We start from the raw sequence: 121,896 nt of genomic DNA, 5'->3' as shown, positions 1-121,896 counted from the left end.
GAGCTGCGTGCCAAGGGTTCTTCATACCCGGGGCAGTGCTGAAGGAAGTTGACAGACCTGGGGTTAGCTGGCACTGACAATTGGAGCAACAGTTTAGTACCTTTCTATTTTTTTTCTCCTTTGACACTACTACAATAGCTTATGTTATTTTGTCTTTCTTTGTCTCACATAGAAGGTAGAGGAATTAATTAGCCGTGAAATGACTCAAAGCAAGAAACAAAGATCAAATATGAAGGAAAGCAAGGTGAATAAATACAAATACTTTGGATAGCCAATTCTTGAACATTGAAGGCAAAAATGTCAAGGGAATTATTTTGAAAATGAAGTGGCAAACTGATGAAAGATCAGGTAGTTTCACCAGAATTTGGATTAGTCTCCGTGTGTGTACTCCCCCTCCCCCGCAACTGAGAAACAGAGTATTTAATTTAAGGAAAAATAATACATAGTGGAGATCAATATACAGTCATTGAAGCAGAAATTATTGGAGGAAAACAGTGCAAATTGGAGTATTCAGAAGAAAATCAGTATTACAATTCTACTATCATTGTATATGAACCTATTAAAACATAATTGGCAACTTTCATCTACTAGAAATTGTTCCCTCTTACAAACAGATATTGGCATAAATTCAGACACGTTAACTATGTTCCAAGTAGTGTTAATGTATTTTTTCTCATATCCCCAATTACTACAGCATATTCATTTTGATTTAAAAACCCAGAGCACAGCTTAATTCTAACAAATAATTTAATTTTAGAAAACTATTTATTGAATCCTACTAAATTGTATTTTTTCCCATAGAGTACTGCCATATAAAGTTGAATTATCAAACTTAGCTTCCTATTATTTCTAGCCTTTTGCCTCTAGGACTTTTCTACTCTTTTATCTGAAAGAAACAATCCCACCTCAATTTTCTTATTGAACATGTTTTACCTATAACTGATCAGAACACAGTCACCCTAGAAGCAGATTTATTTAGAGGACAGATACTAATCCAGTTACTGAGAAATTAAACTGTTGAATCAGTTTTTTGTTTGGCTGCACCGCGCGGCTTGTGGGATCTTAGTTGCCCGACTAGGGCCCTCGGCAATAAGAGTGTGGAGTTCTAACCACGGACCACCGGGGAACTCCCTGATGAATCAGTTTTTAATCCTGATAAACTCTTTAACACATGTCGGCAGTGTCTGTATTTTTTTTTCTTGAGGTCGTTTATATTGTCAATATCTTCACTATCTGTTTTCTCTTAGTGGAGATAGACTCTGATGAGGTGAAATATAAGGTGTTCCTGGAGAGACTACGCTCTAGTTACAAAGCAGAAGAATGGTCACCGCAAGCCCTTCCTTCTATTTCTGGCAGATGGCTGTGAGATCTCATAAACAGTAAGAACTACTTGTGACTTGATTTCTCCAGCTCTTAAAAGGGGTATAACATGTATCAAGATCCATCTTGTGCTGATAGAAACCTGCAGACAATATGCAAGAGTTAATTGACAATTTCTGTAGAAATTGTTCCCAAGTTTTGATGAAGATATTCTATTTCAAAATTTTATCCTTTTCTCAGATAATAAAACTGTGATCTTAAAGTGGGCTTCAACACGAAGCTTATTTTTATAAGATAAACTCCCGCATAGCCTACATTTAATATAACTTTAAAAATAAAACTTTGTTCAAGTGAATAATTTTCTGTGGAAATCATGAAAAAGAGGCTTTTCAAAATGACTACTAAAATAATTATTACCTTTTGAGCTAATATAATCATAGTGCTGCTATGGTATAAAATGAAAAAAATTGTGGCAAAAGCAATAATCATTTGTGCTTCCAATAATCGATCTAACAAAAATTTTACTGATGGAACAAAATGGTTTAGAAGGTATCTGCTTTAATATCAATCTCGTTATTATTGCCATTATTATAACAATAGAGCATGCATTAAATAATAAATATGGCACATGATAGGTGGAGGAGACATACTCTGGATGATGCAAAATGACTCTTCCAACACCCTTGGGTCATAATCACAGGCAGGCATAGTCTAGCTTTTAGCTCTCAGTGGATAACATGGGCTCCCTTTTGAATTGGTTAATGGCATGGTATTTGGAGAGTGAAAGAAGAGCATGCATGACTACTTGGTTAGTTTTAGAATGGATTCATCCACTTGGAAGGGGAATGGATTAGGTGACTTGAAGAAAAAAATCCCTTTCGATGTTGATATTCTATCATTCTAGCCTTTTTGGAAAGTAATTCATAGATTTGATCCTGGTACCTCAGGACTTTAAATGCTATAGTAGACACGGAGATATGTACACATAAGATTGTTCACCCAGCGAACCTAATACATTTTCTTCAATGCCTTTGTGGTTATGCTGCTGCTTTTAAAAATACCAGCAAGTAAAAAGCTAGACTTATTCTATCTTGGTCTGTTGCCACAGTCCATGTGTACTGCAAACATGGCTGCTGTTGTTACTGTCAGTGTCAGCTGGTGTGGAAAGGCCTAGAAGCTCTGCCTTGGAGGTGAGAGACAGGAAAGGCGAAGCCAGGACATTGGCCGTGGCACAAGTAATAGTCATAAACTCCTTGATCACTCTCTCCTAGTTTTGATTAAACTGAGTGTTGATAGATTGATTAAGGTTCCTTCTAAACTTTCAGGACATCTGCTGCCACCAAATGTTAGTGTCTCAGAGGCATTATGCAGTAATAGAAAATGGAAAACTGAAACTCTTCTTATTTCATATCCGTGAAGAGCAAGTAAATTTTATCTTTAACTTTTGTGCCTCCTACCTCTAAAACATCATTAAGTGCTATCTTGAAAAGGGCTTTTATTTATTTCCCACCATTATTAGAATACAGTGTAGAATCATTTACCAATAGGCCAAGGTCATTAATTTAAAAAAGTTCTACGCCTCCTTATTTCTTAAAATTGCTAACTGCCAGCACTGTAGACTGGGAGAATGGAAAGAGAGAGGATTTTAAAGGAAGGTGGATGTTGTTCAGACTCCATGTCTACTAAATGTGGGACCTTGATAGAGTTAGTCTTTCTGACTCTTGTTTCCTCACCTATAAAATAAGGATACTACAACGTAATTTATAGTGTTGTTATACTTGACATACAGGCAGTAGTAAATAAATGGTATGGAATGTGGGATTTGTTGTAGGGATTTGACCTTAAACAATTGAGAGATTGCATTGAAGAGCTTATATACAGTTATTGCTTCTGTGTTGGATGCTGCAGCTTGAAGTCAGCAGGACTGGCAATTGGGAAGAAAGATAGACAAGAAGTAGGGGAGAGTAAGCACAAACTGGAAACTAGAGGGATGGCCTGGAGCCCTCAGAGATGAAATGGAACCCACATGGGTCTCTCACTGCTTCCAGGCCTCCCACTTCAATGAGATGGATGACTTGCTGGGGCAGCTGGTGCCCTTCATCACAGAGCTAAAGAGGCGCCTAGTACAGGAGTGGGAGGAGCTGGAGGAGCCGTGGCCTGGTTGTTGCTTCATTCCAAGGTGAGCCGGCAGATTAGTGACAATGTGTGTGAGCTGCAGTCATGCCTGGTGCCCTACAGTAGCCTTCTGAGTATGAAACGAATGTGGTGGCTGTTTCCTTCCACCTTCAAATCTCACGTAAAATGTCTCTTGTGGCCCACATGAGTCTAGAACTATATAGGGAGGGGCATTCTGGCAGACACAGTTCCAGTGAGCCAAGTTGACACAAAACAAAGCCACCATAGTATCTATTGTTATTAAGAATTCTTCCCAGAAGTTCTCTTAATCACTCAGCTTATTCTAATACCTTGTATGCATTACCATTCCAATTTCTCATAGTACTCAGAACGCCCATAGTGCAATCTCTGCCCTTCAATTTATCTCTATATCAGTGGTTCTCAACCAAGGTGATTTCGCCCTGAGGGGACATTGGCAATGTCTGGAGACAATTTGGGGCTGTCATGACAGGGGGAGAGTGCTACTGGCATCTAGTGGGTAGAGATCAGGGTTGCTAAATGTCCAATAACGCACAGAGAGGCCATCCCACAGCAAAGAACTATCCTGGTCAAAATGTCAATAGTGATGAGATTGAGAAAGCCTGGTGTGCAGTTACCTTTGCATCTGTCCCTAATATTTCTCAGGAAGAAATTACTCCTTTTCTAAAGTCAGTTCCTTCACCTTTGCTTTTCTTATTCTCATCGACTCTTCAAGAACCCCATTCAGTCTCTTCTTTCTCTGTTTTTACCTCACAGACTTAACAGATTTAACAGATTAAAACAATCACATTTGCTTTTCCCCTTAGCTCTTGGAAATTACCATGCATTTACTACCTCCTTCTTTAATTAGCAAACTCTCTAACTGAATGATCCATGTTGGTTACTCATTTCCTCCGTACCTCTAGCCACCTGGTACCTCTCAGCAAAACTCTTTTAAGTTAGTAATGAGCTTATTCTGGCCAATTTGTGGATTTTTTAAAAAGCAAAATTAATTGACTTTGCAGTCCATTTCATTTCATTTCCTATATATACTGTCCTTAAATTCTCTCTCTTATCCCCCACTGAAATCATCATGTCAGTATCATAACAAAACGTTTGTAGTCAACATCTCCAATGACTTCCAGGCTGGTATATACCATGGACACTTCTCATCCTCTTCTTACGTACCTTCTTAGCAGTACTTGACACTTTTTTTTTTTGGCCACATGGCATGTGGGATCTTAGTTTCCCAACCCCGGATCGAACCCGTGCCCCCTGCAGTGGAAGCGCAGAGTCTTAACCACTGGACCACTAGGGAAATCCCAGTACGTGACACTTTTAATTAATTAATTAATTAATTTTTATCTGTGTTGGGTCTTCGTTTCTGTGCGAGGGCCTTCTTTAGTTGTGGCAAGCGGGGGCCACTCTTCATCGCGGTGCACGGGCCTCTCACTATCGCAGCCTCTCCTGTTGTGAAGCACAGGCTCCAGACGCGCAGGCTCAGTAGTTGTGGCTCACGGGCCTAGTTGCTCCGCGGCATGTGGGATCTTCCCAGACCAGGGCTCGAACCCGTGTCCCCTGCATTGGCAGGCAGATTCTCAACCACTGCGCCACCAGGGAAGCCCCGACGCTTTTGATCATTCCTTTTTTGAAGCGCTTTCTTCACTTGGCTCAGCAGAAGTCCACACTCTCCTGGTTTTTCTCCTACCACACTCCTTCTCAGTCTCCTCTGCTGCTCTCTCCTCCACTTCTTGACCTTTTAATTTTGGAGGCTCCCATGACTCACTTTTGAAACCTCTTCTATTTTGTATCTACAGTCCCTTCCTGATGACCTCCTCCAGCCTCACGGCTTTAGATATTATCTGTATATTGATGACCCCAAATTTATTTTATTTTATCAAAAAAATTTTTTTATTGAAGTGTAGTTGATTTACAATGTTGTGCCAATCTCTGCTGTACAGCAAAGTGACTCCGTTATACACATACATTCTTTTTTTAAAAATTTTTATTCATTTATTTATTTATTTTTATTTTTGGCTGAGTTGGGTCTTTTTTTTTTTTTAACATCTTTATTGGACTATAATTGCTTTACAATGGTGTGTTTCCTTCTGCTTTATAACAAAGTGCATCAGCTATACGTATACATATATCCCCATATCTCCTCCCTCTTGCATCTCCCTCCCTCCCACCCTGCCTATCCCACCTCTCTAGGTGGTCACAAAGCACGGAGCTGATCTCCCTTTGCTATGCGACTGCTTCCCATTAGCTATCTATTTTACATCTGGTAGTGTATATATGTCCATGCCACTCTCTCACTTCGTCCCAGCTTATCCTTCCTCCTCCCCGTGTCCTCAAGACCATTCTCTACATCTGCGTCTTTATTCCTGTCCTACCCCTTGGTTCTTCAGAACCTTTTTTTTTTTTAATATTCCATATATATGTGTTAGCATACGGTATTTGTTTTTCTCTTTCTGACTTACTTCACTCTGTATGATAGTCTCTAGGTCCATCCACTTCACTACAAATAACTCAATTTCACTTCTTTTTATGGCTGAGTAATATTCCATTGTATATATGTGCCACATCTTCTTTATCCATTCATCTGTCGATGGACACTTAGGTTGCTTCCATGTCCTGGCTATTGTAAATAGAGCTGCAATGAACATTGTGGTACATGACTCTTTTTGAATTATGGTTTTCTCAGGGTATATGCCCAGTAGTGGGATTGCTGGGTCGTATGGTAGTTCTATTTTTAGTTTTTTGAGGAACCTCCATACTGTTCTCCATAGTGGCTGTATCAATGTACATTCCCACCAACAGTGCAAGAGGGTTCCCTTTTCTCCACACCCTCTCCAGCATTTATTTTTTGGAGATTTTTTGATGATGGCCATTCTGACCAGTGTGAGGTGATACCTCCTTGTAGTTTTGATTTGCATTTCTCTCATGATTAGTGATGTTGAGCATCCTTTCATGTGTTTGTTGGCAATCTGTATATCTTCTTCGGAGAAACATCTATTTAGGTCTTCTGCCCATTTTTGGATTGGGTTGTTTGTTTTTTTGACATTGAGCTGCATGAGCTGCTTGTATATTTTGGGGATTAATCCTTTGTCAGTTGCTTCGTTTGCAAATATTTTCTCCCATTCTGAGGGCTGTCTTTTCGTCTTGTTTATGGTTTCCTTTGCTGTGCAAAAGCTTTTAAGTTTCATTAGGTCCCATTTGCTTATTTTTGTTTTTATTTCCATTTCTGAGTTGGGTCTTTGTTGCTGCACACAGGCTTTCTCTAGTTGCGGCGAGCGGGGGCTAGTCTTTGTTGCGGTGCGCGGGCTTCTAATTTCAGTAGCTTCTCTTGTTGCGGAGCATGGGCTCTAGGCACACGGGCTTCAGTAGTTGTGGCACGTGGGCTTCAGTAGTTGTGGCTTGCAGGCTCTAGAGCGCAGGCTCAGTAGTTGTGGCGCATGGGCTTATTTGCTCTGCAGCACGTGGGATCTTCCTGGACCAGGGCTTGAACCTGTGTCCCCTGCATTGACAGGCGGATTCTTAACCACTGCACCACCAGGGAAGCCCTACATTCTTTTTTAATATTCTTTTCTATTATGGTTTATCACAGGATATTCAATATAGTTCCCTGTGCTATACATTAGGACCTTGTTGTTTATCCATTTTGTATGTAATAGTTTGCATCTACCAACCCCAAACTCCCAGTCCATCCCTCTCCCTTTTCCCCTCCCCCTTGGCAACCATAAGTCTGTTCTCTGTGTCTATGAGTCTGTTTCTGTTTTGTAGATTGGTTTATTTGTGCCATATTTTAGATTCCACATATAAGTGATATCATACGGTATTTGTCTTTCTCTTTCTGACTTACTTCACTTAGTATGATAATCTCTATTTGCATCCATGTTGCTGCAAATGGCATTATTTCATTCTTTTTTATGGTTGAGTAGTATTCCATTGTATATATGTACCATGTCTTCTTTATCCATTCCTCTGTTGATGGACATTTAGGTTGTTTCCATGTTTTGGCTATTGTGAACAGTGCTGCTGTGAACATAGGGGTGCATGTATCTTTTTGAATTATAGTTTTGTCTGGGTATATTCCCAGGAGTGGGATTGCTGGATCATATGGTAATTCTATTTTTAGTTTTCTGAGGAATCTCCATACTGTTCTCCATAGTGGCTGCACCAATTTACATTCCCACCAACAGTGTAGGAGGGTTCCATTTTCTCCACATCCTCTCCAGCATTTGTTAGTTGTAGACTTTTTAATGATGGCCCTTCTGACCGGTGTGAGGTGGTACCTCATTGTAGTTTTTAAAATTAATTAATTAATTAATTAATTTTGGCTGCGTTGGGTCTTTGTTGCTGCGCGTGGGCTTTCTCTAGTTGCGGTGAGCAGGGGCTGCTCTTCGCTGCTCTTGCGGTGCGCCGGCTTCTCATTGCGGTGACTTCTCTTGTTGCAGAGCACGGGCTCTAGGTGTGTGGGCTTCAGTAGTTGTGGCACGTGGCCTCAGTAGTTGTGGCTCATGGGCTCTAGAGCGCAGGCTCAGTAGTTGTGGCGCACGGGCTTAGTTGCTCCGTGGCATGTGGGATCTTCCCGGACCAGGGCTCGAACCCATGTCCCCTGCATTGGAAGCCAGATTCTTAACCACTGTGCCACCAGGGAAGCCCGCTTCATTGTAGTTTTGATTTGCATTTCTCTAATAATTAGTGATGCTGAACACTTTTTCATGTGCCTACTTGCCATTTGTATGTTTTCTTTGGAGAAATGTCTATTAAGGTCTTCTGCCCATTTTTCAATTGGGTTATTTGTTTTTTTGTTGTTGAGTTGTATGAGTTGTTTGTATATTTTGGATGACCCCAAATTTATAGCTGTAGTCTGGACCTAGGTGCTGATCTCTGGAGTCCTATATTCAATTACCTTCCCAGAATCTCCACTTGCTTTTCCCAATGGAAATATCAACCTATTATGCTAAAAACTGGGCTCCTGGTGTTTTCCTACATCTCAGGAAATGTCAACTTTATCCTTCCAGTTACCCAGACCCAATGCTTTGGAATAATCCTCAACACTCTCTCTCACAAAGTGTATACAGTCAGTCAGAAAATATCATCACTTCTGTCTTCAGCATACATTTAGAATCCAACCACTTTTCATCACTTGTAGTGCTAGACCGCCACATGTACTTCGCAGACCAATGCACCATTATCTCTCACCCAGATTCTCCAGTCCCCCAACTGTGCTCCCCTTCACTCATGCTTAATCTCTTCCACACTAACAAAAGGTTCTCCAGCCATACCGCTGGACTTCTCTCCAGAGTACGCTTTTGTAACAGTGAATCTCCTAATTTTAGCATCTTTTGCAATCTGGGTAGTCTGGGAATTTCCCAGATCAACAAGTCCTGTTCCTTTTGGCTTAGTGATTCTTTCCTCAGTATGTCTCTTTCCTCTAGCATTTTAGTACAAGCAGCAAGGAGAAGCCAGGCTGTATCTCAAGGCTATGCTTGGGAATCTCCTCAGCTAATATCTGAATTCATCGCTTACAAGTTCTTGTTTCCCACACAACTGTAGGTCACAATTCAGTGAATTTCTCTGCCACTGTATAACAAGGATTGCCTTTCTTCCATTTTCCACTAGGATGTTTCTCATTTCCTTCTGAGACCCTTGAGCAGCACGTTTAATGTTCACATTCTACCAGTATTCTGTTTGAGACAATATACATATTCTCCAAGATGATACAGGTTTCCTCTTTTGTGCTTCTCCCTTCTTTCTGAGCTCTCAGCAGCATTGTCCTTAATGCTTATATTTCTGTCAGTAGTTTGTTTAAAGCAATTTAGGTTTTATGTATCATGTGCCTCAAAATTCTTCTATCCTTTGTCCATTACCAACTCCGAAACCACTTCCACATTTTTAGGTATTTGTTACAGCAGTACCCCACTCCTTGGTACCAAAATCAGTATTGGTTTCCCTTGGCTGCTGTAACAAGTTACCACAATCTTGGTGGCTTAAAATAATAGAAATTTATTCTCTTGTAGTTCTGGAGGCCAGGAGTCAGAAATAAGTATCACTGAGTCAAAATCAAGGTGTGGGCAGGGTTGTTCTCACCCTGGAGGCCCTAGGGGAGAATAATTTCCTTGTCTCTTCCAACTTCTAGTGGATACTGGGCAATCCTTGGCTTGTGGCTGCATCACACTAGTCCTCAAGGCCAGGATCTTCAAGTCTCTCGCTGCTCTGTCTTTACACTGCCTTCTCCTCTCTGTGTGTTGAATCTCCCTCTGCCTCCCTTTTCCTTGGGTAAGGCCAATTAGCAAACACAGATGATCTATGATATCTACCAACCCAGCTTTTAAACTCTCATGCCCATTGCTTTGGTGGAGTTGAGTTCAGACTGTCTTTCTTCCCTATTTCAATAGCCTTGAATAAAGTCTTCCTTACCTGCTTAACTTCGTCTGGTGCAATTTTTGCCTTGACAGTGGTTTCAGATACTAACCATCACCCTTTAATCACTTCCATCAAGACTCTCCAATATGAATATAAATGTGATATTACTTTTAGAGAAACTTATTAAATAACTCTTTATTTTCATTCCCCCTAAATTATGGCATGTTAATGCTAAGAAAAGCATGAGAGAATATGACTCTTGATCCCCTCTTGCTGGATATGTCCTCTTTTACCATCTCATTTTTATAAATTCCCTGATCAATAACCTCGTTATGCTTATTTTTCCTCATTTGCAGCTGTTAAATGGTAATTAAAAAAAAGATAAATATGTGACTTCCATGCAGATATAAAATGAATAATTATTAAAGATTTTATTTAACTCATGAATCAGTGAGGAAATCAAGTAGATGTTTAACAGTTCAAAAGAAAATCCTGGCTTCTCCACAGTGACGGAGGGAGGTCAATTAACTCTCTTTGGACAGCACAGATTTGTATAACTATAGATAAGAATTATTTTTCACTGCCATCAGTTATCTATAATTTAAAGAGATGTAGAATAGCTGCCATAGAATCATAAACAGATAATATGGAGACATGCTATAGATAACACATAGTTTTTCCTTTGAAGCACAAATTTTTCCCTCCAGAGCCTAGATTCATTTTCCACTATTGGCAGAGCTGCAGTATGAAAGTGCTGGAGAACTGTGAAAATTTCTCAGCATTAAGGTTTGGATAACTGTTTTATTCATAACAAGAAAGGGATACAAGGTTAGAGTATTTTCAACAGAAGCAGCCAATGAGCCTGAGAAAGGATTTAGTGAAAGGACTGTTACATTAAAGGAGAATGAAGTTCAAACTCTCAAGATGGAAGGGAGCTTCAGCTTTTGTGCTACTGATAACATAAGGAAGGAGAAACATCATACTCTGAAGTATGATTCTGCTTACAGACACCTAGGACCAAGATAATTGAGCCAGACAGTCCTGGGATGAGTCTGCAAAAACCTGGGCAGAAGGTATGCTCAAAAGGGAAATTCAGGGGGCATGAGATGAAAGGGTGTTAAACTGTTTGGTGGTTCATCATGACCCCAAAAATCCTCAATGCCAAGTTTCATCAGCCCTGAGTGATCTTTGCTCTCAGTTTGGTGTGCAACGTCATGTGGCATAAAGTAGTCATTGTTAAATGTCCTACATCTTAGGGACAATAAGAACAATATGCAAATTAACCATGGGTAATGTTCCTGGCCATATACAATTATGGGTATTTAAAATTTTTAGATGCAAATTAAACCCAAAGTTCCTTGCAAATAGTGCCAATTTTCCTCCAAATAACATGTTGCAGAGATAGAATAATTTACCATAAGCGCCTGTACCAGCAACAGTAGCTTGGCACATATATAGATGCTATTCAATCAGTGTGTGTGGTATTGACTGATTTGAAAAGCATCCAAGAACAGTTTCCATTTTTCTATGATAAAAAAAATTTGATGCTCAGTTATTGAAAAAGAAGTGCTGACTTCAAACAGAGTGGTTTGGCGTTGTGCTAACATGCATACTAACTATACCTTCACTTTTCCATCGTGTTCCTATATGTTAAATGTTGTTTACATCCTCTCCTTACAGGGGAACCAAAACATAGAACACAGGGACACAGTAGCAGCATAAATGTAAATAAACATGCGTTATTTCATGAAAAAAAAATCCAGCCTGGGGAAACCTCTCCGCATGCTGTAGATGTTGGGTTACCTAGAACCTCATAGTCTCCAGATGTGTTTGTAATCATATGTGTAATGTGCCTTGATTGCTAAGTAATAGGCCTATTGAAATGGGCAACATGGAAATAAAACACACTGACCTCTGATTATAGAGACTCTATGAACTACTTCTTATAAACCACAAGGGTATACAGAACGGTGGTTTCAAAGCTGATCTTCTGTAGCAGTTTCTGCTCTTTCTTCTCTTCCTCCTCCTTCATTTGGACATAAGTAGTTTGTGGAGAGTGGAATAGGAGACAATACAATACAAAATTAAAAAGAAAAACAAACTAATACAATGTGAAATATTGAAAGAGAATATTCTAAACATGCAAATGATTACTTATCTGAATTTGAACCACAGTGAATAAACAAATCCTTCAGAAAATAGGAACACATTAGGGTACATTTTGAAACCAAGACTGGAAGATTGTATATCAAATTATGCTCATGGTCTTTGGGTGGTAGCTGTTTTCTTTAAAATAATTTACTGTAATCTACTTTATAAAACTTAATTAAAAACTTACTTTTATTTATTTATTGGTTTGCATTTTTATTTATTTTTATGATTTTTTTAACATCTTTATTGGAGTATAATTGCTTTACAGTGGTGTGTTAGTTTCTGCTGTATAACAAAGTGAATCAGCTATACATATACATATATCCCCATATCTCCTCCCTCTTGTGTCTCCCTCCCACCCTCCCTCTCCCACCCTTCTAGGTGGACACAAAGCAGCAAGTTGATCTCCCTGTGCTATGCGGCTGCTTCCTGCTAGCTATCTATTTTACATTTGGTAGTGTATATATGTCCATGCCACTCTCTCACTTCGTCCCAGCTTCCCTTTCCCCTTCCCTGTGTCCTCACGTCCATTCTCTACGTCTGTGCCTTTATTCCTGTCCTGCCCCTAGGTTTTTCAGAACCATTTTTTTTTTTTTTTAGATTCCATATATATGTGTTAGCATATGGTATTTGTTTTTCTCTTTCTGACTTACTTCACTCTGTATGACAGACTCTAGGTCCATCCACCTCACTACAAATAACTCAATTTCATTTCTTTTTATGACTGAGTAATACTCCATTGTGTATATGTGCCACATCTTCTTTATCCATTCATCTGTCGATGGACACCTAGGTTGCTTCCATGTCCTGGTTATTGTAAATAGTGCTGCAATGAACATTGTGGTACATGACTCTTTTTGAATTATGGTTTTCTCAGGGTATATGCCCAGTAGTGGGATTGCTGGGTCATATGGTAGTTCTATTTTTAGTTTTTTGAGGAACCTCCATACTGTTCTCCATAGTGGCTGTATCAATGTACATTCCCACCAACAGTGCAAGAGGGTTCCCTTCTCTCCACACCCTCTCCAACATTTATTGTTTGTAGATTTTTTGATGATGGCCATTCTGACTGGTGTGAGATGATACCTCATTGTAGTTTTATTTTGCATTTCTCTAATGATTAGTGATGTTGAGGATCCTTTCATGTGTTTGTTGGCAATCTGTATATCTTCTTTGGAGAAATGTCTATTTAGGTCTTCTGCCCATTTTTGGATTGGGTTGTTTGTTTTTATGATATTGAGCTGGATGAGCTGCCTGTATATTTTGGAGATTAATCCTTTGTCAGTTGCTTCGTTTGCAAATATTTTCTCCCATTCTGAGGGCTGTCTTTTGGTCTTGTTTATGGTTTTCTTTGCTGTGCAAAAGCTTTTAAATTTCATTAGGTCCCATTTGTTTACTTTTGTTTTTATTTCCTTTTCTCTAGGAGGTGGGTCAAAAAGGATCTTGCTGTGATTTATGTCATAGAGTGTTCTACCTATGTTTTCCTCTAAGAGAAAAACTTACTTTTATCTTTGTTAAGATGGACGTTTAAAAATTTTCATAATGAGGCACAAAAGTTACAAAAGGCCTTTGAAATCTGTGCTGAAGTGTCATTTCCAGTTTTGCTTTCATAATACATTTATGTATTATAAAATCATAAATATGTATGATATATATGAGTTTTAATACTTTTTATTCTATTGAGTGACTTAAAATATTTTTATACCTTTATTGCTTAATATATTGATATTTTGTGATATCATAAAAAAATCTTCCAATGTAGTATTTTAGAATTATAGTTTAATTCCAAATAAATTATACATACATCCATGGAATATATATGTATATAAATATAGAATATGTATATATAATTGGAATATATTCATATATACATATTTGTGTATAGAGAATCCCATGTGTATGTATATATATAAAATCACTTTCTTCTTCTGTTATTAGGCATTAGTTTGATTTAAATATATTTATCCTATTAAGAGTAAATGTCATATAAACAGAGTGATATAACTTTATATTCTTCTTCTTCAATATACAGTTTCTTTTCACTTATTCAAGTATGTAATACTTTTCAGATAATCATCTGAATTTTTACTTCATAAAGGATGCATTCTACCTTAATTGATTCTTAAGCAACCAAAAATCCTTGAACACTTTCTGAATAAGTCATCTATCTATCCCATTATCATCTCAAAAGAAACCAGTAATACTTCTCCCACATATTCTATTATTGTCAATTTTTATTAATCATACTCTAGACCATTTGGAAGTTATCATTTATCTGTTATTTTAAAATTAAATTCATTGCATTCTTTTTCTCAACTTTTTATAAGGTTGATACAGAGCTCAGCTATGTGCCTCTCTAGTTTCTGCTAGAAAGTATAAGAGGATGACAGCAAGAAGAGCTCGTTTATTTATTGCAGGATCTTTAGGAGAGCATATTATGAAAGGCAGAAAACACAGCAATCTGAACTCTGGTTTCTAAGCCAAACTTCATTCTGTCAGATGGAAAGCCCTTGTACACAGCAAGAGATGTATCTGATGAATCAGCAGCTGAGCTGAAATGAGGCTTGAATAGACCAACTACTTGAGGTAGCTCTTTATTAGCCCTCCCTGTTAAGAAATGATAATATGGGACGTCTAGCTGTTGAGAAGTCTCTAGACCACTTCAGAAACTCCCTTCCCATATTCAGTGACTCATCCTAAATGTAGGCTTGCCTTCTATCTAGTTGAGACAAGAAAAAAAAAGGAGGTTCTTATAGCTTTGACTTCAGTAGGTTATCAAAAAGGATATCAATAGGTTATCCTAGTAGGAAGTCTCCAGTTCCCTGAAAATCTGTAAGAAATAACATTTAAATTCATTGAATTTCTCTACCCCATATAGAACATCGAGTTTTATGAGCCATTAGTCTTGTTTTGGAAATAAAGGAATATCTCTCCCTTACAAGGCTTTTGTAGAAAACTGTTTTCCTATGTGTCCACATATTATGAAAATCCAGATTTGAGATTCAAATAGAAATGTTTCTTCCCTGGATACCCAGAGACTCACCGCCTTTTACAGTGTAACTCTGAAAGTTTCTGCTTCCTTCCTGAAGGCAGCACTCTTGTCTGAGCAGACCTCATGTTGGCAACTGACGGACACCTTAAAAACTCCCTTGCATATTTGACAGGAAAATCATACCAGCCCTTTGGTAGAGAGAAGGGGAAAGTCATTCTAGCAAGAGAATGACAGCCATTTTGATCAAGGGGTTTGGTGTTTGATCTCTGCATGTATGTGCTTGGATCTGAAGAGGAGAAAGTGTGTGATGAGAATGTTGGGAAAGCAAAGGTCCCAGGATTATAGACAGACTTCTTCAAATATTAGTAAACTAATTTTTACTGAAAATTAGAATAATGTAATCATAAAGAAGTAAATTCCCAGGCAAGAAACACGTCTCTTTCCAAGATTTTTGTGTTCAGCTGAGCCACAGTTAACTCTGAGGTGTCCAATACTGAGGAGTGAGGGTCTTTTCCTCTTAGAGTTAGTTATACTGATAGTTTATTTAAATTTTTAATCTAATTGTGTGTTATAGAATTTGGGGAGAATGGGTAGTCTTGCATACTAGGGAAAAGGTTTTGCAATATCCCCAAAGAGTAGATACATCACCAAACTTAATTGAGGAACTTGGAAATGTAGAAGAAGAATATCTAAGCAAACATGAGATCAAACACAAGACAGAAAAACTGCCTTTATCTGCCAAGGAAATTAGGTGAGGTCATCTTAAATCCTTGACAGAAAGATGTTCTTGTGAGTAAAGCTAGAGAAAAAGCCTATTCACAAAAAAAAGGCCATGGCATGCAGTATTATTTAGCTCTCCTTGTCTGGTGGAATATTTGAATTTATCATGTTGAATTTTCCCTTATCTAATATGAACAATTATAATAAAATTTCCAAGGAGGAGCTCTGAGTCCAAATATCATTGTTTAATAAGTCTTTGTCCAATAACAAGTAAATTATCACTGTATTTGATGTTATATCAGTTTGAGTTTTAAAAAGCAATCTGAAAGTTCCTTTAATTGAAGAAGTATATGCAGATCCATTTCTTCCAGTCTCACTGTGGAAAACGAAATCTAGAAGCATATTGTACAAGATTCAGAATTTCCATAATTTTCATTAGCAAGTAGTTTGCAAGTTTCCAAGAAGGAAGGGGGATGTATTTTCAGTGTGTCCTCCACAGAGAGTTTCATGAAGAAAATAAGTAGTTGAGGTAATTTTTATTGTATTCAATTTTTAATTAAAAAAAAAATAAATTTATTTATTTATTTATTTATTTTTGGCTGCGTTGGGTCATTGCTGCACGTGGGCTTTCTCTAGTTGCAGTGAGTGGGGGCTACTCTTTGTTGCAGTGCACAGGCTTCTCATTGCGGTGGCTTCTCTTGTTGCGGAGCACAGACTCTAGGCGCATGGGCTTCAGTAGTTGCAGCACGCGGGCTCAAGAGTTGCGGCACACAGGCCCTAGAGGCATGGGCTTCAGTAGTTGTGGTGCACAGGCTCAGTAGTTGTGGTGTGTGGGCTCTAGGGTGCGTGGGCTTAAGTAGTTGTGGTGCACGGGCTCAGTAGTTGTGTCTCGTGGGCTCTAGAGTGCCGGCTCAGTAGTTGTGGTGCACGGGCTTAGTTGCTTCATGGCATGTGGGATCTTCCTGTACCAGGGCTCAAACCTGTGTCCCCTGCACTGGCAAGCAGATTCCTTTTTTTAAAAAATTAAATTAAATTTATTTTATACAGCAAGTTCTTATTGGTTATCTGTTTTATACAAATTAGTGTATATATGTCAATCCCAATCTCCCAATTCATCCCACCCCCCAACCCCCCACTTTCCCCCCTTGGTGTCCATACGTTTGTTCTCTACATCTGTGTCTCTATTTGGCAGGCAGATTCTTAACCACTGCATCACCAGGGAAGTCCTCGATTTTTAATTTTTAATGGTATTTTCAAATTTGATGTTAAAAATTTAAAAGTGTTACTTTTAAAAAATTGAAATATAGTTGATGTATAATATTATTATAAGTTACAGGTGTACAATAGAGTGATTCACAATTTTTAAAGGTTATACTCCATTTATAGTTATTATAAAATATTTGCTATATTCCCTGTATTGTACAATATATCCTTGTAGCTTATTTTATACCTAATAGCTTGTACCTCTTAATCCCTTACCCCTATATTGCGCCTCCCCACTTTCCTCTCCCCACTGGTGACCACTAGTTTGTTCTCTGTATCTCTGAGAGTCTTCTTCTTTTTTGTTATATTCACTAGTTTGTTGTATTTTTTAGATTCCACATATAAGTGATACCATACAGTATTTGTCTTTCTCTGTCTGACTTATTTCACTTAGCATAATGCCCTCCAAGTCCATCCATGTTGCTGCAAATGGCAAAATGTTATTCTTTTTTACGGCTGAGTAGTATTCCATTGTGTGTGTGTGTGTGTGTGTGTGTGTGTGTGTGTATCTCTCTCTATATCACATCTTCTTTATCCATTCATCTGTTAATGGACATAAAATTGTTACTTTTATTTATTAAAAATTTTTATTATTATTATTTTTTTTCAGTGTTGTGCTGAAAACCTGATTGTTGGTTGAATAATGAATGGGGAATGGGGACAAAAGAGGACATGGAGATAAGACTCTTTCAAGAGATTTGGCTGAGTGGAGAACAGGTGGACAAAAAAGCAAGCCCTTTTTTGTTTTTTTTTTTTGAATTTTTGAATTTTATTTTATTTATTTTTTTATACAAAATTGTTACTTTTAATATGATGTCTTCAAATGGCGATGACATTGGGTAGAGAATAGACTTAGCATAGGAAACATATTTATCAATCAATTACTATTTTAATAATAATAAGATGAATAGCATTGAGGTCATCCACTGGAGTGAAAAAAGTTAACTTACTAATAAAAAATAAACAAGTGAAATGCTATGGAAACTTGCTTGGCAAACAATATGATTTGAGTTGGAAGACTATTTTCTTATGTTAGAAATCAATAAACTAGTTCTGTCCAGTAGAACTTTCTACAATGATGGAAATATTCTATAATACAGTGGCTACTGAATACTTAAAATGAGAATAGTATGACTGAAGAAGTGAATTTTATTTTTCACTTTTAATTAATATAAATTTGAATTTAAATAGCCACATATGGCTGCCATATTAGAGAACACAGCTATGGACGGTGAAAATTAAGACACTAAAAGAAGGTTGGATCATTAGATGTTTAGAAGATTATTTACAAATTGCCATTATAAATGCCAGAGTGCATTAATGAGAGTACAAATAAGGCTGAGAAATGATGACATTCTTTTTTTCTTTTTAAAACATCTTAGCATAGAATCTGTATGGTATTTCATGATTATCAAATCTCAGACCATCAACCAAGACACATGCTGTACAAACATTTTATTTTTATTTTAAATTAATTAATTAATTAAAAATTTTGGACAATCATAGAAATGGTATCAATGTCTTGCCCAATGTCCCCTTTCCAATTCTGGCTTATTCCTTTTGGACCATGTTAATGTCAGAATCTTTCTCTTGTTGTTCTTTGAACCCTCAGAGTCTGACAGAGGGTCTGTCACGTAGGGGCTGGAATTTATATATACCGAATTTATGTATACTGAATAGTTGAAAGTGTGTTAGTTGTGTGTACGTTGCCTAGTCTATGGTTCTTCAAGGCAAGCCCCTCAACATCTGTCTCTAGCACAGTGAATGGTACAGAGCAGGTAGCAGTAAATGCTTGTGAACTGACTGCTAGACTTTGTACCTGTTTATTCCTTTAATTCTTATCTAGAAAAGCTAAATGGAAATTATATGTATGTTACGAATATGAATATATATAAAAATGCTTTCACTTTTGTGTGAGCCAGAACAGTTCAGTTGGAATCTCTCCCCTCTGTTGACTTCCCGGCTTAGTCTTCTGCACGCTAAATGCTAAATTTATTGCTAAGAGCTATGAGTCTTATGCGCTTGGAAGAAAAGTGGATTTTCTGGAATGAATACATAAAGTCTAAGGAAATGCATACATTTAAAAATGTGACTTGCAAGTTGCCTCCAGTTAGAAGGAAAAGCAGCCTTGCCCGTCATTGAATTGACCATTTATAGTGAAGCAGCATCTGCTTGATCATCTTTTCCTTAGTCCTTGGCATACCTCTCATTAGAAAGGGCTTTCTTTTCTTTTCTTATTATATATATATATTTTTTTTAAATTTAATTTATTTATTTATTATTTATGGCTGTGTTGGGTCTTCGTTTCTGTGCGAGGGCTTCCTCTAGTTGCGGCAAGCGGGGGCCACTCTTCATCGCGGTGCGCGGACCTCTCACTATCGCGGCATCTCTTGTTGCAGAGCACAGGCTCCAGACGCGCAGGCTCAGTAATTGTGGCTCACGGGCCTAGTTGCTCCGCGGCATATGGGATCTTCCCAGACCAGGGCTCGAACCCGTGTCCCCTGCATTGACAGGCAGATTCTCAACCACTGCGCCACCAGGGAAGCCCTATTATATTTTTTGAGGTGGTGGCATGGACCGGCAGAACTCTCAGAAAGAGGTTGCTGGCTTTAGCCTTGTAGAAATGAGCAGCGAGGGTGGCCAAGTACACTGAGATGTGCCAACGGAACGTCGTGTCAGGGCTCTAGTTATGTGGGGGATCCTGACCTTGTGTGTCATGCAAAATTCCCTCATGCCGTCTTGGGGCTCTTGGGGAGCATTCTATTCTAGAATCTCTGAAATAACATGACGACCTTCTTGTGAAAGGAAGGGAGGACAGTGACTGTCGAGCTGCTGCTCAGCTTCCTTGGGGGTTGCACTCATTTTAACCAAGTTGAACTTTGGTTAGTTTTTTTTTTTTTTTAAATTAATTTTATTTATTTATTTATTTATTTTTGGCTGTGTTGGGTCTTTGTTTCTGTGCGAGGGCTTTCTCTAGTTGTGGCAAGCGGGGGCCACTCTTCATCGCGGTGCGCGGGCCTCTCACTATCGCGGCCTCTCCTGTTGCGGAGCACAGGCTCCAGACGCGCAGGCTCAGTAATTGTGGCTCACGGGCCCAGTTGCTCCATGGCATGTGGGATCTTCCCAGACCAGGGCTCGAACCCGTGTCCCCTGCATTAGCAGGCAGATTCTCAACCACTGCGCCACCAGGGAGGCCCTTGGTTAGTTTTTTCATAAGTAATTCTTTGAAGAATTTGAGAGCTATGGTTCTTCTGTGTGCTGAATGCAATCCGGAGTGGTTTGATTTAAAGAGAATGCCATGGACTTCTCTGGTGGCGCAGTGGTTAAGAATCCGCCTGCCAATGCAGGGGACACGGGTTCGAGCCCTGGTCTGGGAAGATCCCATGTGCCGCGGAGCAACTAAGCCCGTGCGCCACAACTACTGAGCCTGCGCTCTAGAGTCCACAAGCCATGACTATTGAGCCCATGTGCCACAGCTACTGAAGCCTGTGTGCCTAGAGCCCGTGCTCCACAAGAGAAGCCACAATGAGAAGCCCATGCACTGCAATGAAGAGTAACCCTGCTCGCTGCAACTAGAGAAAGCCCGCACGCAGCAATGAAGACGCAACGCAACCAAAAATAAATAAATAAATTTATAAAAAAAATAAAGAGAATGTCAATGGTTGGTCATTTCCTAGAATCCAAGGTGCTTTATCCCTGTGTTTTATGTGTTTTGGTGGCGATAGAAAGCATAGGTTGTTCTAGGACCACTTGCCCTGAGAGAAGCCAGCTGCTGTACCAGGAGGACACTCAAGCAGAGTGCAGGAGGTGAGGTACTAGACTTCCTGCAAACAACCAGTAGCACTTGCCATCCTTGTTAGCTAGTCACCTTGGAATTGGTTCTCCAGCCCCATTTAAGCCTTCATATTATTGTAGTCCTGGCCAGCAAGTCATCTGCAACCTTATGAGGGACCCTGCGTCAGAAATACCCATTCAGGTTGTTCTGAATACCTTACCCACTAAAATTGTAGATTTTCCACTTCTTGTCATGTTGAAGTAAGCAGTACTAGATTTGTCCTCTTGCTGTAAAGAATTTAAAAACTGGAAAAACGTATGAAATAACAGTTTTCATACATTGGGCAATAGGCAGTGAAGGACTGTGATCCAGGGAAGTGGAAAATAAATGATGTGAACACTACAGTTGCTCTGGCTACAATCACCTGGAAATCCTTAGTGGACCATGGCATAGGAAAGGCTAACCCAGGCAGAGTTCAGCATTCTCACTGAGTTGAGAAGACAGAGATTAGAGTTTTGGGAGAATGAAGTGGGTGGAATTTGCAGGGCAGAGTACTAGAGAAGAGGGAATCCTATAGAAAATGGTTCCAGAAATCAGAATAGGAGTCCTCTTGAATCTGTTGCTGAGTACTATGTAGGATGAATATGTATATGTAGGATGAAACTCCGTGAGGCAACACAAAGAACGACAACTTTAGAACTCACGCAGTGCTGGGAGACAAGTTCCATCCAGCCAGAGTAGAGAAATCTCATTGAAACCTGGGTGATTATTCAATAGAGATGGCTGAAAGGTTAGGCCTTAATAGTAAGGCTAACTTAGTCCTAGAAAAAAGGCTAATTCAGCCCTAATAAAGCTTAAAAATAAACTGATCTGAAAGTTACTCAACTGCTTGCCCAAATTTCAACACTCAATCTGACACTCAACAACATATCACTTAAAATCTAATAAAAAATTATGAAACATGCAAAGAAACGTATACATATTAAAATCAATATATAATCATATTATTCATAATAAAATGTACAGTTATATATATTTTATATAGGTGTGTATATAAACATATATACATACATGTATATGTGTGTATATATATTTTATATATAAAACATTATGGTTAACTAAGAGAAAATCAGGCAATAGATATGTACTTAGAAATAGCAAAGGTGGTGAAATTAGCTCAAGGGCTTTAAAACAGTTATTTTAAATCATTATGTTTAAAATCTTCCCTTTAGACATGATTAGGAAAGGAACAGAAGATATAAAAATAAACCATGAACCGATGAACATAAAAAGACAGTATAGAAAATGAAAATTTTACTGCATGGAACCAAGAGCAGCCATTGAAAAGGGAAAGATCAGTGAACCTGAAGATGTACAAAAAGGAATTATATAAAATGAAGCACAGAGAAAAGTAAACACATAAGAAAAGAACAGTGATTGGTCTTAGTGATTTGTGGGACAATATCAAATGTTCTAAATTACATTTAATTGCTGTTGTGGAAAATATGGAATCAGAAAAATTTCTAAACAAACAATGACAGAAAAATTTCCAGAATTAATGAACTCTATAAACCCACAGATCTAAAAGTTTCAATGAACCCAGCCAAGCTAGGTAAATACAGAAAAAGAAAACAAATGGAGCCACATCATAATGAAATTTCTGGAAACCAGTGCTTAAAAACATGTCTTAAAAGCAATCAGAAATAAAAGATACATCACATATTGGGCAGAGAAGATAAGAATAATTTCAGATGTCTACTCAATAACTATATAAGTCAGAGGACAATGGAGTTACATCTTCATGGTTCTGGAAGGTGCAGAAAAACACCCCTGTTAACTTAGAATGTTAAGTTGGCCAAAAGTAAAAAATGAAGGCAAAATTCTTTTTAAAGACAAATATGTATAGGATTTGTCACCAGCAGACCTGTACTACAAGAAATATTAAAGGAGGTTCTTCAAGCACCATAGAAACAATAGCAGACAGAGAACTGTATCCACACAAAGATGCCAAAAAAAATGAGTGAAATTGATGCACAAAATGATGGTGATTCCTCACTAACAGTGACGGAAGCGGAAACTAAAACAGTTGATTCTACTTTTATCAGTGAAGTATTGTAATATACATTTACTTTAATTGAGTAAAGCACAAAATAGGTACCCACGAAAACGAAACAACAACAAAAAGAGTAAGCATGCACTCACTGAATTCAAACAGCATGAGGAGAGTGAGAGGTGACTGGAGAGAGAGCCTACCTACAGGACACTCCTTCTGCCCGTTCAGTCTACTCATCTACTCAAACGTATTTGCTGAAAAATGACAAAGCCTGGAAAGTTTCAGAAATAAATGGGATATCTGAGTTTTTACTCCCCCCAGATGAGACATTTTCAGGAGAATTCAGTTGCTACTATGCTGTCTGTACAGGGTATGTGGTATGAGGTATCTATGTGTGCTTTGACTTTTTCTCTTACTCCTTTGGTTCAAATCTCTTTTTTTATTTAAAAAATTTAAAATTGAGATATAATTGACATATAACATTGTGTAAGTTTGAGTACAACGTGTTGATTTGATACATTTATATATTGCAATGTGATCACTACCACAACATTAGCTGACATCCCTATCACATCACATAATTACCATTTTTTTTTTTAGAAGTTTATTTATTTATTTATTTATTATTTTTTATATTTGGCTGTGTTGGGTCTTCGTTTCTGTGTGAGTGCTTTCTCCAGTTGCGGCGAGTGGGGGCCACTCTTCATCGCGGTGCGCGGGTCTCTCACTGTCGCGGCCTCTCTTGTTGCGGAGCACAAGCTCCAGATGCGCAGGCTCAGTAGTTGTGGCTCACGGGCCCAGCCGCTCCGCGGCATGTGGGATCTTCCCAGACCAGGGCTCGAACCCGTGTCCCCTGCATTGGCAGGCAGACTCTCAACCACTGCGCCACCAGGGAAGCCCACCATTTCTTTTTTTGTGGTGAGAACAATTGAGATCTAGTCTCTCAGAAACTATGAAGTTTATAATACAGTATAGTTGACTCTAATCTCTATGCTGTGCATTAGATCTCCAGGATTTATTCATCTACTAGTTGCAAGTTTGTACCCTCAAACAACATCTCCCCAGTCCCCCCCACCCCCTAACCCCCACCACCCAGCTCCTGGAAACCACCATCTTACTCTCTGTTTTTAACAAGGTCGGCTTTTTAAAATTCCACTTCTAAGTGATATCATACAGTGTTTATCTTTTTCTGTCTGACTTACGCATAATGCCCTCACATTCCATCCATGTTGTCAAAAATGGCAGGAAATCTTGCCTGTGTAAACTGTGTCCACCAAGCTCCTTCTGTGATTGGTTTTCACACTGTGTCCTGCTGTTGTTTGCATTTCCCCTGTCCTGGCTGGACAGGATACGTCCATGTTGTCCAAGAGCCCTTTAGAGCTCTTTAATTAATTAACAAGATTCATAAATCTTTTAGGAGTTGCCTAGCAACATGGCACTCACTCAGCTCTCCACTGACCTGGGCAAGAAGGTGGCAAGGGCAGCAAGGAGCTAGCCCACATCCAAGGTCCTTTCCCTCTTGATCAGCACTGCTTATTAAGAGCAACTAATTTTTTTTTTAAATAAATTTATTTATTTTATTTTTATTTATTTTTGGCTGTGTTGGGTCTTCGTTGCTGCGCACGGGCTTTGTCTAGTTGCGGCGAGCCGGGGCTACACTTTGTTGCAGTGCGCGGGCTTCTTATTGTGGTGGCTTCTCTTGTTGAGGAGCACGGGCTCTAGGCGCGTGGGTTTTAGTAGCTGCAGCATGTGGGCCCAGTAGTTGTGGCTCCCGGGCTCTAGAGCGCAGGCTCAGTAGTTGTGTCTCACGGGCTTAGTTGCTCTGTGGCACGTGGGATCTTCCCGGACTGGAGCTCAAACCCGTGTCCCCTGCGGTGGCAGGCGGATTGTTAACCACTGTGCCATCAGGGAAGCCCTGGGAGCAACTAATTTTTGAGGAAAGATGAATATGAATTAGGAATCCTGGCTTAACTATCTCTCTAGGAAGAGAAAATCCATTTTGATAAGAAGCCTGTATTTATAAATACTAAATTGAAATATTTGGTGGTAGTTCTAGATGTGATATTTTCCTGGTGATTTCTAAAGACCACAACAGGTATTTAATAAGCTTCAATCGTTCCAGCCACTTTCCCACAAGCTACGTGGAGAATATGAATCAGGCGAGTCTGCTGGGCACAGCTCTTGTTCTGGGGGTGAGCTTCAGAATGAGATTATTATTGCAAACAGAGAGGAAGGAGTGGAAAAGAGCTGCAAATGGAAATGATAGTTTCTTGAATAGGCTAATCCAAGGTGCATGATGTTGCACATATGCAGTCAAACGTTAAATTTTTAGATTTCCCTCGACTGTGTAAACACGAAGGAAAATCTCTTTATGTGGTAGCAATGATGCCGTGATGTCTCGTTTTGTGACATAATAAACCCACTGGACTGACACACTCATGGCTTCAAGCACTCCTCCTCTGTTTGCAGGCGCCTCTCAGCTCCCAGCTCAGAGCTTACAGTTGTTCAGAGAACGGCAGCACGAGGCCCCTGGGTGGTAGCTCCTTGTCCAGCCACTAACTAAGGATGTCCAAAACCAACCTTGTTACCTCTTCCCCCAGTGCAGCAGCTCCTGTTTCCGGTCACAGGGGTCACAGAAGTCTCCTTCGATCTCTCTGTTTCCTCTCGCCCCACCTCCTGCCTTTTGTTTTACAATGTGCCTTACCCAAGGAACCCTTCCCATTCCTACTTCTGTCCCCCAAGGCAAAACTAGTGTCCTTACACTTGGATTATTACATCCACGCACACCACTGGTGTGTGTGTGTGTGTGTGTGTGTGTGTGTTTTTGAGGTGTCTCCATCTAGGCTCTTGTGGGTAGACTCTGAAATGCCCTTTGCTTTTCCTACCTAGCTTAGGCGTAGGTAGGAAGTGCTAGGCACAGCAGATATACAATACCATTAATTAAATAAACTGCCATGGAAATATGAAGACCTGCTCAAAGCAACTCAGAATATTTAAGAAAAAAAATTGTATGAGTGAGAGAATCGCTGTTAATACAGATTCTAGAAAAGGTGCTCTTTGCCTAGTTTGGTCCACCCTGGGTACCTGTATCTCACTTTATCATAGATAACATCCACTGTCTATTTTTTTTTTTTAATTTTAATTTTTTAAATTTATTTATGGCTGTGTTGGGTCTTCGTTTCTGTGCTAGGGCTTTCTCTAGTTGTGGCAAGCGGGGACCACTCTTCATCGCGGTGCGCAGGCCTCTAACTATCGCGGCCTCTCTTGTTGCGGAGCACAGGCTCCAGACGCGCAGGCTCAGTAATTGTGGCTCACGGGCCCAGTTGCTCTGTGGCATGTGGGATCTTCCCAGACCAGGGCTCGAACCCGTGTCCCCTGCATTGGCAGGCAGATTCTCAACCACTGCGCCACCAGGGAAGCCCTTCCATCCACTGGATATTTTAAAAAGCATGGATGAAATTTTTTTTTTTTTTTTTTTTTTAAACCTTTGGGTTTATTTATTTATGGCTGTGTTTGGGTCTTCGTTTCTGTGCGAGGGCCCTCTCCAGCTGCGGCGAGCGGGGGCCACTCTTCATCGCGGTGCGCGGGCCTCTCACCATCGCGGCCTCCCCTGCTGCGGAGCACAGGCTCCAGACGCGCAGGCTCAGCAGCCATGGCTCACGGGCCCAGTCGCTCCGCGGCATGTGGGATCCTCCCAGACCAGGGCTCGAACCCGTGTCCCCTGCATTAGCAGGCAGATTCTCAACCACTGTGCCACCAGGGAAGCCCTGAAATTTTTAATGCAAGATTTTACGATGATGTTGAAATAATTTCCTTAGAGTTTGTGAACCTTCTTACAATACTAATCATAGTAATAATTATCATGTGTAGAGAATTTATTCTGAATCTACATATACTTAAAGTTAACTTGATGAATGATTAAAAAAATTTGTCGGGACTCCCTGGTGGTCCAGTGGTTAAGACTCTGTGCTCCCAATGCAGGGAGCCTGGGTTCAATCCCTAGTCAGGGAACTAGACCCCACATGCATGCCACAACTAAGAGTTCCAATGCTGCAACTAAAGATCCCGCATGCTGGAACTAAAAGATCCCAAATGCCTCAACGAAGATCCCACAGCTAAGACCCGGCACAGCCAAATAAATAAATATTAAAAAAAAATTTGTTTATACTAATGTCTTTGCTGATCTATAATATGCATCACAAAATGCTGATCCTTTACTTGTTAGCTCAGGAAACATTTCAGTTTGGCTTGGCCCTGCTTCTGTCTTTCTCTTCTAAAGACTCTTTTCTTGCATTAAGAGGCAGAAAGCATAGCTTACTGGTAGATTCAGATGGAGAATGTATCCCACATTGTGCTGCTTTGCTACTCTCCCTGTGACTGTACTAGCTGAAGGATGCTGCTTTTTTGTATCACGTTGTAGCCACAACTATGCACAATAAATTTATTGGTGGAGAAATTTTACTTAACATTTATGGAGAATTATTTAAAGCTATCACAGCCTTAGATTAGTTGATTCACTGTAATACTGTTCACAGTATGTTGTAATAACTGTCAATGATGTGGTGTGGCTTTGAGAGGTGTGTATAGAGTTCTGTCCAAGTTCCAGCCTGAGATGTAGGGGTGAAGGATCAAGGTTTAGAGGAGTCAGAATTGCTACTTTTTATTTTTTGTTTTTAGGAAGGCAGATTTGGATACCTGTGTCTCTGAGTCCTCCCCAGTAAAGGTTTTCCGTGACAGCATCTCTGTTCATTTCATTTTCTTTAAGGAGCAAGGTGGAGGAGTCACAGAGTCTCAACTCCTTAAAATTGAGGACAACATAAAACACAAGGAATGGAAATATTTTCTCAGAGGTAGAGAGAATATCTTTGAAGAGTGAGGGAGTGCTGTTCTGACTCAATGTGTACCGGGAGACATTTTCTCCTGCCCAACTTGCCGCAAAATTCTCCTTATCACTTAACTGTTAACCGTTTATCAGCTGATGGTGGGATTGTAAGTCTAAACCTGTTTTATACTCCTGCAAGCTATGCAAAGCATTGCACAAGTACAGGTGGTCATTTTTAAAAGAAAACGGAGTTAATAGAATTCTTGACTCCCATTAACATATTTTATACATTTATTTATTTATTTTTGGCTGCGTTGGGTCTTCATTGCTGTGCGCGGGCTTTCTCTAGTTGCCGCGAGCGGGGGCTACTCTTCGTTGCAGTGCGCGGGCTTCTCCTTGCAGCGGCTTCTCTTGTTGTGGAGCGTGGGCTCTAGGCGCGCAGGCTTCAGTAGTTGTGGCGCGCGGGCTTAGTTGCTCTGCGGAATGTGGGATCTTCCCGGACCAGGGATTGAATCCATGTGCCCTGCATAACCACTGCTCCACCAGGGAAGCCCCCATTAACATATTTTAATGCTCTACCTTTAGTCAATAGGTTTTCCTTAAGGTTGACTCAAATCCTTCTTGCTGGAATAGAAAACAATTGTCACTGGTCATAGATTAGAGAAGTGCCAACCAGCATATATATCTGTGACTATATATATGATGTATACATTTTAGGCTGATTAATCCTCCTTTTTTCAGCCCTCCATTGCCACTTCAGAAACTCGTGTTAATCTTTCTTATAAATAACATCTTGCGCTTAACACCATGTCTTTCTTTAAGTTATCCACATATCACACCCGTTGTTGGGCTGTGAATTGGAAGAGAGTCTGAGTCATGAAGTCATTCTGAGCTTGGGTTTCTCAGAACTCCCCAGGTTTTTCCATTCTTTGTGTCTAAAGCCATTTCCCCATCTCTTATGTTATATTTGTACAGCTTTTTTTCTTCCTAAAGAGATTACATCCACATCTGTTTCTATTAAACACCATTCTGCTTATCTTTCCTTTTCTCCAAATTGTCAAGGGCGCTTCTTTCTTCTTAATTCTGTGTCCTAGCCCCATCTCTGTGGAGATTTATCTAATACCTGCACTGAGGAAATATCTTATTAAAATGTAAATAGATTGTCAACATCCCAAACACATTCGAATCATCCAAATTTGGCTATTTATTTGTTGGGTTCGTGTTTCTATTTCTTAAAAAAAGTATTTAAAAATAAATGACAACAACTTTAATTAAATGTGGTTATTACATGGTAGGGGGTGGGCAAGACATTTGGAAGTTAATGTAGAATTGTTATTATGGAATAGTTATCTGAACAATAAGATTAAAAATTTACTTTATATTCCTTTCCTTACATTTTAAGGAAAAGAGCCTTTCATATTTGTTTGAGAATAAAAATGTTTTAAATTTTCACACCTGAGCATTTTGTCCTTTTTCATTGCTTTAAAGGACTCTGAATCCGGTTTTGACACATGCAGAATAGAAGTGTGTCTCCTCTCCCCACTCCACTCTTGTGATGCATGTCTTCTATTAATAGGGATAAAATTCTGGAAGTGAGAACTTGAGACTTGGCTCAAATTGCTTCAGAAATATGGCTGGTGAAACTCCAGTATTTAGTTTATATGACAATTTTCAAGGTAGCACAAAATTAATCAAGTGATATGACTCAAGTGATATGTTAATTAATGGATGTCTGCAAAAATAATTTGGGGATAAAAAGGCTATAAAATGGAGAAGTATTAGTATAGTGATGACTGCTATACTAATAAAAGTCGTATAGGAACTATTTTTATAGCCATCTTTTGCTCTTTCCAGTGCTTTCATTCTCCTTATCTAAGAGCTCATGTCACACTGTACTTGAATCTCCAGTTATCCAGGACTTGGCTTCCTCTGCTTTTGGAACCTGTGAAGAAGCTGAGTAGTGACTCTAGAAGGGGCTGGTTGGAACCGGGGCTGAGGATGAGGAGGCTGGCAAGCTGCCACTCAAGAGAAGATGCACGGAGTCTTGCAGATTAGAAACAGACTACAGCAGGAGGTAAAAATGTGAAATAATTTACATATATATGTGTGTGTGTGCATGCACACAATCACACAGACAGACACACACATACAAAACCAGTGAATAAAGCAGAGTATTCCCTGAAGAAAACAAGAAGTAGAACATCCCAGAAGTCAACAAAGACACAATTTATTCACTCATTTGCTCTCTCATTCCTTCATCCTTTCAATATTTATGTAACCCCTCCTCAACACTCTGCACTGAAGAAGACATTATGGGAACAAAATGACCAAATATCTTTAAGAAACTAGAATTAATTGGAGGTACTAATTCCATATGTATAAGATTAAATCATGACAAAAAGAAGGCAAGGGTTTAATGTCTTTAAAATGCTGCAGGACACTACTGGGTCCATGGAAAAAGCTCACTCATTTCTGAAGGAGTTTTTCTTTGTGGATTAGCTTGTCTATAAAATGAAAAAAGGCAAACACACAAAGTGAGACCATGGGTGATTATTCCTCTTAGGACCACGTCTCGTAACATTCCCAGAATTGAATCTCCTGGGATCAATCACTAGAGACATAGGTGAAGACAGTGAAATAATGGAGTAATTTGTATATTAACTTCCTTCCAGCTACCAGAGAAATGCAGCAAACCAGTTTGTGTTTGATATGTAAAATAAATGATTGAGAATAGTAAAAGGGAATTGACGCATTACATGGATTTCACTAGCTCACAGAAAATGGACTTCTCAGTTCCTGTTTACCTGCTGTATCAGTTTGTTTCTCCAAACTTGCTGCATCTCTGTAGATGGTTTAAAAGGTTAGCTGCCATGACCCCGATATGACAAAGAGATACACAAGGATGTGGATGCCAGCAGTGCATGAATGCACATAACAGGAAAATATTTAAGCTTTAAAGGTGGAAACACCAAGACAGTGTATTAGAGTAAAATGTTTCCACTAGTTCAACTGAGGGAGAGTTTGACAGTTTTTTTTCCCAGACTAATGAGAGGAAGGATGTTTTCTTTATGTGGTTGAGGTGGTTATAAATGAATATAATGTTTCCCCCAAATGAGCATCATTTTGAGCATCATGCATTCCATTCACACCAGGGGCACTGATTTATAATTACCTTAATGGAGCCCAGAATTGAGACAAATGGATGTTCACATCCCATTTTCTTCTTAGGACATGAGTACATTGGGCACATACCACCAACAACTACTGCACAGGGTACAAGTGAGGTTTGCTTATTTCAGCTTGCTTGTAAATGGATGTGCATTTCTAGGCCACTGTTTCCAGCACAGCAGTGTTCATGGCAAGCAGTGTATAAAGGGGGATTTAAATACAGGACGGCCGGCATAACTGGATGGACTCTGCCTTGGTCTGCTTGGATGGATAACTAAATGAAGCCTGGGCATCTCCAGGTAGCGTCCTGGCTAATGAAAAATGCACTTGTGTTTGGATTTACTGATATCCAGGTACATTAAACCAAACATATACTGAACTGGCACACAGAAAAACACATCTCTTATGAACAGCAAGAGAAGGAGTGACTAAAATGTCTCCTTTAGTTCTGAATTCTGTTTCCAATTCTATTGTGAGGGAGTCTGTTAGCAAAAAAGATAAGATTTAAGACTGACATCTTCCAAGTAATGTTAAGTACCTGTCTATCAGAGCGTATCATCTACGAGACACTGTTAGCGGTTTGACTAAGTTGTAGGAGCATATACTTTACTTATCTTTCTGGGTTGGTTACATTCAGCCATGGTGGTATTTGGATTGTTGACACATGATTTGTAAGAGGATTTAGTTTTCATTAAACTGCAACATGAGTACTGAAATGGAAATCTAATCTTAAAACTAGTACAGGACAATTTGCAAAAACGTCTTAAAACATGAGTGTGGGGAATCTTGAAACATTAGGAAGAATACTTTTCCTGGTGTCAGGAAAAAACACTGCAGGAAAAGCAGGGTCATTAGTAGCTGATTTGCTGAGCCAAATCAGGCTTCGTGACATGTCTATGGTGATCCAAAGAGTGTTATTTGCTACGGGTGCAAACCCTATCTTTGTATTGAACTCTGAAGCCAGTGCTGGAATATAAAATAGATATCTTATTCTTCAGTCCTGGAAGGAAAATTCGGTATTTTTAGGTATTATTGATTCTAGCCTCTATATTGAGTTTATAAAGAAATCAAGGACCTGAGGGACTGCAGCCTGTTGTTGCAGGGTCACTCAGGGCAAGTTGGTTCTTAAGGTATTTAGAAACCAGTTAGGTACGCACACATACACGTGTGCACACACACATGAATCTATGTGTATACATATATGTGTGTATACACATATGTGTATATGTATGCACGTGTGTATATGTGTGTGTGTGTGTGTGTGTGTATGTAGTGCTTTGAATGAAGTAGAAAAGCCCTGGAGTCATGGCTTCAAAGGCAGTCTCTGTGCTTTAGCCCACAGACATTGTGCAATCTCGGGCAAGCTCGCTTGCCTCGGGATATCATCTAGTTGTGAGGAACCTGAACTCAGTCTCTGATATCTTCTCTGCTAACAGTGTAGGGCCACCGGACTTTGTCCACGGGCATCTTCCACATCCGTGTGTACACTCACTCCTTGGAGACCTCAAGGCTTTCCAACACCACATGTATACTGACAATTCCCAACTTCTGCCCCAAATTCTAGCTGTCTTCTTGACGTTTCTACTTGGATGGCAAATAGACATCTCAACCTTTCCGTCAGAAACTGAATGCATCCTCCACAAACAAACAAATACCTATAGTCCCCCAAACCTGCTCTTTCAACAGGCTTCTCATTTTAGTGGATGGAAATCCCATCCTTCCAGTTTCAGTGCTGTAAACCTTGCTGCCCTGCTTGTCTCCTCTCCCTCACAGCGCACATGCAATCCATTAGGAACCCAATTAGCTCTATTTTTCCAGCTGCATCAAGAATCTGACCCCCTTCTCAGTACCTCCTCCATTAACACCTCAGTGTGAGCGCCCTCATCTCTTTCCAGAATTACTCCCACAGGCTCCTGATTTTTCTCCCTCCTTCCTCGCTTACCAGCCACCTAGTATCTCTTCTGATCATAGCATACAGATGCGTGTAAAACACAGCTGGGGATGAGGGGCTGTTGCCTCTTCTGACTTTGCAAATCCTAGAACTTTTGGACTCTCTCTATTCCCTCTTTTTCCTGCTTACAAATGTAAATTCTTTTCTGAGCTAATCGCTTAAAGCACTTTGTCAAATGCATAATAACCAACTCATGCTTTTAACATTCTGTTTTCCAATTACTTTCTGTAGAGCTACAATATGATGAGGTACATGAATTGTCTCAAAAATTGTCAGACATGATTGTTTACCAAATAATTTGCTATTTCAGAATATGGCTTGCCATCTTTCCAGTTTGTAATATAATTTTCCTTACTGCTTATTCTCTAAACCAAGGCTCTACTAAGATTTAGATTTTAATGATTTTAGCGGTGACCCCTGAAGAACCAGATGAAAAGCTAAGCAATCCCCAAATTCCAATGGCCTAAAAGAGCAAGCATTTATTTTTCATTCACACAAACTCCCACTGCAAGTTTGGGAGGCTCCAGAGCGACTGGCCTCCATGTCATGGCTCAGCCTGGCACCTTCACAAGCCCTGTAGGCAGCAAAAACTGTGTTGGAAAGATGAGCTTCAGAAGTTAAGTTCTTCCACCAGGAAGTTACACATACAAGCTCCCAAACCAAACCCAGACAGCTGGTTCTAATTTCTAAGGCTTGGAGAATAAGGTATCAGAGAATGTCTGCCTCAGAAATAAACTGTTTTCACTTTATTTTGATAATCACAAACCAGTGTAAAGCCATATGAATTGACTTTCTATCTTCCTGCCTAATATCAAAGTGATTTTCTTGAAGAAAAAAAATTTTTTTGCCTCATTTCTGGGTCTGAGACTCTAAAGACAGAATAGCTAGCATGCTATGAACAGGTAAGGTTTTCAGTAAAACTTCAAAAATCCTCTTAGAGGGAAAATGTGCTAGGTTTTTATGGTTTGAACTCTAAGGCAATTCATGCCAGTTGTTAGCAGAACCTAAAAGTAAAACTACTGTCGGCCCCTCACCCGAACCCCTAGGCTTGTTACTGCTGCAGTGTCTTTCTCCGTTCTTACCTTTGTTTTGCTTTTTTGCAACGAAACAGCATCTATTTTTAGCTGCCAACTACCTCACCTCTCTTATCTTCTTAATGTCCCGCTGTCCTTTTGTTATTCCAACAAAGACTAACTATGGTTTCTATAAGAACTTTAGTTACATTTGATACCATAAAGCAGCCATGTCCCTCTCAATGTATGTATTTATACATAGTTGATCTAGCATTACCTGCAAACAAGTTATTTTGCCGTTAGTGAAATGTTTAAATCCAGGTGTTAGTCAAGGGAACTCTCTCTTTGCCAGGGAAAGAGGAACTGGCAGGAGCGACCAACCCCTTTAAAAATCTCTGTATTCCATTTGATTTTATTCCTACTTGTATTGGGTTGGCCCAAAAGTTCATTCAGGTTTTTCTGTAATGTCTTACGGAAAAACCCGAACGAACTTTTTGGCCAACCCAATACATTTGTAGTACAGAGGAGGAAAAATCAACACAAATGAAAGTGACTTGGTTTTGGACTGGTTCTCAATTCTATGAAAATAATGGATTTCTCCTATATTTACATGTTATTTACGTGTAGTGGTACAGAGTTCACAAGTTGTTTCAGATTTGCTCTCACCTGCATCTCACACAGCAAATAGGTAATGTGTACATGATTCCTACTTTACAAACAAATAAACAGACCAAAAAAAAAAAAAAAAATCCAGACATGGTAACATTGACAAAGCTGGAATTAAATGCTGTGTTATCTGGTTTTCTTTTGTGCTATTTCCCCAAGCAATTTCCTAGATAATACAAAGTGAAGAGCATTATCTTTTTTTTATCATGATCTGGTATTTATTTTGTCTCATTAAATAAATAGCTGTATTTGAGGCTAAGTGGTGCCCTTGGTTCCCCGCATGTCTGTAGCTACTTGAGGTTCCTTTTGTGTCCCTGCCCATGGGGCATCCCACATGGATTCATCTGTGGACTCTTCAAATATACTCCCAACATTAAAGAGGAGGGATTCTTTGTACAAGTAACTCTTTATGAATTGGTAAATTTTCCATTATTCTCAATTGGTGGGAAATGCTTTAGCACCTTGGACAGTGTTCTTGTGGTTTCAGGATTTTACTCATCTGACTTCCTACTAAGTTCAATCATCAACGTCTTTCTTACCTTTCTCTTTTGCTGATCATACTCGCAGTTGTTGTTTTTATTTTTTGCCTTTTCCAGACTGTTTATATATATATATAATATATATATATATATATATTATATATATATACATATTATATATATATTTTTTTAACTGGGAGAAAAGAATGCTATCTTTTTTTTTTTTTTTACAGCAGGTTCTTATTAGTCATCAGTTTTATACACATCAGTGTATACATGTCAATCCCAATCGCCCAATTCATCACACCCCCACCCCCACCCCACCGCGGCTTTCCCCCCTTGGTGTCCATACGTTTGTTCTCTACATCTGTGTCTCAATTTCTGCACTGAAAACCGGTTCATCTGTACCATTTTTCTAGGTTCCACATATATGCGTTAATATACGATATTTGTTTTTCTCTTTCTGACTTACTTCACTCTGTATGACAGTCTCTAGATCCGTCCACATCTCAACAAATGACCCAATTTCATTCCTTTTTATGGCTGAGTAATATTCCATTGTATATATGTACCACCACTTCTTTATCCATTTGTCTGTCAGTGGGCATTTAGGTTGCTTCCATGACCTGGCTATTGTAAATAGTGCTGCAATGAACATTGGGGTGCATGTGTATTTTTGAATTGTGGTTTTCTCTGGGTATATGCCCAGTAGTGGGATTGCTGAATCATATGGTAATTCTATTTTTAATTTTTTAAGGAACCTCCATACTGTTCTCCATAGTGGCTGTATAAGTTTACATTCCCACCAACAGTGCAAGAGGGTTCCCTTTTCTCCACACCCTCTCCAGCATTTGTTGTTTGTAGATTTTCTGATGAAGCCCATTCTAACTGGTGTGAGGTGATACCTCACTGTAGTTTTGATTTCTCTAATAATTAGTGATGTTGAGGAGCTTTTCATGTGCTTCTTGGCCATCTGTATGTCTTCTTTGAAGAAATGTCTATTTAGGTCTTCTGCCCAGTTTTGGATTGGGTTGTTTGTTTTTTTAATATCGAGCTGCATGAGCTGTTTATATATTTTGGAGATTAATCCTTTGTCCATTGATTCGTTTGCAAATATTTTCTCCCATTCTGAGGGTTGTCTTTTCGTCTTGTTTATGGTTTCCTTTGCTGAGCAAAAGCTTTTAAGTTTCATTAGGTTCCATCTGTATATTTTTGTTTTTATTTCTATTACTCTAGGAGGTGGATCAGAAACGAACTTGCTGTGACTTATGTCAGAGAATGTTCTTCCTATGTTTTCCTCTAAGAGTTTTATAGTGTCCGGTCTTACATTTAGGTCTCTAATCCATTTTGAGTTTATTTTTGTGTATGGTGTTAGGCAGTGTTCTAATTTCCTTCTTTTATATGTAGCTGTCCAGTTTTCCCAGCACCACTTATTGAAGAGACTGTCTTTTCTCCATTGTATATCTTTGCCTCCTTTGTCATAGATTAGTTGACCATAGGTGCGTGGGTTTATCTCTGGGCTTTCTTTTTTTTTTTTTTTTTTTCACACACACACACTGTATTTTATTTTTACAAGAGATAAATAGACTGACACCAAGCATTGTACATGGATGACCACAACAAAAGCAACAATGATTGCAATTACCAAACCTGAAACACACTCATACTATGTCATAATATTGACATTCAGTCCAGTAATCTTCCACTGTAACAGCTCCTTTACTTTGCAGTGAAAATTGATTTGTATATTCTTTGCCTCTGAGTCCTTGTGGGATTTTTTTTTTAAAATTCAGACAGAAAGTCACAAAAATTATACTCATCCTCATCAGTTCACTCAGTCCCATGTAATTAAATTTTTTTTTTCATCTTGATCTTTTGTTAGCACTTTTTTGAGTTCATCAGTTTTTCATTAGAGTTCTGAAAATGCTTATTCATTCAGTTCAGCAGTACAGTCAGTTACCAGAAACCTGTACTTGTCAGAGTCTTTTCCATGAATTTCTTGAAGATGAAACCCTTTAATAGGAACATATTTGCAAAAGCATCAGAGTACACCCAGAACTGTCAGTAAATGAGAAAAGACTTAAAAATGACCACAGTTAAAGATTTGATGAAAGTTCATAATAATGCAGTTGACAAGAAAATTAGTTATTTCTGAGATATACATTTTAAAGTAATAACTAGGATTATTACTTATAACATTATACCTGAACATACAAGATTTTTAGAAATTTCATGTAATGTCTGAAACATTTATATTAACATATTTCCATACATATTTCCATACAAATACAAATATAAGATTTTTAGAAATTTCATGTAATGTCTGAAACATTTATATTAACATATTTCCATACAAGTAACCCAATGAAAGTTTAGTATTAGTTGTTTTGTTTGTTTGTTTTTTTATACTGCAGGTTCTTATTAGGCATCAATTTTATACACATCAGTGTATACATGTCAATCCCAATCGCCCAATTCAACACACCACCATCCCCACCCCACCGCAGTTTTCCCCCCTTGGTGTCCATATGTCCATTCTCTACATCTGTGTCTCAAATTCTGCCCTGCAAAACGGCTCATCTGTACCATTTTCCTAGGTTCCACATACATGCATTAATATACGATATTTGTTTTTCTCTTTCTGACTTACTTCACTCTCTATGACAGTCTCTAGATCCATCCACTTCTCAACAAATGACTCAATTTCGTTCCTTTTTATGGCTGAGTAATATTCCATTGTATATATGTACCACAACTTCTTTATCCATTCGTCTGTTGATGGGCATTTAGGTTGCTTCCATGACCTGGCTATTGTAAATAGTGCTGCAATGAACATTCGGGTGCATGTGTCTTTTTGAATTACGGTTTTCTCTGGGTATATGCTCAGTAGTGGGATTGCTGGGTCATTTGGTAATTCTATTTTTAGTTTTTTAAGGAACCTCCATATTGTTCTCCATAGTGGCTGTATCAATTTACATTCCCACCAACAGTGCAAGAGGGTTCCCTTTTCTCCACACCCTCTCCAGCATTTGTTGTTTGTAGATTTTCTGATGATGCCCATTCTAACAGGAGTGAGGTGATACCTCATTGTAGTTTTGATTTGCATTTCTCTAATAATTAACGATGTTGAGCATCTTTTCATGTGCTTCGTGGCCGTCTGTATGTCTTCTTTGGAGAAATGTCTATTTAGGTCTTCTGCCCATTTTTGGATTGGGGTGTTTGTTTCTTTAATATTGAGCTGAATGAGCTGTTTATATATTTTGGAGATTAATCCTTTGTCTGTTGATTCGTTTGCAAATATTTTCTCCCATTCCGAGGGTTGTCTTTTCGTCTTGTTTATGGTTTCCTTTGCTGTGCAAAAGCTTTGAAGTTTCATTAGGTCCCATTTGTTTATTTTTGTTTTTATTTCCATTAATCTAGGAGGTGGATCAAAAAAGATCTTGCTGTGATTTATGTCAAAGAGTGTTCTTCCTATGTTTTCCTCTAAGAGTTTTATAGTGTCCAGTCTTATATTTAGGTCTCTAATCCATTTTGAGTTTATTTTTGTGTATGGTGTTAGGGAGTATTCTAATTTCCTTCTTTTACATGTAGCTGTCCAGTTTTCCCAGCACCACTTATTGAAGAGACTGTCTTTTCTCCATTGTATATCTTTGCCTCCTTTGTCATAGATTAGTTGACCATAGGTGCATGGGTTAATCTCTGGGCTTTCTATCTTGTTCCATTGATCTATGTTTCTGTTTTTGTGCCAGTACCATATTGTCTTGATTACTGTAGCTTTGTAGTATAGTCTGAAGTCAGGGAGTCTGATTCCTCCAGCTCCATTTTTTCCCTCAAGACTGCTTTGGCTATTCGGGGTCTTTTGTGACTCCATACAAATTTTAAGATGATTTGTTCTAGCTCCGTAAAAAATGCCATTGGTAATTTGATAGGGATTGCATTGAATCTGTAGATTGCTTTGGGTAGTATACTCATTTTCACAATGTTGATTCTTCCAATCCAAGAACATGGTATATCTCTCCATCTGTTGGTATCATCTTTAATTTCTTTCATCAGTGTCTTATAGTTTTCTGCATACGGGTCTTTTGTCTCCCTAGGTAGGTTTATTCCTAGGTATTTTATTCTTTTTGTTGCAATGGTAAATGGGAGTGTTTCCATAATTTCTCTTTCAGATTTTTCATCATTAGTGTATAGGAATGCGAGAGATTTCTGTGCATTCATTTTGTATCCTGCAACTTTACCATATTCATTAATTAGCTCTAGCAGTTTTCTGGTGGCAGTTTTAGGATTCTCTATGTATAGTATCATGTCACCCGCAAAGAGTGACAGTGTTACTTCTTCTTTTCCAATTTGTATTCCTTTTATTTCTTTTTCTTCTCTGATTGCCGTGGCTAGGACTTCCAGAACTATGTTGAATAATAGTGGTGAGAGTGGACATCCTTGTCTCGTTCCTGATCTTAGAGGAAATGCTTTCAGTTTTTCACCATTGAGAATGATGTTTGCTGTGGGTTTGTCGTATATGGCCTTTATTATGTTGAGGTAGGTTCCCTCTATGCCCACTTTCTGGAGAGTTTTTATCAGAAATGGGTGTTGAATTTTGTCAAAAGCTTTTTCTGCATCTATTGAGATGATCATATGGTTTTTATTCTTCAATTTGTTAATATGGTGTATCACATTGATTGATTTGCGTATATTGAAGAATCCTTGCATCCCTGCGATAAATCCCACTTGATCGTGGTGTATGATCCTTTTAATGTGTTGTTGGATTCTGTTTGCTAGTATTTTGTTGAGGATTTTTGCGTCTATATTCATCAGTGATATTGGTCTGTAATTTTCTTTTTTGTAGTGTCTTTGTCTGGTTTTGGTATCAGGGTGATGGTGGCCTCATAGAATGAGTTTGGGAGTGTTCCTTCCTCTGCAGTTTTTTGGAAGAGTTTGAGAAGGATGGGTGTTAGCTCTTCTCTAGATGTTTGATAGAATTCACCTGTGAAGCCATCTGGTCCTGGACTTTTGTTTGTTGGAAGATTTTTAATCACAGTTTCAATTTCATCACTTGTGATTGGTCTGTTCATATTTTCTGTTTCTTCCTGGTTCAGTCTTGGAAGGTTATACCTTTCTAAAAATGTGTCCATTTCTTCCAGGTTGTCCATTTTATTGGCATACAGTTGCTTATAGTAGTCTCTTAGGATGCTTTCTATTTCTGTGGTGTCTGTTGTAACTTCTCCTTTTTCATTTCTAATTTTATTGATTTGAGTCCTCTCCCTCTTTTTCTTGATGAGTCTGGGCTAATGGTTTATCAATTTTGTTTATCTTCTCAAAGAACTAGCTTTTAGTTTTATTGATCTTTGCTATTGTTTTCTTTGTTTCTATGTCATTTATTTCTGCTTTGATCTTTATGATTTCTTTCCTTCTGCTAACTTTGGGTTTTGTTTGTTCTTCTTTCTCTGGTTCCTGTAGGTATAAGGTCCGATTATTTATTTGAGGTTTTTCTTGTTTCTTGAGGTAGGCTTATATAGCTACAAACTTCCCTCTTAGAACTGCTTTTGCTGCATCCCATAGGTTTTGGATCGTCGTGTTTTCATTGTCATTTGTCTCTAGGTATTTCTTGATTTCCTCTTTGATTTCTTCAGTGATCTCTTGGTTATTTAGTAACGTAGTGTTTAGCCTCCATGTGTTCGTGTTTTGTACGTTTTTTCCCCTATAATTCATTTCTAATCTCATAGCGTTGTGGTCAGAAAAGTTGCTTGATATGATTTCAATTTTCTTAAATTTACTGAGGCTTGATTTGTGACCCAAGATGTGATCTATCCTGGAGAATGTTCTGTGTGCACTTGAGAAGAAAGTGTAATCTGCTGTTTTTGGATGGAATGTCCTATAAATATCAATTAAATCTATCTGGTCTGTTGTGTCATTTAAAGCTTCTGTTTCCTTATTTATTTTCATTTTGGATGATCTGTCCATTGGTGTAAGTGATGTGTTAAAGTCCCCCACTAATATTGTGTTACTGTCAATTTCCTCTTTTACAGCTGTTAGCAGTTGCCTTATGTATTGAGGTGCTCCTATGTTGGGTGCATATATATTTATAATTGTTATATCTTCTTCTTGGATTGATCCCTTGATCATTATGTAGTTTCCTTCCTTGTCTCTTGTAACATTCTTTATTTTAAAGTCTATTTTATGTGATATGAGTATTGCTACTCCAGCTTTCTTTTGATTTCCATTTGCATGGAATATCTTCTTCCATCCCCTCACTTTCAGTCTGTATGTGTCCCTAGGTCTGAAGTGGGTCTCTTGTAGACAGCATATAGATGGGTCTTGTTTCTGTATCCATTCAGCAAGCCTGTGTCTTTTGGTTGGGGCATTTAATCCATTCACGTTTAAGGTAATTATCGATATGTATGTTCCCATGACCATATTCTTAATTGTTTTGGGTTTGTTTTTGTAGTTCCTTTTCTTCTCTTGTGTTTCCCACTTGGAGAAGTTCCTTTAGCATTTGTTGTAGAGCTGGTTTGGTGGTGCTGAATTCTCTTAGCTTTTGCTTGTCTGTAAAGCTTTTGATTTCTCCATCGAATCTGAATGAGATCCTTGCCAGGTAGAGTAATCTTGGTTGTAGGTTCTTCCCTTTCATCACTTTAAGTATATCATGCCACTCCCTTCTGGCTTGCACAGTTTCTGCTGAGAAATCAGCTGTTAACCTTATGGGAGTTCCCTTGTATGTTATTTGTCGTTTTTCCCTTGCTGCCTTCAATAATTTTTCTTTGTCTTTAGTTTTTGCCAATTTGATTACTATGTGTCTCAGCATGTTTCTCCTTGGGTTTATCCTGTATGGGACTCACTGCGCTTCCTGGACTTGGGTGGCTATTTCCTTTCCCATGTTAGGGAAGTTTTTGACTATAATCTCTTCAAATATTTTCTCGGGTCCTTTCTCTCTCTCTTCTCCTTCTGGGACCCCTATAATGCGAATGTTGTTGCGTTTAATGTTGTCCCAGAGGTCTCTTAGGCTGTCTTCATTTCTTTTCATCCTTTTTTCTTTATTCTGTTCTGCAGCAGTGAATTCCACCATTCTGTCTTCTAGGTCACTTATCCGTTTTTCTGCTCAGTTATTCTGCTATTGATTCCTTCTAGTGTAGTTTTCATTTCAGTTATTGTATCATTCATCTCTGTTTTTTGTTCTTTAATTCTTGTAGGTCTTTGTTAAACATTTCTTTCATCTTCTCGATCTTTGCCTCCATTGTTTTTCTGAGGTCCTGGATCATCTTCACTATCATTATTCTGAATTCTTTTTCTAGAAGGTTGCCTATCTCCACTTCATTTAGTTGTTTTTCTGGGGTTTTATCTTGTTCCTTCATCTGGTGCATAGCCCTCTGCCTTTTCATCTTGTCTATCTTTCTGTGAATGTGGTTTTTGTTCCACAGGCTGCAGGATTGTAGTTCTTCTTGCTTCTGCTGTCTGTCCTCTGGTGGATGAGGCTGTCTAAGAGGCTTGTGCAGGTTTCCTGATGGGAGGGACTGGTGGTGGGTAGAGCTGGGTGTTGCTCTGGTGGGCAGAGCTCAGTAAAACTTTAATCCGCTTGACTGTTGATGGCTGGGGCTGGGTTCCCTCCCTGTTGGTTGTTTGCCCTGAGGCAACCCAACACTGAAGCCTACCTGGGCTCTTTGGTGGGGCTAATGGCAGACTCTGGGAAGGCTCACTCCAAGGAGTATTTCCCGAATTTCTGCTGCCAGTGTCCCTGTCCGCACGGTGAACCAGAGCCACCCCCTGCCTCCGCAGGAGACCGGCCAACACTAACAGGTAGATCTGGTTCAGTCTCCCCTGGGTTCACTGCTGCTTCCCCTGGGTCCTGATGCGCACACTACTTTGTGTGTGCCCTCCGAGAATGGAGTCTCTGTTTCCCCCAGTCCTGTCAAAGTCCTGCCATCAAATCCCACTAGCCTTCAAAGTCTGATTCTCTAGGAATTTCTCCTCCCATTGCCAGACCCCCAGGTTGGGAAGCCTGACGTGGGGCTCAGAACCTTCACTCCAGTGGTGGGTGGACTTCTGTGGTATAAGTGTTCTCCAGTCTGTGAGTCACCCACCCAGCAGTTATGGGATTTGATTTTGCTGTGATTGCGCCCCTCCTACCGTCTCATTGTGGCTTCTCCTTTGTCTTTGGATGTGGGATATCTTATTTGGTGAGTTCCAGTGTCTTCCTTTCGATGACTGTCCAGCAGCTAGTTGTGATTCTGGTGTTCTCACAAGAGGGAGTGAAAGCACGTCCTTCTACTCAGCCATCTTGGTTCAGCAAACCATACTCGCAGTTTTAAAATTAATAATTTGACAGGACTGACCAAAAGCCACTACTTATTCACACTAGAAGGATTGAATTATTAATTTTTTTTGGAGGCATTTATTGCATCAAATAGAAGTAGGAGTCAGTACTCTAAGAAGGACAATCCTTGAAATTCAGGTTAATTTATCTTGAAACTTTTCCACCAGGTAATTCTGTACTCTTGGGTAATTTACTTTACCTCTCTGTATATATATTTCTTTATTAGATGCATGGAGGTATATACCACACAATACTTAATAATGCATAAGCAATATGTTCAATTTTATTTTCACTTCTATGGAAAAGGTGTCATATAATCTTAAGATAATCCTATGATTAATATCTTTTCTAAGGCAAGGGCAAAAAGAAGCTTGTAGGTGATCCCATGAGTGGCCATTCTGTGAGGTGTAAGAACAAAGCCAAACACTTGTGGTGTCAGTTTCCTTGTACCTGTGCTAGAGAATCTGCTGAAATGATAACATTTTCTGAAAAAAACCATCAATTAGGATTCAAGGTTAAATATACCATTCATTAGAAAATTGGACCTCAAGGTTTAATTTTAAAACTTACTTAAAGGATATGTGCAAAATATATTAGTTCAGAATTAAAAAGATGTTGTTATGACTTCTACTCCCAGGAATGATGTAATAGACACAGCAGGCAAGTGTGCCCATTGCAAAAAAAAATGCCTAATAAAATAAAAAAATTTTTTTGAAAATATCAGAGAGCTGTGGAGGCACAGGGATTAGATGAACCAAAATTCCAGGGAGGAGAGAAAGTATCAGAGATGAGGTAGTGATCTCCAGCTTTTTTTTTTTTTTTTTTTTTAATTTGGGAGAAGGGCATTTCCTGATTCTGGGTGTGAACTGGGAGCTTACACAGACAGAAATCCTATCTTGGGGGAGAGAATAAACAGCAAAAATTTTCCTGGTCATGCAGGGCTGATATAACAATAACAATGGCAGGGATTTTTTCCATGGAAAATTTGCACTGATCCTTGTATATAATGGCAGCCAGGGGTCTTGGTCAAAATGTTTTGAGAGGTAGAATGAAACATCCTGCAGCCTTGAGGTGCATAGGGAATAAAGATCCATCTGGGAGAAAACACAAAATTGGTCTTTCCAGTAAGATTTTTGGGGGCAGATTTTGAAACTAGTAGAGGTGAGAGGTAGAGGGCTGGACTGGAAACTCTGAAGGCAGAGATGGGTCTCTCACAGAGCTTTCCAGGGCTGAGGAAACAGAGACCCTTCAGGCTAGCAAGTGATATTTATCAGTTTCATTGAGCATTTTGATTCCTAGAGAAAGGACTTCTATCATTATAATTCTACTTAAAGCATACCTTAAAATAGTTGATTGCATGTGCATAGTGAGACTAATTTTATAGAGAACTGCCACATACTTTCTTTTGTTTGAGCCCTTCTAACCTTGTCTGATATGTAGTTCTGGGGTAATTATGCTGATTCCGTACAGGAGGAACCTGGGGTTCAGACAGTTTAAGAGGGAGGCTCAGTAATAAGAATGAGAGCTGGGCTAGAATGCAGGTGTTTTGACTGCTCATCCAGTGGCCATGCATTATAGACATCTAGGCAACTATTTTAACTGGTCACTCAGGAACTCTTAGCTGTACTTTATATATATATATAATTTTTTTTTTTTTTTACTTTTTGGCCGCACTGTGTGGCATGTGGGATCTTAGTTCCCCGACCAGGGATTGAACCCGTGCCCCCTGCAGTGGAAGCGTGGAGTCTTAACTGCTGGACCACCAGGGAAGTCCCTCTTAGCTGTACTTTAAATTTCATTGTGCAAATGGACCATTTTTGAATAACTGGTATTTACAAAAGTTGATCCTTCACTGGCAGTTACAACAAACAAACTGTTCAGAGCCAGTGGAATCAATATCATTCTCCCTTGGAACTTGGATTAAATATACTGATATTGAAGATGAGAAGGTAAAAAGCATGGGGGCATGAATTTTGGTTTCAGGATACCAATTACAGCCAGAGTTTCACAGTGAATTCTTTATATTTCTGTCACCTGAGGACTTCCAGAGGGCAATTGGGTTAATTCACATACTGTAATTCTCCAATTCTAATAAACTGTGGAGAGTTCTTAATTGGTAATTAGAAAATGATTATACCTTTTCGGTAAAAACCACATTTCTTTGACTATATTGATGTGATTATGCAATTACATTTCAAATTAGCTTGAATAATGTTCAACACAGGAATTCTAATTCTGGTCTGATCTGCCAGGTAACTTTTGCATGGGCAGATTTATGGGTGTCCTCAAGTGTAAGCACACTGTTCCTGGTTTTGAAGTGGTTTCTCAACTCGTTCTAGTGTTCTTTGCAACACGTGGGGTGGCAGCAGGGGTTTAATTTCACCGTTCAGTCCTAATTTTGTACATAATTCCTTTTTAATTATGACTTAAGTCTTTAATTTTTATGGGAACCAAGTGGCTCTATTTCAATATTATTTTCTTTTGCTTATTAAGAACATACTGTAGTTAATCAAGAAATACCTCTAATGTACATTTACAATGATCAGACCAAGAAGGAGAATTTATTAATAATAATAATAATAATAATAAATTGGTTATTCCAAAATGTAGCAATCCACATAAATACAGCTCTGGAGAGTTGATAAAGAGTAGAGATTTGATAGAGTTCAAACAGTGGCACTTCTGAGAATCTAAGAGGATGAGAACCCAAATGGGGACATTGGGATAGTAAGTTTTAGTGTTGCCCAGGTTAAACTGGGATATGTGGTAACCCTAATCATGGTTATGTCTATGTATGTGTAATATATGGCTATTGTGCTACATAGACCTACTTGCACCTAAATGAAAAAATCAACATATATGCGTTTCTGTATATGCATTCACTTCATTGGCTACTCTGTGCCAGGCACACTAGGAAATGGATATACTGAGTTCAGTAAGACTCAGCCCCAGGGCTTGCAGAAACCGTATCTTGTGAACGTGGTAAATCCTGAGGGAGAGGTACAGATGACTGTGGTGGAGGAGGGTGTGTGAGGCGGGGCAGATGCCATCAACGGCTGTACTTCTCCAGCCAACTCCACTACATTCCTGCCTCAGTCTTTGATGCCGATGTTTCAAACTGGTATAAACACCTCACACTGGCGTTTGAATTAGTTTGTTTCTAACATTGTATGGGCCTATCAGGAAAATGCTTGTAGTTTTCAAAAGGACGGGACTGGGCATGTATGATTCATTTAAAGCTGCACTGTCCACTACGGTAGCCGCATGTGGCTATTTAATTTAGATTAGTGAAAATTAAATCAGATTAAGAGTTCAGTTCTTCAGGTGTACTGGTCGCATCTCAAGTGCTCAGTAGCTGAATGTGGCTAATGGACACCAAATTGAACAACACCACGTAGAACATTTTCATCATCTTAGAAGTTTCTCTAGGAGAGCGCTGATTTAAACGAATCCCACACCTCTAAATGCACATAGTAATTTCCTTTCCCCTTTAATATCAGCTTGTGTAGACCATTGCACATTCTGCCAAAAGTCTGTGAAATGCTTTCATTCACTCATTTACTCGTACAACACATATTCATTAAGTACCTAATATGTGCCAGGCACAGGAATGAAGAAGATAGAAAAAGGACATGCATGTTATTCTCATTTAATTAAAACAATTTAGGTATTGTAGGTATTGAAAATGTCTTCCAATGATTGAGCCTTCTAACTGGGAAGCAAATTAATTTATGTTCAGCTTCCTAACATGGGACAATTGGGAAGTAACAAATACAGCATAAAATATGGGCAAGGAAAGTAAAATAGGAAAGTATAGTGATCAGTGATCTCAGAGCACCTCTACCATTGCTTATTGATTTTCTTCTTTCATTTTCTGAAAAACTATTATTTAATAACATCAAAACTCAAGAAGATGACTGAAGGTTATAAAAAAGTGTACCTGAGAGTAACTTTCAAATGAGGTAAGTAGGCAGACCCAGAAAATTTACAAGAACATTTGAGCAACATAGCAATTAATGGATTATAAGCCATAAAGATAACATCTGCAAAGACACAGCAAATTATGGTTTATGTAGGCTTTTAAAATTAGTGATAAAGAAATATAATCATGTACAATTACCCTTTCAGACTCTGATGTCAACTTTTACATTCAGTGTACTAAAAAGGCAAAACAAAACCTGGCTGTATTTGAAGAGATAGTTAGTTTGATCCTGTGGTGAGAAGAGATTATGGTCCCAAAATAGCCTGCTGTCTGGAGGATTTACCTAGGATTTAGGGGCATTCGCGTGGAAAGCTAGGGTTAAACAGTAGAATGAGTTGCTTAGGGAAGGTTAACCTACTTCCTGTTTCTCAAGGGCATTTTGCTGAGAATAAGAGTGGAATTGGACTGAGGGTTGTTTGTAAGATGGCATGAGAAGGGAACAGGGTTTGATATGTCAGCCATTTACCCCAATCTCCATGTGAGATCAATATACCTTTGATTTAAAAACCATCGCCATCTCTTCTCAAAGCCAAGTTATCTACAGTATTGATTTCCCAGGTATTGTCAGCTTGGTTTCCTGAGACCATGTCTTCTGTGAGTCGCCTCAAAGTTTCTCCTTCTCTGCTGTTAGCGGGGACTTCCATGCCATTAAATGCAATGATACTTCTTTAGTCTACATCTCCCTCCATCTTCAGGGAACATCTGGCACTTAAAGCAATTTCCTCACTTAAAGCAATCTCACCTGCTGGCATCCATGGCACCACACCAGTTTGACAGCATCCCATTTTATTCTAGCTCCACAGCTATCATCTTCATTGGAGACACCAACAACTTTGGGTTACTGCCTCCTCCCTGCTCCACCCAGTTATCACTCTTGTTATAAATTATAAATTTGTAATATAAATTTGTTCATAGCATTTTCCACTAAGAGCCTCTGGTGACCTGCCATTGCATTTAATTAATTAATTAATTAATTAATTTTTGGCTGCGTTGGGTCTTGGTTGCTGCGTGCGGGCTTTCTCTAGTTGCGACGAGCGGGGGCTACTCTTTGTTGCGGTGCGTGGGCTTCTCATTGCGGTGGCTTCTCGTTGTGGAGCATGGGCTCTAGGCGCCCGGGCTTCAGTAGTTGTGGCATGTGGGCTCAGTAGTTGTGGCTCACGGGCTCTAGAGTGCAGGCTCAGTAGTTGTGGCGCCGGGCTTAATTGCTCCGTGGCATGTGGTGTCTTCCTGGACCAGCGCTCGAACCCGTGTCCCCTGCATTGGCATGCAGATTTTTAACTACTGCGCCACCAGGGAAGCCCTCTATTCTGTTTAACTGGAATATTTTTCCATCTTTGTGCCGTGCCACATTGTCGTAATTAATATAGTTTTATGAGTCTTAATAACTAGTAATGTGAATCCTTCAACTTTGTTTTCAAAATTGTCTTAGGTATCTGTGGACTTTTAATTCACAAACATATTTTAATATCAACTTTTCAATTTCCACAGTATAAAAGTACAGCTGGGATTTTCCTTTGGATTGTATTGAATGAATATATCAGTTTAGAAGGAATTATTATCTCTATAATATATTGTCTTGAAATTCATAGACATTTGTCCTGTTTGTTTAGCTCTTTTATATTTTCTCTCAATAATGTCTTTAGTTTTCTGTGAAGAAGTATTGTATGTATTCTGTTAGGGTAACCCTTAAGTATTCTTTATGCTTTTATAACTATCACTTAAAAAACTCATTTTCTACTTCTTCCCAGTAGATAATAATGAAACTTTTTCATTCTGACTTTAATGAGCAATTTTGCTAGGTTCACGTATTCATTTTAATAGTTTTTCTGTGGAATATTTTTGGATATGCCAGATGAACAACTGTGTGGTCTGTGACCAATCACAGGGATATTTACTTTTCCATTCTTTATGCTTTGGTAGTTCTTTTACTTACCCACATGCATAGCCAAGGACCTAAACTATTACAATGTGAAATAGAAGAGGTGATAGAGGGTGTTTTGTCATGTTCCTGATCTTAGGAGGTGAGGTTTCAATATTTTACCATTAAGTATGATGTTTGCTGTAGGTATTTTGTAGATGAGCCTCAATATCAAACTAATGTTAGATTCTTTTATTTCTAGTTTGCTAAGTTTCTATAATGAATTTTTTCAAGTGCTTTTTCTGGCATCTATTGAGAAGATCTTTTTTTTTTCTTTTCTTCTTCCAGTGTGGTGAATTGTTTGGCTTTTCTTTCTCCCTCCCTCCCTACTTTTCTTCTTTCTTTCTTTCTTCCTCCCTCCCTCCCTCTCTTTCTTTCTTCCTTCCTTTCTCCTTCCTCCCTCCCTCCCTCCCTCTGTCCCTCCCTCTCACCCTCCCTTTCTTCCTCTCCCTCTCCCTTCCTTCCTTCTTTCCTTCCTCCCTCCCTCTCTCTCTTTCTGTCTGGCTTTCTTCCTTTCAACTGTGGGAACAACATTGCATTCATGGATTGTGATGCATTCCTGGATCCAATTCAATGGATTGTGATGTATTTATTACCTTTTTAATATATCGATGACTTATATTGAAATCAATTTTGCAACTATGCTCATGATGGTTATTAGTCTGTAATTCACTTTTCTTGCAATGTCCTTTCCAGATTTTAATATGAAAGTTAGATTGGCCTCATTGCATAAATTGGGGGTATATGCCCTCCTTATTTTGGATTAAAAAAATCCTTCTGACCTGTGTATCACATGAATTATCAAATGCCCGAAGGAAAAGGGGCCCAGAATGTTAAGTTCACTTCTCTGGGCTTCATTTCTTTCCAGTAATGTGTTCCTTGAGTCCTGGCTGCCTTGGTAGCTCTCTGATATCTTCAACCTGAAGTTTTCTGTGTTTTATTCATCTTTTAAAGATCTTCTTGGTGAGAGGTTCATTTTGCCACAGGCTGGCCCATCATGGGAAGTGAAAGCCTCCCTCATTTTTAACCCCCATCTCCAATTCTTGCTATTTTTCACAAAGGGCAGACAGATCAAGAATTTTTCAGCTTGTGTGTTACAAGTATTCATTAGAGACTTCTAGACTGCTGTCTGTGCTCACCTTCTCATGGTTGAATGCTTTAGGAATGAAGAAGAATATTTACCGAGACAAATGCTTCTGTCAGCTTGACAATGCTCTTTTCAAACTGGGTGCCTCTCAAAGCAAGCTCTGCATGGTTCATTACCCATTTGCTGCCCTACCCTCATCTTTAAAGATTTGCTTTAGATGATGCTAGTCTGCAGAGGTTTCTGTTTTCTGGTATATACAAGTTTTAGTTGTTTTAGAAGTCTTAGAAAAGTTAAGAAACATGTTCTTCATAGTGAAGAATGCTTATTTTAATTTTGATTAGAATCTCTTATAAACATGCCCTGGGGGCTTCCCTGGTGGTGCAGTGGTTGAGAATCTGCCTGCCAATGCAGGGGACGCGGGTTCGAGCCCTGGTCTGGGAGGATCCCACATGCCGTGGAGCAACTAAGCCCGTGCGCCACAACTACTGAGCCTGCGCGTCTGGAGCCTGTGCTCCGCAACAAGAGAGGCCGCGAGAGTGAGAGGCCCGTGCACCGCGATGAAGAGTGGCCCCCGCTTGCCACAACTAGAGAAAGCCCTCGCACAGAAACGAAGACCCAACACAGCCATAAATAAAATAAATAAATAAAATTTAAAAAAAGAAAAAAGAAAATGCTAAAAAAAAAAACATGCCCTGGAGGGATTTCTTTGGGTAAAATCTGGTTAGATGTTAAATCAGGCAGAAAGGCACACACACATACAAACTAATTCTAAAAGGTGAAACCAAATTTTAACAAATAATATTTTCACAGGGAATGATGTCAGCAAGATGGCAGAATAGGAGTCCCCTGTTTGTATCCCCACCCAGCAATAATAATTTGGCAGCCATCTTGGACAAAAGTGCCTTAGTGGGAGATTTGGGATCCAGGTAGGAGATTGTTAAATCCTATTGGAGCCCAAGACCAGTGAGGGCTGTTTTGAGAAGGCATATCCATGCCCAGGCTGCTGAATTGCCAACTGTGGTCCCACCTAGACCCAGAAACAGCTCCTTCCCCTGTGGATATTATATCTCATTTTGGCTGTGATCCTGCCACCAGAACCATTTGTTACAGAATCCAGCAGGAGTGATGCCTGCCTGTGCCTCAGGTATAGACTAATGGAACAGAATCGACAGCTCAGAAATAAACCCACATGTACACAGTCAATTCATAACTGACAACGGAGCCAAGCAGACTCAATGGAGGAAGGATAGTCTCTTCAATAAATGGTGTTGGGAAAACTGGACAGCTACATGTAAAAGAATGAAATTAGAACACTTCCTAACACCATACACAAAAATAAACTCCAAATGGATTAAAGACCTAAATGTAAGACCAGACACTATAAAACTCTTAGATGGGGCTTCCCTGGCAGCGCAGTGGTTAAGAATCCACCTGCCAATGCAGGGGACATGGGTTCAAGCCCTGGTCCGGGAAGATCCCACATGCTGCGGAGCAACTAAGCCTGTGTGCCACAACTACTGAGCCTGTGCTCTAGAGCCCATGAGCCACAACCACTGAGCCCACGTGCCACAACTACTGAAGCCCACGTGCCTAGAGCCCGTGCTCCACAACAAGAGAAGCCACCGCAATGAGAAGCCCATGCACCACAACAAAGAGTAGCCCCCGCTCACCGCAATGAGAGAAAAGCCCACATGCAACAATGAAGACCCAGTGCAGCCAAAAATAAAATAAATAAAAATTTTTAAAAAAGAAATACTTAAAAAAATAAATGAAAAACAAACTCTTAGAGGAAAACATAGGAAAAACACTCCTTGACATAAACCACAGCAAGATCTTTTTTGACCCACCTCCTAGAGTAATGAAAATAAAAACAAAAATAAATAAATGAGACCTAATGAAACTTAAAAGCTTTTGCACAGCAAAGGAAATCATAAACACGACAAAAAGACAACCTTCAGAATGGGAGAAAATATTTGCAAATGAAACAATGGACAAAGGGTTAATCTCCAAAATATACAAACAGCTCATGGAGCTCAATGTCAGAAAAACAAACAATTCAATTAAAAAATGGGCAGAAGACCTAAATAGACATTTCACCAAAGAAGACATACAGATGGCCAAGAGGCACATGAAAAGATGCTCAACACCACTAATTATTAGAGAAATGCAAATCAAAACTACAATGAGGTTATCACCTCACGCTGGTCAGAATGGCCATTATCAAAAAATCTAGAAAGAATAAATGCTGGAAAGGGTGTGGTGAAAAAGGAACCCTCCTGCACTGTTGGTGGGAATGTAAATTGATGCAACCACTATGGAGAACAGTATAGAGGTTCCTTAAAAAACTAAAAATAGAATTACCATACGATCCAGCAATCCCACTACTGGGCATATACCTAGAGAAAACCATAATTCAAAAAGACACATGCACCCCAATGTTCATTGCAGCAGTATTTACAATAGCCAGGACATGGAAGCAACCTAAATGCCCATTGACAGACGAATTGATAAGGAAGATGTGGTACATATATACAATGGAATATTACTCAGCCATAAAAAGGAACGAAATTGGGTCATTTGTTGAGACGTGGATGGATCTAGAAACTGTCACACAGAGTGAAATCAGAAAGAGAAAAACAAATATCGTATATTAATGCATATATGTGGAACCTAGAAAAATGGTACAGATGAACCGGTTTGCAGGGCAGAAATTGAGACACAGATTTAGAGAACAAATGTATGGACACCAAGGGGGGAAAGCGGCGGGAGGGTGGTGGTGGTGGTGTGATGAATTGGGCGATTGGGATCGACATGTATACACTGCTGTGTATAAAATGGATGACTAATAAGAACCTGCTGTATAAAAAAATAAAATAAAATTCAAAAGTTCAAAAAAAAATCATAAAAGAAAAAAAAAAGGAGACATGTACCACAATGTTCATTGCAGCACTATTTACAATAGCCAGGACATGGAAGCAACCTAAATGTCCATACACAGATGAATGGATAGAGAAGATTGGCACATATATACAATGGAATATTACTCAACCATAAAAAGAAGTAAGATTGGGTTATTTGTGGTGAGGTGGATGGACCTAGAGTCTGTCATGCAGAGGTAAGTCAGAAAGAGAAAAACAAATACCGTATGCTAACACATATATATGGAATCTTAAAAAAGAAAATGGTACTGATGAACCTAGTGGCAGGGTAGGAATAAAGACGCAGACATAGAGAATGGACTTGAGGACATGGAGGAGGTGGGGGAAGGAGAAGCTGGGGTGAAGTGAGAGTAGCATCGACATATATACACTACCAAATGTAAAATAGCTAGTGGGAAGCAGCAGCACAGCATAGGGAGATCAGCTCTGTGCTTTGCGATGACCTAGAGGGGTGGGATAGGGAGTGTGGGAGGGAGGCTCATGAGGGAGTGGATATGGGGATATACGTATGCATATGACTGATTCACTTTGTTGTACAACAGAAACTAACGCAGCATTCTGAAGCAATTATACTCCAATAAAGATCTATTAAAAAAAACCATTTTGAAGTAAATTATATTACATTTAAAAAAAATAAAACACAGGTTGGCTTTTTGTAGTTTTCACTGAGGCTCAAATCAGGAATGTAGGAAATGTAATTTAATGCATAAATGTATCTCTTAATCTCTCATCTCTGATACTTGAGTTTAAATCTCAGAATCGAACTTCAGTTATTGAATGATAATCAGCCTTTTCTGGCTTTTCCTTACTGTCAATTTTTACTTTCTATTGACATTTTAATCTGTTGCTTTCCTGAAGGCCTTTTCAATAAGTGTGAGTGTCCTTCATAGGCAAAATTGCCAGATTTAGAAAATAAAAATACAGTGTAAGTATATCTTATGCAATATTTGAGAGCTACTTACTTATATTAAAAATCTATTTGTTGTTTATCTAAGATTCAGACTTAATGGGGCATCCTGTATTTAGCTGGCAATCCTATTCTTAGGGCAAGAAAAAAATGAAGTTGAAATTGCATTTTTCATAAGTAGTCAGAAAACAAGGAGACAGATATTCTGGCTGAGAATTTGGTGTTTTCTATAGGTTTTCTTTGTCCATGTTCTCGCTCACACTTTTGTGAGCTACTCTTCATGATAATCTGTACTAACCAGACTCTGTTAATTTGTGGAAGAATTTTGTCAATGTGAGAATTTAAACATGTTCAATTTATGACTTCTTTTCTCTTTTTTTTTTCCAAATGAACAAATCAAAAATTTATTCTAGACTGTTGCTTATACACTGCCACATTCCTTCTGTGTGGTCTGGACCAATCTATAGCTAACAAGTGACCAAATAGAAATGCATGATAAGACAGACTTCTTTTCTTTATTTGAATACCCCAATTATAGGCCAAATCCAAAATTTTACATGGTATTTGGTATATATTTTATAAGGATTAAATACATCATTTATGTCAGATGTTACATTCCAACCTGAAGATTCAGATTTCCTGAATGGATATCTGCACAGGCCTTCTGTCCAAGTCCAGAGATCAGTATTCATTAGGAAGAAGTTCAATGGCATAGAAGAAAGGACACTGAGAATTAGGATATTTATATCCTGATCTTGGCACTACCCCTGGGAAAGTAGCGTCAATCTTGTGTCTCTGTTTCTTAATCTGTTAAACGAGGCAATTGGACTACATCTACATTTCACAAAGTACTCTAAGAACCGTCTTTGTAACAGTGCTTCTGGGATCAGGAAAGTTGTTAAAAAAACTGAATACTCCATGCGGTATTCAAACTATAATATTAAAGTATATATATAATACCTAATATATGTAATATATCATAACATTAGATATTACATACGTTATATGATGCATATAAAATTTAATATTATGATAATATTAAAGTTTATATATAATATTTATTATATATTCTATTAAATATATATTCTATTAATATTATAAAATTTATAAAAGTATACATTTTAGCAACCACGAAGCTCTGAGAAGTATGTGGGGTCAAAAAAACAACAACAAACCACAGACAATATAAAGTTTGCATTCCGCAAACTTTTTGACAACAAACCCTCTTCTGAGAAAGCTGTTAGCATCATATGGGCCACCTGGAGGATACTGGATTTGATGAGTGTAATATCCTCTTCAGCTCCAACCTGCTATGGATAACCTTAGAAAGATCTGGCTTTGGTGAAATACAATAATGGCTCATCTTTCAGGAGGCTGAGGTGATTTGCCTCAAACTGTGCAAACAGTGAGGAGACCTGGAATATTCAGAGTACGCAGTGACTATAGGGAGGCTGGTGAGCCTCCTCTTTTTTTAAAATTTTTAATTAAAAAATTTAAAAAAAATTAATTAATTTACTTTTGGCTGTGTTGGGTCTTCGTGGCTGCGTGCGGGCTTTCTCTAGTTGCGGCGAGCTGGAGCTACTCTTCGTTGCGGTGCGCGGGCTTCTCATTGTGGTGGCTTCTCTTGTTGTGGAGCACGGGCTCTAGGCACGCGGGCTTCAGTAGCTGTGGCTCACGGTCCTTTTGTTTTATTTATAGACAACACCGACACCATCGCCAGCATCTTCTTTGGCTGTTAGGAAGGCTGCATTTATTCAGGTGTAATCTGCCCTTTCCAATTTTATTTTGATTCTTTGATTTGACGAGGGTGTTGTAATGGGAAGTTTTGTGTTAAAACAGAGAGAGAACACAATTTAAGTTTTCTGAAGGAGTAGTGGCTCCCTTTTTTCACCTCTCAACTCCTGGTCTGTTCTCCTTTGAGTGCTCTCTTAATGCCTCGCCGGGGCCTCAGAAATTAAAATGTCACTTTTATTCCTATTATTCTGATTTTCTAATTTGGGATATTTTCTCAATTCATATTTATGTCACATATGAGTTTAAAAAAACTGAGATCTTTATTTTATAGTCAAAATCTTAAGTCTTCTGGCAGAAAATCATCAGCTTTTTAAGTTACTCATGTGGCTTCTGAGAAATGGGGCTGCTGTGATTGATGTCTCGGCCGCAAAATACCTAGTCTGCTTAGAACATGGCAGAGAGATGAGGAAGCACGCGCGTCCACATTGTCTTATGAGCTGAATTAGATCTCCTAAAATTCACATGTTGAAGTCTTAACCGTACCTCAGAATGTGACTATATTTGGAGATGGGGTTTTAAAAGAGGCAATTAAGGTAAAATGAGGTCATTAGGGTGGGTCCTAACCCAATATAAGAAGCAGAAATTAGGACACAGGCACGTATAAAGGGAAGACCATGTGAGGACACAGGGAGAAGGTGGCCATCTACAAGCCAAGGAGAGGGGCCTCGGAAGAAATCAACCCTGCTGACACCTTGATCTCAGACTTCCAGCCTCCAGAATTGTGAGAAAAACTTCTTTGCTGAAGCCACCCAGCCTGTGGTATTTGTTAATGCAGCCTGAGCAAACTAAAATACATAGGTATCCCCTGGAAGCAGACTCTCACCACTTCCCATACACAGGTGAGATTGTTGCCTGGAAAATGTAATACTTTTGGTCAGAGAAATGTTCAATTGGTTTCTCAACCCCCATGCTGATGTAATAATATTGGCAATATCTTTAGCATGTTTCCTAGAGGGATGATCAGTGAATAAGTAACTTGATAAAGAAATAGCATCCAAATAAACGGGTGTTTCTTTTCACAGATGCCTTCCACTGCCCATGGGAACAGTTCTTCTCGTCCCTTTTCTGACAAAGGAATATCATAGAGACAAAATTGAAAAATACTTCCCCATGTGAAGGAGCTTTGGTTCAGCTGCAGAGCTAAACTCACATCTGCACTAAATTGGAATTGGCTGTGAATGATTACAAATGAAAATCTGTTGTTGCTGAAGGATCTTATTTGCAACAAAAGGCAAGAACAGGTATTTCTTAGTGTCACTGTGTTCTAGTATGTGGTCTTTATACCTGGGCTCCTGATTGCTTTCCTGTGCCTTGTTAAATTTATTGCTTTTCTGGACCCTGTACAAGAAAAATTGCTTTAAAAAACGATAAGCTCTGGGCAGTATGACAAACTCCTGTATATACTTTTACCTTTTCTTCTGAACTCATTGAATTTGTGCATTAAAAAATTACCATTATTTGTTAAAAATTATATTAAAAATTACCATTCTTCTCCCTTTTGCCTAAACATATTTAGTCTCTTATTTGAATTACCTTTATATCTTTGTTTCAGAAGTTGATTTAACTTGAACTTATATTAAACCTTTAATCAAATACAGAAATGATTCTTTCCCCTTGACTTAATGTTACAAAGTACTTGTCTTAACATATAGGAATTGCACACATAATTGTAGTTTTATCTAGATCTCAGTCTTTGGCTCCATCCTTATTTTTATTCCTGTATCTATCCATCCATGAACAAAGAAAATGCAACATACAATGCAGTATTAGAACTTCAAAGGAAAACAAAATGCATGTCTACAGGTAAAGAATCCTACAAAAATTCTAGGGTTCGGTAAAAATTCTCTTCCAAACCTCTTAGCAAGCCCAGTGAGAAAGAAAACACATTTGTTTTCAAATTGTAAGTAAGGAAAAAAAAAGTGCTTATTAACCGTATGACCTTAGGCAAATTAAGTAATCACTCTGTGCCTCCGTTTCTTCATAAGCTTAATAAGAATGATAGAAGTAACTTTGTTATACAGGCATGTTATGAGGATTAAATCAAATGTGCCAGTATTAGTAAAGCATTTAGAACAGTGGCTGGCACAAGGTAAGCACTATTTGAGTGTTTTTAAAATAAAAAATAAAATAAATGCTAAGGAAAATTCTCAAGGAATGTAAAGTTTCACCCAGTACCTAATTTTAAAGGATAGTTCTCATTGAGAGCTTCGCCTTATCAACAGGAGAGTAAGAGAGACAAGGTAAAAATGTTCACTTATGACTTCTCTGTTGCAAACACATTTGTGGGATTTGTGGAATGTTTTCTTGACTCATCCCTCAGTAGGTGCTGAGGACAGAACGTTGAACTCAGGGAAAGCAATTTTGCAGCAGGCCAGGATAATATGTTCTGAACTTGCAAGGTTCTGATGATCGGGCTTTAGCTCTAGATTATAAAGAAATGGGTGGACGCATTTCCTTCCAACAACCATTCATAAATATCTCTTCTCTTATCTGGGCATTTTACAAGTTGTGCAGTGGAAGTATGGTGTTATAGTCTCTGCTAGGGCTTCATATGAAAACACTGTGTCCTGCTGATAAAGCCAGGGATTCAGTGTAGCAGTTGCTGGTCAATAGCAGACATACCTGCTTTCATATCACTGGCTATGCCAGTGGCTGGCTTGTGACCTCGGGCAAGTTATTCCACTTCTTAGGATCCTTGGTTTCACCAGATGAGCCATTGCAATCTCAAAATAGTGCTTTGAGGATGAAGGAGATTATGCACGTGTAGCATGGAAACTGTAAGTGATTGCATGGGAGTGATGACAAGGGAGGACTCTGACTTCTCTTAGTTTGGTGACTGTGTTGGGCTTCAGGCTCCTCATCTGCAAATGGGAAAAGTAATAGCACCTTTCTCACACGGCCATTGCAAGGTTTAAATGCGAGAGCAAAACACTGTGATTGGCATATATTAAGGGTTTCATAAAGGTTACCTGTTATGCTTTATTCAATCTTATACTAAATACTGCACATACTACAGTCTAATTGAAATAATACTAGGTAAAAATGGCGTATTTTGGGAACAGATTTTTAGAAAAGAAATTTCAACACTGTTTTCACAAACAAAATGCAAGTTAATTATGTAAACTTTTATTATTATAGAAGCAGTACTTCTATAAGAAATGCCATGCAAACAAAAATATAAAATAAAAACATACATTCCCACGGCACAGAGATTACCACAGTAACACTCTAGTAACACTCCACCTACATTTTCCCTAAGAATATATATGAGTAATATTATGTGTCTATCTATATTTTTAAGATATTTTTGAGCAGTTTTAGGTTCACAGAAAATTAAGATATAGAGACTTCCCATACGTCCCCTCTCCCAACACAGGCATAGCCTACCTCACTATCAAGATCCCCCACCAGAGTGTGTACATATGTTACAACTGATGAACCTATATTGACACATCATTATCAACCAAAGTCCATAGTTTACATTAGAGTTCATTCTGGGTGTTGTACATCCTATGTGTTTGGACAACTGTATAATGACGTATCCACCACGACAGTATGATAGAGAGCATTTTCACTTCCCTAATAAACCTCTATAATATTATATTTTTAACCATAGTGATCATACTGTACACATTGTTTTATGATATGCTTTTTTCAGTTGACTATCTTGGTCTCTACAGATGAGTAAATTTTATCTCACCTAACATCTGAAACATGATAAACTATTTCCAAGTGTCCCAGTTATATTTTTTATAGCTGGTTTGTAGAAATCACTATCCAATCCAGAACCACATAAGTGCTTGTGTTTCAATAATTTTTCTTTTTTTTGCCACGAAAATTTCTTTTTTTTTTTTTTTAACATCTTTATTGGAGTATAATTGCTTTACAATAGTGTGTTAGTTTCTGCTTTATAACAAAGTGAATCAGTTATACATATACATATGTTCCCATATCTCTTCCCTCTTGCATCTCCCTCCCTCCCACCCTCCCTATCCCACCCTTCTAGGTGGTCACAAAGCACCGAGCTGATCTCCCTGTACTGTGCGGCTGCTTCCCACTAGCTATCTATTTTATGTTTGGTAGTGTATATATGTCCATTCAATAATTTTTTATTTGTGTTTTGAACAACTCTATTTCAGTCTAATTTATATACAGTAAAATGCAAAGGTCTTAAGTGTACAGTTCAGTGAGCTTTGACACCCCTATAAACCTATGAAGCCAACGTGGGAATAAAGATATAGAATATTTCATCACCTTCAAAGTTTCTGAGTGCCCCGTTTCAGTCCATTGCTCCCCAAGAGGCAAGTGCTCTTTTCATATCTCTCATTATAAGTTAGTTTTGATTGTTTTTGAACTTTATGTAAATGGAATGATTTGGTATTTATTCCTTATGAGTCTGGATTCTTTCACTAAACATAATGTTTCTGAAATACATCCACGTTGTGTGAATTAATAGTCCATCCTTTTTTAATTGCTGAGTAGAAATACTTCGCATCAATAGACCGTGGTTTGTTTATCCATTCTCTTGTTGTGGTGGGTTCAATAATGGCCCCCAAATTTTGTGACATTCCTCCTACTGAGAAGTGAGGTCTATGTCTCCATCCTTGAATCTGGGTTCTGTGCTTGTTGACAATAGAAACTGGAAGCTTCTACTGCCTGTTTCTTGGGGCACTTACTCTTGGAATACGACAACCATACTGTGCAAAAGCGCATGCAGCAGTGTGGAGAGGCCCAGGCAGAGAGGGACTGCAGCCTCCAGCAGTATTCAATTATTAAAAAAATTGTTATTTTTCAGCTCGATAATTTGAATTTTATTTATTTTAAGTTTACAGATCCCTCATAAAATCCACCATCTCTAAACTCATTCAATTTATCTTTTTCTTTCAATTATTTAACATATTTATAATACTTGTTTTAAAGTCTTTGTCTGTAGATTTCAGAGTCATTAGTAAGTCTTTAAAAAAAAATTATTTATTTATTTTTATTTGGTCGTGCCAGGTCTTAGTTGCAGCAGGTGGGCTCCTTAGTTGTGGCATGTGGGCTCCTTAGTTGTGGCATACGAACTCTTAGTTGCGGCATGCACGTGGGATCTAGTTCCCTGACCAGGGATTGAACCTGGGTCCCCTGCATTGGGAGTGCGGAGTCTTAACCACTGTGCCACCAGGGAAGTCCCAGTAAGTCTTTCTTTATTGAATTTCCTTCTCTTGATTATGGGTCAATTCACCTGCTTCTTTACGTGTCTTATAAACTTTTATTGTATACCAGTCATTAAAGAACAGTCAAAAGTGAAATATGATGATTTTTCTTCTTTTCTTTATTCTCAGAGAGTGCAAGAACTTCCTTCAACCAGGCAGCCAATACCAGGTCTATTCTTTTAGATTCCACTTACTTCAATCTGGGTCAGAGCTGGATTACAATTGCAGTTAGTTTTAGTTTATAGCTGATTCAATTATAATTTAGGAGATTTCACTTTGTCCTTCAGCTCAACCACCAACTTACTTTATTTATTATTAATTAATTAATTAATTTTAATTAAAAATTTTATCGTAGTAACATTATATACATTTATATGTATAACATTGTATATATTATAACATTATGTTTCACGTGTGCAACATTATATTTCTACTTCTGTATACACTATAGTGTGCTCACCACCCCAGAATTTTAATTTAATTTAATTTTTTAATTGAAGTATAGTTGATTTACAATATAGTGTTAATTTCTGCTATACAGCAAAGTGATTCAGTTATACATATATATATATAGATTCTTTTTTTAATATTCTTTTCCATTATGGTTTATCATAAGATATTGAATATAGCTCTCTGTGCTGTACAGTAGGACCTTGTTGTTTAACCTCCCACTCCATCCCTCCCCCAACCCCTTCCCTCTTGGCAACCACAAGTCTGTTCTCTATGTCCGTGAATCTGTTTCTGTTTCATCGATAGGTTCATTTGTGTCATATTTTAGATTCCACATATAAGTGATATCATATGTCTTTCTCTTTCTGACTTACTTCACTTAGTATGATAATCTCTAGTTGTATCCATGTTGCTGCAAAAGGCATTATTTCATTCTTTTTTATGGCTGAGTAGTATTCCATTGTAAATATGTACCACATTTTCTTTATCCATTCATCTGTTGATGGACATTTAGGTTGTTCCCATGTCTTAGCTATTGTGAATAGTGCTGCTATGAACATAGGGGTGCATGTATCTTTTTGAATTAGAGTTTTGTCTGGATATATTCCCAGGAGTGGGATTGCTGGATCATATGGTAATTCTATTTTTAGTTTTCTGAGGAACCTCCATACTGTTTTTCTTAGTGGATGCACCAACTTACATTCCCACCAACAGTGTAGGACGGTTCCCCTTTCTCCACATCCTCTGCAGCATCTGTTATTTGTAGAGTTTTTAATGATGGCTATTCTGACTGGTATGACGTGGTACCTCATTGTAGTTTTGATTTGCATTTCTTTAATAATGTTGAGCATCTTTTCATGTGCCTATTGGCCATTTGTATTTCTTCTTTGGAGAAATATCTATTTAGGTCTTCTGCCCATTATTTGATTGGGTTGTTTGCTTTGTTGTTGCTGAGTTGTATGAGCTGTTTGTATATTTTGGAAATTAAGCCCTTTTTGGTCGCATCATTTGCAAATATTTTCTCCCCTTCAGTTGATTGTCTTTTCGTTTTGTTTATGGTTTCCTTTGCTGGGTGAAAGCTTGTAAGTTTGGTTAGGTCCCATTTGTTTATTTTTGTTTTTATTTCTATTGCCTTGGGAGACTGACCTAAGAAACAATTGGTATGATTTATGTCAGAGAATGTTTTGCCTATGATCGCTTCTAGGAGTTTTATGGTGTCAGGTCTTATGTTTAAGTCTTTAAGCCATTTTGAATTTATTTTTGTGTATAGTGAGATGGTGTGTTCTAACTTCATTGGTTTACATGAGGCTGTCCAACTTTCCTGACACTACTTGCTGAAGAGACTTTTTCCCATTGTATATTCTTGCCTCCTTTGTTGAAGATTAATTGACCGTAAGTGTGTGGGTTTATTTCTGGGCTCTCTATTCTGTTCCATTGATCCATATGTCTGTTTTTGTGCCAATACCATGCTGTTTTGATTACTGTAGCTTTGTAGTATTATCTGAAGTCTGGAAGAGTTTTGCTTCCTGCTTTGTTCTTTTTTCCTCAGGATTGCTTTGGCGATTCTGGGTCTTTTATGGTTCCATATAAATTTTAATATTATTTGTTCTAGTTCTGTGAAAAATGTCATGGGTAATTTGATAGGGATTACATTAAATCTGTAGATTGCTTTGGGTAGTATGGCCATTTTAACAATATTAATTCTTCAAATCCAAGAGCATGGGATATCTTTCCATTTCTTTGAGTAATCTTCAATTTCCTTTATTAATGCTTTATAGTTCTTGGCAAATAAGTCTTTCTCCTCCTTGGTCAGGTTTATTCCTAAGTATTTTATTTTTGGGGGTGTGATTTTAAAAGGTATTTTCTGTACATTCCGTTTCTGATATTTCATTGTTAGTGTAAAGAAATGCAACTGATTTCTGAATGTTAATCTTGTATCCTGCTACCTTGCTGAATTCGTTTATCAGTTCTAGTAGTTTTTGTGTGGAGTCTTTGGGGTTTTCTATATGTAGTATCATGTCATCTGCATATAATGACAATTTTACCTCTTCCCTTCCAACTTCTTTATTTATTTAAAAAAAAAATCTATCTATTTATTTATTTATTTATTGGTTGCACCAGGTCTCTGTTGCAGCACGCAGGATCTTTGTTGCAGCACGTGGACTTCTTAGTTGCGGCATGCGGGATCTTTAGTTGTGGCATGTGGACTTCTCAGTTGTGGCATGTGGATTTCCTACTTGGCGGCATGCATGTGGGATCCAGCTCCCTGACCAGGGATTGAACCTGGGCTCCCTGCCCTGGGAGCATGGCTTCCCATCCACTGGACCACCAGGGAAGTCCCCCCTTCCAATTTAAATACCTTTTATTTCTTTTTCTTGTCTGACTGCTGTACTTGTCTGACTCCAGTACTTCTGTGTACACTATAGTGTGCTCACCACCAAAAATCAGTCCATCAACATGCAGTTGAGTCCCTTCACCCATTTCACCCACCCCACCCTTCCCCTCTGGTAACCACAGCTCTATGTGGTTGTTATTTTTTGGTTTGTTTGTTTGGTTTGGTTTGTTCATTTATTTTTATTTGCAGTGACATGGATGGACCTAGAGATTGTCATACTGAGTGAAGTAAGTGAGACAGAGAAAGACAAATATCATATGATATTACTTATATCTGGAATCTAAAAAAACGGTACAAATGAACTTATTTACAAAACAGAAATAGAGTCACAGATGGAGAAAACAAACTTATGGTTACCAAGGGGGAAAGGGGGGGAGGGATAAATTGGGAATTGGGATTGACATACACACTACTATATATAAAATAGATAACTAATAAGAGCCTACTATATAGCACAGGGAACTCTACTCAGTACTCTGTAATGACCTATACGGGAAAAGAATCTAAAAAAGAGTGGATATATGTATATGTATAACTGATTCACTTTGCTGTATAGCAGAAACTAACACAACATTGTAAATCAACTATACTCCAATAAAAATTAATCAAAAACTTTAATTTTTTTTATAGCCCACATATGAGTGAAATCATATTATACTTGTCTTTCTCCATCTGACTTATTTCACTTAACATAATACCTTTAAGGTCCAGCCATGTTGTAACAAATGGCAAAATCTCATCTTTTTTTTTTTATGGCTGAGGAGTATTCCATTGTAAATATATGTCTCACATCTTCTTTATCCATTCATTCATTGATAGACACTTAGGTTGTATGCTTACCATAAAGCTGCTAGAAGAAAACATAGGCAGTACACTCTTTGACATGGGTCTTAGCAATATTTTTTTGCATGTCTCCTCAGTCAAGGGAAACAAAATCAAAAATAAACAAGTGAGACCTAATCAAACGAAAAAGCTTCTGCACAGCAAAGGAAACCACTGACAAGGTGAAAAGACAACCTACTGAATGGGAGAATATATTTGCAAATCATATCTCAGATAAGGGGTTAATATTCCAAAATATGTAAAGAACTCATACAACACGATGACAAAAAGCCAAACAATCCAATTAAAAAATGGGCAGAGGAGCTGAATAAACACTTTTCCAAAGAAAATGTGCAGATGGCCAACAGGCACATGAAAAGATGTTCAACATCACTAATTGTAAAGGAAATGCAAATCAAAACCACAATGAGATATCACCTCACGCCCCTTAGAATGCCTATCATCAAAAAGGAAAGAAATGACAAGTGTTGGAGAGGATGTGGAAAAAAGGAAACCCTTCTACGCTGTTGGTGGGAATGTAAATTGGTGTAGCCACTATGGAAAACAGTATGGACAGTCCTCAAAAGATTAAGGATAGAAGTATCATTGATCCAGCTATTGCACTTCTGAATATTTATCCAAAGAATATGAAAACTCTTATTTGATAAGATATGTGCACTCCTATGTTCATCACAGCATTATTTACAATAGCCCAGATAGGGAAACCCCCAATGTTCTTTACTACTGTTGCTACAACTAAGGGACAAATTAATCCTTTTGATCTTCCCAAGTTTGAACTTGAAAGAGTTTGATTTTTAGCTTAGTCGCTTATGATTTACTTACGGATTCAAGTTTTACAGGGTCCTGGGATCTGAACACCATGAAATGGCCAAAAAATTTTCTGTCTTTTAGCTAGCCCTGTCCTCATAATTATTTCTGCTAATTTCTCAGAAAAATTCCTAGCGGGTGGGAGATTGGAGATATGTTGGCCTGAACAGTTCTTTTTGTATCTGAGCTATCATAGATTCTACTGTCTTTTGCCTATCCTCACTGTTAAAACCTGCTGGTTTCTCCTAATCCCTCCCCCTTCCATCTCTGGCAAGTTTGCTTGGAATTTGCAAAGTCAGATTGGAATTTGCTGCTAAGTGTGGAAGCATCTGCGGCTCTATGCTTGTCTCTCTCTGGATCATAGTTCATTAAGGCTTCTTTGCTTTTTTGTCACGGCTCTTTGATAGCTTTATAGAAAAGTAATTTTGTTTTTCTTGTTGTTACCATGGAGATGATGGTCTTTTGCACCGTTCTACATCCTAACCAGAAACAGAACTCCCTCAACAACTTTAAAGCCTTTATTCTTTTCTTTTTTTTTTTACATTTATTGTGTACTTTATTTCTATTATTATTACATTGTAATATATAATGAAATAATTATACAATTCACCATAATGCAGAATCAGTGGGAGCCCTGAGCTTGTTTTCCTGCTACTAGATGGTCCCATCTGGGGGCGATGCGAGACAGTGATACCTGACGTGTGTTGCTTACGTCCAGTCTACTCCGTGATCTCGTTTTGGTCGCTGTCACGGCAGAAAACCCTGCTTCACAAGGATAGGACGTTGGAAATGGAAGCAGGCTTTTCAGTGCTTTTGTAGCAATCTCAGGATATTCTGCCTTGACTTTAATCCAGAAGTATGGAGATTTGAAGTTGTCTCAAACATACTTTTAAGGCCACCATCATTTGTGATCTCAAACAGTTGATCCTATTCTAGCATGGACAAAATCGATTCACCTGGCTTATTCACAAATGGGTCACGGATCCATTCCTTCCCAGTTCAGGGGTCTTTTGTGGTTGGGAAGTAATGCTCAAACTCTTTTGAAAGCTGAGATAGGTGAGCAGTTTTGAAGGTTTCATGGCTTTGTTGGATAGCCGGTAGCCACATATTATACAAAGTGGGCTTGGAGAATGTGAATCGCCTGTTGCAATGAATTTAAGTAGGACTCTTGGTATTTTCTTTTAAATGTAGCTTTCTTTTTGTGGGCAGTCTTTGAGTCTTCTGCTGTCTCATCATTGGGTCTTTCCCCCTTTTCAAAGAAGCTCTCCAGAGACATTTGTTTTTTACTCATTTTGGCTAGGGTTAGCTTGTGGGCTTACCAAAACTGTGACTGAGACAAGTGCGCAGTGTGGGAAAGAGGCGCGGATGGAGGTGGTAAATAAAATAATGGGCGGGCTACGCATGGACTAAAATAAGTGTTGGATTCTGACTTAAAGCCTGCCACCAGATGCAGCTGTACAATTGAAGTACATCAACTTACTTGCCACTATAAAGCCTGCCACCAGATGCAGCTTAATTGTCACTTGACACTCACTCATAGGGTTTTTTTTTTTTTTTTAACATCTTTATTGGAGTATAATTGCTTTACAATGGTGTGTTAGTTTCTGCTGTATAAGAAAGTGAATTGGCTATACATAAACATATATCCGCATATCTCCTCCCTCTTGTGTGTACCTCCCGCCCTCCCTATCCCACCCCTCTAGGTGGACACAGAGCACCGAGCTGATCTCCCTGTGCTATGCGGCTGCTTCCCACTAGTAAAGCCTTTATTATTTTCTGATTTTAGACTTTGGGATCAGTTCTGTGATTTTTAAGGTTTGTATTACAGGATTCCTTTACATATTAAGCAGAAAGTAGAAGGGTATTGGGCATGTAATTGGAATTTCTGAACTACCAAATCTATTTATTTATTTTGTGATTCTCTGCATGTTTTTCACAAGGGAGAAAGTGACTGACAGTGAGATATCAAGAGACACAGGCAAAAGACACAGATCCCTTTAAAGTAGGTAAAGGATAAAGGATTTAACAGCATGGTGATGGCTATACCAAGTTGGAGACTCAGGAGTATTCTTCCCTTTGGAGGGGCAGTTTCCACGGCCTTAGACAATGACACAGCCTGTATGTGGAGAGGCGCTCCATAGGCAGGCAGGTTTTTTCAGGAAGCTCAACCTGGGTCCGAGAAGAAGGCCAGTCTGCCCCTCTGTCCTTTGTGTTCCTGTGACTATACAGAAAAGCACCTGTCATTCTAAGTCTGTGTTATGTGTTTACCTGCTGCTCTGGGGAATCGGGAAAAACATAAGTTAACCCTGTTGGTTGTCCTGGGGATGTTATGTCCATCTTTTATCACTTTGGGTGCATTTCAGTCCTAGCACCCTTCTGGGAACATACAGCAGGCTGTACGGAATCAGAGATTGCTTTTTATCACTCCTGGGATCTGATTATCCCACATAGAAATGGGCTGAAGGACTTTCTTAAGTCCTATCTTGACACAAGGAAGAAATTTACATTCTCCCAGCATCTAATTGTACATATTAAATATGTGAAGTTTTTGTATACCTCATAAAGCTGCAAGAAATAAACCCTCTCAACATCAGATTTCTCACAAATAAAGTGGACTTAATAATAATAAACTCACTGCTAGTGATGGTAAAGATAATAGATGAACTTGCCTTGAAAAATGTAGAGTCCTAGTCATATTGAGATGGGAGGAGATTTCATAGGGCTTTTGGATTTGGATGTGACACAGTGATTGTGTGACCCATTTGCAAACCCTCTCATGTAAACAAAGGTTTTAGGTGATTGTAGTAATAGATTTGGCTGTTTCAGGTTCTGAGATGTAGGGGGAAGTTCCTCTCCATTCACAAGGAGACACAGTATAAGGGATGGAGAAGCAAATGCAAAGAGAGAAAGGGGAGAAATTTGACTTGGTCCAGATTTGGCCAAAGTTTTTGATGTGTTATGGTGTTTTACTTTATGCTTTAAGTAATTGGAAACTATGGAAGGATTTTAAGAGCGGAGTTTTATATTCTCTATTTTTTCCTGAGACTGTACTCTTCTCATTTGTCTTGTACCTGTGCCACATCTATTCTTTCTGCATCTTTCAGTAAAACATATTAGGGCTAAATTAACTAGGTTTAAATTATGTTTAATATTGACAAATGTTTGATATTGCTATTGCTTGAGATTTGTATATTTACACATCTATAATCCGTCTTCACATCGTTATTTTCTAAAGTTGCATTGAAATGCATCGGTTTTGAAGGAAGACATACAAATAGCCAAATGGTATATGAAAAGGTGCTCAACATCACCAGTAATCAGGGAAATGCAAATCAAAACGACAATGAGATATCACCTCATACCTGTCAGGATGGCTATAATTAAAAAAAAACAGGGGGGCCGCCGTCAGAGCCGCCACCTTGTGGGAGCGAAACCAGCGCCTGCCTCGGGGTAGCAGCTGCGCCGGCCGCCGAGGGCTTCTCTGGCCAGCGTTGCCCCCACTAGTCCACAGCGTGGGGCGTATCTTTGCAAACCTCTTCAAGGGCCTTTTTGGCAGAAAACAAATGTGCGTTCTGATGGTGGGCCTAGATGCTGTGGGAAAGACCACCATCCTGTACAAACTGAAGCTGGGTGAAATCGTGACCACCATTCCCACTCTAGGCTTCAACGTGGAAACTGTGGAATACAAGCACATCAGCTTCACTGTGTGGGACGTGAGCGGCCAGGACAAGATCCAGCCTCTGTGGCGCCACTACTTCCAGAACGCACAAGGTCTCATCTTCGTGGTTGGCAGCAAGGACAGAGAGCGTGTGAATGAGGCCCGAGAGGAGCTTATGAGGGTGCTGGCAGAAGACGCGCTCAGGGACGCCTTTCTGCTCGTGTTTGCTAACAAACAGGACCTCCCCAATGCCATGAATGCAGCCGAGATCACAGACAAGCTGGGGCTGCACTCTCTGCGCCACAGGAACTGGTACATTCAGGCCACCTGTGCCACCAGCGGGGACGGGCTCTATGAGGGACCGGACTGGCTGTCCAATCGGCTCCAGAACCAGAAGTGAGCTGTACTCCTCTCTCCTCCCCTCTCACTCCCTCCTTCTACCCTCGCTTTACTCTCATGTGGCAAACGTGCCCCTGGGGTGTGAGTGCCAGAAGCTGTCTCCATGGTCGGTCACAGTGTGCTTCACCATGCTGTAAATGTGCAGATGCAGCCTGCACCTGGGTTTTTATTTAATGTAAATAGTTTTTGTTTCCAATGAGGCAGTTTCTGGTACTCCTATGCAATATTTTTTTTTTTTTTTTTAAAGATTCTTACTAGTCAGATATATTCTTTTTTTTTTTTTCACACACACACACTGTATTTTATTTTTACAAGAGATAAATAGACTGACACCAAGCATTGTACATGGATGACCACAACAAAAGCAACAATGATTGCAATTACCAAACATGAAACACACTCATACTATGTCATAATATTGACATTCAGTCCAGTAATCCTCCACTGTAACAGCTCCTTTACTTTGCAGTGAAAATTGATTTGTATATTCTTTGCCTCTGAGTCCTTGTGGGATTTTTTCTTTTTTTAATTCAGACAGAAAGTCACAAAAATTATACTCATCCTCATCAGTTCACTCATTCCCATGTAATTAATTTTTTTTTCATCTTGATCTTTTGTTAGCACTTTTATGAGTTCATCAGTTTTTCATTAGAGTTCTGAAAATGCTTATTCATTCAGTTCAGCAGTACAGTCAGTTACCAGAAACCTGTACTTGTCAGAGTCTTTTCCATGAATTTCTTAAAGATGAAACCCTTTTATAGGAACATATTTGCAAAATCATCAGAGTACACCCAGAACTGTCTGTAAATGACAAAAGACTTAAAAATGACCACGGTTAAAGATTTGATGAAAGTTCATAATAATGCAGTTGACAAGAAAATTAGTTATTTCTGAGATATACATTTTAAAGTAATAACTAGGATTATTACTTATAACATTATACCTGAACATATAAGATTTTTAGAAGTTTCATGTAATGTCTGAAACATTTATATTAACATATTTCCATACAAATACAAATATAAGATTTTTAGAAATTTCATGTAATGTCTGAAACATTTATATTAACATATTTCCATACAAGTAACCCAATGAAAGTTTAGTATTAGTTGTTTTGTTTGTTTGTTGTTTTATACTGCAGGTTCTTATTAGGCATCAATTTTATACACATCAGTGTATACATGTCAATCCCAATCGCCCAATTCAGCACACCACCATCCCCACCTCACCGCAGTTTTCCCCCCTTGGTGTCCATATGTCCATTCTCTACATCTGTGTCTCAACTTCTGCCCTGCAAACTGGCTCATCTGTACCATTTTTCTAGGTTCCACATACATGCATTAATATACGATATTTGTTTTTCTCTTTCTGACTTACTTCACTCTGTATGACAGTCTCTAGATCCATCCACGTCTCAACAAATGACTCAATTTCGTTCCTTTTTATAGCTGAGTAATATTCCATTGTATATATGTACCACAACTTCTTTATCCATTCATCTGTTGATGGGCATTTAGGTTGCTTCCATGACCTGGCTATTGTAAATAGTGCTGCAATGAACATTCGGGTGCATATGTCTTTTTGAATTACGGTTTTCTCTGGGTATATGCCCAGTAGTGGGATTGCTGGGTCATATGGTAATTCTATTTTTAGTTTTTTAAGGAACCTCCATATTGTTCTCCATAGTGGCTGTATCAATTTACATTCCCACCAACAGTGCAAGAGGGTGCCCTTTTCTCCACACCCTCTCCAGCATTTGTTGTTTGTAGATTTTCTGATGATGCCCATTCTAACAGGAGTGAGGTGATACCTCATTGTAGTTTTGATTTGCATTTCTCTAATAATTAGTGATGTTGAGCATCTTTTCATGTGCTTCGTGGCCGTCTGTATGTCTTCTTTGGAGAAATGTCTATTTAGGTCTTCTGCCCATTTTTGGATTGGGGTGTTTGTTTCTTTAATATTGAGCTGAATGAGCTATTTATATATTTTGGAGATTAATCCTTTGTCCGTTGATTCATTTGCAAATATTTTCTCCCATTCTGAGGGTTGTCTTTTCGTCTTGTTTATGGTTTCCTTTGCTGTGCAAAAGCTTTGAAGTTTCATTAGGTCCCACTTGTTTATTTTTGTTTTTATTTCCATTACTCTAGGAGGTGGATCAAAAAAGATCTTGCTGTGATTTATGTCAAAGAGTGTTCTTCCTATGTTTTCCTCTAAGAGTTTTATAGTGTCCAGTCTTATATTTAGGTCTCTAATCCATTTTGAGTTTATTTTTGTGTATGGTGTTAGGGAGTATTCTAATTTCCTTCTTTTACATGTAGCTGTCCAGTTTTCCCAGCACCACTTATTGAAGAGACTGTCTTTTCTCCACTGTATATCTTTGCCTCCTTTGTCATAGATTAGTTGACCATAGGTGCGTGGGTTAATCTCTGGGCTTTCTATCTTGTTCCATTGATCTATGTTTCTGTTTTTGTGCCAGTACCATATTGTCTTGATTACTGTAGCTTTGTAGTATAGTCTGAAGTCAGGGAGTCTGATTCCTCCAGCTCCATTTTTTTCCCTCAAGACTGCTTTGGCTATTCGGGGTCTTTTGTGTCTCCATACAAATTTTAAGATGATTTGTTCTAGCTCCGTAAAAAATGCCATTGGTAATTTGATAGGGATTGCATTGAATCTGTAGATTGCTTTGGGTAGTATACTCATTTTCACAATGTTGATTCTTCCAATCCAAGAACATGGTATATCTCTCCATCTGTTGGTATCATCTTTAATTTCTTTCATCAGTGTCTTATAGTTTTCTGCATACGGGTCTTTTGTCTCCCTAGGTAGGTTTATTCCTAGGTATTTTATTCTTTTTGTTGCAATGGTAAATGGGAGTGTTTCCATAATTTCTCTTTCAGATTTTTCATCATTAGTGTATAGGAATGCGAGAGATTTCTGTGCATTCATTTTGTATCCTGCAACTTTACCATATTCATTAATTAGCTCTAGCAGTTTTCTGGTGGCAGTTTTAGGATTCTCTATGTATAGTATCATGTCACCCGCAAAGAGTGACAGTGTTACTTCTTCTTTTCCAATTTGTATTCCTTTTATTTCTTTTTCTTCTCTGATTGCCGTGGCTAGGACTTCCAGAACTATGTTGAATAATAGTGGTGAGAGTGGACATCCTTGTCTCGTTCCTGATCTTAGAGGAAATGCTTTCAGTTTTTCACCATTGAGAATGATGTTTGCTGTGGGTTTGTCATATATGGCCTTTATTATGTTGAGGTAGGTTCCCTCTATGCCCACTTTCTGGAGAGTTTTTATCAGAAATGGGTGTTGAATTTTGTCAAAAGCTTTTTCTGCATCTATTGAGATGATCATATGGTTTTTATTCTTCAATTTGTTAATATGGTGTATCACATTGATTGATTTGCGTATATTGAAGAATCCTTGCATCCCTGGGATAAATCCCACTTGATCGTGGTGTATGATCCTTTTAATGTGTTGTTGGATTCTGTTTGCTAGTATTTTGTTGAGGATTTTTGCATCTATATTCATCAGTGATATTGGTCTGTAATTTTCTTTTTTTGTAGTGTCTTTGTCTGGTTTTGGTATCAGGGTGATGGTGGCCTCATAGAATGAGTTTGGGAGTGTTCCTTCCTCTGCAATTTTTTGGAAGAGTTTGAGAAGGATGGGTGTTAGCTCTTCTCTAGATGTTTGATAGAATTCACCTGTGAAGCCATCTGGTCCTGGACTTTTGTTTGTTGGAAGATTTTTTTTTTTTTTTTTTAATAAATTTATTTATTTATTTTATTTATTTTTGGCTGTGTTGGGTCTTCGTTTCTGTGCGAGAGCTTTCTCTAGTTGCGGCAAGCAGGGGCCACTCTTCATTGCGGTGCGCAGGCCTCTCACTATCGCGGCCTCTCTTGTTGCGGAGCACAGGCTCCAGACGCGCAGGCTCAGTAGTTGTGGCTCACGGGCCCAGTTGCTCCGCGGCATGTGGGATCTTCCCAGACCAGGGCTCGAACCCGTGTCCCCTGCATTGGCAGGCGGATTCTCAACCACTGCACCACCAGGGAAGCCCTGTTGGAAGATTTTTAATCACAGTTTCAATTTCATTACTTGTGATTGGTCTGTTCATATTTTCTGTTTCTTCCTGGTTCAGTCTTGGAAGGTTATACCTTTCTAAGAATGTGTCCATTTCTTCCAGGTTGTCCATTTTATTGGCATAAAGTTGCTTGTAGTAGTCTCTTAGGATGCTTTGTATTTCTGTGGTGTCTGTTGTAACTTCTCCTTTTTCATTTCTGATTTTATTGATTTGAGTCCTCTCCCTCTTTTTCTTGATGAGTCTGGCTAATGGCTTATCAATTTTGTTTATCTTCTCAAAGAACCAACTTTTAGTTTTATTGATCTTTGCTATTGTTTTCTTTGTTTCTATTTCATTTATTTCTGCTCTGATCTTTATGATTTCTTTCCTTCTGCTAACTTTGGGTTTTGTTTGTTCTTCTTTCTCTGGTTCCTGTAGGTATAAGGTCCGATTATTTATTTGAGGTTTTTCTTGTTTCTTGAGGTAGGCTTATATAGCTACAAACTTCCCTCTTAGAACTGCTTTTGCTGCATCCCATAGGTTTTGGGTCGTCGTGTTTTCATTGTCATTTGTCTCTAGGTATTTTTTTATTTCCTCTTTGATTTCTTCAGTGATCTCTTGGTTATTTAGTAACGTATTGTTTAGCCTCCATGTGTTTGTCTTTTTTAAGTTTTTTTCCCTGTAATTCATTTCTAATCTCATAGCGTTGTGGTCAGAAAAGATGCTTGATATAATTTCAATTTTCTTAAATTTACTGAGGCTTGATTTGTGACCCAAGATGTGATCTATCCTGGAGAATGTTCCGTGCGCACTTGAGAAGAACGTGTAATCTGCTGTTTTTGGACGGAATGCCCTATGTATATCAATTAAATCTATCTGGTCTATTGTGTCATTTAAAGCTTCTGTTTCCTTATTTATTTTCATTTTGGATGACCTGTCCATTGGTGTAAGTGAGGTGTTAAAGTCCCCCACTATGATTGTGTTACTGTCGATTTCCTCTTTTATAGCTGTTAGCAGTTGCCTTATGTATTGAGGTGCTCCTCTGTTGGGTGCATATATATTTATAATTGTTATATCTTCTTCTTGGATTGATCCCTGGATCATTATGTAGTGTCCTTCCTTGTCTCTTGTAACATTCTTTATTTTAAAGTCTATTTTATCTGATATGAGTATAGCTACTCCAGCTTTCTTTTGATTTCCATTTGCATGGAATATCTTTTTCCATCCCCTCACTTTCAGTCTGTATGTGTCCCTAGGTCTGAAGTGGGTCTCTTGTAGACAGCATATATATGGGTCTTGTTTTTGTATCCATTCAGCCAGTCTATGTCTTTTGGTTGGGGCATTTAATCCATTCACGTTTAAGGTAATTATCGATATGTATGTTCCTATGACCATTTTCTTAATTGTTTTGGGTTTGTTTTTGTAGGTCCTTTTCTTCTCTTGTGTTTACCACTTAGAGAAGTTCCTTTAGCATTTGTTGTCGAGCTGGTTTGGTGGTGCTGAATTCTCTTAGCTTTTGCTTGTCTGTAAAGCTTTTGATTTCTCCATCAAATCGAAATGAGATCCTTGCCAGCTAGAGTAATCTTGGTTGTAGGTTCTTCCCTTTCATCACTTTAAGTATATCATGCGACTCCCTTCTGGCTTGTAGAGTTTCTGCTGAGAAATCATCTGTTAACCTTATGGGAGTTCCCTTGTATGTTATTTGTCGTTTTTCCCTTGCTGCTTTCAATAATTTTTCTTTGTCTTTAATTTTTGCCATTTTGATTACTATGTGTCTCGGCGTGTTTCTCCTTGGGTTTATCCTGTATGGGACTCTCTGCGCTTCCTGGACTTGGGTGGCTATTTCCTTTCCCATGTTAGGGAAGTTTTCGACTATAATCTCTTCAAATATTTTCTCTGGTCCTTTCTCTCTCTCTTCTCCTTCTGGGACCCCTATAATGCGAATGTTGTTGCGTTTAATGTTGTCCCAGAGGTCTCTTAGGCTGTCTTCATTTCTTTTCATTCTTTTTTCTTTAGTCTGTTCCGCAGCAGTGAATTCCACCATTCTGTCTTCCAGGTCACTTATCCGTTCTTCTGCCTCAGTTATTCTGCTATTGATTCCTTCTAGTGTAGTTTTCATTTCAGTTATTGTATTGGTCATCTCTGTTTGTTTGTTCTTTAATTCTTCTAGGTCTTTGTTAATCATTTCTTGCATCTTCTCAATCTTTGCCTCCATACTTATTCCGAGGTCCTGGATCATCTTCACTATCATTATTCTGAATTCTTTTTCCGCAAGGTTGCCTATCTCCACTTCATTTAGTTGTTTTTCTGGGGTTTTTTCTTGTTCCTTCATCTGGTACATAGCCCTCTGCCTTTTCATCTTGTCTATCTTTCTGTAACTGTGGTTTTTGGTCCACAGGCTGCAGGATTGTAGTTTTTCTTGCTTGTGCTGTCTGCCCTCTGGTGGTTGAGGCTATCTAAGAGGCTTGATGGGAGGCTCTGGTGGTGGGTAGAGCTGACTGTTGCTGTGGCGGTCAGAGCTCAGTCCTATGCAATATTACTCAGCTTTTTTTATTATAAAAAGAAAACCAACCCATTGTTCAGTACTGAGAAGGGATTTTAGGCACACGGGTCATCCAGGAGTCGCTGTGTCAGACAAGCCCGATGCTCCTCCGCTGGGCTTTAGATCTGTGTTGAGATCCATTTTGGTGGTTGGTTTTTAACCCAGACTCAGTGCATTTAAAAAAATAGTTACAAATACAAGATAAGGAGAACACTTGAACACACAGAAGGGAGAAATGTGCCTAGTGTAGGTTCTGCAGTAATGGCCTGAGTCCGGTCCACCAGTGGTCTGTTTCCCATTGGGAACATGAAATGGGGCAGAACCAGCCATGATCCATTCTGCATAGTCACAGTAGGGTCCCTGTGATTTGCTTTGTCTTGGGTCATCCCACACCCCATAGCGTTTGTGCTTGCATCTGTGCTTACATGGCCGTCCAGGAGATGGGCTGGAGGCTGCAGCCGCCGCTCTCAGACCCCTTGGAGGAACCCCAGCCTTTTCTTGGGTCAGCATGGGCACTTTGGTTGGAACGCTCTGGTTTGAGCGGGAGCCCTGCAGTCCCCTTGCTTGCCTGGTCCGGGCTCTCGGGGTTTCACCAGCAGGAGCGTGGGTGGTCATCCTTGAGCCCCAGCCCTTTGGAGCCCCTGTCTACATGTGCTTTCATTCCCTCAGCCTGCAAGGGTCGGAACTGCCATCGAAAAATAACCTCTACTTTTTTCTTTTGTATTTTGATAAACACTGAAGAAGCTGGAGCTGTTAAACTTTATCTTAGGGAAAACCTCAGAACTGGTTTATTTGGTGTTGTGGAACCTCTTACTGCTTTCAATGCACAATTAGTAATCAAGTGTTTTGTATACTTGTTTTCAGTTTTCATTTCGACAAACAAGCACTGTAATTACAGCTATTAGAATAAAATCTCTTAACTAAGAAAAAAAAAAAAAAAGACAGGGGACTTCCTTGGTGGTCCAGTGGCTAAGACTGTGCTCCCAACACAGGGGCCCAGGGTTCGATCCCTGGTCAGGGAATTAGGTCCCACATGTCACAACTAAGAGTTCGCATGCCGCAACTAAAAACGATCCCACATCCTGCAACTAAAGATTCTGCATGCCACAACTAAAGATCCCACATGCCAGAAGGAAGATCCTGCACGTGGCAATGAAAATCCCGTGTGCCCAACTAAGACACGATGCTGCCAAGTAAATATTTTAAGAAATATTAAAAAAATATTAAAAAAAAGAAAAACAACAAACCGAAAAACAAAAGATACGTGTTGGGAGAATGAGAAGAAGAGGGAACCTCTGTGCACTACTGCTGGGAATGTAAGTTGGTGCAGCCACTGAGGAAAACAGTATGCAGTTTCTCAAAATAAAGTAGAACTACCCCGTGATCCAGCAATACCACTCTGGGTATATGTTAAAAGGAAATTAAATCAGTATTTCGAATAGAGATCTTTACTCTTATGTTCATTGTAGCAATGTTCACGATAGCCAAGACATGGAAGCAACCTAAATGCCATCAAAAGATGTATGGCTAAAGAAAATATGGCAAACACATAAAACGAAATGTTATTCAAGCTTAGAAAAGAAGGAAATCCTGCCATTTGTGACAATATGGATGAACCTGGAAGGCATTATGCTAAGTGAAATAAGCCAGACAGCAGGAAAAATACTGCGTGATACCACTTACAAGAGGAAAGTAAATCATAGAAGCAGTGAGTTGGAACTGTGGTCGCTAGGGACTGGGGTTAGGGAAAATGGGGAGGTATTAGTCAAAGGGTACAAAGTTCCAGTTATACGAGGTGAATAAGTCCTAGATATCTACTGTATAGCATAGTGCCTATAGTTAATAACGCTGTATTATATACTTAAAAATTTGGTAAGAGGATAGATCTTATGTTAAATGTTCTTATCCCAAAAAAATGATAAGTAAAGAGGGTGTGAGGAAACTTTTGGAGGTGATGGATAGGTTTATGGCATAGATTGTGGTGATGGTTTCATGGGTGTATACTTATCTCCAAACTCATCAAGTCATGTGCATTAAATACGTACAGCTTTTTGTATGTCAATCATACCTCAATAAAGTGGTTTAAAAATGTGTTTATCTTGCAATCTGCTTTGCAGCATCATGAGATCTACCACCTGTGGAAGTATTTCAAGTGCTCTGGCTTCTGGTAAGTTAAACTCTGATATGTATACTAATTCAGGGACTGAAAACAGTAATAACTACATGTTGATTCACATACATGAATACATGGTTATATTGAGAGGACATTGTTAGACGCGGTCAGTTATTTGGTTAGTTCCTCACCTCCAGGAGGTTCCAATCTATGAGACTAATGCGAGCTATAACCTGGGTGAGTCACAAGTGGAGTTGGGGGCTGTTAAGTTTTGCTGCAAATGAATCCTAGGATATATCTTCATTCTTTTGCAAACGCATCAAAACCAAAATTGTACTGGACAAAATCTAACAGGCAAGGAAGACTTTATTCAAGGCTGTTGCAAAGAGGAGAAAGGCCAGAACTAAAGCCTGAACTTAACTCTGCTGAAACAAAGGGTGGGTGAGTTTTGAATAGCTGGGGAATGGGGAGATCATAGGCTGTCTTTATTTGCTAATGGGTCTTTCCCAAAGGAAAAGTAAACTTTCTCTTCTCTTCATGACAGAAGGTAGTTTTACAACTTGGAGCAAAGTGCTTATGGAAGTTGGGCTCCTACCCTACCACAGAAACTGGGAGATTGGGGGGCTTGATGTTAGTGTTTCAAAGTGATGGCTCCCAGCTCCTGGAGGAAGATATTCCTTGAAGGAACAAGGAGTTAGAGGCTTTTAAAAGGATTTACATATCAAATGGGCAGAGAAAGAATTTATAAGTTTTCTAAAGAAAATCCTCTGAGGAAAGGGAGGTCAGGGTCTATAGTCTGGAAGAAGCCTGACTAAAGTTTCTTCAAGCTGGACCTCTTGGTCATCTGCATGCTTGAATGTTTTATGTAAACCACACTGTGGCCACATTTTATGTTAATTCAATGATAAGATGATAACAAAACAGCACTTGATAGAACTTTACGGTTTTCAGAGCCTTTTCTCATATGCCATTTCTTTTTATTTTCACAGCCACCCCATGAATAGTATATAATTGTTATATCCAATCTCTATATGAGAAACTTGGTTCTCAGCAATATTAAATGAATTAACAGAATCATGTAGCTGGCGAATAGTAGAAGAGGTGTTTTAAGGCATCTGACTCCTGTGCCCTTTCCAACCCAATACTTCTTATTTAAGGGAAATCTGTGATAAAATCTGTGTTCTTCTGAAAAACAAAGGAAGCAGTTGGTCTAACATTATATATTTTTTTAAATTCAAGATTTCTGGGACTTCCCTGGTGGCGCAGTGGTTAAGAATCTGCCTGCCAATGCAGGGGACACAGATTCGATCCCTGGTCCAGGAAGATCTCACATGCCGTGGAGCAACTGAGCCTGTGCACCACAACTACTGAAGCCCGTGTGCCTAGAGCCCGTGCTCCGCAACAAGAGAAGCCACCGCAATGAGAAGCCCGTGCACCACAACGAAGAGTAGCCCCCGGAAGAGTAGCCCCTGCTCGTTACAACTAGAGAAAGCCAGAAAGCCTGTGTGCAGCAATGAAGACCCAACGAGCCAAAAATTAAATAAAATTAAAAAAAAATTCAAGATTCCTGTGTTTTATTTCTTTAACTTGTATTAATATAATAGAGAAGCAAAATAGAGAAAGTTGTAAGGTAAGTAGAGAGTCATGTCAATTCTCTATTAAAAATTAGTTTAATCTGTAAGAGTATTATTTAGAAAAGGTAACTAATGAAAACCAATTTTTACTTGCCATAAATATCTATAGCTCAATGATTTCTTATGCTCACTAAACATGTTTCCTAGAGATTTTGAAGTTTCTGTCCTAAAAATATTTTATGGGATAGGCCCTAAAATTTTGGCACAAACAAAGGAAGATGGAGACGTTTAGTTCAGGTGTGAGTTTTAATTTCATGAGCTATTTAACAGCTTCCAAATGGAATTTCTCAGTGGATAGAATCAAATACAAAGGTTTTCTTTGTCATGGTTTCAACTTAGTTTGAATATGATTTGGATGACGGAGAGAAGGCCTTGTCTAAACAGTACTCCCTAGACCCTCTTGATGCATTTGCATCAGTTTTCTAAGTGTCTCCTTGTTCACCGGCAGTGCCAGGTCCCTCCCTATACAATGCAGTCATGGCCTCCACTGGCCTCCTCCACTTTCTGTGTTGAGCATATTCTCCCTTGAGATTTTCTACTAGTCCTTTATGCCTACTCCTCCTCATTCTTCTCTTTTGAAATTTATTGCAGTTTTGATTTCCTTCCATGGTAATGGGTTATCTTTTATGACTGTGCAGATAAGTGCTTTCACGTGGAGAAACCCTTCAACATTCCTGTTGGTCTCCAGATAATAGCTTAGAAGCGCTCTTCCTGGAGGTTCTTAACTATGTCAATAGTGCAGGACACCTTGTCATCTATTTTACAGGGTCTGATGGTGTTTTCAGTTCCTACAATACAGGTTTGGAACGTTATTGAGGCAAACAGCTCTGCAAGCTTTACAATTGGGTACAGAAGAGGATGGCGTCTATCGTTACAAAGGTTGGTTGAAAAGGGAGGATGGGGCAGGTTCATTATGTACAGTATTCTGGTTTCATTATGAGGATAAACATTTGGAGCTGAAAGGTATCATTTAGTGGGTCCACTGCAGTGGTGCTCAACTGGGGGCGATTTCTCTCTCCCTCTGGGACACTTGGCAATGTCTTGAGTCACAACTGAAGGGGTCATATTACTGGCATCTAATAGGTAGAAGCCAGGGATGCTGGAAAACATCCCTCCATGCACAAGAAACCCACCCCCGCAACAGAGAGTTATCCAGTCCAAAGTATCAAGTTCCAAGGTTTAGAAACCTTACATATCAGCTCTATTTTAATACTACTATTTTATTATGCTATTATAAGTAGTACTCTTCATAGTACTTTTCAGTACCTAATATTTTTCTCGTTTATTTATTTTTCCTGGTGTGTTTCTCCATCTTGCCTGTGTTGGCCAGCCCCATTTCTTTATCCCACTGACCAGTGCTCAGTAAGATTTTCCTTATCAGATAAAGTACTTATCTCTGTTTCATTAAGGTTTGGTTCACAGGTTTTGTCTTGTTCTTTTGTTTGGAACGTATTCTTTTGTTTCTTCGTTTTGCTTGACTCTCTGTTGGTTTCTATGCATTAGATAAAGCAGCCAGACTTAAAGGAGTGGCCTCCTGCAGGAGATGAGCCTGACCGTTCAATCCTGCCTCACTCGTTGTCTCTCAAACCTCAGTGATTGTCCAAACAGCCTATTTTATTTTTAATGGCTCCTAGTAGATGAGGGTTTGCCAAGACCAGTCTGTGTTACAAAGTGGGGGAATCTCAGTCAGTACCTAGATTCAGGCTGATTGGAAGCCAGACCCTCAGGCAGTAGATTTTAAAATATGCAAATATAAACACTGCTGTGGGGCTGAAAGCATAGGCCCCACGGCCACCAGAGCCAGGTGATGTAGAGGTGTCCCCTGGAGGCAGCCTCAAAAATCAGGGCATGCTTTGCGATGACCTAGAGGGGTGGGATAGGGCGGGTGGGAGGGAGGCTCCAGAGGGAGGGCATATGGGGATATATGTATGCATATGGCTGATTCACTTTGTTGTGCAACAGAAACTAACACAGTATTGTGAAGCAATTATACTCCAATAAAGATCTTAAAAACAAAACAGAAGAAAACCCAGGGCAGCAGATGTAAAACTGGTACACCAATCCAGAATATGAAAATATTAAATGAAAAATTTCAGACATAATTCGTAAATTTTAAATTGCACGCCTTTCTGAGTAGCATGATGAAATCTCATGCCCTCTTGCTCTGTCCCACCTGTTATTTACCTAGTAGCCCTCTTGGTTATCAAATCGACTGTTACTGTGTTACTGAACCACATTTGGGTCCGCTAGCCCATGCACAGTAAAGCCAATCTACTGATACCGGGTTATGGTGAAGGAAAGTGCCCTGTTTACTGTAAAGCACCAGACAAGGAGTCCAGGACAGCTAATGTTCGAAAACACCTGAACTCCCTGATGGGTTTCAGGGACGCATTTTTAAGGGCAAGGTGAAGGAGGGGACACCCAGGGTATGTGATCAGCTCGGGCACAATTCTCTGAAAGGTTGATGGTGAGGTAAGAAGGTGATGTCACAGGGGTTAACATTGTCAATCCCGAGGCTCCAGTAGGTCTGGGGGCTACATGCTCATCATGGTCATCAAGCAGTTAACCTCTTCCACTTGGTGGTGGTTTTAGCATCTGTAAAACAACTCAGGAAACGTGCATCTGATACTGTTATTAGGTACTTCACAGAGGAGCCAAAGCAGAGGACTTGGGGGGAGGGGTCTTTGCCGGGAAGGCCCCGTAGGTCCTGCCTGGTTACCACAGCATCACAGTGCTTGTGTTCAAGGAAGCCTTATTTTACTTATCAATGGCCCCAAAGTGCAAGAGTAGAGATGCTGGCAATTCGGATATGCCAAAGAGAAGCCATAAAGTTCTTCCTTTAAGTGAAAAGGTGAAAGCTCTTGACTTAATAAAGGAAAAAATAAGTGCTGAGGTTGCTAAGATCTAGTAAGAACAAATGTTCTGTCTATGAAATTGTGAAGGAAAAAGAAATTTGTGCTAGTTTTGCTGTCACACGTCAAACTGCAAAAGATACAGCCACAGTGTGTAAGTGCTTAGTTAAAAGACGGAAAAGGTATTAAATTTGTACAACAAAATATTTAGAGAGAAAGAGAGAGACCACATTTATATAACTTTTATTATGGTATATTGTTATAACTGTTGTATTTTATTATTAGTTACTGTTGTTAACCTCTTACTGTAACTAATTTATAAGTTAAACTTTATCAGAGGTACATATGTATAGGAAAAACTTTATACATAGTGTCTAGAACTATCCTTGATTTCAGGCATCCACTGGCGGGGGTAGGTCTTAAAACAGGGGTCCCCAACCCCCGGGCTGTGATACAGGTCCACAGCCTATTAGGAACTGGGCCGCACAGCAGGTGAGCAACGGGTGAGTGGGTGAAACTTCATCTGCCGCTCTCCAGGGCTCCCCATTGCTGGCATTACTGCCTGAACGATTCCTCCCCCCGAATCCGTGGAAAAATTGTTTTCCACAAAACCAGTCCCTGGTGCCAAGAAGGTTGGGGACTGCTGTCTTAAAACATATCCTCCACAAATAAGGGGGATCTACTTATTTCCTTAGATATCTAATATTTTTACATGCTCTGTAGTGGAATTCATTTTAAACTGCACTTGCAAATTTTTTGGTGTTGGTGTATGAAAATACAATTTTTGTCTATTGATCTATCCAGAGACCTACCTAGCTAAAATAATTTACTAATTCTATTAGTTTGTATGTAGATTCTTTTGACTATTTTTAAATATTCTCGTAAACTGCAAATAATAAAAGTTTTACTTCAAAAAAAAAAAAAAAACCCAAACAAACGGGGCATCAGATGTAAAGCTGGGGCACCTGACAAAACCAGGCACCTGATGTAAAACTATGACACCTGACGTGTTACTGGTGTAAACCTGTGACCTGCCGTAAAACTGGGGCACTTGATGTAAACCCCAGGGGCACCTGACGTAAGCCCGGTGCCTCACGTAAGCCCGGTGCCTCACGTAAAGCCGGCACCTGACGTAAAACCGGCCGCCTGACATAAGCTCTGCGCCTGACGTAAAACCGGGCGCCTGACGTAAACCCGGTGCCTGACGTAAAGCTGGCATCTGAGGTAAAACCGGGTACCTGGTATAAAACCCGGCACCAGTCGTAAAACTGGGGCACTTGACGTAAATCCAGGGCACCTGACGAAAAGCAGGGGCAACAAATGTAAAGCGGGGGGACCAGATGTAAAACCCAGCACCTGTGTCAAACCGGGCACCTGATGTAAAGCTGGGCACCAGACTCCCCGGGCGCCTGACATAAAACTTGGGCACTTGATGTAAACCCCAGGGGCACCTGACGTAAAACCGGTGCCTCATGTAAGCCCGGTGCCTCACGTAAAGCCGGCGCCTGACGTAAAACCGGGCGCCTGACGTAAAACTGGCGCCTGACGTAAGCCCGGGCGCCTTATGTAAAACCACGACACCTAACGTATTACCGAGTACCTGACGTAAACCTGGGACATGACATAAAACTGGGGTACTTAATGTAAACCCCAGGCACCTGACGTAAAACTGGGAGCCTGACATAAAACCGGGCGTCTGTCATAAGCCCTACGCCTGACGTAAAACGCGGGCGCCTGACGTAAACCTGGCATCTGAGGTAAAACCGGGTACCTGGTATAAAACCCGGCACCAGTCGTAAAACTGGGGCACTTGATGTAAACCCCAGGGGCACCTGACGTAAAACCGGTGCCTCACGTAAGCCCGGTGCCTGACGTAAAGCCGGCGCCTGACGTAAAACCGGGCGCCTGACGTAAACCCGGTGCCTGACGTAAAGCTGGCATCTGAGGTAAAACCGGGTACCTGGTTTAAAACCCGGCACCAGTCGTAAAACTGGGGCACTTGACGTAAATCCAGGGCACCTGACGAAAAGCAGGGGCAACAGATGTAAAGCAGGGGGACCAGATGTAAAACCCAGCACCTTGTGTCAAACCGGACACCTGATGTAAACCTGGGCACCAGACTTCCCCAGGCGCCTGACATAATGCTGGGGCACCAGAGGTAAAACCGGGCGTCTGACATAAAACTGGAGCACTTGACGTAAAACCGGGTACCTGACACGTGTGAAAACTCCCTCCTGGGAGATCCTGGCCCTGGAAGGAGGGCACAGAGATCCTGCCTGCCAGCCTCCTTCGGAGAGAACACCAGCAGGCTCCCAGATGTGTTAAATCAGAGGCCTGCCACTCAGGGCGATGCTTCAGGACCGGCAAACAGCCTCTCTCCCAGCCGCTGGGGCATCCCTGCAGGCGGCTTCCACGCTGGACCCAGGGCTGGTGAGTCTGAGCGCGGGCCTTCCAGAGCTGCCTCTCGGACGGCTGTAGTGCAGGTATCGTGAAGTGACTGGTTTTCAAAGCTAGGGGTTTTGGGGCTCATGTCTCAGGTACAGGTCTTAAAGGTTGGGGGTGTGCCATGTGGGGTTCAGAGCCTTCACTCCTCAGGGAGAAGCTCAGGGTTTGAGCTCCGTCCTGCCTGTGAGTTGCCGCTCAGGGGTGATGCCATCCGTGTCTGGCCTCTCCTACCCGCTCCTTCTCTCCTTCGCCTGAGGCGTAGGCGCTGCTCAGCCAGTTTTCAGGTTTTTCTTTTTTTTTTCAAGAGGAAATTGTTCCATATGTAGCTGCAGGTTTGGTGTGTAGGTCACCGTCTTGGACTGGAATCTCCTTAGTAAGATTTTCTTGAACGTTCTGTGTTCCACTGTGGTTATTTCTTTTAATAGGAAACTGAAGCCAAAAGTGGGCCAAAAGATTGTAGTGCAGCACAGGGGCATTGGTATCAAGATATTGGCATCTTGATTTACAAGCCAGCGTCCCATCCTGCTGGTGTTTTGAATCACTTTAAGGAGGACAGTTTCGTCCACTGGTTTGTGTTTAAACACAGAAATGAAGAGAAACAGGCATCTTCTCTTCTGTATCCCTAATGTTTCAAGAGAACCTCATATTTCTTAGATTTTCCTGATAGCATTAAATTAGATGCCTGGTACAAGAGAACTATGCCTGATTCTCCAGTTTATTTCTCTGGAACACGTCACGTCCTCTTAGTGGTGATAAAAAAAATAACTTCAGGAAAAGACTTCGTAGCAACCATAGAGTATGTAAATATTTATTCTCAGGGAGTCTAGATAAATTGCTGTAAGAAATTTATAGAAATGGTTTATATATATCTCACAATTTGGTTTGTCTTTTTCACTTTAATTAGGCATCATCTCTTGCTAATAAGCCTCAGCTTGACTTAAGACTTTCGGTGACCCCCTACTTCATGGTGAATTCCTGGAATTTCGCTAATGTCCGTCTTGATTACCACTCCTAGGAAACCTGGTTTTGTTTTTTCTTCTCCTGTGGTGTATGTAATCAGAAGGGGTTAGTAGCAATTGGCTATCTCTTTTGGAATCAGTTAGATACAACTTAATACTTTCTAAAAACAGAGCAGAAATATTGTACCATGGGCTGCAACCACCGTTTTGGATAAAATCTTTCTGTTTTAATTTGCACATATTTTATATTACATTTGCTTAGTGTTTTGTGACTTTAAGGCATTTTCATTCTTAATCTTTACAGCACCGTTTTTAGGTATGTAGGGAAATGTATTCCTAATCCAGTATGGTTTCTTCTGCATCATACAAATTTATCTCTGAATAGCCCCAACAAGACTGTAAGCTTTTGTAAGGCTGGAAGCACATTTTATACTTATTTGTATCACATCGGTGCCCTTAATAGGAAAAAGTAAATGTGTTTTTGTTGATTTATCCATTGTAAAAAAATTAATGCAGGGGAACTCGAAATACCTAGAAGGCATGCCAGATTTGGCAAACTCTTTTAGGATTAAGCAACTTCTAAATTTTAAGGACCCCAATCAATCAATTCTCAATGTGTGTTTAAAGATGTGAAATCCAGAGAGTTGTTATGAAATACAAGTCTCTCCATGCCTGGTTAAAATTCAGCTTTATTTCATTTCGTGAAAACTGGTCTGTTCCTTATAATGTTGAAGGTAAAATTACAGAGAAATCATCTTGTTATTTACAAATGTAAAGGAATGCAAGAATTGGCTGTCAGCTAGACTCTCCAGGAATTGCTTTATTACTACTTTTAAAATTTTATAAAAATATATAAACGTATGAAGAGACAGTCCATCTGGAAATAACAAAATAACAATGCTGTTAGTTTTTTCATTACTATCCAGCATTTTTGAATAGATAAAATTTTTAGCCACTTAAAATATTTCATTTACCATGTTTGGGAGTCAGCACAATGTTGAAGGTCATTGGAATAAGATGACATGGATCTGAATCCTGATTGTGTTATTGAGCATTTGTCCCAGTCACTGCAATGAGTGATTATTACACCTGTTTCACATGATATTTATACAAATTAATTGAGGTGATATCATTGCACTTTGTCAATTGAAAGGCATTGCAAAATGTTAGCTATTATTTGTTGGAAGTTTAGGGAATGGTCAACAATGTTTTGCGTAACAAATTACCCCAAAACTTAGTGGTTTGGAAAAAACCACCATTTTATTTGCTCGTATTTTTGTGGCTCAGGAATTTGGAAATGGCTTGATGAGCCATTGTTTGGGGTCTGTTGTGCTGCTGTGATCAGATGTTGGTTGTGGTTCCAGTCATCTAAAGGTTTGGCTGGCAGGACATCCAAGATGGCTCATTCACGTGACTGGGAGTTGAAGCTGGTGGTTAGCTGGAACCATAGCTGGTACGGTGAGTAAAAGCTTCATTCCTCACCTTCTCCAGCATGGTGGTCTCAGGGCAGCTACTTATTATATGAAGCCTGTGTTCCCCTAGAGTGAGTGTTCCAAGAGAACCAGTTGGAAGCTGCACTGCCTTTCCTTGCCTAGCTTTGGAAGTCATGCAGCATCTCTTCCCCTGCATCTCATTGGTTACAAGCACGTCACTAATATTTAAGGAGGGGGGGGTATACGCCCATCTCTCTATGGGAGGAATAGCAGTGATATTGTAGACATGTTTTAAAACATTTCTTGTCATTAGAAAATTCAGGGTAGAGAGAGAAATTAAAGGGGCATATTCTGGAAAATGAGTTAGACCACATATTTACAAATCCTTTTTTTAAAAAATAAATTTATTTTAAAATTTTTGGCTGCATTGGGTCTTCGTTGCTGTGCGCAGGCTTTCTCTAGTTGCGGCAAGCGGGGGCTATTCTTCGTTGTGGTGTGAGGGCTTCTCAATGCAGTGGCTTCTCTTGCTGCGGAGCACGGGCTCTAGACGTACGGGCTTCAGTAGTTGTGCACGCGGGCTCAGTAGTTGTGGCTCATGGGCTCTAGAGTGCAGGCTCCGTAGTTGTGGCGCACGGGCTCAGTTGCTCTGAGGCATGTGGGATCTTCCCGGACCAGGGCTTGAACCTGTGTCCCCTGCACTGGCAGGTGGATTCCTAACCACTGCGCCACCAGGGAAGTCCCTACAAATCCATTTAAGAATATTTTCCTTTTCCTAAATATATTTTGTGCAAACATCATTATTTTGGTGGTTTGGTGGTAATTGGGGGTAGGTGGTTTCCCAATTTTTACAGAGGTGCATCAGGCTGTTTATGAAATTTCTCTATGTTCTGTTACATGAGGAGAAGACCTGTCCCTCAATATCTTCTTTATCACTTAAGAGGATGCGCAGTATCTTCCTCTACATGTCATCTGATTCATTTATTTTAACTGGTGGCTTTGCTATCTTCAGGAATCCTCTAATCAATAGGCAAATATTCCTAACCTTTCTGCAGTTTAATAACCTTACGGCTTGATGCTATTATTAGCATGTATTCCTTTCAGAGGCCAATTATCCCAGCAGATGATTAGGTTTTATCTAAGGCATCCCAGGTGGGGATTTTCCCAGCCTGCTTTGTGGCGATCCGCTAGGTACCTCACAATCACATCTTCTCTGTCTGGCGCTTCTGTAAGCTACTGTCAGGTGCAGCTTACTCTTCCAGAGAAAGATTAGCTTATTTGCATCCATATATGCTTTGTCATGTAGAAGGATCGGCAAGGAAAATTGCTGGTGGTACAATTTCTTGCCCCAAGGTGAGGCCAAATCTCTCACTGTGAAGGCCAGTGGACATATTTTGAGTACTGACTGCCAAAGAGGGGGCTCTGCTGTTGCATTGTTCTCAGCAAAAAGCACGTCTTATCTGTAAGAGCCTCAGAACTTCCAGAATTGGGTTAAGGAAGTTGAAAGAAGTAATGGTTCTTGGGAGAAACATGTGTGTTTCATGTGTCAACATGTGTGTTTCATAGAAGACCCAGGCGCATACAGCTAGCATGTCTTCCAGTGACATGCATCTGGGGAATGATGTTTTTGTGATTGTTGTTGTTATGGTCGTTGCATTAAATTCATATCCTTTAGTCAGCCCCTTTGTTAGAGCTTTACTGACACTTGAGAGCCCCTCCCACTGGGACCCATGTGGTAGTAGGTTCTCATGGCATCTCAGAAGCCACACATCTACTGCCGTGAGCTGGCTGGGAAAATTTCTACAATATCTGGCCAGAAGGGAGAGATTTCAGAATGTGGATGCTATCACAAAGCAATGTATGGTGTTGGTTACCTTATATTAATTACCAAAATGTTCGTAATGACCAATCTCTAACATCACATACTACGGCAAAAAGTTGGTTCCTGTGGCAGAAAGGGTTCAGGCATAAGGCAGTATCTGGTTTGATTTCAAATTTGTCTAGTTTCTGCATGTGGGACCTAGGACAACTCATGCAATAGCTCTAAGACTTGGTGTCCCCAACTGTTAATTGGAGATGATATTAATAATTTGAGGGACCACTGTCAACATTTAATGAAGTACAGTGCTCAGTGGTCAAATGAATGCTGGTAAATCAACCAACCATATGATCACATGATCCCAGATTGTGTCAGATGATGAAGTGTGGTTGGAAATGACCAGTATTATTTGACTCAGTAGAAATATTAATTTTCAATTAAATCCTTGTTGCTTGGACTAAATAAAGTTACCTGTTTCATGTTTTAAACATAAAAGTAACTGATCTGAGAGTAATTTGTATTCCTTATTGGATTAGTCAGGAGTTGGTTAGCAGAAAGGAAATTATTCTAGGTATTTCAAACTGGAAGGGAATTAATACAGGGGATTAGGAGGTTTTAAAATGAATGGAAGTGTTGGTGGAGAAAATATTTTTAGTAAGTTCAGGAATTTCAAGATACCTCTGCCAATGCATCCATTTGCCTTCATCCCTGAAGTTGGTGATTGTAGGAGAATATTCTGAAAGGTTTGATAAGCTGTCACATCTGCCTTTTGCTGAAACCCTCACTCTGCCCACCATAGCTTCATGAAAATTATTGGCTGTTTCTTGTTCACCTTCCAAATTTCTATGGAATGCCCCTTGCTTTGGTTCAAAGGACAAAGAAGTTGGTAAACATTGTTTGGAAAAATTTTGTACGTGGATCATTATCTGTTTGAAAATGACTTTGTAAGCTTGAACATGCTGTATTATGGATATTTTTCTAAAACAACAGCCCTTTGTACCGTGAGGTTCAGCCTTTAGAATAATTCAACAGGGAAATAGTAAAATGATTAAAAAGAATATATAGGTGGATGCAAAATCACTTTTAATTACATACTCTCCAAATTACTGCTTTGTAGTTCACGGTGGCTACCATCCAAAGCTTTGTTTTGGGTGGGGTTGCTGAGGGAGCACGATGTGATCACAAGGCCAAGTTGCTGATCTCTTCTGAAGGGATTCTCCAGATCTATAGTTGCGGGACTTCACTTTTATAGAAAAGTAGTTGGATAATCAGCTTTGAGCTAATTACACAAATCCAGAAGGCATGTGAACTACTTCTCAATCCATGTTGATAGTTTGATTAATTCACAGTGTGGTGCATTTAATCTGTAATAGAGTGAGAACATCCATTAAAAAAATTCTACCACTTAGGAAGTGCTCATTTTTCCACTTAGGAAGTGCTCTCTGTATATGGGGAACCAGGGGGGCAAGGTATAGAATGGATAGATATTCTCCTTGCATTGACTTCATGGTAGGTCAGTGCCCCTAACCCCTGTGTTATTCAAGGGTCAACTGTATATTGTCTGTAGATTCTCACGTTATTAAAGAAAATAAGTTTGAAACAATACTATAGCATATATATAGCTTTCATTTGAGAGTTTATTGGGCAGTTACTGTATTTTTTAATGTAATCTGTATTTTAAATACGACAGATTTTGGGTTCATGCGAACTCCATAAGATTACATTTAGCAAAGGTGTCCACTTGCCTTTGGTGTCCATGAAAGAAATGAACCAAAACATCAGCTAATGGGGCATTTGTGATATACATAAGGTGTTGAGTGCTTGTGAGAAAGAGTAATGTTGAGGAAGAAATAGAGGAAAAAGGAACGAGTGGTCTTTACTCTCCCCCTAATCTTCTTTGCAAAGCATTGCATTTTCACCTTCATTCAACTTCCCTGCACTTGTGTACATGTTTGTTTTTCCTACTAAATTATAATATCCTTGAAAGAAGACTTAATTCATCTTTTTTCCCTCAAAGCACCTAGCAGTTCTCCTTGAACAATTTCAATAGTTCAGGAGCAGGAGGTAACTTAATGATTTGCTATACTTAATCTAAATGATGCGCATGCTTTGTAAACCACCACTGTTAGTGACAACATTGGGTTATCATGGTAATCATCTAGGTAATTAGGTTATCCTGATACTCTCAGTGGGTTGAATGGTGGCCTGCAAAAAGCTGTCCGAGAACTAATTCCCAGAAACTGTGAATGTGGTCCTATTTGGAAAAAGAGTCTTTGCAGATGTAATTAAGGTAAGGATCATGAGATGAAGAGGTCATTCTGGATTATCCAAGTGGTCTCTAAATGCAGTGATAAATTTCTTGTAAGAAACACCTGTGAGAGAGATTCGACAGAGAAACAGGGAGGAGGGGAGGAGGCAATGTGACCACGAAGACAGGGACTAGAGTGATACAGCCACAAGCCGTGGAAGAACATTGTTGGCAGTCATCAGAAGCTAGGAGAGACATGGAATGGATTATCAACCTAGAGCCTCTGGAGGGAGTCCAGCCCTGCTGGCACCTTGATTTCAGACTTTTGGACTCTAGAACTGTGAGAGAAGATATTTCTGTTAAGTTACCAGGTTTGTAGTAATTTGTTGCTGCTGCCCTAGGAAGCTAATACAACTTATCTCTGGACAGTCCCCCAGAGACCACCTCCCTGCATCTGGAGAACCTGGGCTGTCAAGTGGAGCCACTGACTTCCTGATGTTCTTTTATTAAATGCTTCACAACTCCAGGCTGGACGGCTCCTCCCCAGCATAGATTCTGGGGATAGAGGGAACGTATCTTTACTTAAAACAAGAAACCAGTAGCTGCTACACTATCCAGAGAAAGTTGAGGGTAAGGGAGGGGAAGTACTGCTCTCACAGCCTCCTGCTTTCTGAACAGTCTTCTAGAACCCTACTTTCATTGCCTTTTGATTATTTATTTATTTATTTATTTTTGGCTGTGTTGGGTCTTCGTTTCTGTGCGAGGGCTTTCTCTAGTTGTGGCGAGCGGGGGCCACTCTTCATCGCGGTGCGCGGGCCTCTCACTATCGCGGCCTCTCTAATTGCAGAGCACAGGCTCCAGACGCGCAGGCTCAGTAGTTGTGGCTCATGGGCCTAGTTGCTCCGCGGCATGTGGGATCTTCCCAGACCAGGGCTCAAACCCGTGTCCCCTGCATTGGCAGGCAGATTCTCAACCACTGCGCCACCAGGGAAGCCCTGCCTTTTGAAATTTAATCCCTGTAGAGAGGTAAGGTGCTCTTAGACAACAGAGACTTTCAAGATAACATCTGAACACATTTATGACAGTGCAACAGACAAGAAAATCATAGGGAAGGAAGTATTTGTATGTAGACAGATGCTTCTTGGAGGAAGTAAGTTTAGAGCCGGACTGTGAAAAAAAATAAAGGGTTTGAGTAAGTGGCTAGTGGAAAGGAAGGTATTTTAGGTGGCAACATAGAAGAAAGAATAAGCAGAAGAGATGAAAACTAGTGTTGCTTGAAGGAAAGATCATCAGAACCACATTGAATGCTAACTAGGGTGTTCAGTTGCCATTGGAAGAATTTGGGTTTTTTAATCTAGAGGTCCATTGTGGTTTGGTGAGCAAGGTAAGCCTCGCTTGCGAGGCTGCAAGCCTTTCAGGAGTTATCACTGGGGGGCGGGGGGGGGGTGGATGACGCTGTAGGCCCCCTACAAGTTTCCTCCTTCAGCAAATCTTTCTGGCTTCTCCAGTCAAGCATAAGTGCCCTTTTCTCTGCTCCATGCATAACTTGAACACTGCTGTGTAGTATCCCTCCTACCCCCGTGTGGCTTGGATTCCTCCTAACTCTAAAAGGCCCCCAAGGGAAATGTATTCCCAGTATCTAGCACTGGACCTGGCTTCCAGTAGGTACTCCAATACCATTTCTTCTAAACTCAGTGATTTTCAGGGGTGACTCCTATAGAGGATTCAAGACCTGAATTCCAGCTCTTATAGCTGTTGTCTTCCCACAGCCAGGAGCTGTACAAAAGGATTTAAAAATAATTAATTAATTAATTAACTTTTTGGCTGCGTTGGGTCTTCGTTGCTGCGCGCTGGCTTTTCTCTAGTTGCGGCGAGCGGGGGCTGCTCTTTGTTGTGGTGCTCGGGCTTCTCTTGTTGCGGAGCACGGGCTCTAGGTGCGTGGGCCTCAGTAGTTGTGGCTCGTGGGCTCTAGAGCACAGGCTCAGTAGTTGTGGCGCACAGGCTTAGTTGCTCCGCGGCATGTGGGATCTTCCTGGACCAGGGCTCGAACACGTGTCCCTCCATTGGCAGGCGGATTCTTAACCACTGCACCACCAGGGAAGTCCCCAAAAGAGTTTTTAAAAAAGTGATTTTCACACTTGGGCAACATGACCATAGTGCCTAATTCAGGAAGACTGTCTTTCACGTTTTCAGTCTGTGCACATGGCTCTCCCAAGTAGAAAGCATGTCTTCACTGGGTTAATGTAAAGTTCAGAGAAAATGTGTGGCTAAAGGACAGGGAGTTGCCAGTGTTTGTTGAGGATCTGATAGTGTACTGAACACTACATTTGAGATTGAAAATTCATCAACCAGTACACATTTTGTTTTTTATTTTGTATTTTCTTTCTTGTTTTATATTTTTTGGTCAGTGTCCCAATACACTTTATATTTGTTGACATTTCTATATATGTTATACTTCAATAGAGCATTTCACTTAATAAAAATGAATATGAACCTGATGCTATGTCTAGCCTATTGTTATTGATCTCAAAATAATTGGACAAAATAGTTTACACTTCCTTATACTTACATTACATTACTTTTAGTAATTGGATGAGAAAAAATATTTGAAAGAAATTGAAGGGCAAAAAGCAATATAATTTGATTTAATTACCTTTTAATCAAAATAATTGATTAAATTACCTTTTAATCAAAGTAATTGATTAAGATTATTCCCAGATCAGGAGAGAGCTCTTTTCATGATAAGATTCCTGCAAAGTGTTAATGACTACCAAAAAAAAAATTCCAAAGTGTTTAAGACAATATGATTTGACAGGTTTTGGAGAGATGAAAAACATTCTTTTACAAAAGAGAAAAATAATTCAGAGTAATCTTAAGATAGTAGACTTGCATACCTAGTTTGTAATGGCAATTTGATTTAGATTGAGTATAATGCTTATCAATGGAATAAATATTTGCTATGCAAAAGAAAGTACATCAAATGGAAGGGAATGAGATATCAACTTTGTTTTAAATTAATCCTAAGATATTTGAGGGAAGGATAATTAGCAGTTAGACTTGAAGATATGGAAGCAGTATGACAAAGCCAAAATAAGTAAGCAATAAAATAAATGGCAGTAGAATGTTTCCTAAAATAATTACCTGCATATATTGCTTTCTGGAGAGACAAAGCAAATAAAACAAAATCCCATATGCCTTCATTCAATATATATTCAAGTCATAAAACCTTAAAATCTTGGTTAAAGGTCATAAACCTTTGTAAAGTGTGGCTTAAGAAATGTTATTAAAAACCAAGCAACTGCTGAAAGAATTATGCGGAACTTAAAAAAAAAATCCTTGAGAATTCCCTTTAGACCTCTCAGAAATATATGAGCATACACACACACACACACACACATATATATGAAAGTGAAGTGTGTCTGAAATAACAGAGAAGATATTTAAAGGGCCATAACTATTTGTTAGAATGTAAATGTAACGAGTATTACAAATATCTCAAATTACCTGTGTGTAGGACTACGTAAGCACTCCACATCCCCTGTGTCTGCTTGTGATAAGGCATTCACATGAAGACAGTCAAGGCTTTTGCTTAGCATCTCTATAAAATAAAATTACCAGGTTTTCTTGAGCCTTTTACACATTTAATCTGAATATTCCCAGTAACTAAGATGTGTATGAATGAATTAGTTAAACTGTATAAGTGCAGGACAGTTCTGGCTATCACATTCAGAATCTTCACCTATAAGATATTTTAGGAGAACACTACTTTTATCATATTTTCTTTCTGTTATTTATTTGAAGAAGAAAGAGAAGGAGGAGGAGGTGGAGGAGAGGGAGAGGGAGGGAAAGCAAGAGAACAGCAAGAGAACTAGTCAAATCTGGTTGAAAAATGTAGATTCCTGGGCTCCATGTCCAGCTTCCTGAATTAATAAAAATCTTTTTGGTGGTTCTAATCATCAGCATAGTTGGGGATAACTGGGTTAGAGAATACTGAGATTGTCCATAAGTTGATCCTCCTGGGCCCTAGTCTACAAGGGTCATATCAAGTGTTAACGAGATTGTGTACTGGTGTCCCCCACAGTGCTTTCCATGTCTCACTCCAAAAGAACGAGGAGCATGGGAATCTCAGACCCATGGTCAAGACATTTGGGGGAATATTTTGGAATAGAGAGGGCTTCCTTGGGTCCTAAAATTATAACAAACTCATGGAGGACAAGAAATGTGTCTTTTCCAACTCTACCTCTGGTGTTCACCAGGGTGCCTAGTGTGAAATACCTGATAGTAAATGTACTGATTTTGATGCATTATGCAGGCTTATGGGTGGCACCCAAGGCTAAATTCTTGTAGAGAACTTGATTCGTTATGTTACCATTGCCGATAAGAAGCCCATGATGCAGGAATTAGAATTATTTATTTATTAAAGATTATTTATTTCTTTATTTATTTTTGGCTGTGTTGGGTCTTCATTGCTGCGCTCGAACTTTCTCTAGTTGTGGCGAACAGGGGCTACTCTTCGTTGTGGTGCATGGGCTTCTCATTGCAGTGGCTTCTCTTGTTGCGGAGCACGGGCTCTAGGCACGTGAGCTTCAGTAGTTGTGGCATGCGGGCTCAGTAGTTGTGGCTCGTGGACTCTAGAGCGCAGGCTCAGTAGTTGTGGCGCACGGGCTTAGTTGCTCTACGGCATGTGGAATCTTCCTGGACCAGGGCTTGAACCCGTATCGCCTGCATTGGCAGGCGGCTTCTTAACAACTGTGCCACCAGGGAAGTCCAGGAATTAGATTTAAAATAAATCCATCTACACTGTAAGAGCATTGGTTGAAGGGAGTGACTATTTCTATTATGCCCTCACTGGAACATACAAACTTAATGGTTTCACAAGGAAGAGAGAAGTGGAAATGTCAAATGTAGGAAAACAGGAAAATACAATTACCTTGTCAGCTTTCCTAATACTGATTGTGGGTGGGTAGCAAACAATGGCTAATATCTCAAATCCAGGAGAAATTAAACCATATCTTTCAGTAGAATCAAACAGGAGATATCTATATGGTCAGATATGTAGCTTAAAAGAAAAATTTTCTGTTCAACTTTAATTAAAATAAAACAAATTTATCTGAGAGAGGGCTCTCACAGAAACAATCGCAAAGTAAATTTCTCAAGGAAATGTGGTAATCTTGAAATGTCTTATTTGTTCAAAAAAGAATTGAAATTTATAGTCCACCTCTACGAGAAATTACAATATGATTCAAGTGTTTTAATATGTTTAAATTAAAGGATTCTTACTGCTGTGACCAGTTTTTATTTGGGACTTTATTAAATACTCTGTAATGTAAACAGGGAATAATCTCAGTTTGAGTGTTTTGGTTGCCATGAAGATACAGCAAAAGGATTCACAGAAATTTTTGTATTTCACAAGAGTAATTTTGGGACCCCATACCTCTGTGCAAAAAATGGTAGGTACTAGCCTGTACAGTATTCTTTGTACCTTGTAACATATGGCAAGACATCTGATTTAGAGTCCAAGAGTGTTATATTTTAGACAAGGTAGCCTAGTGTATAAACACATTGCTTCCATAAATTTCACACTGCCTTGTTATTCTGGCACCTGCTGTTCCAAGAAAGAGGAAAGCTGAAGGAAATAAAACTCAGCACAAAATAGAGCAGCACTTGAATGGTGACTGCTGGGATGTACAAAGAGGAGACACAAAATGGGAAGATAAGATGCTTTTTTTTTTAAAGGTGGGGTAAGATCTTATTTTCAATAGAATATTATTGTATTTAACTGAGAAACAATTGAAGTGAACAAGGTGAAGTGAAATTTGAGAGGAAAACAAAAGGGCTTTAATTGATTTTAGCTCACAGACTCTTAGAGCTGGAGTGGATTTTATAGAATACCAATCTTGTCATTTTACAGCTAAGGAAAGTAAGGCTTAGAGAGGTTGGTGCCTGAAATTCACATGGTTCACATGATTGCTGGTGGAATTCTTTCTGGAACTGTAATTTCTTTTATAAACTAAATGCCCACTTATAAGTAAAATGCCCACTTCATTTATTTATATACGTATTTTTTTCCATTCCTGGAGGAAACATGAAAGCATAATATTCACAAAACGTTCGAGTGATTTTGGATGAGTGACATGCTGGAAATCAGAGCTCTTCCTTGAGCAACAAGTGGTTTGTCTAAGTGGACACTGAGGCTCCAATCCTTAGCCCCTGTGGGGAGAGGGCTCTGTCCTGTGGCCACAGCCCTGGTAGCAGGGACATGGGAAACGGCTGGGCTCCCCAGAGACTTCACTATCTTACTCCTCCGTCATCTTACGGGCATAGAATCTAAGGGCCTCCCTGGGATGCTGGAGCTTCTTGCAGTATAAGCTGGTGGTAGAAACCCTTCTGAAAATGTTCTTGAGAGTGAGAGGTTGCAGATTCTGACTAGGTGTTCAGCATCCACCTGTGGAACTTGGATTGAGTCCCTGGAGTCGTGGGGCTTCTGTCCCCGGGGTGGCTGAGTCACTGAGAAGAACACAGGCTTGGAGTCAGAACGTCCTGGGTTTGAATTTTGAATCTGCAAAGGGACCATCTTTGTGACCATAAACAGACACTGAAATCTCTGGATCTCTGTTTATTGTGAGGGAAAAGACATCTGGCTTATAAAATTCCCGGTAATGGCCTTCTCTGCCAAACACCGAGGAGTCAAACAGTAAATTTAAATGTTTCCCTCCGAATTTCTGAAGATATTTCTTTGACTCAGTGCAGAAAGTGATAGCACTAACTTTTTCTTGGTTATCTAATTTGCAGACTTGGAATTAAGAACACTCAAAATCCTCTTGGATCACTCACATAATGAGATGATAGCAATTTCCTTGAAAACAAAGAACATTAACTATTAGTCACTATATAAATAAGTTTTTAATATTGACTCCACTGATTTTCCCATCCTTCTTTCTAAATACCAATCCTGGCTTGAATGCTGTTTTTAAGATATATAATGGGCTACAATAATTCACAATACTCAAAGAAAGGGGTGGGTGGTGTACAGGCAGAGCTGCAGTTCAGCCAGCATGGAGGTCAAGGTTCTGTGGAGGAATGGAGCTTACTGATTTTTAAAAAAACTTTATGGAAATATACTTAATATGCAAAGAGTTGCATGAATTTAAATGTATACATTTGATGAGTTTGGACATATGCATACACCTGTGATAACCATCACCATAAACAAGGTAATAAACATATCTATTAGCTCCAAAAGCACTCTCGTATTCCCTTGCTTTATTATTCTTTGTGGTAAGAACACTTTGTGTGAGATCTACCCTGTTGACAAGTTTTTAAGTGCACAGTACTGTATTGTTAACTATATACTCTAGAGTTTTATATAAGATGAGTAAGTTCTAGAGAGCTGCTGTATAACTTAGTGTTGTATGATTTTTAAAAGTGTGATTTTTCAGTACAGGGTGTTTTGATTAGGTGGGTTGATCCAAGCATAACGTTCTAGGAGGAAAAGAACATTGAGTGTTGTGGCCTCAAATTAAAAAAAAAAAAATCACTAACAAAAAATTGGCAAGAACCTTAGATAAAAGCAACAACTATAACAAAAAAAGAATGTTGCATAGAGTATAAATTACAGCAAACAAGTAATATCTTTTATAGTTTCATTTACATTATAAATGTTTAAAAAATGATATTATTGTTTCTTGATATTTCCACAGTCCCTTTCTACCAAAGGATAAGAAAAATGTACTTTCACGATGTTCATCATTCATTCAGCTTCATTCATTGAACACCTACAATATGGCAGAAAGTATTTGACCATATGATGAACAAAATGAGCACTTTAATTGTTTAAGTAAAACACGCTGGTAGGTTAGAGGGAGACAGTAAACAAGCACATAATATGCTTCCAGGCACTGAGAAGTATTAAGAGGGCAGATAGAGAGAGGAGCCCTGGTCTGTTTGTGATAAGCAGGTCAGCAAAGGCCTCCCTGAGGAGGTGACGTTGGGGCAGAGGCCTAAATTAAGTGAAGGAGGGAGCCACCTGGAGTTCTAGGGGAAGAGCATTCCATGTACAAGGAACAACAATGACAACAAAAGGAAGCATTTTTTTACAGCTATGAAGGAGCATGTCAGGTACCCAGAATAGAAAGTAGGCCAGGTGATCCAAAAAATGGCGAAGGTGAGAGAGTAAGGATAGGAAAAAAACTGTAGGCCATGGGTTTTGTTCTGAATGTAATGGGAAGCTGTGATGGTTAATTTTATGTGTCAACTTTGCTAGTCTGTGGTGCTGAATTGTTTGGCCAAACACTAGTCTAGATGTTGCTGTGAAGGTATTTTTTAGATGGGATTAACATTTAAATCAGTAGACTTTGGCTAAAACAGATTGCTCTCCATAATGCGGGTGGGCCTCGTCCAATCAGTTGAAGGCTTTAAAAGAAAAGATGGAGATTCCCTGAAGAGGAAGGGATTCTTCCTCCACACTGAAACATAGAAATCTGCCTGAGCTTCCAGCCTTCAGACTCAAGACTACAACATCAGTTCTTGCTGGAAATTCCAGCCTGCTAGCCTACCCTGCAGATTCTGGACTTGCCAGCTTCCACAGCTTGATCAGCCCATTCCTTAAAATAAATCTTTCTCTCATCTCTCTCTCTTCATATATATATACACATATATATATATACACACACACACACACACACACACACACACACACACACACACACACACACACACACACACACACACACACACACACACACACACACATGCATACGTACATACATCCTATTGGTTCTGTTTCTCTGGAGAACCCTGACTAATATAGAAGCCATCTGACTTACTTGAGCAAGGGCATGGTATGTTCTGATTTACATTTCAAAAATCACTGTTACTTCAGGGAGGGAGAACTGACTCTTGGCAGCAAGAGGGAAGCAGAGAGACTAGCTAGAAGGCTGTTCTAGTCCTGTAGGTGAGACCTGACAGCGGCCTGGAAGTGATTGGAGGTCGCTGGTTTTGAAAAATATTTTGCAGGCTTTTTAAACAGATCAGATAAAAGGTGTGAGAGAAACAGATAAATCAAGGCTTACGTGTTGGGCCTGAGCAACTGTGTGAAGGGTGTGCTATTTATAAAGACAGTTCTGGAAGCCTGGGTAAGGAACAGGTGTGCATAGGTGGAAAAGGAGGGGAGGGAAGATGTATTAAGGATCCAGAGTTTTATTTTGAGCACATTAATTTCATGTTGCCTGTTTGCTGTCCAAATGGAAACATCAGTTAGAGCATTAGATGCAGGCATATGCCGCTGTACAGTGGTAGTTAAGAGCACAGTCTGTGGAGCCAGAATGTGAACCTCACTGTCTTGGTCTTTTAATCTTAAAAATGGGATGATAGACATACATTACTGATGTGACATGAGGATTAAATTAATCAACATGTGTAAGCTATTAGAATGTGCCTGATGATCACAGAAAAAGTTATGTAAATGTTAGCTATTATTATAGTCAAAGTTTTATCTTTCTGGCTCATCAGATAAATTCCTAGATTGAGGCAGGGGCCTGGGGAATGTCTCCCAAGCATCCTGCTTTGTATAGTTTTTGATTACTAGCTCAAAGAGGTCAAAACACAAACAGGAATTGGGTGAAGCCAATTGTTTGTCTTCCCTTTGCCTGGACAGCAAGCACTTCTGGAATGATGGCATCAGAAAACTGTGCTTTAATAAAGCACACTTTTCTACCTGATTGCAACATCAGCTTGTCTGATGCAACCCCACTCCCCCCAAATACCTCCTTGCCTTCTATGCTTTCTTTCTCCATTGCGTATCACACCTTCTTATATACCGTACGTGACACACTTATTTGCTTATTTTCTGTCTCCTCTTGGTAGAATGTAAGCTCTAGGAGGGCAGGGATTTTTGACCATTTTTGTTCACTGTTAGCACCTGGAAGAGTGCCTAGCTCAGTCAATACAGGAAGAGTGAATGATATTTCCTAGTGCTTATTGTTCCCTTTGTTTCTTATTCTATTTCTTCAAATATTTTCCCATGAGAAAGGCACATCAAAAAGAAGGTTGCACATTAATATGATTCTCTGGACCTTTATGATTTGTGCAGAATGTTAATTTTCATTGAGATAAACCTCATCTATGAAATGGAATTTCAGAGGAAGCCTCTGATGGCAGTTTCAGTTTTGACTTTGGAAATCAATTCTGGAATTGACATATAGTCTCCTGAAAGTGATGATACTTTTTTGCTGTTGGCTGTCCACTCCGTTTCCCTGCCAGTCTAAGTGTGGGCAGTAATCCGCTCCAGTTACAGATTCTGATTACAGGTTTTCGCTCAGCAATGCTTGTCGATGAGAGGCATTGAGAGCTGTGCTGAGTGGAAGTTGATACATGACCAAGTCAGTCTATGACTTGTGAGTCTTATTGTAAGTCCAAGACACTGTATTGATTCTGTAGAATGGACTGGAAACTGACCATCATCTCACAGAACCCTCTAACTTGCTCCTCATCTGTTTATTCCCAAGGGAGCATTTGCATCATGCAGCTTTCTTCCAAAATCATTAACTTTTATTTCCCTTTACATTCCATTGTGATTTTACCATACGTATGAAGAGTGGACAAATGGATGTCTTTATTTAGTACAAAAGCATCGGTCCTGTTTTAATGTCAGCTTTTCAGAGGCAGTTAATTTTATCTTCTCTTAGTGCATGGTTTTAGTACATAGATACTGTTTCCTTGGACAAACAGGCATTGTGTCAAAATAAATTTCATTTGACCTTACACTTCTTGTGCCAGCACTTATTATCACCCTTAGCATATTGTATTACAGGTAGTCTTACAAAATATTTTTAAATTATCCTGATCAAATTAATCTTAATATTATAGCTGTTGTCTCATTTCGCATTGTGGTTGTACCAACCAGCACATCATGGCACATAGTTGGAGTTCAACAAATGATGGTTGAAGTGAGTTAAATATTAATTCCTGAGGCTACATGGGAAGGGGCATTGCCAGTGTGCTGCTTTCAGATTTTCCTTTTATCTATAGAATGAATGATAGGCTGAAATAGGACTCCTCACCAGCTATTCTCTTTGTCCTTGAAAGTGGATGTAGACTGGACCTCAAGGAAAAAAACCTGTTTCTGAACTAGGTTATGATCCTTTTGTGCCTCTGAATTCTAAGCATGTTTTATGTCATTGGAGGATGGTTATTCCAATGAATGACTAAAATTATAGAACGTCCATTCTAGCTGGAAGGAAGCCTATAATTCTACTAGAGAATGTTCATTATATAGATAAGTAGTGGGGACTGAGAATTTAGGGACTTACTTCAGACCTCAGAGCTGTCAGCTCATGTGGGAAGGAAATTCATAGCTCCTGTGCTCTACCATGATATTAGACCTTGATTTGGAGGTAGTTACTTGATTTTCTGGGCACTTATCTAAGGCAGAACATTCTGAACAAAGCCTGCATTCTTTTTCAGAGATGACTAGATGCTCCCACTGAAGCCAGCCAGGCAGGGACGTTAGTCTGTGAGTTTGGTTTCTGCAGAACACATGCTGAATCACTTTCTCATGGCTGTTGGTACTCAGAATTGTCCTACCATCACCCAGGTCTTTGCCGTTGCTGTTTTTAGTTCACCTGAGGCGGAAAAAATTGAACTGAGCAACAGAAGATGTGTGGACAATAAAAAAAAATCAAATAAACATTTTCCTCCCCTGAGGCTAAAAGGAAAGAGAAGGATTCAAGTAAAACTTTCTAAGAATAATGATTCATTTATAATAAATGTCATATCCCTTGCCTTGGCTCTATGATGTCATTACTATTATTTATATAACATTCTGGACTGTGCAACCCGCACTGCTGATGCTGCATCAAAGGGTGGGGTGCCTCACAGCTACTGTTATATGTCAATATAGCCATTTTATTTATACACAAATAAATGAGCTTATTATATAGTATAAGTGATAAGTGCAAAGAAGAAAAATAAGGGAGGAAAGGAGGAGAGGTAATGTTGATGATAGGTGAGTAGCCTTAGACAGCCATAGGGATTTATTTTAAATACATTTTCCAGGTTTGCAAGTTATGTCCTAAACAGCAGCATATGGAACAGATGCAGTCAAAGCCACCAGCACTAAGAAAATGGGGTCACAGCCATGGAGACGAGACATTTGCCCCTTTTACATGCACTTGGTCTTAATGCAGATTGTGCAAAAAATAAATGAATACATAATCAGACCCCATTTTCTTTAATTTAACTGAATTATCATTTATTTTTATTTGTATCTAGAAAGGATTCAGACATAAGAAAGAATATCTATTAGCTTTATTTTTCAATACAAAAGCCAAATCGTTGTACGTGATTTTAATAGATTCAAGTGGTAGATCAATTAACAAATTGTTTAATTTAAATCTATTTAAAGAGGAATCCTTCCTTCCCCTTGTTTTTGTTCATTTAGTCACTAATATATTTTTTTGGTCTTAAATTGAAGTCATTTTGAAGCACCTTTCCTGGAAGTGATCAATACCAAGAGCTATTGCTATGTTCTCTCACCTTTTTCATTTTATGATAACATTAATGGTTCACAAAAGGGCTGTATTTTGCAGGTGTTGGGCATGAATATTGGAGAATATAAATATAGAATTGGACCCTTTGCAGAGACTCTGTAGCTGGAGTGATGACAAGGCTGGTCTTTACTGAGGAACAGAGTCTAAGTGACACCATTCAGCTGTCCACCAAATCTGAACGGCTAAAAATCCAGTGCAAGTGGAAATGTTAACCTTCGTGCATGTGACAGTGACTTTCTCTGCATGATAATGGGGAAGAAGAGGAGAGAGCCTAAAAATACTGCAGCAATGAGACACCCAATATACGGACCTAAAGACCTTCTTGCAATGGTGTGGTAGGCAGAATAATGGCCCTCTTAAAGATGTCCATGCTCTAATCCCTGGAACCTGTGAATATATTACCTTCCATGGCAAAAGGAACTTCGAAGATGTGATTAAGGGTATGTACCTTGAGATGTGGACCTTATTCTGGATTATTCAGGTGGACCCAATCTAATCTGGCTTGGTCACAGAGAGAAGCAATGGAAGAAGAGGGAAAGATTCAGAGTATGAGGAGGACTCACCATTGCTGCCTTTAAAGATGGAGGAAGGGGGCAATGAGCCAAGGAGTGTGGACATCCTATGAGGCTGGAAATGGCCCTCAGTTGGTTGCCAGGAGGGAAACAGAGATCTTGGTTCTACAAATCTTGGTTCTACTGATCTTCAGTTCTACAGGAACTGAAACACCGGTAACCTATATGACCATGGAAAAGGATCTTCCCCTAGAGCCTCCAGAAAGGAACACAGTCCTTCCAATACCTTAATTGTAGCTGGATGAGACCCATATCAGTTGTCTGACCTACAAAACTGTAAGCCACTATATTTGTGGTTATTTGTTAGAGTGGTGATAGGAAACTAATATAAATGTTGGCGAATGAATGAAAGAGATTAAGAGTGGAGTCTTCTTTGGGTCCATCAGTTTCAGCACTTGGAACGAGCTGCCACGTGGAATAGGCGAAGCTGTATTTGCTCTTACATTTGAAAACACCGATTATTGACAGCTCAGGCAAACATTCAGGTCAGTTAAAATAATGAATAAAGGGCACATCTACACAAGAGTCAGACTTGTTATATGTTACCACAGAAGATAACTTTTCATTTTCACACAGGCCTAGGAGATAGGAGACATAGCTTTTTTGTTGAGGTCTTAAAAAATAATTTCCAAATTATTTTAGTGAACTATTTCTCTTTTTGTTTCTGGGTAAGGGTCAACTGAAATTGCTCAAGCGTCTTATAACAGTCAATCATTTGTCATGGAAAAATGATGTAGCCAGCAATTAGGTCAAGTTTTATACCATTCTTTGCTTTTTCTCTGCAATTAATTGAATCTTCTACAATATCAGTGCTTGAGTATATAGTTGACCCTTGAACAACCTGGGGGAATCAGGGGCGCCAACCTTCTGCGTAGTTGAAAATCTGTGTATAATTTATAGTCAACCCTTCAAATTCATGGTTCCTTCACACACACAGCTTTTCTGTGTATATGGTTTCACACCTGCTGATTCAACCAACTCGGATGGTGTAATACTGTAGGATTTACTATTGAAAAAAATCCACACGTAAGTGGACCTGTGCAGTTCAAACCCATGTTGTTCAGGGTCAACTCTTATCTTTTTAGCTCACTTACTTTTGGTTCAACTTCTCTCCTTCTCCCTGGCTGCCTTCTTAGGGCTCCTTGAGCACCAGCTACTTGTTATTAGGACCCTGTGTTGGGGATCCTCCTGAGCATGCAGAACTCTATCAATGTGTACTCAGGACTCACATAGAGATGTAACATGGAGGCACAGGGGTGTTCCGATAGACCATGCCTGGATCATACCTAGGTTTAAATTGTATTGAAATTTCACTAGTTCAAAATATGATTTCCTTTTTTCAGAATTCAAATTGCTCAGAGAGGCAGGGTCTGACTCCATAAAAATTATACATATGCAGACAGGCCTTGTGAGGTCCATCCTGCATTGATACAGACTCCTTAATAGGGTTAAACTGTTGTGTTTGTGCCTGTGTGTTGTTTTGGTTGTGTACAAGCCAGTCAGATCTTTTCCTCCTTAGCCCCAGGCAGAACATTTCAGACCTGTTGTGGACTGAGTCGTTCCCCTGCCCCCCAGTTCTTATATTGAAGCCCTAATCCCCAATGAGACTATATTTGAAGATAGGGTCTCTAAGGGGGTAATTAAGGTTAAATGAGCTCATAAGAGTAGGGTTCTATATGATAGGACTAATGTCCTTATAAGAAGAGGTACTAGAGTTCTCTATCTCCCTCCCAGCACTCACAGAGGAAAGACCAAATGATGACACAGCAAGAATGAGGCTTTCTATAAGTCAGGAAGAGTGATCTCACTAGAAACTGAATTTACCGGCACCTTGATCATGGACTTCTAGCCTCCAGAATTGTGAGAAAATAAATTTCTGTTGTTTAAGCCCTCCAGCCTCTGGTATTTTGTCATAGAAGCCTTGGCAGATTAATACAAGACCACTTCAGGAGTCTGCATTTCATCCTGGGACGTCCTTGAGGCAAATTAAGCTTGGGACATGTGGCATCATCCATTTACATTTGAAAGCAAATATCTCTGGCTCTTGTATAAAAAATGACATGAAAAAGGAAGGAAAGAATGGAAGTGGAAAGTTAGCTGAGAGGCTACTGTACTGGTCCACACAAGAGACAATGACATTCTTTAAGATTTGACCATGTAAAGCAAAAATGACAACTCTAAATTGTGCCGTTTATAACATATTCTATTTGTGCAGTTTATAACACATGAAGATAGAATATGTATCACAGCAATAGCCAAAGAGTGGGGATTTAAGGTTAATAGACTTACACTGTTGAAAATTTATACATTTCATGTAAGATGGTACACTATTAACACTGAATTGATTGTGATAATTTTATTATTCATAATGTAACCTCTAAGTTAACATGAAAAAGGTGCAAAGATATATAGCTAAAAAGCCAATAAAGTAACTTAAATGAAATACTAAGCGTATTTCATTAGCTCAAAATGAGGCAGAAAAGAAGGTATAGAGAAAAGAAAAACAGATGGGACAATTAGAAATCAAACAGCAAAATGGTAAACCAAAATCAAGCTATATCTAAAATTATATTCAATGTAAGTGGAATGAATATGCCAGTTAAATGACAGAGATTGTCAAGCAGGAGGAAAAAAAAAGCAAGATCCAATTAAATCCTATCTACAAAAACATACTTTAATTATAAAAACCAATAAAGAGTGACAGCAAAAGGATGGGAAAAGATATGCCATGCAGACAATAAACACGAGAAAGATGCAATGGCTATATTAATATTAGACAAGATAGACCTCAAGACAAGAATATTGATAAAGAGGGACACTGTATCATGAAAAAATGCCAACTCATCACAAAGACATAACAATTATTAATACATATGTGCTTAATAATAGAACTTCAAAATACATGAAGCAAACATAGATGAGATTAAAGGGAAAATAGATAATTGCACAATCATAGTTGGAGATAGTCACGTCATCTTAATAATTAATACAACACTTAGACCAAAAAAAATCAATAGAATGGATGACATGAACAGCACTAGCAACCTCCTTGATCTAATTGATGCTTAATAAAACACAATGTTCTATAACTAGAATACACATTCTTTTCAAGTGGCATGGAACTTTCAAGATATATAATATACTGAGCCATAAAATAAGTCTCAAGAAGTGTAAATTGATATCCCTATTTGGAAGTACCTATTAAAGCTAAACTTACATCTACCCTATGGACCAGTATACCTATTCATAGGTGCATACCACAGAGAACTGAATCCACCAAAAGGCAAGTACAGGATTATCCACAGCAGTGTTATTCAAAATATCCCAGTCCTAAAAAGCAGCTAAATGCCCATCCACAGGAGAATGGAGACATTGTGGTATATTCATATAAAAGAATATAACAGAAAGAAAAATGAACTTTTGCTACACAGGACAATATGGATGAATCTCACAGATGTAATGAAAAGCTCAAGAATCCAGTTGTAAATCTAGTCAATAATGTATGATTTCATTTACGTGAAGTTCAAGAACAGGCAAAACTAATCAACAGTTATAGAAGGCAGAAGAGTTGGAGTAGCTGTTACTTCTTGGTGTGGTAGATATTGCCTGGGAAGGACACATGGGAGCATTCTACATGCTGACAACATATGTCTTATACAGGTGGGAGTTAAGGCCACGTCAAAACAACTGACTGGTCTGGTTCAAGAGGCCCAGCCTTCACCCCGTAAAACCAACTGTATAAACGATATGAGTCATAAGGACCTTGGTTTTCCAATCAACATTCCTAGGAGCTCCCAGATGATCCCAAAAAGTAGAACTGGTAGGTCATCTCCACCCCTCCCCCAACGCATTATTTCCAAATCTGATGACTTGAACTTTGTGCTCCCTTGGAAAGAAGCTTGCAAACAGGTGGTCCTTGTACCAACTATATAAAGAGATTTTCTTGAGGAGATTACTGATTGAATCAGTCCTGCAATGAGACATTTTGATTGACCTAAAAATACAAATTGTTCAGAACTCTTTTAGAAGCACTTACCATAAACTGATATACTGATTAATCTTTGAAATGTGGCCTTTGATGGGCAAAACTGTTTGGCCAGTTGAAGTTCTTGTGAACTTGTGAAAAAATGTTTGTCTTTGAAAGCATTTCCTACTTTTCATATCTTTCCTTCCATTAGCTGCCTCTTTCTGACTTCCCTCCCTGTTATTGCAGTAGGAGGCATCTCTTCACACGAGCCCAGACATGCTTGGGCAGCTTTGCATAAAAACTTTTCATAGAAAGGGATCGTGCATTGTGATTTTCCCAGGGTGCCATAGCTTTAGGAACATCAAGTAAGTGTCATTATACATGGACCTGTGTTAGAATAGCATGTGCTAGTATAAGAAGTGTAGGAGTCAGACCTCAGTTTAAGCAGTGGCTTTGGTACTCAGTAGCTGTGCAATGTTAGGCAAGTTACTAAAACTCTCTGAGTTTCAGTTTCCTTGTCTGTAAAATGCAATTAATGATCATTGCCTCATAGGATTATTCTGAGGTTAAATATCTAGAATGGTGTCTGGCATATTGTAAGGGCTCAATAAACAATGGTATTTTAAAAAAATATTTATTTATTTATTTGGCTGTGCCCGGTCTTAGTTGCGGCACGTGGGATCTTCGTTGTGGCATGCAGGATCTTTTTAGTTGTGGCATGCCAACTCTTAGTTGCGGCATGTGGGATCTAGTTCCCTGACCAGGGAACGAACCCGGGCCTCCTGCATTGGGAGCACAGAGTCTTAACCACTGGATCACCAGGGAAGTCCCAACAATGGTATTATTATTTCATGATGATGATAATGCTGCTGCTTCTGCTGACATTAAATTTAGTGGTATTCTGACCTCTTCCCTCTATAAATATAGGCAAAAACCTCAGCACACAGTTATGTATAATTAAATGAGTTCTTTTGCTCCTTACTTTCTGGATAATGGGGCTTATCAATTCTTCATAAAGCACTTTGGATTCGGGAGCTAAAACTCTAAAGAGGTCTAATGACTGAATAAAATTTAAATGCCATTAGTACTTTATGTAATTATCACAGAGTGCCAGAGTGATATTTGGAAAATAAATAAATTGAGTTGGCTATTTTGTTCTCTTTAAGATTTCTACCAAGATGTTAACAGACAGAAAGCCAGTAAAAATACTGTATGAAATTTATTTTTGTTTTAATTTTTTTCAAATCCCATGTTGCTTAGCACAGGAGGATGTGACTGTAAGAGTTTCAACATAGTTCATTAGCTTTTAGAATAAGAGCTTTGTGAATTACCTAATTACACTCAACCTTGGTGCTCTTGACATTCTGCACAATCACTGTAGAACAGTTCATGTGTGGCATGTGTACCCTATAGTTTAATCTGACACAGTCATTTTTTCTTAATGAATGCGGAATTTAGGGCCCATTGTACAAATAATTGGCATGGAAATGGAAAGCATTTTTCTCTTCTTAAATAACAATATTGCACTTTTACAGTGTATATTGGGAAGGAGCTGGGAAGAGAGTACAGGGGACTACTGTCAAATAATAAAATGATTAATATATATTTGTTATTAACTTCCCACTGTTATCATCGGTGAGAGAGAAGATGGAATGACAAAGAGAAAATGGTATGAATTACATAGGTCTATTTGAAAGAAGCAGGAATTTGATTCAAGTGAAACAAGGGCTATGGTTTATTTATTATTATTTAATCTGTGCAGGAAACTAAGTGTTTTACATATATTCTCTGATTTAATCCTTCGATGTCCCTGTGAGGAGGTGCTTTATGGAAAACACCATATTTTTGCATCAAGCATTTATTGACCACTTATGTGCCAGACATCGTGCAGGACATTGGGAATTCACCAATGGCTAAGACATGTTTTCTGCAATCTCACAGAGAGTGCGGATCACCAACCTATACGTGGAAAAAATACTGTTTGTAGTAAGTAGGGAGAGTAAGTATAAACAAAAAAGTATCAGTGTTGATTTCTAAGCATAACTGATTTGTAGGTAGGCATTCTTAAAACAGTCACTATATCACTTTGGAGTTGGAAGATTTCCCAGGATTTAAGGATTGTAGGGCAGGGATGACTCAAACCTCATTTACTACCAAAGATTTAGCACCTGGGCAAGGCGTTGTGCTACAGCATGTGGAGTGCACAGCCAAGCCCAAGGAGAGGGATCTGGAAGATGATGGCCTGCACGTGCATACCCGACTCTCTTTTCCTCACAGCTCCCATGAGGGATCCACCCAGTGCACGCAGACGGTGCCTCGAGGGTGTGTTTCTGGTGGTGAGATTTCCTGAGATGTTTCTGAAAGAGGGCAGGTGCAGGGGACTGGATTATCTGGAGTGATGGCCCAGGCCTCTGCTCTGCCAACAGATGGGGGCAGATCTTCTTAGAAAGAGCTGCCACTGTCTGCTCCCTGTGGCCTCTGGTCCTTGGGATGGGCTTCCTCATTGTTTAAATCTGCACAGAGATACAGAGCACCTGGCCCAAGGGGCTGAATCACAACATTTCCCCCTGCCTGGAGGGGCCATCTTGTGTCCTAACAGCTCCAGGGAGTCTTTCTGTCTTTGGATACATATTAAAATTTCCAAAAATACCTATGCCTGGATGCTATGCAGACCATGAAATGAGAATAGCTGTGGCTGTGGCTCAGGTACCAGTATATCTTAAAATGTTCTCAAGCGCTTCTAAGGTATGGCTGTATTAGATTGCAAATGACTAATTTAATATGACTCAGGATGAGCACACTCACTAGTTAAAAAAGGTGATTAATCTTGAGGGAAAACCAACGGAGAAATAACATGGGGCTTTAACACAGAAACAAAGAATTAAACTTTCAAGTAGTTGAAATGGAACAACAACAAAAAACTACTTTCTGAAAGAAAAAATTCTGGATTTCACAGTACAGTTAAAGAATTTAAAAAATACATCACTGAGTGAGAACTTAATTATTGTCTTTGAAAATCTAATGGAATAAGTAGCTTACAAGACAGATAAAAAGAAATGGAAGTCAGAAGTGAAAGATAATTAACTGATGACTAAGAGGGAAGAAGAATAAACAGAGGATAGATAATAATGAAAGAAATAATAGAACCTTTTCCTGAGTAGAAGAATGACTTAAATGTAAAATTTAGAAAGGCTCAGTGGCTCCCAAATAGCATTGAAATTAAAGGTCTCAAATATCAAGCGGGGGGTTTAGGAACATATAATTGATTATATACTTTAAGGTCAGAACTCTAAGGATCATTTTCCTCTTAGGAAAAATTTTTTTTTTGGGAGAATGCAGGATTCAATATGCATGCTACCCATCCATTTCAGATAAGAAATTATTCAAGTATAATAGAAAAGTGTTGAGGGTAATATAGTATGAATATATGATGGGGGTGGTTGGCTAAGTGGAGACAGACTGGGAGTAAAAGCATTCTAATATTTTCACTTGGTGCCAGGGAAATGCAGTGGGCAAGGAAACTGCCTTGGTTGGCTGCGTGACTACTTAATCTAGCGTTATCAATAGAGAAATGTAGGTTTCATCATACCTATTAGGAATGGATATATAACCAGTGTTGAAAACTATGGTTATCTTTCCAAAGTAACCAGGCATATGGATGGAGGGTATGAGGAATAATACCAAAAAAAAAAAAAAAAAAAAAAAACAAACACTTGCCAGAAAGAGTAAAAATGAGAACAACAAAGATAAAAATGAAATGATAAATAGATCAAATGAGATTAAAGTATAAGACTAAAACCAAATATATACATTATCACAGTACATGAGAAATATTGACATAATAATAATTATTTCATAATACTGAAATAATTTCCATAACACAAGTCAGAAGATCTTGTAGGAGGTTAAAATGCAAAGTGCACAAAGAAGATCGAGTAACTATTGGTACAATCAAGACGGTATTTACTTGAATGCACTGAACATGTGATGAAGCTCTAAAAAACAAGAATGACTTGGACCAAATAAAATGATAGTAGCAGTAGGTTTTAATATAACCTGTTAGAAAAATTTTAGTGATCAGTGCAATAAAAAACAGGCTACCTTGCATTTCACTCATGTACTTAAAAGCTCAAAGCAATATGTTCTAAAGAAAGATTTTAGCTATGTGCAAAAGCAAGCATTATTTTTTGATTAACAGGCATGAATAAGCCATAAAATAATAAAAATTTAGAGATTTTTCAGGTCACGTTTCTAATTATGGCCAATAAAACTAGAAACCAACACTACAATTACTGTAAAATTCTTAATTACTTAAAAGAACCCTCAAAGAAGAAATTTAGAAAATCACAAATTATCTAAATAAGCAAATACCAAAATATCAGTTTATATCATAGCTTATGTGACATGACCATTGCTTTATTCAGAAAAAGTTATTATTAATGTTAAAAGAAAGTCTCATGAAAATATAATGACTATTTAAGTTAAGAAACTAGAAAAAAGCATGGTACAATATATGAAAGGATGAAGGTAGCAATAATTAGTGATATAAAAGATAAAATTAGAGAAACAGAAGAAGAAGTATATACATACACTTACAATAAACAGTGGAATAGATATGCAGTGGAATATTACTCAGCCATAAAACAGGATGAACATTTGCCATTTGTGACAACATGGATGGACCTGGAGAGTTTTTATGCTTGGTGAAATAAGTCAGACAGAGAAAGATAAATACTGTATATTTTCACTTACATGTGGAATCTAAAAAATAAAATAAAATGAACAAATATAACAAAACAGAAATAGACTCACAGATACAGAGAATAAAGTAGTGGTTACCAGAGGGGAGAGTGGTGGGGGGAGGGGCAAAATAGGCAGAGGGGTGTAAGAGGTACAAACAACTAGGTATAAAATAAATGTTACAAGAATGTAATGTATAATACAGGGAGTATAATCAGTATTTTATAATAACTTTGTATAGAGTGTATTCCAGAAAAATATTGAGTTACTATGCTGTATACACCAAACTAATATAATATTGTAAGTGAATTAAAAAAAGAAATAGAAAAAACATATAGTTGAAAGAATAAATACATGCCAAAATATGGGCCTTTAGAAAAAGCAAACTGCTGGCATGTTTGATTATGGAAAATATGAAAAGATATAATAATTAAAATATATATTCAATAATTAGATAATTATAAATATACAATATAAAGCATAACTGACAATACCACAGACACTGAAAAAATAAACAATTTATAAGAGAATACTATTTGTATTTTTTCTGAGGATCATATTTTCTTGATAACTGTTTTTTTTTTAAATAAATTTATTTTTATTTTTTGTTTATTTATTTTTGGCTGCGTTGGGTCTTCATTGCTGCGCACTGGCTTTCTTTAGTTGCGGCGAGCAGAGGGCTACTCTTCGTTGCGGTGTGCGGGCTCCTCATGGAGGTGGCTTCTCTTGTTGCGGAGCACAGGCTCTAGGCACGCAGGCTCTAGAGCGCAGGCTCAGTAGTTGTGGTGCACGGGCTTAGTTGCCCCACGGCATGTGGGATCTTCCCAGACCAGGGATCGAACCCCTGTATCCTGCCGTGGTAGGTGGATTCTTAACTGCTGCGCTACTAGGGAAGCCTGATAACTGGTTTCTTGCTTATTTCAATATTCTGATTGTATTTGTTTCACCAACAGTCTTTCCCATTTGGCCAGCACTTAACCCTCATCACTGTTGGTACGTCCATTTAAGTCTGACAAGTTTCTTTATAGTACCAAGGTACTCACATAGTGTTTATACCTCTTCCATTTTTCAAACAGTACTGCTTTTTGTCAGTAGAGGAGGGTTGTTTATCATGACCACCTCCAGTCAATGTCTAGTAAGGAGAAATTCACCTAGCAGAGGCGGCTTGTTTGTTTGTTTGTCTTCCTGAACCAACACTACATGCATTGAGAGACTCCCCATGACTTCTGTTGCACCAGCTAGACACAAGAAGGGCACTCTCTATTGTCAACTTTTGTTCCTGAAACTCAGCATTGTCTGGCAGTTCAGTAACAAGTTTTTAGACTATTGCCATTGAACGGGTTTTATTCAGCTGGTTGAAATGTATTTTATTATATTAGGAATGAATTTCCTTATGCTATTGTATTATCCATGAAAATGCAGTAAAGGATCTTCAACTTAGTCATTGCATCTTTAACAACAAATGCATATAAATGTACTACCTCTTGTGTATAAAAACCAATGTCTCAATATTAAGGCTCCTGGGAAGTGATTAGAAATGGTAATAATAACTCCTGGTGGGGCATGACTTGAAAATTGACATAGAAAGTGTCTAGAGTCAAAGCACAGAACCTCTGAATTAAACTGGGTAAAAACAACTGCCGATACAAATGCCCAACATTGGATATTATCATTTAAAAGTTGCTATTTTGCAGAAGAACGGAATAGACATTTTTCCAAAGAGGAAATACAGATGGCCAACAGGCACTTGAAAAGATGCTGAACATCGCTAATCATCAGAGAAATGCAAATCAAAACCACAGTGAGATAGCACCTCAATCCCGTCAGAATGACTATCATCGAAAAGAACACAAATAACAAATGTTAGTGAGGATGTGGAGAAAAGGGAACCCTTGTACGCTTTTGGTGGGAATGTAAATTGATGCAGCCACTGTGGAAAACAGTATGGAGGTTTCTCAAAAAAACTAAAAACAGACCACCATACGACCCAGCAATTCCATTCCTGGAATTATATCCAAAAATTACAAAAACATTAATTCACAAACATACATGCATCCCAATGTTCATAGCAGCATTATTTACAACTGCCAAGATATGGAAGCAACCTAAGTGTCCACCAGCAGTTGAACAGATAAAGAAGGTGTGGTATACATACACAATGGAATACTACTCAGTCATAAAAACAATGAAAATTTGCCATTTGCAGCAACATGTGTGAACTTGGATGGCATTATGCTAAGTGAAATAAGTCAGACAAAGACAAATACTGTACGATGTCACTTATGCGTGGAATTTGAAAAAATATAACAAACTAGTGAATATAACAAAAAAGAAGCAGATTCACATATAGAACAAAATAGTGGTTACCAGTGGGGAGAGGGAAGGGGGGAGGGGCAATATTAGGGTAGGGGATTAAGAAGTACAAACTATTATGTATAAAATAAGTTACAAGGATATATTGTTCAACATGGGGAATATAGCCAATATTTTATGATAACTATAAATGGAGTATAAATGGAGTATCACCTTTAAAAATTGTGAATCACTATATTGTACACCTGTAATTTATATATATTATACATCAACTATACTTCAATAAAAAATTGCGGTTTTGGTATATTTGAAAAAAATTTTCTTTTTCCATTTTCTCCCCTACATTTTCCCCACTTACTACAACTCTCTAGGCCTCCAATGCTGGAACCAGGTCCTTTGGTTTAAATAGGTATTGTACAAACCTCCTTTCCATTGGCTTGCCCACACAGAGCTTTATATGCACACCCAAGGCAAGCTTTGATAAAGTGCTTTGGCTTGTGTCAAATAAGAGAAAGAAAATGTCTGGTAGCTTCAACACTTTCTAACTACAGTGTAATTTACTTCCACTACTCTCTACAGTTTGATGAACAGATATTATAATATCTTAGTATTATATTAAGATTATAATACTGACTTTGTTTACAGAAATATTGTAACTCAAACTTTTTTTTAGTTGAAATATGGTAGATGTACAATATTATGTTAGTTTCAGGTATATTGCTTCTCAAGCTAGAAACCATAAAACACAGAAATAACTTTTAAGGTTGTGAATTTTAATACTTCTATTCTGCAAGACCTATGTCCAATGGATCTTACTTTGTGTTTTTCTTTTTCTATTCCTCCAAAACAAGGAATTAAAACAGCCTAGGTAAAATGAGTGACAGAGTGTATGATTTTAGTTCATCTGCTGTCGTCTTATTCTAAGTTATGTGTTTGAATTTTGTATTGCTGTTTGTGTATTTATTCTTATATACATACAAAGAGACAAGGTTTGTTCTGTTGAAAATCATTGAATTTGTAACTTAAACCTTGACTTATGACAGATAAAATTATCTGAATTGCTATAATGCACTTATCACAAAGCTCTGTTTCTCTGTGCAGCAGGATGGAGATGATACAAAATGATATTTATTATTTAGAGATGATGTAGCAAGCCAAAAAATATTTAAACCAATACATATATTTTCAGGTGATTAAATAAAAAACAAATACTAAGCTGAAATGTTTGATAGTCTCAGAAGCAATTTATAATGAATATATTTAATGTCATAGGCTTTACTCCTACTTTACATCACTAAAGTTCATGTAGCTTGATCTTAAATTTTGTGGAAAGGTTTGTAATCCTTTAAGCTGTTCTGGTCTCATCTTGATCCTTCCCAAGGAAAGGAAATTAGGTTGTTTAGTATCTTTATAAAATTGTCATACATTTATATATTTTTCCTTCAAAGTAATAGCAATGATAGTTTATAGAATGCTTTCATGTACACATAATCCTGAGGATTATTCTGATTTAATGACTTGATAAGAACAGAAATCTATCTAGTAACAGACCTGGAAATTCTGAGGAACTGCTTTGGGATTTAGGATACAAAGTATTTATAATTTCATATTTTCATGAATAAATTAGATAAGCTGTCACAAGAGTGATTATGCACATATGGGAATAATCAGGCCCTTCTTGCTTTACTGCCTGTCATACCCAGCTCCAACTTCTTCTTCGGTTCAACTTCAGTTCTTCTTAGAAATACTGTTCACTTTTTGATTGGTTGTCCTTTCATCATGTTTACCTGGCAAAATCCCAACCATGCTTCAATAAAATTGTCCATCTTATTTAAACCTACTTACTCCTAGGTTGCCTACCACTGCTGGCCACAGATGTTAGTATCTATCAATTCATAATCTCTATCCTTACCAAGGGTGAAAAACTGTATCATGGAAATACTATGGGTGCCTTTTCTCTCTTCCCTGACTGTTGATTTCCACTCATACCTCCTTGTTTTTCAGCATTTGATATTAGCATGACATAAACCTAGGAATGTATTTTAATTTAAACATATAATATATCTTTAACCTAATCTTGGAGCTAATAATTTGAAAAGTACACACTTTCTAAAAGAGGTACAGAATACAAATAAAATATATTATTATGCAAAGCTTCTATCACTAAATAATATAGAACACAAATCAGCTTATCTCTAAATTGACAAATGAAATAGTTTCACAGACTATGTTCCTGAACATTATTGCCTAGAGACATATTCTAAAGTGCCAGATGTTTGATTACTTGAGTATATTTTTATAAAATGGAAATTCATTGATTGCCATCAGATGGAAATTAGAAAGAAAATCAACTATTTAAAATCATCTCATCAATTTATTTTATCTGATAATTTAAGCATATATATACTCACAAATTTAAATATAAATACATATGTATATATATGATTTGCTAAACTCATTATGCAGTACGATTTACTAAAATTATTATATTTTTATAAATATGTTTTCAATTTTCTTGAAAAAAGCTGCGACTAGTGTACCTGCCAAATGTTGTAAAGGTAGTGTAATCACTTCTACAAAATGAAGAGAATATGCATTTAGAAAATCCTAAAAACACCACCAAAAAAATACTAGAGCTCACTAATGAATTTGGTAAAGTTCAGGATACAAAAATCAATATACAGAAATCTGTTGCATTTCTATATACGAACAATGAACTGTTATCAGAAAGAGAAATTAAGGAAATAATCCCATTTACAATTGATTCAAAAAGAATAAAATACCTAAGAATAAACCTACCTAAGTTGGTAAAATACCTGTACTCAGAAAACTGTAAGACACTGATGAAAAAAATTGAAGATGACACAAACAGATGTAAAGATATTCTGTGTTCATGTATCGGAAGAATTAATATTATTAAAATGACCATACTGAGCCCTGCGGTGCCGGTGACAGAGGGTCAGGTGCTGCTGCAGCCTACCCGGCCGCCTGCTGCCCGCCAAACACAAGCTGCTGCCACCCTCCCCAAGGAGATCCTGTGGCTCCTGGAAGATGGCGGAGGAGTAAGACGTGGAGATCACCTTCCTCCCCACAAATACATCTACATGTGGAACAACTCCTGCAGAACACCTACTGAACATGGCAGAAGACCTCAGATTTCCCAAAAGACACCCTCAGGAGACCTACATGCAGAGGCCAGGCCAAATCCATAGGTGAACCCCAGAAGCGGTGCGAACAAAGAAGAGAAAGGGAAGTTTCTCCCAGCAGCCTCAGGAGCAACAGATTAAATCTCCACAATCAACTTGATGTACCCTGCATCTGTGGAATACCTGAAGAGACGACGAATCATCCCAAAATTGAGGTGATGGACTTTGGGAGCAACTGTAGACTTGGGGTTTGCTTTCTGCATCTAATTTGTCTCTGGTTTTATGTTTATCTTAGTTTAGTATTTAGAACTTATTATCATTGGTAGATTTGTTTATTGATTTGGTTGCTCTCTTTTTTTTAATATATATATATTTATCCTTTTTCTCTTTTTGTGAGTGTGTAGGTGTATGCTTCTTTGTGTGATTTTGTCTGTATAGCTTTGCTTTTACCATTTGTCCTAGGGTTCTGTCTGTCCGTATTTTTGTTTGTTTGTTTTGGTTTTTGTTAGTATAGTTTTTAGTGCTTGCTATCATTGGAGGATTTGTTTTTTGGTTTGGTTGCTCTCTTCTTTCTTTTTTTATTACTTTTTAATTTTTTTATTTTTAATAATATTTTTTAATTTTAATGACTTATTTTATTTTATGTTTTTCTTTCTTTCTTTTTTTTTTTTCCTCCCTTTTTTTCTGAGCCATGTGGCTGACAGGGTCTTGGTGCTCCAGCTGGGTGTCAGGCCTGAGTCTCTGAGGTGGAAGACCTGAGTTCAGGACATTGGTCCACCAGAGACTTCCCAGCCCCATGTAATACCGAACGGTGAAAGCCCTCCCAGAGATCTCCATCTCAACGCTAAGACCCAGCTCTACTCAAAGACCAGCAAGCTACAGTGCTGAACACCCTATGCCAAACAATTAAAGAGCAAACAAACAATGATGAGCAACACAATAAATGAAATTAAAAATTCTCTAGAAGGAATCAATAGCAGAATAACTGAGGCAGAAAAATGGATAAGTGATCTGGAAGATAAAATAGTGGAAATAACTCCCACAGAGCAGAATAAAGAAAAAAAGAATGAAAAGAATTGAGGACAGTCTCAGAGACCTCTGGGACAACATTAAATGCAGCAACATTCGAATTATAGGGGTCTCAGAAGAAGAGAAAAAGAAAGGGACTGAGAAAATATTTGAAGAGATTATAGTTGAAAATTTCCCCAGTATGGGAAAGGAAATAGTCAAGTCCAGGAAGCGCAGAGAGTCCCATATAGGATAAATCCAAGGAGAAACACGCCAAGACACATATTAACCAAACTATCAAAAATTCAAAGAAAAAGTATTAAAACCAACAAGGGAAAAGCAACAAATAACATACAAGGGAATCCCCATAAGGTTAACGGCTGATCTTTCAGCAGAAACTCTGCAAGCCAGAAGGGAGTGGCAGGACATATTTAAAATGATGAAAGGGAAAAACCTACAACCAAGATGACTCTACCCAGCAAGGATCTCATTGAGATTTGACAGAGAATTTAAAACCTTTAGAGACAAGCAAAAGCTAAGAGAATTCAGCACCACCAAACCAGCTCTACAAGAAATGCTAAAGGAACTTCTCTAGGCAGGAAACACAAGGGAAGGAAAAGACCTACAATAAAAAACCCAAAAGAATTAAGAAAACGGTAATAGGAACATACATATTGATAACTACCTTAAATGTAAATGGATTAAATGCTCCAACCAAAAGACATAGACTGGCTGAATGGATACAAAAACACCCATGTATATGCTGTCTACAAGAGACCTACTTCAGACCTAGGGACACATACAGACTGAAAGTGAGGGGATGGAAAAAGATATTCCACGCAAATGTAAATCAAAAGAAAGATGGAGTAGCAATTCTCTTATCATACAAAATAGACTTTAAAGAAAATTACAAGAGACAAAAAAGGACACTACATAATGATCAAGGGATCAATCCAAGAAGAAGATATAACAATTGTAAATATTTATGCACCCAACATAGGAGCGCCTCAATACATAAGGCAAATGCTAACAGCCATAAAAGGGGAAATCGACAATAACACAATCATAGTAGGGGACTTTAACACCCCACTTTCACCAATGGACAGATCATCCAAAATGAAAATAAGTAAGGAAACACAAGCTTTAAATGATACATTAAACAAGATGGACTTAACTGATATTTATAGGACATTCCATCCAAAAACAACAGAATACACTTTCTTCTCAAGTGCTCATGGAACATTCTCCAGGATAGACCATATCTTGGGTCACAAATCAAGCCTTGGTAAATTTAAGAAAATTGAAATTGCATCAAGTATCTTTTCTGACCACAACTCTATGAGACTAGATATCAATTACAGGAAAAAATCTGTAAAAAATACAAACACATGGAGGCTAAACAATACACTACAAAATAAGCAAGAGATCACTGAAGAAATCAAAGAGGAAATTAAAAAATACCTAGAAATAAATGACAATGAAAACATGGTGACACAAAACCTATGGGATGCACAAAAGCAGTTCTAAGAGGGAAGTTTATGGCAATACAATCCTATCTCAAGAAACAAGAAACACCTCAAATAAACAACCTAACCTCACACCTAAAGCAATTAGAGAAAGAAGACCAAAAAACCCCCAAAGTTAGCAGAGGAAAGAAACCGGTAAAGATCAGATCAGAAATAAATGAAAAAGAAATGAAGGAAACAATAGCAAAGATCAATAAAACTAAAAGCTGGTTCTTTGAGAAGATAAACAAAATTGATAAACCATTAGCCAGAATCATCAAGAAAAAAAGGGAGAAGACTCAAATCTATAGAATTAGAAATGAAAAAGAAGTAACAACTGACCCTGCAGAAATACAAAGGGTCATGAGAGATTACTGCAAGCAACTATATGCCAATAAAATGGACAACCTGGAAGAAATGGAGAAGTTTTTA

At 38.8% G+C, this 121,896-nt stretch overlaps 1 pseudogene; it reads left to right on the top strand.

Annotated features, from left to right (window-relative positions):
- Positions 1-3,386: 3,386 nt before the first annotated feature.
- On the top strand, positions 3,387-69,561 carry LOC137752354 (ADP-ribosylation factor 1 pseudogene; annotated as a pseudogene).
- Positions 69,562-121,896: the final 52,335 nt, after the last annotated feature.

This window comes from Eschrichtius robustus, chromosome 19, assembly GCF_028021215.1.
Source record: "Eschrichtius robustus isolate mEscRob2 chromosome 19, mEscRob2.pri, whole genome shotgun sequence".
Classification (NCBI taxonomy): domain Eukaryota; kingdom Metazoa; phylum Chordata; class Mammalia; order Artiodactyla; family Eschrichtiidae; genus Eschrichtius; species Eschrichtius robustus.
The sequence above is the reverse complement of the archived record's forward strand: the minus strand, read 5'-3'. Positions and strand labels throughout refer to the sequence as shown.